The sequence below is a fragment of the Callorhinchus milii genome, unplaced genomic scaffold (genome assembly GCF_018977255.1).
Source record: "Callorhinchus milii isolate IMCB2004 unplaced genomic scaffold, IMCB_Cmil_1.0 Scaffold19, whole genome shotgun sequence".
Taxonomy (NCBI): domain Eukaryota; kingdom Metazoa; phylum Chordata; class Chondrichthyes; order Chimaeriformes; family Callorhinchidae; genus Callorhinchus; species Callorhinchus milii.
Window position 1 is genome coordinate 11,267,041 of NW_024704760.1, and position 139,532 is coordinate 11,406,572.

The 139,532-nt window shown below is 46.6% G+C and overlaps 2 protein-coding genes and 1 non-coding gene across 8 annotated transcripts; all 3 read right to left on the minus strand.

Annotated features, from left to right (window-relative positions):
* Positions 1–10,327: 10,327 nt before the first annotated feature.
* Positions 10,328–57,371, minus strand: LOC103183893 (tubby protein homolog). Of its 6 annotated transcripts, XM_042342126.1 has the most exons (14): positions 46,186–46,247; positions 41,980–42,031; positions 31,819–31,966; positions 30,119–30,283; positions 29,021–29,122; positions 24,899–25,021; positions 23,506–23,640; positions 22,662–22,750; positions 21,951–22,133; positions 17,367–17,479; positions 16,666–16,774; positions 14,136–14,234; positions 12,201–12,372; positions 10,328–10,861 (listed from the first exon to the last, which is right to left on the minus strand). In XM_042342126.1, exons 1-14 carry the CDS (start codon positions 46,230–46,232, stop codon positions 10,728–10,730), a joined length of 1,671 nt encoding a protein of 556 aa, XP_042198060.1. In that variant the 5' UTR covers positions 46,233–46,247; the 3' UTR covers positions 10,328–10,727. The 6 variants fall into 6 exon arrangements, with proteins under 6 accessions (XP_042198060.1, XP_007899829.2, XP_007899827.2 ...); XM_007901638.2 differs by lacking the exons at positions 30,119–30,283; positions 46,186–46,247 and adding an exon at positions 57,342–57,371 and having other exon boundaries at positions 29,021–29,140; XM_007901636.2 differs by lacking the exons at positions 30,119–30,283; positions 46,186–46,247 and adding an exon at positions 55,895–55,957 and having other exon boundaries at positions 29,021–29,140.
* A 337-nt stretch (positions 57,372–57,708) lies between these two features.
* LOC103183892 (peptidyl-prolyl cis-trans isomerase FKBP5) lies at positions 57,709–99,418 on the minus strand. The gene is given in 11 exon segments (XM_042342127.1): positions 57,709–58,137; positions 58,412–58,530; positions 58,533–58,650; positions 62,395–62,580; positions 67,890–67,973; positions 68,833–68,923; positions 70,130–70,286; positions 78,105–78,225; positions 82,809–82,951; positions 85,314–85,458; positions 99,001–99,418. Coding segments are annotated over 11 exon segments (1,374 nt in total). The 5' UTR covers positions 99,112–99,418; the 3' UTR covers positions 57,709–58,038.
* On the minus strand, positions 87,911–87,982 carry trnav-gac. Its single transcript has one exon. It is a non-coding gene; the product is annotated as a tRNA-Val (tRNA).
* Positions 99,419–139,532: the final 40,114 nt, after the last annotated feature.

Consider the following 139,532-nt stretch of genomic DNA (forward strand, 5'->3'; position numbering starts at 1 on the left):
TTCATCTGGATTCTCTCTCCCCAAGAGGGTCCTATCCTGTTCACTAATTCTAGGAAGTTTACTCAAAAGCTAATGCCTCAGAGTGCATGCAGGGGTAACTGCTGGAGTTTAACCAGCTAAAACGGCATAGTTTGCCACTGAGAGACAGAGAGAGCCCTGTCCAGCAAGCTTCCTGCTGGGACCACCTTACTTGTATGCTGGGGCTTTGGTTCGGAGGATTACCAGGAGATGGTGGGAAGACCTCCATCTCCCTTCCTCGGTTTGATTACTTTCCCAAACAAACAACCTCTTGTTATTGGCCTTGTAGAGACAGAACTGCAGGGACTTCTCATGACTGCACCAAGTTCTAGTCAATATTGGTGGATTCAGTCAGTGCAGACCAAAGGGGATCTCTCTGGGTAATAGTCAGTCATTTACAGGACAGTCTGTCAAGTCGCGTGACAGATTGATGGTACTTTCCATAATTTGCATCCCTTGTTTTCTGGGGTTTGGATTCAGGGGAAATCCAGCAAAGATTGGAGGCTGGGAACGGTACTGATGTCACTGAATAGCAGGAGCCGCTGAATCCTGCTCCCAAGTGTGATTCCCCGTCCGACCTGTGCTGTCTGTCTGATTATCTCAGTCAGGGGAAACTCAGCTCAGGTTCCCCATTGCCAGCCGGAAACAGTTGGATGGGGTTAGTGCTCAGGAAGGTCAACTCTGGAGAAGTCAGCGTTACATCATTGGCAGTTGAATTGCTGACCTTATTTGTGGGGTGGGGGGAAGGGGATTGCCCCTCTGCTGGGAAAGGGCAGTATCAGGTTTTTGGCAAGCTAACCTTTGTGGAGGCTCCAGGAACATTGCCTGGTTTAATTTTGGAGCCAAGGTTCATCCATCACCAGCTTGTCTTCACCTCTGTACTGTTAAGGATCGTATGGGTGAGAAGCCAACCCTGGAGGCTGACAGACAGTATTTTTTTGAGTATAAAATGTTGCCCTATCTATTTATGGTCCTGTATTGATCTTTATTGATGATTTCTCTCTCTCTCCCGGATTTTGTAAATTACATGGAAAAGTTTGCGGCATTTCTTGTGTTAATCAGCACGAGTCCTGTAGTGGGTAGAGCACTCTCAAGCGAGACGACCTGGATTTGACTCCAGGGCAGGGCGAAACGTTACGAAACAAAACGTTTCCTTACTCCACGGGCTTCAGTTTACCAGCTGTAATCAGGATCCCGGTTGTTAGTCGATTGGCTGATCACTTTTCCGGGGGTAATAATCCCTTTTTTTAAAAAAAAACTACAATCCACGACTGTTTGTGTGACGCTGCTGTGTGCAATTGGCTGCCGTGTTTCGCGCACAAAATACCCAGTCAATTCACTTTACAGTCTATTTTGTGAAGCGCTTTGAGAGGTCTCAATGACATGATAAGGCGCTATATCAAATGCAAGGATGGTTAGTAAACGCATTATGAAAACACAGCATTGTTTACCCCAGTGGTCTGAGCTACGCTTCTGTTCTCTGCGAACACTTTAAGAAGCTGTAAACCAGGACACTTCCGTGATATAGCCCACAATCACTGCTTAACCCTCTCCACCAGGTGTTAAGCACCTGGTAACCAGCCATGAATCTCTGTAGTGAAAACCACAGGCAGCAAACACTGTGTCCAGAGCGCTCTCCTCTTTGATTGCTGTTGGTTTTGCCTGTTGTGATATCTACTACAACTAATAATAATCTAACCACTGTAATGGGGGGAGGGGGTGGTTAGAGCACTGCCCACACCAGAGGGTATCGCCCACCCCCACCACCAAGCCTTTCGTGTTCCCCGCACTCGTCACAGACCGAAAATCCTCAGAATGAAACAAAGTGAAATTACATTTTTCTCGTAAAATGAAAATGCAGTGATTCCATTTATAGAGCGCCTTTCACGTCAGGAGGACGTCCCAAGGCGCTGTACAGTTGGGTCGGGACCCGAGCAGGGGGAAATGGTCAGGGGGAGGGAAGGGAAGGGAGGGAGCGAGGAGGGGGTAGAGAGTCGAGAGGGGAGCTGAAGGCACGGTCAAAGAGAAAGGTCTTGAGACCGGCCTTGAAGGAGGAAAGGGAGGAAGCGGCGAAGGCACTGGGGATAGAGTTCCAGAGCCTCGGGGCTGAGAGGCTGAAGGCCCGGCCACCGATGGTAGGGCGGTTGGGGCGGGGGATGTGGAGCAGACCGGAGCCAGAGGAACGGAGGGTACGGGCAGGTAGGTAGGGGGATAGTAGGTCAGAGAGGTAGGAGGGAGCGAGGCCGTGAATGGCCTTGTAGGTGAGGATGAGGATCTTGAAATCGATCCTCTGGGGGATGGGGAGCCAGTGGAGGCGAGCGAGGGTGGGAGTGATGTGGTCGCGGTGTCTGGTGCGGGACAGTACACGAGCTGCAGAGTTCTGAATGACCTGCAGTGTGGAGGGAGGGCCGGGAAGGCCGGCGAGGAGAGAGTTCCCATAGTCCAGCCTTGAGGTGATAAAGGCGTGGACCAGAGTTTCAGCCGCGTGAGGGGTGAGGTAGTGCCGTAGTCTGGCGATGTTCCGGAGGTGATGGAAGGCGGTGCCAGTTGTGGGCGGATGTGGGGAAGAAAGGACAGCTCAGGGTCGAACAGAACCCGAGGTTCCTGATGGCTTTGAGAGGTGGAGAGTGCAGCCTTGGATGCTGATGGTGTCAGCGCCTGAGGTGCGGAGGCGCTGACGTGAGCCAATCAGGAGGGCCTCAGTTTGGCTCACGTTGAGCTGAAGAAAGTTGTCTCTCGTCCAGGACTCGATGTCGGACAGGCAGCTGTCAGGACATCGGTGGTCGTGGAGTTGAGGGTAGAGGAGGAAAGGTAGAGTTGGGTGTCATCCGCATACATGTGGAAGTTAACCCCATGTCTGCGGATGATGTCACCACAGGGGGAGCATATAGAGGGTGAAGAGGAGGGGACCGAGGACAGAGCCCTGAGGGACACCACACGAGACAGTGCGGGGTGGGGAGGAAAAGCTGTTCGTGGAAACAAAGTGAAGACGGTGGGAGAGGTACGACCTAAACCACTCAAGGACAGGGCCTTGAAGGTTGAGGTGGGAGGACAAGCGGTGGAGGAGGATAGCGTGGTCGACCCTAGGAGGATAATCATGACTGTGAAAGAATTAATTCAATAGTTAATAAAACATTTTTTGAAAACAATGAGTCAGACTCGTTTGGTTGAAAACATTGATTCTTATCACAATCTGTTCTTTAGAGGGAGTTCCTGACAGGTGGAGCCTGGGAGAAACTTTCTTCTCTTTTCAATAATAATCCTTGCATTTGATGTATCAGGTAACAGATAACAGAGCTGCGTGGAGTAAGGAAACTTAAGGCCTAAGGTTTTGCCTCCCGCTCGTGAGGCGAGTGCTCTAACCACCCCTGGAGTGCTGTGTGAATCTTTAACATCTACCTGAAAAGGCACAGACAGCACTTTGGATTAATGTCTCCTCTGAAAGTCAGAACCACTGACACTGCAGTGCTCTCCCAGCTTTGTGCTGGAGTGCCAGCCTAGACTACTCAGCTGTTCTATCGTCCCCACATTTGCTCCCTGAGTAAGACACCTCCACTACATTGCCCACTTCTGACCCTATGTCATACACAAAACCTTTATCCACCTCCCTCTTCGATTTCTCCAACATACATTTCACTGGTCTCCCCAGTTCCACCATACACAAGCTCTAACCAATACAAAATTTCCCCTGCACCAAACCCCACATGCCCATCAACCCAATCTTCACCAGGCATACCACTCAAAGATAGTTAGAGAGGCGGAGGTGTCATTCCAACTCTCGGTCACGGTGAAGTCAAGATAAAATGAACTGGAAGATCAGGTTTGGTAGCAGAGAGGAATGCTGGGCTTCTTCTGATACCTCAGCGAGTTAGATCAGTTAGGAGCAGCTAAGCTGTACAGAGAGGAAAGGTGAGACCCGACTGTGCTGAGGGAGCTGATCGGACTTGGGGAGAGCTTTGCTTGGCCTCAACGTCATTGGGTGTCGGGTGGGGTGGGGAGGCTACTGACCACCTCCCTCCTCCCTCCCTCCTCCTCCAACTCACCCTCCCCCCCCCCCCCCCCCCCCCCCCCGCCACTTAATTGACAACAGAGACATAGGCAGGTTGTGATGGCATTGACGCCACTCACACTTCACAATGGAGAAGATTGCCTTCCCCACTCCCTTAAACAATGCTCCCACACCCTCCCCGTACGTCACAGATGGTGAGAGATCTGAAAAGAGTCTCTTTCTCTCTCTCTCTCTTTCTGTCTTTCAGGTCTGATGAGTTTCTAGATTTAAGATTATAACAAAGAGAAGTGACAAGGGGAATTCTGCTTCCAGAAGGTTCCAGGAATAGGGTGTGGCTGCCGGAGCCGAAACGATTGGGGGGCATTTGAAATGGAATTATATAAGCAAGCGGAGAGGAAGGGCATTCGAGGATGTGAGGGGGAGAGCAGGGAATTGGGATTGGGAGAGTTTGCTTCGTTGGAGGAGGAAAGGCCAGCGAATGGCCTCTCTCTGTGTGGCGTGGAGTTCTGTGGTCCTGTCAACGTGTAACAAGAGGTGCCCTGACTAACCAGACTCACTGCCTGTGTTCGGTTGGTTATCTAATTTTTTTGCTGATTAATTGTTAATTATCTTTCCAATTTAGTGTGTTCAGTGTGGAGAAACATTCCTTGTGTTGGACACCAGGTGACAGCACTCAGTCACCAATCTCACACCGTATCTTGTTTCATGCAAGAGATTTTTTATTGATTATCCATCAGACGACAACAACAACAACTTGCATTTCTACAACTTGTGTTCGGTTAAATAATTATTTCTCTGATCTTCAAAGATCTTCAGAATCACAGCTGCAAACATTCTTCACCCAGCTCAGAAAATAATAATGATATTAATAATCCTTGCATTTGATACAGCGCCTTATCACATTGTTGAGACGTCTCAAAGCGCTTCACAAGATATGCTGTAAAGTGAACTGACTGTATATTTTGTAGCTGAAATGTTATCTCAATATTGAGACTGGGGGCTGTGCCAGGAGTACGCATTACTGCTCACTTTCACATAATAATAATAATAATCCTTGCATTTGATATAGCGCTTTTCACATCTTCTAGACGTCCCAAAACAGAATATACTGTGAAGTGAATTGACTGTATATTTGTGGGCGAACGCGGCAGCCAATTGCGCACAGCAATGTCCCACAAATAGTCGTGGATTGAAAATGACCAATTTATTATTGTTTTGTTTTTTTGAGGGATTATTATTAGGCTCTGTGTAGAGTAAGGAAACTTGCCCGGCTACACACTCAACCTCACGAAGTCAGTCAGGAACCTGGGTGTCTTGTTTGACACTGAACTGGCCTTTCTCCCCCACATCCGCGCCATGACCGGCATTGCCTACCACCACCTCCACAACATTGCCAGACTCCGTCACTGCCTCACCCCTCAGGCCCCCAAACCCTCACCCACGCATTCGTCACATCAAGGCTCGATTACAGGAACTCCTCCTCATCGGCCTTCCCAACTCTTCCCTTCACAAACTGCAGATCAGCCAAAACTCTGCAGCTCATGTACTCTCGGGCACCAGATTCCGTGACCCCATCACTCCCACCCTCGCCGACCCCATCACTCCCACCTTCGCCCGAACCCATCACTCCCACCCTCGCCCGACTCCACTGGCTCCCCATCCCCCAGAGGATCGAATTCAAGATCCTCGTCCTCACCTTTAAGGCCATCCATGGCCTTACCCCCTCTTACCTCTCTGACCTGCTTACTCCCTACCAACCTGCCCGCTCCCTCCATTCATCGAGCTCCGGTCTGCTCCATGTCTCCCGTCCAACCTGCCCTACCATCGGTGGCCGGGCTTTCAACCTCTCTGCCTCCACACTCTGGAACTACATCCCACAGTCCCTTTGCCTCGTTTCCTTTCTTGCCTCTTTCAAGGCCATTCTCAAGACCCTCCTCTTTGATCGTGCCTTTGGTCTCCCTCCCACCTCTCTGCCTTCCCTCACCTCTACACCACCCCTCCCCCATGCTCGGGCCCCACACCTGACTGTTCTGATCTTTGGGACGTCCTCCCGACGTGAAAGGCGCTCAATAAATGGAATTTTGTTCTTGTTGTTGTTGGTCTGAGATGTCCGTCAGCCCTCTCTGTAGCACTCGCCTCTGAGGCAGACGGCTGTGGGTTCAAGCCCTACGTGGGGGGCTTTGAACTCACAGTCTAGATTGTCGCTGCAGTGCTGTATTGGATGAGTATTTCATGATCCGAGGTGCCATCCTTCAGATGAGATGTTAAACCGAGGTCCTGTCTGCCTGTTCAGGTGGATTTCAAAGATCCCATGGCGTCATTCGAAAGATGAGCCGGTTTCTCTCTCCCACTGTCCTGGCCAACAATTCCCCCAATACAATTGGTCCCTTGCTACATAGTTATTTGTGGGGTACTGCTGTGCGCAAACTTGCTGCCGCGTTTCACCTACAAAATACACAGTCACTGCACTTTACATTATAACCTGCGAAGCTCTTTGAGACGTCTTGATGAAGTGATTGGGTGCTATATGAACAAGGATTATTATTAAATGCAAGGATTATTATTATGAAACAGATCGCTCACTTCATGCCAATTTGTAGTACAATGCTGAGCACAATTTCTATTCTTCTACCAACATAGTCACTACACTTCCTAGTGAATCCTGTGGAGTGCATTAAGCCATCTCAATGACTTGATAAGGTGTGATATCAAAATGCAAAGTTTCTTCCTCTTAGTCTTATTGATGGGCCAGACAGACAACCAACCTTTGACAACACCACCACCAAAATGTTGGCCAGTGGCTTATTCAGTGTAGCTGGAGACCAAGTAGCCCCAGGCTAGTTAGTTCAGTCAGTGGGGGTTGGAAGGGGTAGAGGGCAGGGAGAGTGGGGGAGGAAGGTGACTGAAGGCGCAATCGGAAAGCAGGGTCTCTTGAGATGTGCCCTGAAGGAGGCGAGGGAGGGGGTGAGGCAAAAGGATTGGTGGGGGTGGGAGTTCCAAAGGCTGGGGTCAGAGAGGCTGAAAGACGACCGGTCACAGAGGTAGGGAGGACCAAGGCCGTTATGAAAATCAGTGATACGTTGTGAGTTTATTCCTTTAATTCTTAGGGTAATAGGGGACATGAGTCGGGACAAAACGCGGGACCCCCATCACCCCAGTCCTTGCCAGGCTGCACTGGCTCCCAATTACCGAGCGGATCAACTTCAAGATCCTCTCACTCGTTTTCAAATCCCTTCATGGCCTCGTGCTCCCTCCTACTCCCACCTGCTCACCTGCTGCTCCGGTCTCCTGTTCATCCCTGACCTCCTCCGCTCCACCATCGGTGGCTGTACCTCAACCATTACGTCCCAAAGCTCTGGAACTCCCTCCGCCTGTCCCTTCCTCCCCACTTTCAAATCCCACCTTGTTGATCGTGCTTACCTCCCCCCTCCCCCTGGCTCGGGGTCAGACTCCACCACTGCCAAGAGCCTCGGGATGCTACCCTGTGTGAGGGGTGCTATACAAGTTGTTGTCGTTGTCCCCCAGCCCCTCAAAAATCTGGGCTGTCCAATCGAATTACTCTGGAGGTGGAATGTCCATAGCGCCATCCACTGGCCAAACTGCTGTACACCAGGCAGCAGGTCAACCTTCTGCTCCTTGAATCACTTTCTCAAAGCTATCATTACCTACAGCTCAACTCGGGCTTAGAATCTCAACTATCCATCTCTAACTCTTTTTATATCAGTATTGTTTGGGAGGTTAGGTGGGCAGAAATGTTTCCTCCTTTCCGTATCTTTATCCAACCTCCTGCCCTCCGTTCCATCATCGGTGGCTGCGATTTCAGCCATACACCCCGAAACTGTGGAACACTCTTCCTCTATCCCTTCGCCTTGCCCCTTCCTTCCCCATTTTCAAGTCACATCTGAAGACCTTCTTCTTCAACAGTACCTACAGTTCCCTCCCGCAGACTCAGCGTCAAGTGTTCTGGGACTCTACCCTCTGTGAGGAACCCTATATAATAGTAATCATAATCCTCGCATTTGATAAAGCGCCTTATCACGTCTTCAAGACGTCTCAAAGTGCTTCACAGAATATACTGTAAAGTGAATTAGCTTTGGAGGGGGTGTCGCTCAGATTGACCAGAATGATACCAGGGCTTAAAGGGTTGAATTATGAGGACCCGCAGCAAAAACTTGGCCTCTATTCCCTTGAGTTCAGAAGGTTGAGGGCTGATCTGATTGAGGTGTTTAAAATAATAAAGGGATTCGATAAGGTAGATATAGAGAAACAATTTTCTCTGGTGGAAGGAATCCAGAACAAGGGGCATCATCTTAAAATTAGAGCCAGGAGGCAGTTTTTCACCCCAAGGCTAGTGGAAATCTAGAACTTTCTCCTCCAACAGCCCGTGAATGGTGGATCCATTAGCATTTTCAAGGTGGAGGTAGATAAATATTTGTTAGGTCAGGGTATTAAGGGATATGGGGCAAGGGTGGGTCACTGGACCTGAGCTATATATCAACCATGATCTTATAAAATGGCGGAACAGGCTCAAGGGGCTGAATAGCCTACTCCTGTTCCCGTGTCTGTATATCTGTGTATCTATATACTTTTGTGGGCAAAACGCGGCAGCCAATTAAGAAATAGGAGCAGGAGTAGGCCATTCAGCCCCTCGAGCCTGCCCCGCCATTTAATAAGATCATGGATGATCTTCTAACCTAATTCCATTTACCTGCCCTGTCCCCATATCCCTTAATCCCTTTAGTTTTTAAAAATCTATCAATCTCAGTCTTGAATATGCTCAATGACTGACTGAGAGTCCACAGCCTCTGGGGTAGAGAATTCCATCAATTCCTTCTTACCAACTGCCGTCAAACGGTGGATTTTGCAGCCGTGCTCAGCCGCCGCCACTGCTAAGCGCTCTGAAACGCTACCCTGCGTAGAGGGCGCTGTATAAGACCAAGTTGCTGTTGTTGTTGTTGCTCCTAAACCTGGCACCTTCCTGCAAAGAGCCACCAGGTGGCATCAGTGAGCATCTGATTCCTCAATGGCTGCTCTTCCCAGCAGCAGAACCACCAAAGCTCTGGATTGTCCACCTACTGATGGAGGATGTGAGTCGGGTGTAGACTACGGTGAGACAGTTCACTGTCACTTTACTGAGAATGTGTTGTTGCAGTATTAATCTTGTACTGATCTCTTCCCCAGCCTCCTCAAAAATCAGGAGCGGAGCACAGCATATTGGACCTTACATCACTGTAAAACTCCCAATCGCTGGCAAATTTAGGAGAAATACAAAGAAAAAAATCTACATTAACTTAGAATACAATTTAATTTCTATTTTTGAAAGAACTTGCAATTTTACAGTGGCTTCTCATCACGTTGAAACACCTCACAAGGAATAACTGCCAAGTGTAGTGACTGTTTTGGAAGCGACTTGGAGAGCAGGTCTCTCGTCTCACCTCAGGAGGCAGCAGTGATGGAGGCAGGTGGAAGGCAGATACAGAGCGGAGAATGAAATTAAGTCAGGAGATGTTTGTAACAGGTGGGGGGTGGGAGTTGTTCTCGCACAGAGCACACTGTATGGTGTCTTCAGCTCAGCTTCTATACTTCTGCCCTGGGGATGAGAAGGGGAGGAGAAGGTATACTCTAGACAGATAATAAAATAATAATAATAATAATCCTTGCATTTGATATAGCACTTTTCACGTTGGGAGGACGTCCCAAAGCGCTTCACAGAACACACTGTAAAGTGAATTGACTGTATATTTGTGGTCGAATGCGGCAGCCAATTGCGCACAGCAATGTCCCACAAACAGTCGTAGATTGAAAATGACCAATTTATTATTGTTTTTGGTTTTGGAGGGATTATTATTAGGCTCTGTGTGGAGTAAGGAAACTTGCCCAAGGTTTTGCCCTCTGCCTGGAATTGAGCCCAGGTCTCTCGCTTGCAAAGCGAGTGCTCTAACTACTGAGCTACAGGACTCCACTAATATAATAACCTTTGCACGAGCCGAGCCTGTCAGTCTCACTGTCTCTAAACACCCAGCCATAATAATAATAATCTTGCATTTGATACAGCGTCTAATCATGTCTTTGAGACGTCTCAAAGCTCTTCACAAGATACACTGTAAAGTGAACTGACTGTATATTTTGTGGGTGAAACGCCATGAACTGTACACACAGAGGATTGCTGGCCAGGACACCGGGAAAAACTCTCTTCTCATTTCAAACAGCGTTACAGGGTCTTTCACGTCCGCCTGAACAAGCAGACAGGAATCTGGGTTTAACATCTCACCTGAAGGATGACACCTCTGATTATGCAGCACTCCACCACCCCCACTATCCCACAACCAAGAGGTGAGAGTGCTACCAGGCTGACAACATCACTGCGACCAGAAATTAAGAGCAGAAAAAACACCCTAATAAACATTGAAAACTTGAACCATCCTGTGCATTGGGATTTGATGGGGTGAACACAAATCGAGGTTCCGATTCCCATTGCTGCTCCGAAGCCTCGCAGAGCAGATTCTTTAGTCTAAACATGGGTTTCACATCTTAAAACAACAACAGAAGACAAATAAGAGAGGGTTTTTGAATACAATTCAAAATTACATTTATAAAGGATCTTTCATGTCGGGAGGACATCCCAAGGCGCTGAGCAGTCAGGGATTAAAAAGCCAGTGCCAGTCCCAGGTCGTTGCTGGAGGGGATGTGTAACCAAGTCTTATTCACAAGCCAGTTTGCCGTCAAAGCTGGAGAGGGCGATGGCAAAGGCTTGGACTCCGCACATTGGGTAGTTGTAATCCATGGTGAAGGTATCGTCTGCCACCCGGCCAAACTGCATCACAATGTAATCAGCTGTGGAGAACAACAATAATAACAACTTGGATTTATATAGCATCCTCCACACCGGACGGCGTCTCAGAGCGCTTTACAGTAACAGATCCCGGGGCAGAGCCAGGGGGAGGGGCCAGGGGGAGGGGGAGGAAGGTGACCAAAGGCGCGGTCGAAGAAAAAGGTCTTCAGCAGAGACCTGGAAATAGGAAGAGAGGGAGCGAGGAAGGGAATTCCAGAGCCTCGGGGCATAGTGGCTGAAGGTGGAGCGGAGGACTCGGGGGACGAGGAGGAGGCCAGACCCGGAGGAACAAAGGCAAAGGGTACTGTTTTGAGGAGAGAGGTCAGAGAGGTCGGGGGGTGCAGAGGAGTGCAGGGACTTGAATACAAGGGTGAGGAAATTGAAGTCGATCCTCTCTGGGATAGGCAGTCAGTGCAGTCTGGCCAGGACTGGGGTGATCGGGGAGTGGAGTTTCGTGTGGGTGAGAATGCGGGTCATAATAATAATAACCATAATAATAATAATCCTTGCATTTATATAGCGTTTTATCACATCGTTGAGACTTCTCAAAGCGCTTCACAGAATATATTGTAAAGTGAATTAATTGTGTATTTTGTGGGTGAAACGCGGTAGCCAATTGTGGACAGCAGCGTCCACAAACAGTTGTGGATTGAGTGACCAAATTTTTTTTGGTGAGGGGATTATTAACCCCTGGAAAGCAATCCACCAATTGTCTATCAACCAGGTTCCTACTTACTGGTAGGTAGAGTAAAGAAACTTGCCTAAGGATTCGCCCTGCCTGGGGATCGAACCCGGGTCCTCTCGCTTGTCAGACAAGTGCTCTATGCAATGGAGTACCATAATAGTAATAATAATAACAATAATAATACAAATAGTGCCTTTGTGTCAAGACAGTGTCACACAAACCTTCTTGGCTCAACCCTCAATTGCCTCCCACCAGAGGTGGATGGTCATTTGGGGAGTGGGTGTGTATGTGTGGTGTGGGGGTGGGGGGGGGGGGGGCAGAGATCTGATTTGGAATCAGCAGAGCAGATATGGAGCAAGGATGGGTAATTGGTGTTGAGAGACAGATCAGCCATGATCTTATAGAATGGGGGAACAGGCTTGAGGGCCTGAATGGCCTACTCCTGTTCCTATGTTCCTAAGCAGCAGGATCTCTGGCCAATTTTAGTCTCTCTTAATGCAGCCAGTTGTAGCCCCTCACTCATTGCACTGGGCTGAGATCGGCAAAATAAACCCATACTCAACCCCATCCCACTCCCCAATGCCTCACTGTTGCAAAAAGAAATGAATGAGGTCTAAATGAGGGTCCTGTGCCAGCCTGATCGGTTTGATACGTACGGTCATTTTCATGGACAATTTGGAAGTTCTTGACTGAGGCGTGCGTCACTCTGCCATGGAAATTCAAGACGTAGGATTGAGTCTCATCGTTCCAGACCGGTGTCTTGTTGTGTAGCTGGATCAGGTTCTCCATGTTCTTGTTCTGCCATCTGCACAGCAGCCCATCATTGTCCTTCAGTAACAACAGAGGAACATGTAACAGAGCAACATAGGAACACATAACATGGGAACATGTAACATGGGAACACGGGAGCACGGAAACATGCAACATGGGAACATGGGAACATGTAACAGGAACATAGACACATATAACATAGGAACATGTAAAATAGGAACATTTAACACATGAACTTAGAAACACGTAACTCATGGACATACAAACTTGCAACAGGTACATAAGAACAATAACAACAAAGTTACATTTGTAAAGCGTCTTTCACGTCAGAGGACACCACAAGGCTCTGAACAGTCAGGGATCAAGACCCCAGCATGGTGGGGTGGTCATAACATATAGCACATGAACATAGGAACACATAATACAGGAAGATGCAACACAGAGACCGAGGAACATAAGAAAACAATAACAAGAACACAATAATAGGAACACAGTAACAAGAACAGGAGGAGGCCATTCGATCTATCAAGCTTGTTGTACTAGTTTAACATGACATATGTTTAAACCATTTAAACCATTCCCCCACCTTTTCTCCCTGTCCCTTAATCCCCTTCCCAAGTCTTTATAGATCCGTCTCTTACACGTGCCAATTGAGTGACCACTGGAATAAGGTTCTGGAGGACAGTCAGCCTCTGTGACACCCGTACCTCAGCACCAGTCAGCATCAAACAAACTGCCAGTTGAAGTGGACATTAAAGATCCCACAAAGCTATTGGAGAAAGAGACGGGAGTTTCTGCATCTACAGTCTTCCACGTTGTTTCACGTCTCACTGTGTGAGAGAGAATATCTCCTTCTAACCATCTTAGCTTTAATATTGAGACCAGATGTGTTGGATCCTCTGCCAGAGAAAAGACTTTAACATCATTTTGTTCTGTTATTCTTCCAGCTTTCATCCCTTTGCTCATTTTCCTCCTAACATTGCTGACATAGCCTGTCCCATATATTGATATAAGCAATTTCAGTCTTGAAAAGGGAAATCTCAGAGGTAACTTTATAGAAATCTGTAAGACTGCAACGGCCTTGAGAGAAAAAAAATACAACAATAGTTTGGATGCATGGAAACAGCAGAAGAGGACAGAGATTCAGGCTTTCAAGGGGGAATTTCTGGACAGACACCAAGAAGTATTTCTTTACCCAGAGGTTAATTAACATCTGAAACTGCTTGTCAGAGAGGGTGGTTGAGGCCACAACACTGGGACTCATTTNAAAAATCATTTTAAAAAAATTGTGGAGTCCTGTAGCTCAGTGGTTAGAGCACTCGGTTTGCAAACGAGAGACCTGAGTTCAATTCCAGGCAGAGGGTGAAACCTTGGGCAAGTTTCCTTAGTCCTCACAGAGCCTAATAATAATCCCTCCAAAAAACACAAAAACAATAATAAATTGGTCATTTTCAATCTACGACTGTTTGTGGGACATTGCTGTGCGCAATTGGCTGCCGCGTTCGCCCACAAATATACAGTCAATTCACTTTACAGTGTGTTCTGTGAAGCTCTTTGGGATGTCCTCCCGACATGAAAAACGCTATATCAAATACAAGGATTATTATTATTATTATTATTATGACACTGTAATGGGAGGACGGTAGGGAGGAGACTTGAAAGGATGAGATCAAATGGACTAAAGGGTCTTCTTCATCTGAACATCTTGTGATCTTATGAACAGTTTATACTCTCAGTTATCAGGTTCAAAAGTCAGCAACATGGCAATTTAGTCTGAAAAAAATGTAAAAGTCTTATTTCATGGCTTACGTCCAACTTACATTGCGAGGTCGGAAGGGAACCCGCTCCTGTTCCTCGTTCATCGCAGGAATGATCACTGTCATCTTTCTGGGGCCTTTAAACCCCAGCACGTTTGTGTCCTGTGAGGATAAATACAGTTGTAAATTCACATGGGCTCATTGAGATGTTTGGCAGGGCCTCAGACATCTGGCTCTGTGAGGCTGAACAACCCAGTCCAGGAGTAGTCAAACCAGAAACAGGAGGCCTCTGGGCTATTGTAAACATTCCCGTCCTACCATCGATGGTCGGGCCTTCAGCCTCTCTGCTCCTAAACTTTGGAACTCCATCCCACAGTCCCTTCACCACACTTCCCCCCTTGCTGTCTTCAAGGCACGTCACAAGACCCTCCTCTTTGACCATGCCTTTGGCCACCCTCTCACCCCTACGTACCCTGCCCTCCACCAAACCCTCTGCTCAGGTCCAAATCCCTGACTGTCCAGTGCCTTGGGACATCCTCCCAACATAAAAGGCTCTAAACAAATGTAAATTGCTGTTGTTATTGTTAAGGTTCAATCTCACTAATTATTATCTTAGTGAGTGAAAGAGTTGGGTTCCATTTCAATAACAATCGTTTCACTGTGTTTTATCACCTTCTTCTGGGAACTGAACTAAACCGTTTTGGCAATAATAATAAGAATCTTTGCATTTGATATAGCGCTTTCTCACGTCTTCGAGACGTCTCAAAGCGCTTCACCGGGTATACTGTGCTTGCGAGGTGAGTGCTCTAACCAATACGATACAGCATCTACCATGTAGCCTGGTAATGTAACCTGTAGCCTACATCAGCCAATGTAGCTTAATATCTGTTTGCTTTATTCACTGCTGCATCGTGCTCTCTGAGATCCAGTAGTGACTAATGCCCCAGGGCTCTTTTAGCTTCTCCCTCTTGGCAAGTTCTGTCTCATCAATGGAATAAAGGGAAGAAATCTAAAGTGGATGAGAAAAACATCTAGTCAGAATCAGAGACTGTCTCCCAACCCTGAGATCAGTCCTGATTTTTAGTGCTGAAAATTGACATTTAACAAGATTATAACATTGTCTGGATGAAGAAGGCCCTTTGGCCATTCCAATCTCATCTTTCCAGAACCCCCACCGCCACTACCATCCCTCCATCACAGCATCAAACTGTTTTTAATCGAGTCTAGATTTCTGGCCTCAAAGTTTCCATCCTGATAACCTGTTCCAGTTAATTAAAGCAAAACTATCCTGGTGTCTGTTCTGAAAATGCTGTTGATTACTCTAAACCTGCACCTTCTTGGTCTACTGTTCTTGTTCAAGAATGATACCAAAGATGAAGGACTACAATTATGTGGAGAGACGAGGCTGGGATTATTCTCCTTAGAGCAAAGAAGGTTGAGGTGAGATTTAATAGGTGTTCAAAATTATGAGTGGTTTTGATAGAGTAGATAGGGAGAAACTGTTTCCTCTAGTGGGTGGGTCGGTAACCAGAGGACACAGATTTAAGATAATTGGCAAAAGAACCAGAGGAGAGACAAGGAGACATGTTTTTCATGCACCGAGTTGTTACCGTCTGGAGTTGTTACGGTCTATTACTGCCGGAAAGGGTGGTGGAAGCAGGTTTGATAATAGCTTTCGAAAGGGAATTAAATAGGTACTTAAAAAGGAAACATTTGAAGGGCTATGAGGTAAGAATGGGTGAGTGGGACTAGTTGGGAGCTCTTTCAAAGAGCCAACACAGACACGATGGGCTGAATGGCCTCCTTCTGTGCTGTAAAAATTCTATGATTCTACGATATGTCTTCGGGAATCTAAAGTATTTGAAGCGGGTTACAAATTTACACACCTCGATGAGGTCCCAATGTCTGCTCCACATCCCCCGCCCCAACCGCCCTACCATCGGTGCCGGGCCTTCAGCCTCTCAGCCCCGAAGCTCTGGAACTCTATCCCCCAGTGCCTTCGCCGCTTCCTCCCTCTCCTCCTTCAAGACCGGTCTTAAGACCTTTCTCTTTGACCTTCAGCCTTCAGCTCCCCTCTCGACTCTCTACCCCCTCCTCGCTCCCTCCCTTCCCTCCCCTCACCCTGACCATTTCCCCCCAATGCTCGGGTCCTGACCCAACTGTACAGCGCCTTGGGACGTCCTCCCGACGTGAAAGGCGCTCAATAAGTGGAATCTTGTTGTTGTTGTTGTTGTCCCCTCTGAGTTGTCTTTTCCCAAGACTAGAGAAGAGGAAGGTGAGTGAATTTAGTGGCTCCTGCAGTGACAATGTGCTTCTCAGAAGGCAGAGTTGAGCAAGGTTATGGCGGGTGATGGGATCAAAGATGGCAGTCGGGATGGCAGAGGGGAGAGGTCATGCTGCAGGCAAGTTGCCAATCACAGCTGACAACAAGGAAGAAGTTTGCATCATTCCTTAATGCATTCCTTGTATTAATTAACGCTGCAATCTTTACCCCAGAGGTCCCAATGCGAACAGCCTTATTAACAGACAGAGAGAGGGACTTTATCCTATGAAATTGAGACCATCAGCTATATCGCCATTTCAAGACACTTACGTAGATGACAGCAGAAAGCTCCTGACGCACATTGGAACGATCGGGTTTCCCCTTGTCAGCACTCACCCCGTTGTCAAACACTGTAAACTTTGTTCCCATCAGGTTCGACCTGGAAGGTTCAAAAAGCCCAGAATAAAGCTCCATCGGATGGATGTTCAATCCAGAAAAGAATGAGTTACAATAATAACTCTTCCATTTGGCATGAGCTGGGACTACAATTTGTTCTTAATAATAATAATCCTTGCATTTGATGCAGCACCTTATAACTTCCCAAAGTGCAGCACAGAATATATTATAAAGTGAATTGACTGTGTATTTTGTGGGTGAAACACAGCAACCAATTGCGCGCAGCAGTCATGGATTGAGTGACCACATTTTTTTTTGGAGGGATTACTACCCCTGGAAAGCGATCCACAAATTGACTAAAAACTGGGTTCCTACTTACTGCTAGGTAAACAGAGATGTGTGGAGTAAGGAAACTTGCCTAACGTTTCGTCCTGCTCGGAAATCAAACCCTTGCTTGTGAGGCGAGCCAATGCATTGCAGGACTTTACATTCCGCCCCACATACCCCCCCACAACTTGTCGGGTCCCATTGTCTCTCCAAGATGAGTGATGACCCAAAATTTGACCTCAATTGTATATATTGGACTGGATTCACCAAGAGCCTCATAGGGTCCCAGCCCAAGCAACGAGCCTCACCTTAGTTTCCCAATAAAGTTCTCTCCCCCTCGGGACATGTCTGTAGGATCAATGGAAATAAGGTAATTGGACGTCTTGCTTTTCTTACGCTTTCTCCCAGCCAGCAAGAAAATCTGAGTGTGGGGGGGGACAAAGATAAACAAAACATTCAGTTGTAAACACAGATAACAACAAAATTACATTTGTAAAGTGCCTTTCACATCGGGAGGAAGTGCTGAATAGTTGGGGATCAGGACCTGAGCATGGTGGGTGGGGTGCAGGGTTGGGATGAGGACTTGAGGAAATGAGGGAGGGCAGAGAGGTAGGAGGGCGACTGAAGGCACGGTCGAAAAGGAGAGTCTTGAGTCGTACCTTGTAGAAGGCACGGGAGGGAGCAAGGTGAAGTGATTGTGGGATGGAGTTCCAAAGGGTGGGAGCAGAGAGGCTAAAAGATGGCCGCTGATGGTGGGTGGATCGGGCGGGAGTCATGGAACAGGTTGGAGCCTGCTGAATGGAGGTAGCGGACAGGTTAATAGGAGGTTAGCTGGTCAGAGAGGTAGGAGTGGACAAGGCTGGGGAGGCCCTTGAAAGTGAGGATGAGATTTTGAATCCTATCTTCTGAGGGATGGGGAGCCGTGGAGCCGGGCAAGGGTGGGAGTGATGAGATCACGGAGCCTGGTGCGGGAGAGGACACAGGCTGCAGAGTTCTGGATGATCTGCAGCTTGTGGAGGAAAAAGTTGGGGAGGCTGACAAGGAGGGAGTTTCCATAGTCAAGCCTTGAGGTAACGAATGCGTGTGAGGGTTTCGATGGACTGAAGGGTGAGACAATGGTGGAGTTGGGCAATGTTGCAGAGGTGAGGGAAGTCAGTGCTGGTCGTGGCATGGATATGGCAGAGAAAGGAGAGTTGAGGGTCAAACAAGATGCCCAGGTGCCTGACTGGCTGGTGAGGTGGAGTGTGCATCCACGGATGCTGACATGAATCAATCAGGAGGGCTCGGTCTTGCTGACATTCAGTTGTAGCTGGCTCTCATCAGGACTTGATGACTGACAGACAATCTGTTAGGTGGTCAGTTGTCCTGGAATTGGGGGTAAGGCAGAGAGATAGAGTTGGGTCTCATCTGTGTACATGTGGAAGTTGACCCCATGTACGTGGGTGATGTCACCAAGGAGGAGCATATAGAGCTTGAATAGGAGGGACCAAGGACAGAGCCCTGAGTAATATCACACAAGACTGGGAGGGGGCTGGAAGAGAAACCGTTGGTGGAGGCAAATTAGAGACTGTGTGAGTGATAAGATGTGAACCATTCAAGGACAGAACCTTGAAGGTTGAGGTGAGAGGAGAGGAGGATGGAGTGGGCCATGATATAAAAGGCAGTAGAGAAGTCGAGGAGGATGAGGAGGCAAAGAGAGCCCTGGTCACAGATGGTCAGGATGTCATTGTGAGCAGCACAGAAACCCAATGGAGGAGCTCATGAAGGGAATAGTAAGAGAGGAAGGAGTGAAGCTGGGAAGCAATGACTTTTTCATGGACCTTGGAAAGAAAAGGGAGGTTGGAGATGGGCCTGAAGTTAGAAAGCAGGGATGAGTCCAGGGAAGTTTTTTCAGGATAGGGGTGATTATAGATGTTTTTAGGGGGATGGGAACGGTCCCAGATGAAAGGGAGAGGTTGATGGTGTTGGACAGTAGAGGGGCAAGCAGGTGGAGTTGGGAGGTAAGGAAAGGGGTGGGGATGGGGTCAAGGGAGCAGGTGGTGTTTCATGCTGGATATAGTGGTGATAAGAGAGGAGGGGGAGACATGTTCGAAGAAGTGGTGGGAGGGATATATAAGGATCGCAGTGTAGGGGGGAGATGGGGATGGAGTGATGGTTGGGAGGGCCGTGGTAGCTGAATGGATCCCCTCGATTTTGGACTTGAGGAAATCCAGCATCTCCTGACAGTCAGAGTTTGAGAAGAGAATGGGTGAGGCGAGAGAGGGTGTCAGAGGAGCCTTTTGGTGGTGAAGAACAGGAGCCTGGGGTTGTTAATAATAATAATCCTTGCAATTGATATAGTGCTTTTCACGTCTTCCCGATGTCTCAAAGCGCTTCACAGAATAGACTGTAAAGTGAATTGACTGTATATTTGTGCACAGCAGTGTCCCACAAACAGCCATGGATTGGAAAGGACAATTTAGCAGAGATGAGGGTGGAGCAGTACGTTTTGATGCGGTCCAGCCAGATCTGTTGGGGACCGTTAGATGAGATTGGAGCTAGATTCATTTGGTGGCCCACACCTGACCCTTAAAGGAGCAGAGGCGGCAGGTGTACCAGGGTGAAGTTCATCAGTAGCAAGTGGTTTGGGAGGTGAGTGGGGTAGGGGCATCAAGAGTGGAGGAGAGTGAGCGAGGAGGATAAATCAGTCCCGGAGGTAGGCCAGAGGTGGAGGAGTTCAGATTACTCCAGTGCAGCGGAGAGGGATTGCGGGAAGATTTTTTTCCTGGGCCAATAGGAGATGGAGGTGGGTTGGGTGATGGCGGGGAGAGGGATTGAGTAGTTAAAGGAGATTAAATGGTGATCGGAGATGGCTTTGTCTGTGATTGTGATATCTGAGACATTGAGGCCCAGGGTAATCACCAGGTTGAGTGGGTGGCAATGAACGTGGGTGGCAGAGTGGATGTGGAGGGAGAGGTTGTGAGAGGAGAGGAGAAGTCAGGGGAGATGGAGTAGGAGGGGGTGAAGTGAAGCTTGAATCACCAAGGATGAGGAGGAGTTCAGAACAGAGGCAGAGGGAAACTACAAAGGTGGAGATGTCAGAGATGAAGGTGGGCGAGATTTTTTTGGGGGGTTTGGTAAATGAGGAGAATTTTAAAGGAAAGATTGGGGGAATGGTAGAGTGTTAGATGCTCAAATGAGGGGAATGAGCCAGAGGAGTAAGGGAATAGAGCAAGTGAGGTCCTGGAGATGAAGGCATTGTTGAGACATCTCAAAGCACTTGACTGTGTCACTTCCTGTCAGCTCCATTTGAAACTGCTGCTGATATCAACCCATCTAAAGTGAAGTCATGTCTAGATGGAATATTACCAGCTGATTCAGGTTCAGTGTGTCTGGGTATGTCAGTACTCAGGAACATACAAGACCATTGGGTCTGGGCGTGGACGATCCCAATTTCTAAATACCATTATATTTAAAATATTCATGAATGTTAATTAAATAGTATTGTATTTACAATGTTCTCTAATGTTCATGTGCAGCTGGGCTGGCTCCAAGGTGATGTGCCTAGCAATGGAATATCAGAATCAAGTCCATCCTCTGTGGGGCCCCTAATAGTCCATTTCCTGATGCAGGCAGATCCGCAGTACTCTAGCACTGTTAATGACAGACCAGCCAGCCTGGCTTGCTAGCAAGACTTGGTGAGGCAGACAGGGAGCAGGGATTCTTCTCACTTGGATCCTATTAACCCTGGCAGGGTGGTCCTAGTTGCACATGAAGTAAGGAGCTATTATCTATCATCTTTCCCCCATTATAAAATATATAATCCCCTCTTGATTTTTTGGGGGGGAGTCAGTCGTGTGTCTGACACATGCAGAAACCCATCACCGTGCTTAAGGGCCTTCAAACCAAGCTGAGATTTCCATGCATCCCAACTACACATGGAAATCCCAGAGATAGATTGTTGGAATGGAATGTACACTCTCTCCCCGGAGGGATGCATCCTGATTACCTAATTCCAGAAAGTATTAGTCGCAGGTTATCAAGAGCCAGGCTCAGAGACCCCAGAGTGTGTGTTGGGTTAACTGCTGGAGTCTAACCAGCTAAAGCAGCATAGTTTGCCATTGAGATCACTGTCTGGCAAGCTCCCCTGCTTATCCGGCTAGGACCACTTTACCCGTTAGGGCTTTGGCTTACAGGGTTAACAGGAGCTGAGTGGGATGACTCGCCAGTGGTCTGCCCTTCCAGGTCCTGCCAATGAGCCAGGCTGGGCTGTTCTGTCATCAGTAGTGCACTGGAACGCCATGCACTTGCCTGGTTCAGGAACCGGACTACCGAGACTGCCACAGAAGGCTGGCTTGATTCCGACATTCCATGGCCAAGCATGTCACCTTGGAGCCAGTTCAGCTTCAAGGAGACCCTGCTTACATCCCCGCTTGAGACCATGAACACTGCCACCAACTACCTTAACAAACATTGCAAACCTTTACCATCCTGTTCCAATAAAGTAGATAATCTGTTTTTCCCTCCCCTTCTCTCCGCCTCCCTCTCCCTTCTCCCCCACAAAAAGAAATAAAATGGCAACTGGTTATGGACCTCCTGAATATTTCTAGCATCTTCTTCAGCTTGAACTTGTTTGTAGCCTTTAGGATCAATAAAAACTCAACAAGAGCATTGGTCAATCTTGTTGTTTTTAATTTTTCTCCTTTTAGCTCAAGTAGCCATGCATCTCAGCCTTCCTGCTCTGACCCCATTTCCCTGAGAGCATCAATCACAACTACAGAATAAACAGGAGTGAAGGACAGATTCATACCTGGTTTCTTCCCCTGAGAAGGAAGCACTTGTCATTATTGTCTGACAATTCATTGTGAGCCTATCTGGCCTATCACCCACTGTCCTCCATCAGTCTCCCTTACCTTTTTGTTCTCATCTGTGTCCAGGTGAAGGTAATAGGTGGGATAGAGGCCCCGGTCCATGCCTTTCTTGTCTCTTGTTACTTTGCACTTGATAGTCACACTCTGGGGAGCAGGCCTCAGCACAAACTCCTCCAGATTTCCCACCTCCACAACAGGGGACTCCATCCTGGCTGAGGCACAGTCCTAGAAGCAGGGAACACCAAGTCATTAAAGCACATCTAAGCCTTCTCCTCCCTTCAAATAGTCTTTCCAAATTCCCTGAGCTGTGTGCAATCTCCCTCAGCAATTCAATGTTCTGCCTTAACCCTGACCTCTAGGTCAACCTTGTTGTAGTTCCCAACTCCTGTCATCGACTCCTTGCAATTCTTTGCTCCCACCCAATCTAGATTTCTTTTGGCAGAGAGTTTACTATCTACCAACAACAATGGGGCTTCATTTTAAATATTTACAAAAGGGAATCTGTAATCAGATTCAGAGGTCAGATTGGGGGGAGTGGGGGGGTTTGGGATTGATCATTTCCAAAAGGCCACCAAAGTGCAGACAAAAAGTTAGAAGGAAAACTTAGTCACATCATGGGGTGATGGCATCTGGGCTTTCAGAATTTACAGCTAACGCATCTCGCTTCTTTTGCGAATATGGCAAATGAGACCTGGTTATCTGCTCACACTCCGTCACCAAATTAATGCATCAGCAACACCTTCACAAACTCACATTGTTTGATTTCTTCTTTGAAGATTTTCCCTTTTTGTTGCTGTTCTTTTGTGTGATTGATGGATCTTCCTCTTCCTCATCATCGGATCCTAACAGATCAAAGACATGGTCAGGCACAGCTTCAGATACATTAAGTTTCAGATCGGACACCAGCACCTCTATCATTATTTTAACAAATTTACACTTTATAGGAATAAATCACCAGATTTTCTCACACTTACTGACAAATACGTTTGCCAGGTTCTGATTTTAATCAGCAAAAATGATTATTTCATCGAAGTCCCATCGTTAAACATCGCTTTTACTTTTAGTTAATTCATTTTCAATTACAAAATGGCCAACTTCTGGTTTGCAAGTCTGCCACAGGTGTCACTTCCTGCACATCACGATGTCAGGAAGTGATGTCAGTTCGCATAGCCGGCGTGCACCCTTACACAGGAAATGACCTCCATGGCCAAGTTATGAACCAGACATAGGCCATTTTATTTAGTCGAAAAGATGACTTTAAAAAAATCCAAGAAAGTTAAATAAATATCAATATTATCTGTGGAAAAATAACAATCCTAAACTGGCGATCATACTGATAAACCTGAAGGCTCACAGGTTCAAACCCCGCTCAGTGCTGCTCTATTTGATCTGAGCTGTGGTGGGAGTGAGACAATTGGTGACCATTTTCCAGTCAATCCATCAGAGTAGAAAGCCACTTACCTTCTATCTTCAGAGTCTGTTTGTAATACTAAATACCTCAACCAAATAAATATTGGAAGGATACAAAACATGAGCATCAGCTTAGCACAATTAAGTCTTTGGTAACGAATGAACTTTGACTGATATAAAGTGTAACCTTTCTTTTTGCTCTTTTTGTCTTTCTTGGCTCCCCCCGACTGGAACATTTTGGCTTCAGTGTTCTTTTTCTTGCTCTTCGCAGCTTTGGAGCTGGGTTCCAAGTCTTCGTTCTCATCCTTCCCCGACTGTGAGTCTGGGAGACGGAATGGGGTATTGGGAAACGAGGGAGAGAGCAGTGGAGTGAATCAGAGAGCAGAGAGAGAGAGAGAGGGACGCAAAGAGGAAAAGAGGCAGCTGCAACAGAGCAATTGTCATTCTTTAACCTATTCTGCTTTCAGTAGAGAAAACTGGATGGAATGGATTCAATAGTCCTTTTCATTAGGATAACTAGATCTCACAAACTCTGTTTGACTCAATCTCTGACCCCTGACCCAGTGCCCAATCCAAGACACAGTGTTTGATTACTGACCCTGTCCTTGATCTTGACCCAGTTCCCCAACCCCTGACACAGCCTCCAAGTTCTACCTAAACCCTGACCCAACCATTGGTGCCTAACCCAGTCCTTGACCCTGATCTAAGCCTGATCCAACTTCTGACCCATGAACCAATTCCTGACGGCTGAAGTACCAAACCTGGTTCCAGCTCAACTCAATACTTTCTCACTGACTCTAAGATTCCACTGTAAAGACAGAACGGAAGTTGAACATCATAGTGCCCCAGTATACGCGTCCCTACATAGCAGGGAGACATTTAAGATTTCCAGGGTAGGAGGGTCTATGGCAGTTTAGGAACAAAATATGCAACACCCCGATCTGCCTCTGGTTGTATGAACTGTTTATTGTTGGGAATAGGCAGAAGAAATGGGATGGGATGGATACCTCTGTTTGAGAGGATGGGCTGAATGGCCTCTAATTCTAATTCTGTGGTTCTAATTCAGGTATGAGAGGATGGCCATGGAGTCCAGTTGATCAGTAACATCAGAAATCTTTAGATATAGCAAGATATATTCTACTTGCTAAATAAGCCATGACTAAAAAACTATTTTAGTGAACAGGCCATCATATTGAGTGTGCTATCACTCACCTAAGATCATACATGATTGGTTCAGATGCAGACGGCCCATTGACCCTTTCAGTGCCTTGGGACATCCTCCCGACGTGAAAGGCAGTATACAAATATAATGTGTTGCTGTTAATCTCACTTTACCATTCCCCATCACAGCTGCTTTTGAAATGAGTCCCAGAGTCCTGAACTCAACCTCAACCACCCTTCCTGGTAACCCTGTTCCATCGTTAGCTACACTCTGGGTAAATTAAGGTTTCCTGGTGTCTGTCCTGAAATTGTCTTTTGCAACTCTAAACCTATGTCATCTTGTTGTGGATGGGATCATAGAAAATAGGATGTAGAGTTTATTTTCGACGAGAGGATGATTTATTGGAAACAAAGCTGACCTTTCTTTTTGCTTTTCCCTTCCTTCTTGTCGCCCCCAGCCTGAAAAGCCAGCATTGGATCCTTTCTCTGTGCTTTGCTGGCTTTGCTTTTGGTTTTTGGCTCGGATTCGCCATTGTCTTGCTCTGATTCAGGGTGTAGCAAATGGCACGTATGGAAAACAGAGTGAGCCAGCGAAAGAGAGAGTGAAGGAGAGAGAGGAAGGCAGTGGGTGAGGGAAAGAGTGAGGGCATGAAAACGAGAGTGAGGGGGAAAAAGCAAGGGAGAGCCCAAGGGAGGGAGTGAGCAAGGGAGTGAAAGGGAGAGAGAGAAATTGAAGAAGGAAATTGAGAGAATGCAGCGAAGAACATAAGTACAGAATGGACTTCAAGTTAACTCGTTCCCATTGAGCCCCTCGGACACACAGACAGGCACTGTGTTAGAGAGACAGAGAGAAGGCACTGCAGGGGGTGCACTGACGTGGGAGAAGGATTCTGTGGGAACTGGCAATATGGGAGCTCAGGTGGTTGAGTGTGACTTGAGATCAAGGCTCTGTAAGTAAACTTTGTCAAGTAAACCTTATTTACCCTGTGTGTGTACGTATATGGTGGGGGGTGGGTAGGGTCTTTCAGAGACGAAAATCCCTTGCTTATCTAGTTGTTCCTCAAAGCACATCGTTCTTTGAGGAACAACTCTTCTCCTCTCTCCCTCCTCCACAATATCCTCTCCTCCACACTCAATACTCTTGCCCCCATCACTTCCCGCACTGTCTCCTACTCCCGCTCCTCCCCCTGGTACACCACCCACCTCCGCTCACTGAAATGCCAGGTGCGGGCTGCTGAGCGCACCTTTGTCAAATCCGGCTTAACGGTCCACCGACAAATCTGGCTGGACCTCCTCAAAATTTACCGCTCCACTCTAGCCTCGGCCAAGTCGTCCTTCTACTCCAGGATAATCCTGGAGGCGAAGAACAACCCCAGGCTACTGTTTTCCACCACATCCCGACTCCTCCGTCCCCCCCGCCACCCCGCGCAGGTCATCTCCTCCAACCTTCACTGCGAGGAGATGCTGGATTTCCTTGAATCCAAGATCAAGGGAATCCGCTCCGCGGTCACTTCCCCTCCAACTTCCACCCACCACCCACCCCTTCCCTCCCACACTCCGACTCCTACCCATCCTCCCCTACACACCTTCGTACCCGTTTCCCCACCCTCTGTCACTGAACTCATCCTATCCCTAAAACCAACCACCTGCTCCCTTGACCCCATCCCCACTCCACTCCTTATCTCCCAGCTCCATTTTCTTGTCCCACACATCACTGACATCATAAACCTGTCCCTCTCCTCTGGCTCTGTCCCCATTCCATTAAAAACTGCCATCATCACGCCCACCCTGAAAAAACCCTCCCTTGATGCGTCGCAGCTATCAAGCTACCGGCCCATCTCCAACCTCCCCTTTCTCTCCAAAGTCTTGGAAAGAGTTGTCGCCTCCCAACTGCGCTCTTTCCTCTCCACCCATTCTCTTTTTGAACCCCTTCAGTCAGGTTTCCGTGCTGCTCATAGCACAGAAACTGCCCTGGTCAAGGTCACCAATGATATCCTGACCATCTGTGACCAGGGCTCCCTCTGTCTCCTCGTCCTCCTCGACCTATCGGCAGCATTCGATACGGTCGACCACGCTATCCTACTCCACCGCTTGTCCTCCCACCTCAACCTTCAAGGCACTGTCCTTGAATGGTTTAGGTCGTACCTTTCTCACCGTCTTCACTTCGTCTCAACGAATGGCTTCTCCTCCACCCCCCGTACTGTCTCATGTGGTGTCCCTCAGGGCTCTGTCCTCGGTCCCCTCCTCTTCACCCTCTATATGCTCCCCCTTGGTGACATCATCCGCAAACATGGGGTTAACTTCCACATGTATGCGGATGACACCCAACTCTACCTTTCCTCCTCTACTCTCAACTCCACGACCACCGATGTCCTGACAGCCTGCCTGTCCGACATCGAGTCCTGGACGAGAGACAACTTTCTTCAGCTCAACGTGCAAAAAACCGAGGCCCTCCTGATTGGCTCACGTCAGCGCCTCCGCACCTCAGGCGCTGACACCATCAGCATCCAAGGCTGCACTCTCCACCTCTCAAAGCCAGTCAGGAACCTCGGCGTTTTGTTCGACCCTGAGCTGTCCTTTCTCCCTCACATCCGCACCACAACTGGCACCGCCTTCCATCACCTCCGGAATATCGCCAGACTACGGCACTACCTCACCCCTCACGCTGCTGAAACCCTGGTTCACGCCTTTGTCACCTCAAGGCTGGACTATGGGAACTCTCTCCTCGCCGGCCTTCCCGCCACCTCCCTCCACAAGCTGCAGGTCATTCAGAACTCTGCAGCTCGTGTACTGTCCCGCACCAGGCTTCGGGACCACATCACTCCCACCCTCGCTCGCCTCCACTGGCTCCCCATCCCCCAGAGGATTGATTTCAAGATCCTCATCCTCACCTACAAGGCCATTCACGGCCTTGCTCCCTCCTACCTCTCCAACCTACTATCCCCCTACCTACCTGCCCGTACCCTCCGTTCCTCTGGCTCCGGTCTGCTCCACGTCCCCCGCCCCAACCGCCCTACTATCGGTGGTCGGGCCTTCAGCCTCTCAGCCCCGAGGCTCTGGAACTCCATCCCCCAGTGCCTTCGCCTTGCTTCCTCCCTTTCCTCCTTCAAGGCCGGTCTCAAAACCTTTCTCTTTGACCGTGCCTTCAGCTCCCCTCTCGACTCTCTTCCTCCTCCTCGCTCCCTCCCTTCCCTCCCCTCACCCTGACCATTTCCCCCTCCTCTCTCCCTCCCTTCCCTCCCCTCACCCTGACCATTTCCCCCCTGCTCGGGTCATGACCCAACTGTGCAGCGCCTTGGGACGTCCTCCTGACGTGAAAGGCGCTCTATAAATGGAATCTTGTTGTTGTTGTTGTTGTTGTTCAAACGTCATTCTAATCCTTGTTGGAATTGAGATCAGGAAATATTTGGATTACAACAAGCAACTTCCCACCAAAGAAAAGTTACGATTCACCCAATATACACACAATTACACACACATTTGCGTGCGCGCACACAAATATATACCTCCCCCCACCACACACACACACGCGCGAATAGACATCATCCCCTGCGGACACAGACAACTACATGAATGCAGTCTTTGCATTTGATACAGTGTCTTCAACATCGGCATGAAATCTCAAGGTGCTTCACAAGATTTACTGTAAACATACAGTGATCACTTTGCAGGCAAACGCGACAGCCAATTGGCGCACAGCAATATCTCGCAAACAGCCGTGAACTTAATGATCATATTTATATTGGGGAATTCTCTTTTTCAAAGAATGCAATGGGATTCCAGTTTAACATTTCGTCTGAAGGACCTCCAGCAATGCAATGCCCCACACTGTACAGTGGAGCCCTGTATTAGAGTGTCAGCCTGGACTATGAGTGTCAAAGTCTCAATATGGGCCACAACCTTCTGAGTTGTGCTACCAACTGAGTCAGGCTGACACTAACATGCACACTCACGAACAGATGCATCAGACAGATAGGCACTGCACACACATACACACAGGCACACAACAACAACTTGCATTTATATAGCGCCTCTCACACAGGGTAGCGTCCCAGAGCGCTTGACACTGAGCCGAGGAGAGGTGGGAGGTTACCCTAGGCGTGGTCAAAGACCAAAGTCGTCAGGCACGACCTAAAGATGTTGAAGGAAATGGCAAGGCGGAAGGATAGAGGAAGAGGGTTCCACAGTTTCAGGCCGTAGTGGCTGAAAATGCGGCCATTGCTGGTGGAAAAGAGGGGGCAAGGGACGTGCAGGAGGCCGGAGCCAGTTGAGCGGAAGCAGTCTGTAGTGGGTTGGGGAATAAGCAGGTGGGAGAGGTAAGAAGGTGCTCGGGCATGAAGGGATTTGAAAACAAGTGCGAGGATCTTGAAATCAAACCGTTCAGCAATTGGGATACAAACACATGCCCACACAACACACACTCACCCACACAACACACACTCACCCACACAACACACACTCACCCACACAACACACACTCACCCACACACACACACACAGTCTCACACACACACAAAGACATACAGACTTGAGAAACTGACCTTTTGGTTTTGACTTTTTCTCCTTGGCCTCTTTAGTTTTCTTTTTGATGCGTTTTGTTGTCGTTACTTCTGCTGGCTGGTCCTCCCCCTCCTCCTCATCATCTTCTTCCTCAGACTCTTCTGCGATGAGATTTTAATAGAATAGAACTATTAGGCTCTGATCAGGCCAGTTACAGTACTACAGAGGATTCACACTGCTCCACACTGCGCACATAGACACTTCTAGCTCCCGAGTTACTGTGAAACCTGGTGCATCTACCACTGTGCAGGTGCTAAAGCACACATGTTAACTCAGATAACAATGAAAACGAAACAGAAAATAATATCCTTCACCTCATCCACATCAGTGAAACCACTCAAATTGCTTCACAGGATTGCACACAGCGGGGCCCCCCAAACAGCCATGAAGCAAATGATTGATTTTATCTGGTGCTGGCCTGTGATGGCCTGGACACAAATAGGACAGTGCCATTTGGACCTGAACAGGTAAACATCACCTCGGTTTAACATCTCAACCAAAGAACGGTACCTCCAACAATGCAGCGCTGCTCCTCGCACTGCACAGGAGTCTCAGCCTTAATCGTAAGTGTGGATTTGGAGTCCCAACGTGGGGTTTGAAGCCATAATAATAATAATTATCCTTTCATTTGAAACAGCGCCTTTTTACATCTTCTAGACGGCTCAAAGTGTTTCACAGAATATACTGTAAAGTGAATTGACTGTATGTTTTGTGGGTGAAATGTGGCAGCCAATTGCCCACAGCAGCGTCCCGCAAACAGTTACGGATTGAGTGACCAAATTATTATTTTTTTTTTTGAATGGACCAATACCCCCGGAAAATCAATCCGCCAAACGACTAACAACCGGGTTCCTGCTTACTATTAGGTAAACAGAGGCGTGTGGGGTAAGGAAACATGCCCAACGTTTCGCCCTCCCGGGAATCAAACCCAGGTCCTCTCACTAGTGAGGCGAGCGCTCTAACCACTGAGCTACAGGACATAACCTTCTGACTCAGAGATGATAGTGGGTCAGGCTGAGCCCTGGACACATGACGCAGTTCCTAGCCTGATCTACTGCTGCTCCTCTGTGGCCAGGTACCTTGCTTTGGTTTTTTGATTGTTTTCCCGACTGAGAAGTGGGATGCGGGATTCTCCTTCTTCTTCCTGGGATCCTTAATGAACCTAGAGTAGGGATCCTTTTCCTGTTCTCCTTCCTCCGGCTCCGCCTTTGGTTTCTTCTTTTTTGGCTTCCTTTCTGTTCCGTCTTTTAGGTGTCGAGTGGAAGGGTGGGGTTGGGTGGTGGGGGTATTGTCGTGGGGCAGGGCGGAGAGGCGTTGTTTTGCGGGGTGGCAGAGGAAGGGAGGCGGGAGGAAAGGCAATCAAAGAAGACGCTAAATAATAATCCTAGACTGATTGAAAGGGCATTTCAAAGTGGGATCACAGGTTTGGGACCACATAACGGATACTCATTGGGGAATGGGTTACTAACTGCTGATTCTAATGAACGAGGATAGGATCAGAGTCAGAGGTGACTTCAGGGAATGGTATAAATACTAAATATAAGTATAAAACTCACTATAAGCTCTGAATACACAACGGGTGAAAAACACAGATATAAAGTCACGACTTTTATTTCGGTCAGAAACCCATCACCATGCTTCAAACTTCAAAGAGACTTCAAACTAAACTTCTGAGTATTCCACATATGTATCCGAATATCCCCCTGTCTGGAGTGGAATGTATACTCTCTCCCTTGATGTATCCTGTTTATCAAATTCCTCAGTGTTTTAGGCACAGGTTGGCAAGAGCTAAGGTTCATGGACCCCAGAGTGTGCATTTGAGATATAACCAGCTGTGCATTATGAATACTGCTGGTGATGGATTTCTGCAGGTGTCTGACACCCAGCTGACCAAAAACATACACTGTGTCTCAATGCTGGAATAGACACAGATAGCTATTCAAACGTAATATTTAGCTGGTCAGCTCATTGTTTGAAATGTAAATGAGTTGCTGTATTTTCTACATAACTTTAACATAATTCAGTTGTTAATCTCTGAGACATTTCAATCTGAAAGCATTTAACATGTATTAAAGGGAATAATATTGTCATTTGGTTCAGATATAAGAACCACATGATTTGACATGGGATTAAGATGGATGAGCAAACATTCAGCAAACACTGACACTAATATAATGGGTGGAATGGTGCCCTTTGTGGATAGATTTCTACTGGTCTTTGGATAATTCAAACAGCCACAATCTTATCCTTCCCTGTACCAGTCATAAAGTCATGTTCCCCAGACTCTCCCAGCTTCCTATTCCCCAGTACATGGACGTTAATATTCTTATTCTAACTTTCAAATGCTTCAACCCACTCAGTGCTCAGGGATGCCACCCTACGTGAAGGGCGCTATAGAAATGCAAGTCGTTGTTGTTGTAATGCCGTGAATTCTCAAAGTCCTACATCACTACTCATTCATTGCACTCTGTACCACGTCCCCTGCCCTCTCTCCCCTACCTTCTGTGTGTGAGCTTTCAGCCACTCTTCCCTTCCTCTGCAACTCTCCCTGAAATCCAGCCCTCTCCACTTGATAAACCCATTCAAAACCCTACCTCTTGTGCTGTGTCATCAACCTTATCTCTCCTCCTGCTTGGGCTCCCTCTCTGTATCTGTGAAGCACGTTGAGATGTGTAGCTAAGTGAAAGATGGTGTATAAGTGCTTGTTGCTGTTCTATGGTCACCCACGAGCTCATGGCTGTTAACTGATGCACCAGCAACTAATTTGGAGATAACTTACTTTGATTGGCAGCTTTGGATTCGGCCGCCGGGACCTGTTCATCTGAGCGCTTTGTCTTGGTCTTCTTCACCTTCTTGTCTTCATTGTTGGACTGAACCATCTGTGGCTCCTGTCGCTTCTTCTTCTGCTTCTGTTCCAGCAGAGCCCGCTGCGTGCACACAGAACGCAAAGGTCAGAGGTGCAAGTTGAGGGTGTGGGGTGAGGGTGGGGGTGAGTGGGGGGGATAGTGGCTATGGCCTGAAATTCCACCTAGTCCTAGCCCATCAGGTCCTTTGATCCCAGAATTGTGCAGATTCTTCAATCCCGTCTTTATTTGAAAAATATGTTTCCTCGGTTCTTGGAAAGAAATGAATCAAGACTGATTTTAAGATTTTTCAACAATTCTGCATCATCTTCAATTTTTTGGTCAGTCGGGTGTCTGACACACGAAGAAACCCATCGCTGAGCTTGAGAGTCTCCAGACCAAGCTGAGATTTCTATTCATCCCATCTACACATGGAAATCCCAGAGATAGATTGTTGGAATGGAATGAGTTCTCTCTCTCTTTCTGTCTACCTGGAGGGACACATCCTGTTTACCTAATTCCAGAAACTATCAGGCGCAAGTTGGCAAGTGCCAAGGCCTGAAGACCCCAGAGGTGCTTTGGGGGGGTAACTGCTGGAGTCTAACCAGATAAAAATGATAAAGTGGTTTCAAGGTTAAGGTAGATGGAATTTCAGGGCTCAAGTATGGGTGAGTGATGAGCAGTGCTATAGAGGTTGAAGCCTGCCTTAGGGGTTGTGTCCTATTTTGGGTACAGTTTGGAGAGTGTCCTTGTTGCTTTTTTTTTCACATCAATTTTTAATCCACATCAATTTTATTAATGTTATGAGGTATGGGGATGAGGCAGTGGAACTGAATGAACACCTTGCCCTGAGAGCCAGTGCAGACTCAGTGAGCCAAATGGCCTCCTTCTGCACCTTATGATCCTAGACTCCTTGGAAAATACCCAGGTTCTTATTTTTGTGGAGAGCAAATGGACTTTAAACGCCCTTAAATGTTCTTTTATCCCTCTCGAACCCCATTCAAAGTGGACCCTGTCACCTCATTTGTCGCATTAAATAGTGGAAGTGAGTGAATGGAGAGAAGCCACTTACCCGACAGAGAGGAATGAAACACAAGGAGCAGAAAGAAGAGAAAAGGGTTTGGTTAGGTCGGACTTAAACCAGCGAGAACTTTAACATGTACAGTGCAATGCCCGTGTGACAGGCACAGATGCCTTATGTAGGCAGCATGGATTTACATAGTTACATAGACAGGAAGGATTGAGAAATGGTCCAGAGGCCCATCAACTTGACTCCTGGTTCTTTCCTTAAGATAATGAACAAAGAGACAGTTTAGAAGGAATTTCTTTACCTAGAGATTGTTTGGATGTGAAAATCTGCAACTCTTTCCCCCAAAAGGCTGTTGATCTTGGATCCATTCAAATTCATATTAGCTTTTAAAAGTCAACTGGATAGATATCTAAAAAGGAGGAATTTGCAGGGCTGTGCGGGAGATGAGAAAGATAGATACATCGCTTTTTGTTGTTTTTTATCAGCCGGGTGTCCGACACATTCAGAAACCTATCACTGTGCTCAAGAGTATACAAACTAAGCTGAGAATTCCATGCATCCCACTTGCATCAGCTAAAACCGCATGGCTTTCCCACTGTCCAGTAAGCTTTCCCACTGCTTGTCCAGCTAGGACCAACCTACCTGAGCCAGGCAGGTCCACAGTATTCCAGAGCTTTGGCTTTCAGGTTAACAGGAGCTGAGTGAGATGACTCCCTGCCTCAGTGACTGGTCTACCCTTCAAGGTCCTGATGAGCTGGGCTGGGCTGTGCTGTCATCAGCAATGCCCTGGAATACTGTGGACCTGCCTGGCTCAGGAACCGGACTACTGAGACTGCCACAGAGGCTCGATTCTGACATTCCTTTGCCAGGCACCCTGGAGCCAGTTCAGCTTCAAGGAGACCCTCCTTACGGATAAATGGACCTGAAATGTGTGACTCTTTCAAAGAGCAGCACAGACAGGATGGGCCAAAAGGCCACCTTGTGGGCTGTAAATTTCTATTGTTCTATAGGAGAATTTCACCTCCCCACCCTACTCACCTCACAACATTCACCTACACATCTCCTCTCGATGTCAGCCACTTCAGAAACTAGAGGATAAAACCTTTGAGATTCCTTAAATTAGTACCAAACTGGCACTACATTAAAGACAATCTAAAGTGCTGTCAAAAAGCTGGGTAATGAGATGGACCTTGAACAAGGTGAGGAAGGGAGCCAGTCCGAGGGACTGTGAGATGGGGGCAGATAGGCTGAAAGGCTATTGTTTTGATATTGTTTTATAGTGTTGAGGGTAGGACAAAATGGATGGTGGTCATATTGTAGGGCTGTGCCCACTGCGCGAAGGGAGTGGCTGGGTCGGTAGGGTTTGAGGAGGTCGCGGAGGTAAAGTGGGACCCTGGAGGGATTTAAAGACGAGGACGAGGATCTTTGAGACAGGAGCCAACATTAGAAAGAGGGTATTGCTGGAAGAGACTAGTTCAAACTGTTTAACACTCCAGTGATTTGATGTTGTGTATTGCGAGGTTGCTCACTGCTTTGTGTTAGCTCAGGGAAGGCAAAGCTTTACTGAGTCTAAGCTTCTTAGCTCAGTGTAGACACAAAATATATCCAGGTCAGCATCTCGTATTACCAAATGGCCATCAGTGTGGAAGGCCTATTAATATTGAGGTCCTGTTCAGTTGGACATTAAATTGGCTGCCAAGTTCACCTACAGAATACACAGTCACTGCACTTCACAGTAAATCCTGTGAAGTACTTTGAAGCATTCTCCCGCAATGATGATTATTATTAACATATTTTTGCCCACAAAGGAAAGATGCAGTCAATTCACTTTACAGTCTATTTTGTGAAGCACTTTGAGATGTCTCGAAGGCGTGGTAAGGCGATGTAAGGATTATTATTGTTATCATCATCATTCCTGAACAACTTTCTCTGATCAGTTCATTCTCCTCCCATCTCTTCTGCCATTCATTAGGCCACAAGAAGACAACAACAAGTTACATTTATATAGAACCTGTCACCATATAAATATGTCCTGAGGCACTGGACAGTTAAGGGTTTGCACCAGAGCTGGGGGTTAGCATCAAGAGGATTGGCGTAGGGGAGTAGGTTTGGGCGTGTGGCCAAAGGCACAGTCAAAGAGGAAGGTCTTGAGAGAGACAGTCAGAGAGCTGGTGAGCTGGCCTATAGCAGAGCGATCTGCTAATCAGAAAGGACGTCACTCTGGCCTCTTTCGCTGATGTGTAATGCATGAGGATTACAGAAGAAGGAAGCAATCCAATTAATGCAGCACATCAGGCTGCTATTTCTACTATACACCTACTGTAAATTCTGAGGGATTGTCACAAGTACTGAGCCTATAAAATAAATGTAATGATTCACTCATAGCCCATGATAGGACGTGCCACATCGATTTAAAAATCCTCACACTCGTTTTCAAATCCCTTCATGCCCTGGCACCTCCCTACCTCTCCCACCTGCTTACAACAACAACAACAAGATTCCATTTAATGAGCGCCTTTCACGTCGGGAGGACATCCCAAGGCACTTAACCCCCAACCCACAACTCACTGCCTCTGCTCGACCGGCTCCAACCTCCTGCATGTCCATCGTGCCCTCTGTTCCACCATTGATGGCTGTGCTTTCAGCCACTACGCTCTGAAACTCTGGAACACTCTTCCTCTATCCCTCCTCCACCTTGCCGCTTTGACAGTACCTACTGTCACCTCCCATCAACTCCCATCCGCTACTATCAAGCTCTGGGATGAGGGGTGCTGTATAATTGCAAGCTGTTGTTGTATGATGTAGTCATACAGACCAGGAAACTCCCAGGCTTTATCTGTAGCCTCTCAGTCAGGTCAGAGCCCCTAAAACTTGATCAATCACAGCTTCGAAATAACAATATAGAATTAAAAAAGTGCCAGAAGCTTTATTCGTGAAAGGGCATTTGGCTTGTGAATGAACCGGCTGCCACAGGTGGTGGAAATGACAGCAGAATACCGCATATCCGCAGACCTACTATCCATCTAGAATACCTGTTTAGGTGGAAAAATTAATGATGAAAGATTCCATGTCACTGAATGAGAAGGGAATTTCTCCCTATGTCTTGGCCAATAATCCTGCAGATTAATTGATCGTACACTTAATTTCAACCAAGAACGAGTTGCATTGATATAGCAACTTTCACGCAGGGCAGGGTCTCAAACTGTTTAAAGGATTGTAAGGACACTAGCAAAACCCTTGTTTTGCCCTTGTTGTACACAAATACAATTCACATGCATTAATAATAATAATAATCCTTGCATTTGATATAGTGCTTTAGAACATTTTCGAGACGCCTCAAAGCGCTTCACAGAATATACTGTAAAGTGAATTGAATACATATTTTGTGGGCGAAATATGGCAACAAATTGCACACAGCAGTGTCCGAAAAAACAGTCGTGGATTAAATGACCAAGTTATTATTATTATTTTTTTAAGGGGTGATTACCTCCCCGGAAAAGTGATCTGCTGAGTTAGAAACAAGAGTTCTACCAAATGACGCACAGGATAAATAGAGTAAGTGTAGAATAAATGTAGTGTAAGTAAAGGCTGGGTGCATCTCAGTTCGGATGTCTCTCAGTTGGGATTTCAGGAGCAGAAAGCCTGGCTATGTAGATGGGTCTATACAGCTGCTTATCGACATTATCAATGAATCTTTATCCATGTTTTTGAATGGAAGGATCAGAGCCGAGGCCACAGTGCAAGTCCACAAGTTGCAACGAGTAGAAGTGAAGATATAAAAGTGATGCTGAACTGAATAGAAAAGACACTGGGAGGTGAGAGAGGGGAGCAAGAATGTTTAGGAAGTGAGAAGGGATTTTCTCCTGGTGACCTGGCCAACAATCCCCCCCCACCCCAAATAAAATTAAAAATAAAATAAAATTGGCTGTTTGTGGGACTGGCTGTGTGCAAACTGGCTGCCGTGCTTCACCCACAAAATACACTGTCAAGGCATCAAATAAATGCAAGGATTATTATTTGAATCTGAAAAGAGTTTAAGAGGGAACATTCAGAGGAGCAATGATCAAATATAAACATTACCAACACAAAAAATAAAAAGTTGTGATAGAGAGACATAGAAGAGAGGAAAGAGAGGGGGAGAGAGAGGAAGGGAGAGGTGGGAGGAGATAGGATGAGGAAAGGAAATCTCTCTCTTTCTCCAGATTATTTGACTCCATTCTGTGGAGCACATGACTATAATAATAATAATAATAATCCATGCATTTGATATAGTGCTTTTCACGTCTTCAAGACATCTCAAAGCACTTCACAGAATATACTGTAAAGTGAATTGACTGTATATTTTTGTGGGTGAAACGTGGCAGCCAATTGCACACAGCAGAGTCCCACAATCAGTTGTGGATTGAAGTGACCGATTGATTTTTTTTTCTCTCTTGAGGGATTATTATCAGGCATATGTGGTAAGGAAACTTGCCCAAGGTTTCACCCTGGCGGGAATCAAACCCAGATCTCTCGCTTGAGAGGTGAGTGCTCTAACCACTGAGCTACAGTACTCCACATGTATATTTTGCCCACAAAATACACAGTCACTCCACTTTATAGTATATCCTGTGCAGCGCTTTGAGACATCTCAACAAGATGATAAGGTGCCGTATCAAATGCAAGGATTATTATTATTATTATTATCATTATTATTATTGCAGCCTGTCACAGGCTTTGACATTGGAGATCCTGGGTCTCAGTAGGACATTGCGATCCAGTAACCTGAGCAACCAAATAAGAGGAATTTGGAACGTCGCCACGGAGAGAGAAACAGTAACAGTGAAACCGGAATAAGACAAAATCCAGTTACATATCAAGTGACACACACGATGATCCACATTACTATTAGCTGAGTTACCACAAAATTCACATGAGGAACCAAATATTTATATATATATATATATATATTTATATAGAACGTTTCATTACTTTCAGTCTTGAAATGTGGATTTCTTCTCCACCATTTCCATTCCCCACCCTCCACTCTCTCACCCTCCACCCTCTCACCCTCTGCATTCCCACCCTCTCACCTGCCGCACTCCCACTCGCCGCACTCCCACCCTCTCACCCTCCATTCCCCACCCTCCAATCTCAGAACATAGGAACATAAGAATTTGCTGGTGAAAGAAGTCCATCTAATTCATCTTCATCTTCCACCATCCTGGCAGTTGCTTGACATGCTGTGTCCCAAACTATAAACTGTATCCTGAGATATTATTTTCTAATAGAAATCTATCCAATTTGTTCTTGAAACAAACAATAGTTTCTGCTTCCACCGTCTCCCTTGGGAGTCTGTTCTATCAGTTCACTCCTCGCTCACTGAAGTATTGTAGATTTGTTCTGAATTTATCCCCCTTCAATTGCAGGCCATGTCCTCTGCTTCGAATCTCTTTCACTCTCCGTTCCCCCTCCACTCTCTCACCCTTCATTCTCCACTCTCTCACCCTCCATTCCCCACCCTCCACTCTCTGACCCTCCATTCCCCATTCTCGCCTCCTCCTTCTCCTCCTCCTTCTCCTCCTCTCCCCTATCCCCTAACACTCTCACCTTCTCTGCAGACATGCTTGTGCGCGGGCAGATAGAAGCACGAGAGGTGTTCAGACTTCTGGGGAGTCCAACAGACCAATGTATCAGGTGATTTAAGGTAATTACATTAGTGGAAAATAGTGGAATAAAAAAAATAACTTCAGCCCCCAGGCTACCAGGAGCCACAGACAAACGCAGGCACGGATAATCCAGCAGAAAAAAACATGAGGAAGATAATCAGCTTTGTTTCAAGTCCTGGCCCTGCCCTGCAACACAGCCCCAAGCCTGTCTGTCAGACTAAAGCTCTCCTCTAGTGATCACTAGTGTAGGATCCACCATAGACCTGCAGAGAGAAAGGGAGGGAGGTGGCAGATAAGCCTAATTAATCAGTGTTCCAGCCTGGCTAAGCCAGCAGCTCACTCATCTCTGAGTTATATGGTTGTGGGTTCAAGTCCCACATCAGGATGTTGGGTGCCCAGTCTAGGCTGATGCTCCAGTGCAGTGCACTTTGAATGAAATGTCAAACCTGTTTGGGTGGATGCTAAAGATCCCACAACACTGTTTGAAAAGAGAAGAGAGTTTTCTCCCAGTGTCCTGCCCAACAATCCACCAGACTGTCATTGTGGGACCTTCCTAGTGCAAGTGGCCACCATGTTTCACTACACTTGATAGTTAGTACCTGTGAGGCTGTAGGGGATGTTTCAACACTACAATAATGTCAGTTCTATTTCTGTGTATCTTTGACCACCTGATAAAGGCTTATGTCCGCTTTCTCCTGCTGTTAAGGCATCACTGTCTATCACTGTAGGCCTTCTGAAGACACAACTAAAGCTGCATAACATAACCACAACAAACTTATCCATTTAGATTGCCAACCAATCCAGAGAAATTCCAGTCTCTCCGGGCAAATTGGCTTTCAGCTCATGAGCCATCACTAATATGACATCAATGTCTATCCCAATCTCGAGAGTAGTAATATTACTGTGTAATACTGTGGATCAGATGAACATTACTCAAGAATACTTGCAGATGTTACTCTGACATTTGCAGAGAAGTCATTTCATGCACTGCCTGGCTCATGCTTCTCCATTTGCTTAATCAACAGATCACAGGAGAGGTTCTGATGACCCCCTCAACTCATGTGATAAATAATAAAAATTCTTACATTTGGTACAGCAGCTTTTGTGTCGGGAGGACATCCTAAAGTGCTTCAGAAATTATACTGTAACTTGGAGTGACTGTGGGTTTTGTGGATAAACACAGCAGCCAAATGACGCACAACAATATCCCACAAACATCCTAACCTCATCCTTCCAGATCCTCTCATCACAGCACCATCCCATCCCCCAGATAAAATTGGTCATTGACTTTGTGGCTGTAGGTGGGACATTGGTATATGCAAGTCGGTTGCTGTGTTTACCTACAAAATATACAGTCACTACACTTTACAGTAAATCCAGTGAATCGCTTTGAGACATCTTCCTGATTTGGAAGACAATATGTTAATTGTAAGGACTAATATTATTATAATAATGAGACTGAAAAGAGTAGGAACGAAGACAAGAAAAATGGAGATATATTGCACATTGCGGTCTTACTCCAATACACTATAATACACAATCCGATACAATTCTTAGACTTCGCCATCGTGCCACTGATTCCCCAATTATTTTCCTCTTTTTAAGTCTTGTTGATTAAAACACCAATTAACATGTTGGAGATCCAATAAGATTATGTTGAAGGGAACATCAGTTGAATGAGGTTTTCCTGAACACAACTTGTGTTGTACTTGATTTCTGCCACTGGGTTGCATCGGTTGGCTTTGTAAATAATTATTCTAATAATAATAATCCTTGCATTTGATATAGCCCCTTATCACATCTTCGAAATATCTCAAAGCTCTTCACAGAATATACTGTAAAATGAATTGACTGTATATTTTGTGGGTGAAACACGGCAGCCAATATGCGCACAGCAGTGTCCCACAAACAGTCCTGGATTCAGTGACCAAATTATTATTAATATTTATTTATTTGATGGAGCAAGAAGAAGGTGAGTTGACATCCAAGGCGTAACAAACCAAATTATTATTTTTTTTTAAGGGATTATTAAACCCGGAAAAGCGATTCACCAATCGACTAACAACTGGGTTCCTACTTACTGTTAGGTAAACGGAAGCGTGTAGAGTAAGGAAACTTGCCTAAAGTTTCCCCCGGGAATCAAACCCAGGTCCTGTCGTTTGCAAGGCTAGTGCTCTAACCACTGAGCTATAGGATGGCACAAATGGCATAACATTCATTGGTCATTATTAGTTACAGCTGAAAAGCATCACAATGACTGAGAGATCATAAGAGGCTCAGATGAAGAGGACTCTTCGGACCATCTGATATCATCCTTCCAGAATACCACCCGACCATCCACCCATGACAGTCCTCCCAAGCTGTTTCTTAAACGAGTCCCAGCGTCATGGCCTCAGACACCCTTCCTCGTAGCCTGTTACAGATTTGCCACTTGCTTTCCCAGTCTTGATTATCCCTGGATTTGCATTTGATATCACACCTTATCAAGTCTTTGAGACATCTCAAAGCGCTTCATAGAATATACTGTAAAGTGAATTGACTGTATATTTTGTGGGTGAAATGCAGCAGCCAATTGTGCACAGCAGCGTCCCACAAACAGTCGTGGATTAAGTGACTAAATTATTACTTGTTTTTTATATATTTTTTTGAAGGATCATTATTCCTGGAAAAGCGATCCGCCAATCGACTAACAACTGGGTTCCTACTTACTGCTGGGTAAACAGAGGCGTGTGGAGTAAGGAAACTTGCCCAAACATTTCACTGTGACAATCTGTGGCACAGTCCCAGTGGGACCTATCTGGAATCACTGAACTCCCAACAAAAGCAATTGACTAAAGGGAGTTTCTCCAGGTGTCCTGGCCAACAATTTTCCAGCTAAACTGGACGTGCACTTTATGGGACCTCGCTGTGTGCAAATTCTCTGCCTACAAACACAGTCACTATACCCGACAGCAATTACCTGCGAAGCATTTTGACGTTACAGGCCCGCCATCAAATTCAGGGATTATTATTATTAATAAAAATAGTATCAGGAAATTCAAGAGGAAAGAGAGAAGGGCACAGAAATGATAGGCCAGTTAGCTTAACAACTGTAAGAGAGAAAGGGATTTGAGATCTTTACACAGGATCGTTCAGTGATGTTCTCAAGAGGCTGTAAAGAGTGCTTGAGAGAAACATAGGAACATACGAATTTGCTGGCGAAGGAAGACCAAGGTCCATCTAGTTTGCTTTCCACCATCCTGGCAATCACTTGACATCATGTCCCAACCAAATAGTGTATCCCGAGATATTATTTTTTAACAGAAATCTATCCAATTTGTTCTTGAAACATCCATAAGTTGACCACTCGCTCACTGAAGTAGTGTCTCCGCTATTGCTATTGCTCATCAATAATGGGGAGGAACTCATTGGGGAGGTACCTGTTTCTCCAGCCTTTGTTTCTGAGCCGTTACACTTTCATCGTCCAGAATACTGCAAGGCAACAAAGATGTGTTAGTTACCAGTCAACTACTCAGCATCAGGAAACAATACTAAAATTAATTAATATGATAACATTTCAAAAGAGAATTGGACATGTACTTGAAAAAGAAAAATTTACAGGGCGATGGGGTAAGAGGTGGGGAGTGAGATTAGTTGGCAGGTCTTTCAAACAGCCGGCACAGGCACGATGGGCTGAATGCCCTCCTTCGGTGGTGAAAGATTCCATGATCCTATGATGATGATAATAATAAGAATGAGAATTCTTGCGTTTGATATAGCGCCTTATCACGTTGTCTCAAAGTGCTTCACAGAATATACTGTAAAGTGGAGTGACTGTATACTTTGTGGGCCAGCAGTGTCCCGCAAACAGTTGTGGATTGAGTGACCAAATTATTATTAATTATTTATTTATTTATTTTGGAGGGATTATTACCTCCAGAAAGCGATCCACCCAACGACTAACAATCCCACTTACTGATAGGTAAACAGATTACCCGCTTGCCACACTTCACCTGCTTTCATTTATCCAGTGCTTTTCAACCATACCAACCTGTCTGCTCCTCCATTCAGCGGGCACAGGCCTTCTTCATGTCCATCGCCCTGCCCGCCCTACCATTGACACACCGGCCTTCAGATTTTCTGTCCCCACTCTCTGGAAATCCATCCCGGAGCCCCTCTGCCTTGCTCCTCCCTTGGCTCCTTCAAGGCCCGTCTCAAGACCTTCCTCTTTGACCATGCCTTCGGCCACAATCCCACCCCCACTCCCTGACATTGTGTGTAAACCCTTAACTGTCAAATGCTTTGGGACATCCTTCTGACGTGAAAGGCACTGTATATAAATGTAATTTGCTGCTGTTGTTGTTTCACTTAAAACAAACATCTGGAAGCGCTTTAGAAAAACGTTTGATTAGATACAAAGTGAATGTTATTCTGAAGGCAACTAATCCACATCAGCAACAACAACCTACAGTCAATGAAATGAGTAACGGATTCACTTGAATTTGCAGTAAGTTTGATAAATGAGGAGGAGAAAATAAACCGGGAGAGAGACAGAGACTTCACTCTTCGTTGAAGTGTGGAATTCTCTGAGGAGGAGATTGAAAGAGCAAAGGGATAAATCCATACTTGGGATGAAAGGGCAACAGGAGAGGTAGAGAGGGAGACAGTTCAGGGATTTGTAAAGGGAGATAGTGTTTCCCAGGGATTCCCCGGATGTCAGCCAAGTTCACTTGGTAAAATTTTTACCTCTGAATCAGAAGGACTCTGAACTCCAGTGCAATGCATTGTCAGAGGTGCGAAAGGGTAGCAGCTTTATAACAATAATAATCCTTGCATCTGATATAGCACCTTATCACATCTTCAAGGTGTCTCAAAGCACTTCACAGAATATACTGTAAAATGGAGTGACTGTGCACTTTGTGGTCGAAATGCTGAGAAGAGGTCTCAACAGAACCTTACCTGTTGTTGTTGATGAGTAAGTTCCTCTGGGGATGAGTCTCTGGCTCGTTCGTGGCATGAATCGCTGATTTAGGATTTTCTACAACTTTTGACCAGAAGATGGTGTACTCCGCAAGAGCAGCCGCCATGAGCAGAGGGTGCGTCTCGGCTGCACTCCCAGCCTCGTCTGAACACCAGTCACTGCTGGAGACAGGACTCTAGCCAGCCTGCCCCATCAGGTGGCCTCTCAGCAGAACATGACACCAGCTCATCAGCACACAGTGTGTTGCTGGGCATCCTGATTAATACCACATATCAAAATTGAAGGTACCAGAGCAGGGTGGACAGAGGTATAGAGTGACGATCATCAGGTGTGTCTCAGGCAGCTTCGAGTTAACAAGTGGTGTTCCCGGGTTCTTCTGTGTGTAATTGACTGCCGCGTTTCACCCACAAAATACTCAGTCAATTCACTTTGCAGTGTATCCTGTGAAGCGCTTTGAGACGTCTCGAAGACGTGGAAAGGCGCTATATCAAATGCAAGGATTATTATTATTGTTATTCCCCAGGTGTCAGTCTGGCTCAGTTGGTAGCACTTTCGCCTCTGAATCAGAAGATTCACACGTCAGGACTTTGATCTCATGTATAAGGCTGACACTCCAGTGCAACGCTGGGGGATGTGCTGCATTGTCAGAGGAGCCATTCTTCAGATGAGACGTTAAACCAATGTCCCATCTGCCTGTTCAAGGAGATCTTGAAGACCCCGCAACACTATTTTAAAAGAGAAGGAAGTTTCTTCCCAGTGTCCTGGCCAACAATCCTCCAGATAAAATTGGTCACTTACTCTAAGGCTGCGTGTAGGAGACATTGCTGTGCACATATCGGCTGCTGCGTTCATCTACAAATACACCGTAGCTGCACATTACAGAAAAACTCTTTGAGTTGTTTGAATGTTACAGGCGCTGCATGGAAATATTCTGAGTATAATAATTATTGTTATTATAGTCCTGTAGCTGAGTGGTTAGAGCACTCGCCTCGCAAGCGAGAGGACCTGGGTTTGATTCCCGGGCCGGGCGAAACATTGGGCAAGTTTCCTTACTCCACACTCCTCTATTTTTCCTAGCAGTAAGAAGGAAGCCGGTTGTTAGTCGCTTGACGGATCGCTTTTCTGGGACAATTTAAAAAAAAATTGGCCACTGAGTCTGTGACTGTTTGTGAGGCATTGCTGTGTGCAATTGGCTGCTGCGTTTCACTCACAAAATATAGTCAACTTAATTTACAGTATATTCTGTGAAGCGCTTTGAGACATGTTGAAGACCTGATAATTATTATTATTATTATTACTGGAGCCTGTCACTGGGTTTGACACTAGAGATCCTGGGTCTCAGTAGGACATTGGGATCTAGTAACTTGAGAAATCAAACAGTTAGTTTCCTCTCTTCAAATATTAATGGACCATCTGTGGCGAATGTCAGCCACTTTGACCCAGAGAGTGACTTGCTGAGCCAAGCTGACACCAACACTTTGACCATTTAGCTTGTTACTTTGACTTACACTTTGGCTCGACTCTGGATCAGAAGATCGTGGGTTCAGGACACACATTGGGACTTAAGTTTACAATCTAGGCTGGGCTGGGGAGGGTCCAACCTTCTGCTGTGGAGGGCCGGAAGCTGGATTTGAGAAACATCCGTGGGTCTCATAAGTAATATTGATCCTGATTGACCAGTGTCGCCTTCCGGGAGGAGCCTGAGGCCCTGGTGATTGTCTCCTGATTGGTTCAGGGCCTGTGTGTCAACTGTATTTGCTCGTTATTTGCTCGTCAAACAATGAAGTTGGATGTGGATCGTGGGCCGAATAATATGATCCCGTGAGCTGGTTGCGGCCCATGGGCCACCAGTTGGAACATCCTGGTCTAGGCTAACATATCAGTGTGGTGCTGGGGTGAGGGGTGGTGGGTGGTGGGAGTTGGGGGAAGAGTGCTACATTGTCAGAGACAGTGTCCTTCAAATAAGACATAAACTGAGATCCTGTCCAACTAAACAGGCCACGGTTGCAAAAGAGAAGAGAGTTTCTCATTTGGCCGATCATTTCATGGCTTCATGGTTGTCTGTGGGAAATTGCTGTGGGAAAATTCAATGGCGAGTTTGCCTACAAAATAAACAGTCACTAACTTGACAGTAATTACTGTGAAGCATTTTGTGATGCTATCAGTTCTTCCTTTATGTCTGGGAAGTGATGCCCCTTTGCTAGAGCACTCGCCTCGCAAGTGAGAGGACCCGGTGGGGGGGTGGGGTGGGGGGGTGGAAACCTTAGCCAAGCAATAAGTCGGAACCCAGTAAGTCGTCCAGAACCCCAGGAGAGAGAAACTCCCTTCTCTTTTCGAATAGCGCCATGTGATCTTTAATGTCTCATCCAAAGGACGGCACCTCCAACAATACAGCTCTCCCCCGCCCCCCCCCCCCCACCCCAGCGCTGCATGAGAGTGTCAGCCTCAGAAGGTGAGCTCAAAGTCTCCAACATGGGGCTTGCACCCAGAACCTTTTCTTCTTACTCAGAGGCGAGAGCAAGAGTGACTGAGCCAGGCTAACACCGGTTACACTGACACCTCATCTCTTCCCTGTTGTATCTACAATGATTTACTGTAGATTAATGGCTGTCAATCAGGACAGGGAGAGCTATGTTACAGACACTGAAATATTGCCAATACTCACTGTTCGGTCGTCCAGACTTCACGCAGGGTGTCCGATTGCAGAGGCATCGTTGGGGAGACCTTATGGGGGTGGGTGGGGCGCAGGGGGAAACGTCCTGTGGTTGAACGTCAGCTCAGACACCATACGGCTGACAGACACACAGATGTGATCAGCAGAGTGACTGATGATACTTAATAGGATTCCATCAGCTAACGAACTGACCTGGGAGGGAAACAGCAGAGATATGTTTTCTGAGCTGAGCTCTCTCCAGTAAAGCTCCTTCCTTTAAGAGTTCAGCACCGTGAGAGGCAAGCTGCTGCTGCTTAAACTCCGCACCTCCAATTGGTGGAACCATCGCTCAATGGGAAGTGACGTGTGCCTGAGCTGCGATCAGGAAGACAGTGGCATCGCTCCCACCCATTTCATGGTGAGATGCAGGGAGTTCTTGTACCACCTCGTGCTCAAACCTGCGCTTGTCAGATGTCGAATGACCAACTAGTGACTATCATCCTTGGAGGGAGTAAACGGGGTCTCCTTGGAGCTAAACTGGTTCTAAAGTGATCTGCCTGGTCTCTAGTCCGATTCCTGAGCCAGTCAGGTCCATCATATTCCAGGGCACTCACTGCTGATGACAGCACAGACTGGCTCATTGCCAGGACCTGGAAAGGCCAATCAGTCACTGGGGTCATGGAGTCATCCCACTCAGCTCCTGTTAACCCTGCAAACCAAAGCCCTAACGGAAAGTGGTCCTAGCTGGGCAAGCCAGGGAGAGAAAGCACATTCCATTCCAACAATCTATCTCTGGGATTTCCATGTGTAGGTGGTATGCATGGAAATCTCAGCTTAGTTTGGAGACTCTGAAGCATGGTGATGGGTTTCTGCGTGTGTCAGACACCCGACTGAGCAAAGAAAACATAGTTGAGGCAGAATCTGTATTAGCTTTTAAGAGGGAATTAGACAAATATCTACAAAGGAGAACAATTGTAAGGCAAGAGCAAAAGGCAGGAAAAAGAGACCAAATGGGTAGTTCAGAGAGCCACATGCACGATGGGCCAAATGGCCTCCTTCCCTGCTGTAAATTTCTATGGGTCCACAGTTCACTCCTTTGATACTTTGAATTCATATTCTGGGCTGACATTCCAGCACAGTATCTGGGGGATTACTGCATTGTCGAAGGTGCCATGGCTCTATTGAAAAGAGCCTTTTCTCTATTGAAAAGAAAAACTTTTCTTTCCCAGTGTCCTGGCCAACAATCCCCCAAATAAAATCGGTCACTCACTTCTTGCCTGTTTGTAGGGCATTGTTGTATATTGACTCTGGAGGGGGTTCAGTGAAGATTTACCAGACTGATACCAGGGTTTTAAAGGGTTAAATTACGAGGACAGGCTGCATAAACTTGGCTTGTATTCCCTTGAGGTTAGAAGGTTGAGGTTTGATCTAATTGAGGTGTTTAAAATAATAAAGGGATTTGATAGGGTAGATACAGAAAAAATATTTTCTGGTGGGGAATCCAGAACAAGGGACGTCATCTTAAAATTAGAGTCAGGCCATTTAGGGGCAGTTTTTCACCCAAAGGGCAGTGGAAATCTGGAACTCTCTCCCCCAAAAGGCTGTGGATTATGGTTGGATCCATTCACATTTTCAAGACTGAGGTGGATAGATGTTTGTTAGGTCAGGGGATCAAGGGATATGGGGCAAGGGGCAGGTAAATGGAGTTGAAATACAGATCAGCCATGATCTTATAGAATAGCAGAACGGGCTCGAGGGGCTGAATGTTCCCTCCCTTCTATGTTCCTATTTTCTATGCTGTGCGCAAATTGGCTATTGCGTTCACCTACAAAATACATAGTTACTACACATTACAGTAAATCCTGTGGAGGGCTTTGAGACATTTCAATGAAATAATGAGGCGCTACATCAAATGCAAACATTATTATTATCAAAATTATACAAAATCTTGCAAGACCCGTGGAGCTGGGCTGTCAATCCAACTGGAGTCAGAGAGGCACAGTACCGGATAGATCCACAAGATGACACCAAACACCAGCATTCATTCAGGCTCCAGAGTTAACTGCGGACCAGAGTCAGAGGCAAAATGTATCTCAGTCTGAGGACCATTTTGTCTTGAAATTTGAGACAAATTTCAGACAAATTTCGGTGCATTCCAGTTAGACGTTCTTCAATTCACTCTTTAATGTGTAGTTGGTTTACCAGTGGTTTTAACAAGGTAAAATTAAGCTTCCATATAAAGACTGGATTGAACTTTTAAGATAAAATGGCCTCACAGGCAAAGACAAGATGGAATTTCAAGTGTCACTGAATGGTCACGTCCCATAACACCCGCCGGAGACAGTAGGCCAAAGATTCAATCACTACACTTGAAAGAAATTCTCTCTCGAAGCACTCTGAGACGATTTGACGTTTCCAAAGCTTTCAGATTTAATTACTGTTTACAGTGAACGGCAAATCTGTGGAATAGCTCACACAGCGGATTGGAATTGTGCCAGTAAGGAATTTCTGAGGGACAGCTAATTGGAGAAAGATCAGTGAAGGGCCTGAGATGGATTAGAGTCAGAGAATTTCTCTATTTTCCTTGATGCCAACAATCGGTTCGAGTCCTTAACAAGTTTGAGTTCCTCTTAAAACAGCCAGGTCAACAACAACAACAAAATTTAAACAGCACGCTTCACACAGAGCAGCAGTGCGCAAATTGGCTGCTGCGTTTGTCTGCAAAAGACACAGTCACTGCACTTGATGGCATTTCCCGATGAAGCGCTGCGAGACATTTTTGTCTCCAGTGTAAGAATTATCTTATATCTCCTGATCTCCCCCCAGTGTGCAAACCTGGCCTAACATACAGCGCACCTGCAAAATATTACTGTAGCTGAAGTCCTAAAAGTGAAAAAGAGTGAAGAAAGTCAATTTGGAATGAACAAAAACTTCAACAGATTATAAAATTGGGTCTGTCTATCTGCAGCGATAATAAACATAACGTGTCATTTGCAACTTTGCCCAACAAGGGGAGCTGGTTGACAAGGAATTCTCAATTTAACAACAACAACCTGTATTTATATAGCGCCCTTCAAGTTGGGTAGTGTCCTGGAGTGCTTGACAGTGGCGGAGTCTGACCCTGAGCCGGGGGAGAGGGAGTGGGGAGGCGACCGTAAGCACAATCAAAAAGGAAGGTCTTTAGGCGGGATTTGTACTGTATATTATTGCTGAAGCTTCACTTCAATCAGGCTTTTCGACCACAAAACACAGTCAATTCGCTTTACCATATAGTCTGTGAAGCGCTTTGAGACGACTCGAAGACGTGATAAGGCGCTATATCAAATACAAGAATTATTATCATTATTTTATTATTATAATTCTTGCCTTTGATATGCTGTTGCTGAGACACCTTAAATTAAGGTCCTGTCTGCATTCTCAAGTGGGAGTTAGGGATCTGGTTATTACAGTTTCATTTGTAACCTGATCCCCCGGATTAATTTGTCATTCAGGTTTAATGTAAAATTCCTCGAGCAATCCTAACCTTTCACAACATTCAGCAAGTATCAGTGAGTCTGTTGTGAGCTGATAGACCGGTTTATAGAAGTCATAATAAAATAACAACTAGGTATATACAGTCACTACACTTTGTAGAGACTTTGTGAAGTACTTTGCTCAACATAATAGGCGCTCTATAAATGCAAGTATTATTCTTTTTTTATCATTAAATGAAACACATCTCAAAGTGCTTCACAGGGAATTGCTGTCAAGTATAGCGACTGTGTATTTGTAGACCAACTGTGTATCGGCAGCTCAATTTAAATACTACTACAAACAGCTAATAATAATAATCCTGCTGTTCGCAATTGATTACCGCGTTTCTCCCACAAAATACACAGTCAGTCTACTTCACAATATATTCTGTGAAGCACTTTGAGAAGTCTCATCGACGCAATAAGGCACTATATCAAATGCAAGTATTATTATTTTTGATATAGCGCCTTATCACGTCATTACGATGTCTCAAAGCGCTTCACAGAATATACTGTAAAGTGAATTCACTGTATATTTGTATTTGTGGGTGAAACATGGCAGCCAATTGCGCACAGCAGTGCCCCACAAACAGTCGTGGATTGAGTGACCACATTATTATTATTATTTTTTAAGGGATTATTACCCTTGGAAAACAATTCACCAATCGACTAACAATCCTACTTACTGTTAGATAAAGAGTTGTGTCGAGTAAGAAAACTTTCCTAAGGTTTTGCCCTGCTCGGACATCAAAACCAGGTCTTCTCGCTTCTGAGGCGAGCTCTCTAACCAATAAACTACAGGACTCCACGTGATGAAAAAATATGTTATCTGCGGGAATGTCAGCCCGACGCAGGGAGAAACCCGCTTCTCTTTTCCAATCATGCCACAGGATCATTCACATCCATCGTCATCCAGGTGGGACCTTTGACGTCACCCCCGACAAAACCCACACACTATGGATATTGCCTAATGATTTAGACTAAAACTGAAGAGTGAAGTTTCAACATTCTGCAAATTCTTAAAAAAGTTTAAAGCAATGGTCTTCAGCCTGAAAGCAATGAAGGATTTGAGGCCACCGGTTATTTTGATTTCCATGCGGTCAAAGATACAGCAATGAGTGACAAGCTTAAGTTAATGGTTTCAGTACGCAGAGACCTGCTGGAGTTCAGTACCCTGTTCTCTTAACTTGGATGACATCCAGTTTGGCTCGAACCAAGGTCACAGCTATAGATGCTGGCCTTGTGCAAGGCTCCTGCCAAGCATATGGTGCCAAGGTACAGGACGTCAGATGCTAATAGATTTCCAGGAAGCAGTCCTGGCAACAAACTGCAGAGCCTGTTGCTGGAGCGAGCTTTGCGGGCTGTTCCACCTGGTCCCTCTCCAGGTCACTCTGTATCGATTTCTACAAGAATCCGCAATCTGATGGAATCCACGGTTAGACTTGGTGTCCGGCCAATTGGCTTCTGAAGACAGGATAGCCTGTGTGCGTGGGATGAAACCTCAAACACTTTATTCACAACAATAATTACTCCCACTTGGTACAGCGTTGACACGTCTCATAGATCACTGCAGTTCAGTGTAGTGACTGCGTATTTGTATGGGAGCACCGCAGTCAATTTGCAAGCACAGCACTGTGACACAAACAACCATAAGTAGGAACCCTGTTGTTAGTCCATTGACAGATTGCTTTTCAGAGGCAATAACCTGGTAAAAACAAATTTGGTCACTCACTCCACGACTGTCTGTGGGACACTGCTGGGCGCAATGGGCTGCCGTGTTTTAAAGCAAGTTCAGCCAAAGGGAAAGGGCTACCCTTTCGCACCACTCCACAGCAGAGCTGTGACTGGTAAACAATTGCAACTTAAACCACTCTCTAACATGTGGATCATAAACCCTCAGTGGAACACATAAAAACAGGACATTTCACCCAAACAGAAACACAAGACGACAAGTGCTCAGGATTCATGTTGCTCCTAGTTTTGTTCTTCGCTCTGTTTGGTTTGCACCTGGTCCCTTGGGAGCTGTTGTAAGAATCCAGTGCTCAGATGTCGGGAATGTCAATCTGACTAAGTTATAATAGTAATAGACTAGAGTAATAATAATCCTTGCATTTGATGTGGCACCTTATCATGTCGTTGAGACGTCTCAAAGCGCTTCACAGGATACGTTTTAAAGTGAATTCACTATGTATTTTATGAGCAAATTGCGCACAGCAGCATCCCACCAACAGTTTTGGATAGAGTCACATTGGTAGAGCTCTCGCCTCTGAGTCAGAAGTTTGTGGGTTCAAGCCCCACATCAGGTCTTGGAATCACATTGTCTAAGCTGACGCTCCAATGTAGGGCTGGAGGTGCCGTGTTTCAGATGAGATGTTAAACCCGAGGCCCTGTCTGCCAGTTCTGGTGGGTGTTAAAAATCCCGCAACGCTATTGGCAAAGAGAAGATTCTCTCACCCGGTGTCCTGGCCCACAATCCGGCAAACTAAAAAAATTGTTCGCTCGCTCCCTCCGTGACTGTTTGTGGTACACTGCTGTGTGCAAAATGGCTGCCACGTTTTGCCCACAAAATACAGTCAATCTATTTTGCAGTGTATGCCGTGAAGCGCTTTGAGGTGTCTCAGCGGCGTGATAAGGCACTGTACCAAATGTGAGGATTATTATTATTGTTATAGATGTTGCGAAGTGTTATCCTGGGTTATATTGAGGAATCATGGAGTCCAAGTGGATCAGTTGAACAGAACAACTCGATGTGTATATAAAGCCACATCTCACCTACAATGGGTCCTGAAAGGCTGGGTCATACAGTATTTATACAGCAGATTGACAGTCCATCATAGCTCTGATATTAGATGGGTGCCAGTCATGTTGATTGAATAATAAAGTAACTGTCTCAATAAAGAGACTGATGCTTTTTCTGTGAGGGGGATAGATCCTGCTGTTCATTAACTTGTCCATGATTTACAGCTTTTTCCTTTTTTTAGGGATCCTTCCAATTACAAAAATATGTGTGTGTGGGGGGGGGGGGGGGGGGGGGGGGGGGGGGCGTTGGGGATCTTGGGGTGCGTGGGAAGGGATTTAAAGGTAAGGACAAGGACCTTGTACTCTATGCTCTGGGGATAGAGAGCCAGCGGAGCCAGGAAGGATGGAGGTGATAGACTCACGGAGCCTAGTGCAGGACAAGTCATGAGCTACAGATAATAGATAGGTGTAAGTTATGTAGATGGAGTAATCTACAATGAAGTAACTGTCTAACTGAAGGGACTGATGCCTTTTCTGAAGGGGCTTGAACTCACAGTCTTCTGACTCAGAGGTGATGCCGATTTCACACTGACTTATGAGGAGTTTTCCACTGTGAACATTAAGCAACTGGGTAGATGAGAAGAATGTCCCAAACATGTGTTACAATAGATCTGATAATAAGAGGATCAGCCTAGTTTGAAAGACCGAATACATTGGGCCACCCAGCCTCTGAAACAAATCTAACTACCAGCACAAGACATGGCCAGGCCAAAGACAAGGAACCTCCACTGAGATACGGAGCAGAGTCCATTTGTGAGATTCCTATAGTAATTTGAGAGTTAGATCAGGTTTCAACCTTTTGGCATGGATTTTGTGTAGTTTTAACTGCACTTTGGTTACGTAAATAAACAATGACAATACATAATGGGATTTGGCAGGAGAGATGCTGTTGAGAGGAGATGGTGATGTGATTATTGAGGCTGGTTTGGTTTTATGGTCAGATTCTGGTAATAGCGCACCCGGATGCTCTGGATTCAGAGCTGATTGAAACAGCAGACGGCATAATTGGGGTAGTTATGTAATTGGCCTAATTGGGAACAGGAGGAGATGAAACAATGAGACAGTTTATAGGAACTACTAACTTTTGCTTTTCACAGCTCTGGCCAGATTCAGTTCAGTCCTAAGCTTTGTGGAGGCCTGCGGTGTAGTGGTTAGAGCACTCGCCTCACAAGTGGGAGGATCTGGGTTCAATTCCCAGGCGGGGCCAAAACCTGAGGCGAGTTTCCTTACTCCACACGCCTCTGGTTACCTAGGGGGTAAGCAGAAACCCAGTTGTTGGTCGGCTGACGGATCACTTTTCCGGGGTTAATAATCCCTTCAAAAATAATCCTTAAATTTTTTTTTAAATTTGGATCACTCAATCCACGACTGTCTGTGGGACGCTGCTGTGCGCAATTGGCTGCTGCGTTTCACCTACAAAATATGCAATCAATTCACTTTGCAGTATATTCTGTGAAGCGCTTTGAGACGTCTCAAAGATTTGATAAGGCGCTGTATCAAATACAAGCATTATTATTATAACTAACAGTAAATGGGAACCCGTTTGTTAATCGTTTGGCGGATTGCTTTTCTGGGGGTAGTATTTCCTTCCAAAATAAAATAATAATAATTTGGTCACTCAATCCATGACATTTTGTGGGACACTGCTGTGCGCAATTGGCTGCCGTGTTTCACCCACAAAATATACAGTCAATTCACTTTACTATATATTCTGTGAAGCGCTTTGAGACGTCTCAAAGACGTGATAAGACGCTATATCAAATGCAAGGATTATTATTATTATAAGCTTCCTACAGCTTGTGAGATTTCTTTGACTCAAACGAGAATCGAGGCTGAGGCAGCCCGAGGCTGCTCTGGTTTTCGAACATGAATAAAATAACAAAAGAGGAAGTTGGTTTTGTAGCAGGAGGAAATTGCACAACAAGTGATACAATGCTCTCTCTGTCGACACTCGGAACACAGTGTCCTGGACTTCGGTTAAGGAAAACATTGCAAGTGAAAACAACGGCAGAACATGTTCAGTCAGCTGGAATGAGCACCGGACACTGCCAGCCCTTTGTCATCTCAATACCAACAATAGCAAATTGTGTTTGTGCAGTTCTTTTCATGATGGGAGGACGTCCCAGGGCGCTGGGCAGTCGAGTGTTTGCACCTGAGCTGGAGGTTGGATTCAAGGCTATAAAATATACAGTCAATTCACTTTACACTATATTTTGTGAAGCGCTTTGAGACGTCTGAAAAAGGTGATGAGGGCTGTATCAAATGCAAGGATTAATAATATTATAAACGCTGAGAGCGAGGAGGGGTCGGGGTAGGAGGATGGTCAAAGGCGCGATCAAAGAGGAACGTCTTGAGATGGGCCTTAAAGGAGGCAAGCAGGGGGCAGGCAAAGGGACTTCAGGATGGAGTTCTGAAGGGTGGGGGCAGAAAATCTAAAGGCCTGACCACTATTGGTGTGGTAGGCAGGGCAGGGGACTTGAAGGAGGTCAGTGTCTGCCAAGCGGAGGAAGCGGGCAGGTTGATAGGATTTTAGAAGGTTATAGAGGTAGGGCAAGACCGTGGAGGGATTTAAAAGGACGAGGATCTTGAACACTATACTCTGGGGGATGGGGAGCCAGACAAGGATAGGGGGGAATAGGCTCACAGAGCCCTGAGAGGTCACGAGCTACAGAGTTCTGAATGATCTGCAGCTTGTGGAGGGAATAGTTGGGAAATCCAGCGAGCAGGGATTTGGCGTAGTCAACCCCGGATTTGATTAAATATCTTCAGGGAGAGTTGGAACAATTTTAAAATATAATAATCCCAGAATATCTTTGTAAAACAGCAGTATGAAAGCAAATCCTTTCCCCAGAATTACTCAAGCATCAGTCAGACTCTCCAGGTCCACTGACATGAATATGATTAATTCCTTGCAAAGTCAGATCCATTCTCTCAGTGACAAGACAGAAACCACTTGTACATCAGCCAGAGGAACCGCCTGCAGCCCTTCGTTCATCACAGTCCTGGATGAGAGTCAGAGAGAGACAGACGGACAAACAGAGAGTGAAACAGAAAGAAATAAAGAGACCTCCAATGAAACAACAACAGCCACCCTTCCGTTTATATCACCCCTTTCTCATGTGCGGGGTAAGAGTCTTGAAGCGCTAAGAAAGAAACGGAGAGAGGCCAAGAGAGATAAACCTAGATAGAAAACACACCAGCACAGATATACCAAGACAGAGAGAAATAAAGACAGATAGAGGAGAGCGAGACAGAGAGAGGAAGGTGAAGGCACACACATACACACACATACATGCAGAAGGGAGCTGAGGTCCTTTAAAACATCCAAGTGTCGCAATAATAACCAAACATTTGATATATATCGCCTTAAGACATCATCAAATTGTCTCAACAGATTTCACAATACTTACTGCAGAGTGTAGGAACCAAAGGCAAATGCGGCAGTCATTTCCACATAGCAATGTTCCGCAATCAGCCATGAAACAAATGACCTATTTTATTTGGGGGCTTATTAGCCAAGAGACCGGGAGAGAGAAACATTATTTCTCTTTTTGAATAGCACCATGGGATCTTTAATGTCCACCTGAACAGGCAGAACGGACCTTGCTTTAGAAAACAAGAACATAAGAATTTGCTGGCAAAAGACCGAGGTCCATCGAGTTCACCTTCCACCATCCTGGCAGTCGCTTGACATGTTGTGTCCCAAACTATATGCCGTATCCCCGGATATTGTTTTCCAGCAGAAATCTCTCTAATTTGTTCTTGAAACAAATGACATTTTCTGCTTCTGGTGCTGGTTTAACATCTCATCTGAAGGACGAATGAGTGACATGATGGCTGTTTGCCCATTTGATCCACTCTTTTATCTAACCAACGAATGGAGTTGGGGTGACTGGGTTGAGGGTCAGGGAGACATGCTGGCTGTGTGACCACAACCCATTCCCGCCGATTCCTGCTGATCCATGTCGATTCAGCGGAGATTCAAAAAACACAACAAACACAGAACAAAACTGCAGAATAAAGGCATCAGTGATAAGACTGTGCTCGGATTCCTCAGGGACCTAACAGAAACCTTCTGTGTCCTTATTGTTCTCCACAATTATAGTCGCTGCACTCTACAGTAAATCCTGTGAGGTGCTCTGAGATATCCTCGCCAGGTGAAAGGCACGTTATCTAATACAGGGATTAAGATTACATTATTATCATTCTTCAGGTGAGAGAGAGCAGGTACGGACAGAACCAATCCTAGCTCCTAGCAATGGATCTCCACACACCAGGGATGGCACAACTGAGATCAGAAACTCGGGGCAGGAAGAAGAGAGAAAGGCTCCCAATGTACCATGTAGACGAGAGCATAGGCAGACTCCAGCACCCCAAGACCAGGACATGTAACGTTGGTTGGTGAAGTACTTGAAGAGGATAACAAGAAGGCTATGGGAAAGAGCAGGGAATCAGGATGAGAGTATAAATATCCAATAGCGGGACTGGTTGCAGTATAGACTTGATGGGCTGAATGGCCTCGTTCTGTGCTGTAAATTCTATGGGTCTATTTTTCTGTTTTCCCCCAGTACACTACATTGTATTGCATTGGTGTAATGATGCAACAGACAACAACAACTTTCATTTATACAGGATGCCCTCATGCAGGGTAGTGACTTAAAGACACTACGTTCACCTGAGGAGCCTGCAGGGTAGTGAGGTCCCTCCAGCCCTGACCGGGCGTTACCTGCACACAGCATCTTGACACCAAGACTTTGACCCCCACTCCCCCTCCCCGGCTGTGCTGACCAGCGGCCCCACTGTAACTGCCTCCGTTATTATATGGCGTCCTGTAGCTCAAGTGACCAGAGCACTCACCTTGCAAACAAGAGTTTGATTCCCTAGCAGTAAATAGGAACCCAGTTATTAGTCGATTAGCGGATCGCTTTTCCAGGGGGTAATAATCCCTTCAAAATAATGTGGTTACCCAATCCACGGCTGTTTGTGGGGCACTGCTGTGCGTGATTGGTGTGTGTGTGGGGGTGGGTGACTGATCAGTGACTGTCTGTACCGGTCAGTGAGTGTGTATGTGGGTCCACGCGCGTGTGTGTGTGTGTGGGGGAATTGGGTTCTGGCCAGTATTGGTAGGAGTGTGTGTGGGGAGGGATAGTTCAAGATCATTCCTGAAAGCGATAAACACCAGGCTTTCGGCACTGTTTGTTCAGGGACAAAGTCAAAAGCAGGATAAGAGGATTGTAAAGTTTATTTTTGTCAGACTCTGGAATGCTTTCAGTAGGTAACATTTCAGTCAAGGTCAAGCAGCCTCGAGTAGCAGTAACAATGCTGAACTGTTTGACTCCGACCCCTCACGGAGCTTCAAATTCCCATCTGGGATCGACACGCCACACACCCCCACTCCGTGCGTTTAGAGATCACTGAGTATAATAATTGGTTTCTTTCCACCTGTCTCTGGCAGACAATATTCAGACACTTTATTGGTCTCCAAAGTGCATCTGTGTGCTGTACCTGGCTCCAGTCCCAGCCATTAAACCCTTCACACTGACCCAGGCCATCTTCACTCGGCCTCTCTGGCTTTCTTTTCCCTCGGTGAACCATCTTCCAACTGCTCAGGAGCATTGCTGCTTTTGTGTCGTGACGAATTGCCGGCTTCTGCCTGCAAGACACGAGTTGGGATTAGGAATGTTAATGATAATAATCCTTGCATTTGATACAGTGCCTTATCATGTCTTTGAGACGTCTCAAAGCGCTTCACAGAATATACTGTAAAGTGGAGTGACTGTGGATTTTGTGGGTGAAATACAGCAACCAAATGCACACAGCAACGTCCCACAAAATGACCACAAAGGCGCTATGGAGGCTTTCACTAGCCTGGGTGTGACCAGGGTAGGCCTGGGTGACTGTCCTTCCCTCTGCCCTCCCCCTCTCACCTGCTGATCTCTCTCTGCAAACTTCTGGAACATGTTGGCGTAAATCTTGCGGTTTCTCTCGTGGTGAGCCTTCAGCCTGCGCTGACACAGGAGGAGCTGAGTGCGGGCGGCCCTGTTGTGGGGTTGACTTGAATGACTCTCTGGAAATCGGCCTTTGCCAGATCAAACTCATTAATGTGCAGCCTGGCCTCTCCTCGCCGGTAAAGTCCCTTCTCATTGGATCCATCCATCTCCAATGCCTGCAAACAACAAGTTGCATCACAAAATAATTCCTAATTTACAACAACAACTTAGATTTATACAGTGCCCTCCACACCGGACGGTATCTCAGAGTACTTCACAGTAACAGATCCCGGGGACGAACCAGGGGGAGGGGGAGGAGCCGGGGGGAGGGGGGGGGGGGGGAAGGTGACCAAAGGCACGATCAAAAAGAAAGGTTTTCAGCCGAGACCTGAAAATAGGAAGAGAGGGGGCGAGGCGAAGGGAGTGAGGAAGGGAGTTCCAGAGCCTCTGAGCTAATTTATCTTCCTTATTACACATCACACACGCTTCAGATGGGGGACAACAACAACAAGAAATTACATTTACACAAGGTCTTTCACGTCGGGGGGATGTCCCAAGGTGCCGGATGGTCAAGGATATAGACTCAAGCTGGATGGTGGGATCAGGAGAGATGGAGGGTAAAGAGGGTAGAGGTAGGAGAGGAGGGTCTTGAGACTGGCCTTGAAGGAGGTAAGGCAGGGGACTAAGGCATCTAAAAGAGAATTTAGGAGGAATGTATTCACGTAGAGGATAGTGAGAATGTGGAACTCACTGCCTGAAGCAGTGGTTGAATCAGATAGTATAGATACAATAATCCTTGCATTTGATATAGCACTTTTCACATCTTCTCGACGTCTCAAAGCGCTTCATAGAATAGACTGTAAAGTGAATTGACTGTATATTTGTGGGCGAAATGTGGCAGCCAATTGCATACAGCAGAGTCCCACAAACAGCCGTGGATTGAGTGACCAAATTATTATTATTTTTTTTTCTTGAGGGATTATTATCAGGCATGTGGAGTAAGGAAGCTTGCCCAAGGTTTCACCCTGCCGGGAATTGAACCCAAGTCTCTCACTTGCAAAGCGAGTGGTCTAACCCTGAGCTACAGGACTCCACAGCAACAACGTGTATTTATACAGCACCCCTCACTCAGGGTAGTTCCCAAAGCACTTGCTGGGACACATTCCAGATGCATTTAACAGGCAGCTAGACCTTCACATGAGGGAGAGGGGAAAAGAGGGTTTGGGAGGGAGTAAGGGATGGGTGGAGACCTGTATGGAGTATAAACACTGGCACGGACTGGTTGGGCCAAATGGCCTGTTTCTGTGCTGTATAGTCTGTGTAAATCTGTCCATAGGCAAACATCGTTCTACGGTCGTGGACTGAGTGATGAATTTATTATTATTTTTATTTTTTTGAAGGAATTATTACCCCCAGAAAAGCAATCCGCCAATTGACTAACAACTGGACTCCTATTTACTGCTCGGTAAACAGAGATGTGTGGATGAGAAAACTTGCCCAACGTTTCGCCCTGCCAGGAATTTAACCCGGGTCTCTTACGTGCGAGGCGAGTGCTTTAACCACTGAGTGCAGGACTTCACTGTGCCACACAGATACACCTCTGTGTGCAATGCCTCTCTAGAAAGTTCAGAAGAGGTGAAGGTTTCTCATCCCTGTGCCATCTGAGCTCTACCTCCCTGGAGCTATCTGCTCTAATTCCCGTAAATCTACCACTTACCACTTTGTCGTTCTTCAAATTCCTTTTCAAAAGTGGAAACCGAAACTTATCACAGCACAAAAGGCCCTTTATACAACAGCATTTACATTTTATACAGCTCTTTTCATGTCAGGAGGAGTGCTCAAAGCATTTCAAATAGCGAGCTGGGAACCTTAGAACTGAGCAGGATAGCATGTGGAAGGAGGGAGGGTGGGGTGAGATGATCAAAAGTGCCATTGAAGAGTCGAGTTTAAGGCAGGCTTTAATGGGAGGGAGAGGCAGAGGTCGTCAACAATAACCTGCATTTATATTTATATAGTGTCTCTAAGCGCTCAAGTCAGATGGAGTTCCACAGAGGGGACAGAATGGCTGGGGATGTAGGGGTGATGGGGCGGGCAGGAAAAATGAAGCTGGCCGGTGTACACTGAGTGGACAAATGTGTTGGAACCTCTCCTTTAAGCTCCTTTACAGAGTCACCGAGCAGTGGGAAATAATCAGACATGTAATAATAATCCCTCCAAAACCAAAAAAAATAAATTGGTCACTTTGAATCCACGACTGTTTGTGGGACACTGCTGTGCGCAATTGGCTGCCGTGTTTCGCCCACAAAAAAATACAGTCAATTCACTTTACAGTATATTCTCTGAAGCGCTTTGAGACGTCTGGAAGACGTGAAAAGCGCTACATCAAATGCAAGGATTATTATTATATTGTTATGTTTACCCTCTGAGAGATCATAATGCTGAATGATTCCATTGGATTCCCTTTGCTTAGGATCTAAAACCAATCTTAACTCTCTCTCTGCTCATTCTATATCCTACACAGTGTGTGAGAGCCTCCAGAGAGGTAATAATACAAAGTAATAAAAAAGAACAATAATAATACAATAATCAAATACAATATAATGATAAAATATCATATAATCTATACTAATAAAGACAAAATGACTGTGTGTCTTTCCGCTAAGAATGCAATAATCATTGACGTAGAGTCATGATATATACCTCATTGGAATGTTCTTGCATGGGGGAGTGTCATGGGCATAAATTTATTTTGGAGATCTCCTGTTGTGACCTAAACAAGCTCATCACATATGTATGGATTGCAACAAGGAGTCCTCCCAACATGAGTTCTCCCACAGAAGTCCTTACCAGCAGGAGTCTTCCAAAAAAGGATATGTTTGCAAATATGTGAACAAGGGATGCTAACAAGTTCAATAGCACATTTTCTTAAGCGATAAAGATGCTGAAGAAGCGAAGATCAAGCCTTTCAAAGACAAATAAAAATACCAGGGGATAGACAGACCAATTAAATGAAACTGGTGACAAGCAACAGGTACAGCTAGTATGATATAATATAATACAATACCAATATAATACACCATGGGTGAGACTGGGATGTATACAGTAAGATTTAGGGCTTTTCTATAACACGGCACACAAAACCCACATAATTCCCCACAGAGTTCAAGCACAGGGGCCATTCACCATTCAGGCCTTCACGCCTGTGCTGGTATCTCTGTGTAAGACCCAGATCAATGGATGGCTAGTAAAAAATATCTTACATTGTCTGATGAGACTTAGAGGGAGAATAAATAATAACAGTGACTTATCACGTCTTCGAGACATCTCAAAGCGCTTCACAGAATATAGTGTAAGGTGAATTGTCTGTATATTTTGTGGGCAAAGTACAGCAACCAATCCAAACAGTCATGGATTGAGTGACCAAATTTTTTTTATTACCCCCGGAAAAGCAATCCGCCAATTGACTAAACAGAGGTGTGTGGACTAAGGAAAGTTGCCTAACGTTTCACCCTGCCCAGGATTCAAAGCCAGGTCCTCTCGCTGCGAGATAAGTGCTCCAGCCAATACACTACAGGACTCTACAATTCCTCAGATATAATTTGCCATTCACTTATTGACTGTTTGCGGGATGTAGCTGTGTGTGTGTGTAAATTCACTCCCACTATTACATACAAAATAGACACTGCGCTTTACAGTAAAATCCCATGGAGCGCTTTGAGACATCTTGACATTGTGATAATGTTCTATATCAAAAATACTAGGATTATTATTGTAATAATGTTACAACAACAACAACAATAACAAAATTACATTTGTATAGTGCCTTTCACGTCAGGAGGAGGTCCCAAAGCGCTGGTTCCCAATAAAATAGCAAACATAATGCTGTACAGTGGAGGAAGGTTTGATGTTACCATTCTGACCTTGTTACAGCTCTCTACTGCTTTCAAGTGTTCGTTCAGTTTTAAATAGCACATGGCCATGTTGAGATGTCCAGGCAGAAGCAGAGCTCTGGTATACTGTCTGTCTTCCTGTGCTAAACAATACTCCTGCTCCAACCACATTACGATCTTCCTGTACTGGATCACAGCCTGGATGTACTTTCCAGCCTGGGACAAGAGGAGAAATAAATCCAGGAATTGGGAACATTTACAAAGACTGATAATAATCCTTGCATTTGATATAGCGCCTGATCATATCTTCAAGACGTCTCAAAGCTCTTCACAGAATATACTGTAAAGTGAATTGACTGTATATTTGATGTCAATCCACGGCTGTTTGTGGGACGCTACTGTGCATAATTGGCTGCTGCATTTTGCCCACAAAACATAGTCAATTCACTTTATAGTATATTCTCTGAAGCCCTTTAGACGACTCGAAGATGTGATAAGGCAGTGCATCAAATGCAAAGATTATTATTAATAAATTATTATAATCCCTCATTGCCCACTCAAAGCATTCTGCCACTCACACACACCCTCCTTTTACCATCAGCAGATTAACAAACTCGGTTTGGGGCATTAATGAATGCAAATTAGCTGCTGTAAAATATCCAGTCACCTGTACAGTAAATCCTGGGAAGCGATTTGAAACGTCCTCCCAGAATCATTGAATCTTACAGCACAAAAGTCGGTCATTTGCCCCATGGTGCTTGTACTAGCTCTTTGAAAGAGCTACCAACTCGTCTACTGCAGTCCATTGTCATCCCGACATTCATCAAATGCAAATATTATTATTATTTATTATTATTTGAGTTTAAACCCCTGAGAGGAATGGCAGTGCAGGAAGTATAAATCTCTCTCCCCTTTTGTTATTATCAGCTCCCTTGTGAATCCCCTCCACTTGCTGCTCACCTTGCAAACTCACCAGGCAATATTGGCACAAAAAAATTGTATTGAAGAAACAATGATTTTCATAACAATAAGAATCTTTGCATTTGATATAGTACCTTTCATAGGAACAAAAGAACAGGAGTAGGCCATTCAGCCCCTCAAGCCTGTTCCGCCATTCTATAAGATTATGGCTGATCTGTACCTCAACTCCAGTTACCTGCCTTTGCCGCATATCCCTTGATTCCCTGACCTGAGAAATATCTAACCACCTCAGTGTTTAAGATGTGAATGGATCCAGCCTTAATCCACAGCCTTTTTGGATAGAGAGTTCCCGATTGCCACTGCCCTTTGGGTAAAAAACTGCCCAATTTCACTCCTGGCTCTAATTTTAAGATTATGCCGCCTTGTTCTGGATTCAAACCCCTGCACAGGAATTTACTGTAAAGTGTAGCAAACGCAGCAGATAATCTGCGCACATCAATGTCCTCCTTAATGATTTGTTAAAACCCATTCAGGAATCAGTGTTCTGTGAAGTGGGTAAGTAGCTGCACCTGAGTTACCAGACGAATCCGAGTGTGACTGTATTATATGGGCACAGCTGAACATTTCCCCTAAAACAGTGGGTTATTTCTTCAACAACTTGCATTTATTTGACGCCTTTCACGTTCCGAGGCATTGGGCAATCGAGGGTTAACACCCGAACTGGGAGTTACATTCGGGAGGAGTGGGGCCAAGGAGCAGTGGGAGCGGGGGAGAAAAGGGGAATACAGTAAAGTTTTGAGACGAACCTTGAAGAAAGGGTTGAGATGAAGGGGCTCCATTAGGGATGGAGTTCCAGAGAGTGGGGCAAATGGCTCTGGAACTCTATCCCCCAGTGCCTTCGGGGCTCTGGAACTCTATCCCCCAGAGCCTTCGCCGCCTTCTCCCTTTCCTCCTTCAAGGCCGGTCTCAAGACCTTTCTCTTTGACTGTGCCTTCAGCTCCCCTCTCGACCCTCTACCCCCTCCTCGCTCCCTCCCTTCCCCCCCCCTGACCATTTCCCCCCTCCTCGCCCCCTCCCTTCCCTGCCCTCACCCTGACCATTTCCTCCCCAATGCTTGGGTCCTGACCCAACTGTACAGCACCTTGGGACGTCCTCCCGACATGAAAGGCGCTCTATATATGGAATCTTGTTGTTGTTGAGTGCATGCGCTATGTTTGGAGGCATGTGAATTTGGGGTTTGATTTGTACCCCCCAAAATTTGGAAGTAAATGTCAGCCTGGGGCTGAGTCACTCACGTTCAAGCCCCACGTCAAGAACTTTAAGGTGAAAGTTTACACTGACTGGGGGCAGTGCTGTGTGCTTTCATTTCTCATAGAAGGAGGCCATTCGGCCCATCGTACCTGTGGTGGGTCTCTGTCCCACTCCCCTACCTTTTCCCCACATGCTTTTATATTTTTTCTTTTTCAAATATTTCATTTTAAAGTCTCCTTGCTGCACAATAAGTAGGAGCCCGGTTGTTAGTCGATTGGCGGATCACTTTTCCGGGGAAAATAATCCCTTAAAAAAAAAGAAAAATTGAAAAAAATAATAATTTGGTCACTCAATCCACGACTGTTTGTGGGACACTGCTGTGCGCAATTAGCTGCCGCGTTTCACCCACAAAATAATGAAAATAATCTTCGCATTTGATATAGCGCCTTATCATGTCTTCGAGACGTCCCAAAGCGCTTCACAGAAAATACTGTAAAGTGAATTGACTGCATACTTTGTGGGTGAAACGAGGCAGCCAATTGTGCACAGCATTGTCCCACTAACAGTCAAATACACAGTCACTACATTTTACAGTATATTCTGTGAAGCGCTTTGAGACGTCTCGAAGACGTGATAAGGCGCGATATCAAATGCAAGAATTATTATTATTATTTTAGAGTTTGCCAGTCGTGAGCCAGCGAGCGGCAGAGCCTCGAAAACCCAGATAAACCGAGCGGGACTCACGGAAGGTAAGCCAGGAAGCGGCAGGGAGTCACAGGGCTGGTCTCCTGGGGATCGGGGCCGACGTTAGCCAGAGGCAGTGGCCGGTAGCTGCAGGCTGGGCCGGGGGTCTCGTGGACCTTGAGGTGGGGCGGGGGGTGTCGTGGGGATCGAGCGGTGGCCATCACCGGGTCAGGGGGAGCCTCCATTTTGGACTTTGAGATTTTCCCACCATTCTGCGTGACTTCACTTCCACCCGCCAGGTTCTAATCCCTGGTAGCAGGTACAGTACACTATAGTCTATACCAGTGTCTCCCTCCCTCCCTCCGTCTGTCTGTCTGTCCGTCTGTCTCCCCTGTTGCAGGGTCAGGCTGCTCATTGCTAACCACAATGAGGACCCTTCGCCCTCTGCGCCAACCCTAGCCGCCCCCCAGCCTCCTGCAGGCTGATAATTTCCTACTAAACCCGCCGCCTCTTGTACCAGGGTGTGCATCATTGCTGCCGCCCCCAACCCAAGTTGGCCCTCCCTCAAAATGCCCCCTTCCCTGCAACTCTGCCGCTCTGTCCTGCTCTCTCCCCGCCCTCCCCAACTCCTATCTCTGCTTAACCCCCACACTGCTTCCCTCTGCTCTAGCCTGGGAATCCTCCGCCAGGCTCATCGTGGCACTCGGCGCTGGCTGTCCAGCAGCAGCCACACCGACTGCCCCATTCCCCACTACCGCCGCAAGCCACCCCTGCCCCTGACCCCGGGGGCTAATCTCTCCTCCCTCATTCGCATCCCCTCCCTCCCTCCCAACCATTCCACTACCCCCTCCCATCCCACACATCCCCCTGCCAACTGTCCACTCCGTATTGGCCTTCAAAATGTCCGCTTCATCTCCAACAAGACCCTGGCCATCAATGAACTCATCCTCAATGAGAACATTGACATCATGGCACTCACTGAAACCTGGATCATCCCAGGTGACACCTTCTCCCTCACTGAGGCCACACCACCCGGCTACACTACCATCATGCCCCACGCCCCAATTGTCGTGGCAATGGTGTGGCCCTCATCACCAGGGTGTCACTTAATAATAATAATAATAATCCTTGCATTTGATATAGCGCTTTTCACGTCGGGAGGACGTCCCAAAGTGCTTCACAGAACACACTGTAAAGTGAATTGACTGTATATTTGTGGGCGAACGCGGCAGCCAATTGCGCACAGCAATGTCCCACAAACAGTCGTAGATTAAAAATGACCAATTTATTATTGTTTTTGGTTTTGGAGGGATTATTATTAGGTGTGTGGAGTAAGGAAACTTGCCCAAGGTTTCGCCCTCTGCCTGGAATTGAACTCAGGTCTCTCACTTGTAAAGCGAGTGCTCTAACCACTGAGCTACAGGACTCCAGGACTTGACCTATCCCCCTAATCTGCTGGCTCATTCCCCTCTTTTGAACACCTTATCCTCTGCCATCCCTCCCACCTCTCACTAAACCTTATCCTAATTTATCCCCCCCCAAAAAAAAATCCTCCTCCACCTTCATCTCTGACATCTCCACCCTCCTCGCCTCCCTCTGCCTCTGCTCCAACCGCCTCATCATCCTTGGCAACTTCAACCTCCACTTCACCCCCTCCTGCTCCACCTCCTCACACTTCTCTCTCCTCTCAACCTCTCCCTCCACATCCACTCTGCTACCCACACTCACGGTCACCCACTCGACCTGGTGATCACCTGGGGCCTCAGCGTCTCGGATGTCACCATCACTGACAAGGCCATCTCTGACCACCATTTCATTTCGCTCAGGGAGCGAATCCTATATCCCTCTCCCCACTGCCTCCAAACCTACCACCATCTTCTACCCATGGTAGAAGATCTCCCCGCAATCCCTCTCCGCTGCCCTGGAGTCCTCTGAACTCCTCCCCCTCTGGCCCACCTCTCGCAACAACCAAGACCCCATCCCCACCCCTCTCCTCAAATCCCAGCTTCACCTCCTTGCCCCACTACTCCATGTTCTTTTCGCAATGCAGTTAGCCTGGGCACAGTGAATAGGCCTCAATTAAATGTTTACCCGAAGGACGGCATCTCAAACAACACATTGCTCCACCACACTGGAGGGTCAGCCTGGACTGGGAGCTCAAAGCACCTGATGTGGGGCTCGAACCCACAACCTCTGACCCAGAGGCGTGAACAGTAACACCTGAACATCAGAAGCAGAGGTGTCTGGTCCGTTCACCTCTGCTCCTGAGCAACCATTTTCAATCAGTTAAGCTGAGAGGTGACAAAGAGAATGTCTCTGATCAGTGCCTATTGCTCCACACACACACACATACACACACACACATACACACACGCTCACTCTCCCACACACACACATACAGACACACACACGCTCACTCTCCCACACACACACATACAGACACACACACGCTCACTCTCCCACACACACACACACACACACACACATACACACACACGCTCACTCTCCCACACACACACATACACATAGACACACACGCTCACTCTCCCACACACACACACATACAGACACACACACACATAGACACAGACGCTCACTCTCCCACACACACACATACACATAGTCACACATGCTCACTCTCCCACACACACACACTCTCCCACACACACCTTATAATACGAAGTTCCCTTCAATTTCGCGGTTGCTGCCCGGTCGAGCTTCTCTTGAATGTGCATTTCCCAGGATTCCTTGGCCTGGTGGTTAAATGAAGAGAGATGTCGTTCTGGTTCATCCCCAAATTAGCCCCTCAGCCCCGCGCCCCCTCCCCACCAGCTCTACACTGCAAACCACCCCTCTCCCCCCCTAAGTGAAGTTGCTGACATTGTATACAGATACGCATTGGGTAACAATTGGTTCAAGACTGAGCAGCTTTGCTTTACTTATGGAGTCATGGACTTAATAAGACTTATGGCCTTTGACCCGCGGCTGACTGCTCTGTGCTCATTAGGTTCATTCATGACTCACTCATAGACATGTTTCTGGTGCAGGGAATCAGCTCCTTCCTTCAGGACCCAATAAAAGGGAGGATGGGGGATTAAGGCAAGGAACTAGGATTAACAAGCAGGTTTACCCATCCAACATCATGGAACAAGTGGAGTGGCTGTGTCAAAGGTAATGGAATCTATGGCTTTAATAGAACTCTCAGTCCTCCATTAGCCCAGAGGTGCTGAGGCCTATTGTTACAAGTCTGGCCATCGGAGATCAGGAACTCAGAACCTGGGATTGCTTTTTAGTCAGCCGGGTGTCTGACACACACGGAAACCCATCACGGTGATTAATAGTATCCAAACTAAGCTGAGAATTCCAGGCATCCCACCTACACATGGAAATCCCAGAGACAGGTTGTTGGAATGGAATGCGCTCTCTCTCCCTGGAGGGATACGTCCTTTTTACCTAATTCTGGAAAGTAATAGGCGCAGGTTGGGAAGAACCCGGGACCTTTTATGTGTTATTGAATAAATTGCTTGAGAAACCTCCCCAACAAGTTAAACGATATTTATTATTATTTATTTGATTAATTATTTAGTAGCAATGAAACAATCCTCTTCTCACCTTCTGAAATCTCCGCAGTTCCAATTCGTAGTCCAGCTCGCAGTTTGGCGGGATGTTGAACTCAGGTCTACCTTTCTCACCAAAGCCATATCTAGAACAAACAATTATTACTCAATATCACAGCTTAGTTATGAACCCAGATAACATGCACGGCAGTTTCCCTCTCTCCCCCATCGTCAGACAACATTGTACGTTCCTTTGCAGCTGTTGCTCCTGGTAAATAAAACAACCTTGAAAACAAGAGTACAAACTCATCGCTGCTTCCTTATGGCTGTAAAGGAGACAAGAAAGTGGCCGCAGGAATAGAGATAATAAAGCAGTCGGGATGGGGGGGACGGGGTCTGTTGCAAAACTTCTGAGTTTCAGTTCTAAAGTTGCTTGAGGCGGGGGAAGAGAAACAGGAGGCCCCATTCATACACACCCTGGCAAAGTAATTCACAGGCCAAGACAGTGCGTGGGGTTTCAGGTGAAAGAACCCTAGGTTGTGGGGCTATCAATTTCCTGTTTCTTTCAAGACAAAATGATCAGATTTTTCTTAAACAGAACATTGCAATGGTGTAATACACACACAGGATGATCCCTTGTTATTACACACCCTGGTACAACACTGATCCGCTATGGACTGTGTATGTCAAGCTATGGCCTTTCTCCATCTTACCTCTCTGACCTGCTGACTCCCTATCAACCTGGTGCTCCTTCTGTTCAGCGAGCTCCGGTCTGCTCCATATCTCCCACCCAACCCGCCTTACCATCGGTGGCCGGGCTTTCAGCCTCTCTGCCCCCACACTCTGGAACTCCATCCCACGGTCCCTTGGCCTCGCTTCCTCCCTCGCCTCCTTCAAGGCCGGTCTCGAGCCCCTCCTCTTCGATCATGCCTTCGGTCGCCCTCCCACCTCTCTGCCTTCCCTCACCTCTACCCCACCCCTCCCCCATACTCAGGTCCTGACCCATGACTGTCCAGCGCCTTGGGACGTCCTCCCGACGTGAAAGGCGCTCTATAAATGTAATTTTGTTGTTGTTGTTGTTGTATATAGGAAACTGCAGGGGAAGGAGAGAGCAGTCAGTGGGGGAGGAGGGGGGGTGTGTGGAGGGAGGAGAAGAAAACGAAAACGACATCTCTTAGGCCAGGTTAGCAGCAAACAAAAGTTTTGCCAAAATACACAGCCAATTCACTTTACAGTCTATTCTGTGAAGTGCTTTGAGACGTCTTGATGTAATCAGGTGCTATATTAAATGCAAGGATTATTATTAGTATTAAAATAAAGTCAAGCCCTGCTTTATCTGGTCTCACACTCACTTGGATTTGAGGTGGACAAGGCACTGCTCTCCTCGCTGCATTTTCTCCACTGCTTTGTCCACCCCGATTGGAATATCACGATCATCTCCTTCCCCGACCACAAACTTGACTTCCCGTCTGTCAAACAGTACATTTTGGCACTTCCCTTGTATGGAAACTGTGGGGGGGGGAGGGGGATAGCAACCAGTGGGGGAGGAGGGGAGTAGGAGGGTTGGGTAGGGAGCGGGGGGAAGAAAAACAAGACGACTTCTCTTAGGCCAAGTTAGCAGCAAACAAAAGTTTTTTTAACTGAAGCAGATTGCCCGACTTCAGAACCAGATAATAACTGGTCACTCATTTATGGGACGTTGCTGTGTGCAAATTAGCTGCCGGGTTCACCTACAAAACACTTTACAGTACATAGATTCCCGTTGTCTATTGGTTAGAGCCTTGCAAGCGAGAGCACTCGGGTTTGATTTCTGGGGAGGATGAAACAAGTTTCCTTACCCCGCACGCCTCTGTTTACTTAGCAGTAAGTAGGAACCTGTTTTTTAGTTGATTGGCGGATCGCTTTTCTGGGGGTAATAATCCCTTCAAAAAAAAATAATAATAATAATTTGGTCACTCAATCTACGACTGTGTGTGGACACTGCTGTACGCAATTGGCCACTGTGCTTCGCCCACAAAATACACAGTCACACCACTTTACAGTATATTCTGTGAAGAGCTTTGAGACGTCTCAACAACTTGATAAGGCGCGATATCAAACGTAAGGATTATTATCATTATTATTATCCCATGAGGCATTTTGAGATATCCTCCTGTCGTGGAAAGCAGAGTTACCAAATGTAAAGATTATTATTTTATCAACAGAGCGGATCACACGTTGCTCTGTGGAAAAGTTGTGTTGGAGATGTGGAGTTCAGAGAACAAAACTCGAGATTTAAAACAAATAAAAATAACAATACTCTTTAGATTTCATATCATGAATTTAACATCAAATATTTCAGAGGGCTTTATCAAGTTTCTGTGAAGTTTAGTGACTGTATAATTGTCAGGGAAAGCAGTAATCAATCTGTGTCCCACAGACAACCGTGAAGTCAATGATCAATTCTAATGAGGATTGTTGGCCAGGACACTGCCCGGCCTCTATGACCTCCTAAACTGGTCACTATTTTCACTGAGCAAACAGCAACCTGTTTCATTGCCCCCCACCCAATCTCCAACTGTGGGCGAGCATTCAACCATTCTAATGGAGCTCTCTGGAACTCCATGCCAGTGGCCTTCTATCTTGCCCCCTCCCTCCCTCTTTTTGTCATCCATCTCTCCTCCACCCCATCTTCCCCGATCGTGCAGCATCACTCCTAACCCCATCTCGGAGGTCCAGGAAACTGCATGAATCACTTTGAGATTTCCTCCTGATGCGAAAAGCGTTACATAAATAAAAATATATATTTACATCACACCAGTTCTAGCCGGGCTCCACTAGCTTCTATCACACTCGTTTTCAAATCCCTTCATGCCCTGGCACCTCCCGCCCACCTCTCCGACCTTCTAACCCAGAGAGGTACAATTGTCTTCCCCCCACAGAAATTCAAGGCATATTTTTTATTGGTCAGTCAAGTGACACACAAAAGCCCATAGAATCATACAGCACAGAAGGAGGCCATTCAGCCCATCGTGTCTGTGCCGGGTCTTTGAAAAGAGCTACCGAATGAATCCCACTCCCCCGCGCTCTCCCCATCGCTGAGTGTAAGAGTATCCAAACCAGACTCAGCATTTCATACATCCATGCCACTCACACAGGGTCATTTCCCTTTGTTTGGAATAGAAGGTACATACTCTGCCCAGAAGGATGCACTCTGTTTAACATAATCTCCGAAAGTATTAAGACAGAGGCTGACAAGGGCCAAAGCTTGGGTGCTAGATGCAAGGATTATTTTTATACAAATGTAAATTGTTATGCCAGCCTGCACTGTGAGCTCAAAGCTCTGATGTGGGACTTGCGGTAACTGCTGCAATTTAATCACCTCAAAACCACAAAGCTTGCCATTGAGAGCATTGGTTGCCAAGTATCCTGCTTCTGCAACCCATTGTAGGATTGTGTTGGTTTGTAGAGTTAACAGGAGCTACGTGAGAAGAATTCTTGCCCCCAGTGACCAGTCTGCCCTTCCAAGTCCTGCTTAACTGGTCTGTCATTAGCAGTGTCCTAGAATACTGTGGGCCCTTCTGGCTCAGGAAGTGGACCACTGAGACCACCCTGGATGATTGACTTGATTCCGATATTCTACTCCCAGGCACGTCACATTGGAACAACATTGAGACCCCACTTATCTTCTCCGGCAGACAAGCTGATAAGTCGGGTCTCCTTGGGGTCTTCAACTGCACACATCAAAGGTGGATAAGTGTATAAAATTTAAGCAAAAAAGCACATTTTTGTTTTCTAAATAAAAAGTCTCATCTTGGTTTCAACCAGTTCTGGTTAATGGCTTAGCCTTTAGTTACGAGTCAGCTTGGCTCAGTTGGTAGCACTCTGGGCCCTGGGTAAGCCCGATGCGAGTTCAACAACAACATTTGCATAGCGCCTTTCACATCGGGAGTCTAAACGCTATGTGGGGAACTTGAGTTGTTGACTGATACTCCGGCCCTATCTGTGTGAGAGATGTATCTCTAAAGGCGGTATCTTCAGATGAGATTAAACTGACGTCTGAGACTGTTTGTGTAAGATCCCACAATACTATCAGAAAAGAGAAGGGAGTTTCTCTCGCTGTCCTTGCCAACAATTCTCCAGGTAAATTGGACACTCGTTTCAATAGCTGTTTGTGGGACATTGCTGTATACACAAAAAGTTGGCTTCACGTTCGTCCACAAATGCAGTCATGACGATTTCCATCAATGTCCTGTGAAGTGCTCTGAGAAGTTTCCACAAATGCAGGGATCAGTTTGAAGTGTAACAACAAGTGAAAAGTCTTGCACGTTCGTATCTAACAAGCTTTACAAATGGGAGACACTGTGGGTCGCAAAGTCACATTTACCAGTCTCGGATTGATACAGTGCACACAAGTCATTATTAATGGTACATTCCATTCAAACGCTCACGGATCAACGACATGCAGGATATTGACTCACACGCTTCCCCCTACAGTGCATTTGCAAGTAATGGAAACAGAGGAAGCTAAAGTGGACTTTAACTTTTAAGTTATTTTTTTCCTTTTCCTCTTTGAGAGCCTGTTTCTGTTTGCCTTGAGGTACTTCTTCTGGCAAGGACATCATGTACTGCAGCGAGATTGGCAGCAAGATTAAGTTGAAGTGCCTGAATAGAACATTCTGTACATTCTGACTGAAATCAGCCGCTCCTTATAAGAATGCAAAATAACAGTTTTGAAAGGACACGGAAACACAGCACTCAGCTCCCATTGTAAGAACCCTTACTCGGGGCCCAAAATAAAATAGTCATCAGTTTTGTAAACTGTTTTCCATTGTTGGGATTCCAGTTAACCGCTCATATACTGACAGGTCCAGGGACAATTTTTGCCTCTCAGGACCAGCCACTTTTTTTTACATACATATTACTAATATGTAATATGTACGTAAAAAATAACTTACTAAGCCAGTCCAGAACCTTGGCATCTTGTTTGACCCTCAACTATCCTTTCTACCCCACATCTGCGCCATGACCCGCTCTGCCTTCCCCACCTCCGCAACATCGCCCGGCTCCGCCACTGTCTCACACCGCAGGCCCCCGAAACCCTCACACACACCTTCATTACATCGAGGCTCGACTCTGCAAACTCACTGCTTGTCGGCCTCCGCAACTCCTCCCTCCACAGGCTGCAGATCATCCAGAACTCTGCAGCCCGTGTCCTCTCCCACACCAGGCTCCGTGTGACCCTATCACCCCCATCCTCGCCCAACTTCACTGGCTTCCCTTCACCCAGAGGATACAGTTGGTCCTCACCTTCAAAACCCTCCATGGTCTTGCTCCTCGCTACCTCTGCGACCTCCTAACCCCCTACAATCCTGCCCGTTCCCTCCACTCAGCGGGCTCCGGCCTGCTTCACGTCCTCCGCCTTACTTGCCCCACTATTGGCAGGCGGGCCTTCTGTCACTCTGCCCCCACCCTCTGGAACTCCATCCCTCTGCCTCGTCCACTCCCACTCCACCTTCAACAACAACAACAAGATTACATTTGTATAACGCCTTTCACGTCGGGAGGACGTCCCAAGGCGCTGGACAGAGTACAGCATTTCAGACCTGAGCTGGGGTCGGTGGGGACCCACATCAAGACCCTCCTCTTCGACCGTGCTTTCGATCACCCTGCCACCCCCCCGCCCTCCAGTCTCCCCGATCCCGCTCCCCCTGCCGTCCACCCTCCCCGATCCCGACCCCCAGCTCAGGTCCGAAACTCTGTCTGTCCAGCGCCCTGGGACGCCCTCCCGAAGTGAAAGGCGCTATACAAATATAATTTCGTTGTTGCTGTTAATAATAAACTGAGCCTATCACTCCCATCCTTGCTCGGCTGTACTGTCTCTCCAATCCCCAACCAATAGAATCCAACACCCCAGTCGATTCCCACCACAGTCTCACTCCATCCGACCTCCGTGACCTCCCACACCGCTCAGCTAACAACCTGGTCCAATCTACCCACCATTCAGCTGTTTTGCCCCGTCTCCGAAATTCCATCCCAGAGTCCCACAGCGTGACCCCTCCCTCCCCAACATCAAAGCCCTATCTTTTTGACCCTACTTTCCCTCTAACTACCCCCTCCAGCTTCCTTCTCCTCAGCCCAGGCTCCCGGTCAAGTATGTGAAGCACTTTGAGAAGTCCTTCCATTGTGAAAAGAACTGTACAAATGTTGTTGTGTTCCCAGTGAATTGATTTCAAAATCCTCGCTCTAATTTTAAAATGACCTCAGATCTCCTGCGATCCCAGTTCCTCCACTTGACTCATTTGTGTCTGCTTCTCATCCCGTTGCTTCCACAACATCATTGGTGGCCAAGGTTTCAGCCACTTTGTCTTCGCTATCTGAAAATCTCTCCAAAATGTGTCTGCTTCTCACCCTCCCTCTCAGCTTTTAAGGCTCTTCTGAAAACTAACCTCTTTCACTGCTTCTTCAATCACTTCCCTTTCATCCTCCCATCTCTGTAAAGCACTTTGACGTGTTATCCTGCATGAAAGGCATTCCGTAAGTGCAGGTTGTCAGGGCTACGATATCATGTTGCTCTTAACCAATTTTTTTAATAACAATAATAGTCCTTGATACAGCAGCTATTATGTCGAGAGCATCTCAAAGAACTCAAAACATAACAACAACACCTTGGATTTATATAGCGCCCTCCACGCCGGACGGCGTCATAATGTTTCTACAAAGTACACCTGGCAAACGCAGCAGCCAATTTGCACACAGCAGTGTCCCACAAATAGCCATGAACTGAATGACCAATTTTATCTGGGGGATTGCTGGCCAGGACCGGTTTCAAACTCCTTTCTCTTTCCAAATACGGGGATCCCAAATATGGGGTCCAGTAGTATTTGGGTTGCAGTGCAGTATTAGAGACCTTTTGTATAATAAATACTAAAATATACTGTATAATATATATAATTTTGAATAATGTTTTTGAATCTTTAATGTCCAAATAAACAGGTAGACAAGGCCTCGCTTTAATATCTCTGACAATCCAATACACCCTCAGTACAGCACTGGAATCAAAAAAGAGCACAAAGTCCCGACTTGAGGCTTGAGCCCACATCTTTCTTGCTCAGAGGTGAGGTTGCCAATTGATCGAGCCTGATTGTTGATTAAAGGGGAAAGCAGTCAAAGGAAGCGTGTTCTAGAGGAAGAGTGTCCCAGAGTTTTGGGGAGTAGTGACTGAAAGCGCGGCCACCAACAGTGGGCACGAGGGACATGCAGGAGGATGGAGCCAGTTGGGCGGAGTTGGGTAGTTGGTTGGGGGGAAGCAGGTTGGAGGGGTAGGGAGGTGCCAGGGCATGAAGGGATTTGAAAATGAATGTGAGGATCTTGAAATCGAGCCATTCGTCAATAAGCAGCCTGTGGAGCCTGGGTACAACTGTTGCGATGGGGTATGAAGTTTAGTACAGCATATTATTATGCTGATCTCAAAGACAAAATTAATTATCTTTCTAAACCTTTCCTCATCCACTTTCTGCTTTCTCATAGCTTTAACATCCATTTGAATGCAGAACCAAAATCTAGACGGAAAACTGCTAAAGCTATTATCTCCCCTTGGGTTGGAAATCCTAGGCTTGGCAGACTAACTTGGTCAAACCACAGATTAGGTACGGCAATATTCAGCCATTTGCACTTGTTATATCAGGAAGAGGTTTGAGAGACTAGTTCCCTGAGGAAAATAAAGGGAAAATGCCCTGAATGCTTTCTATGAGAAGAAAGCAAAGCGATCACTCCTGTTATATATAAAACTTTAATGTTTCAATGACAATCATCCTAGTAAGGTCTTAGGGTGATAAGATCAACAGCCACATACAGGGTTCATCTCCTACCAATCACTCAAACAAGTAACTCCTTACTCATTTCTCATGAGATCTGTATGGACTAAGGTTTCCACAATGGAAGGAGTAACTGATGTCAACAATGTAATTGTGGCTCTTAAAGCCTGCCAATAGGTGAAGTGAAACTGGCTTATACATATCACGACACAGGTGAGGCAGCATCTATGGAGAGAGGAAAATTAGTTAACGTTTTAGGACTGTTACCTTTCGTCAGGACTATGCTCTATACCCATATTGTGCTGTAATGTTTCAGGTCTATGACGAAAGATCATCGACCTGAAACGTTAACTCAGTTCCCTCTATCCATAGATGCTGCCTTACCTGCGATATGTTCCAAGCGACTTCTGTGTTTATACCAAATTTCCAGCATTTGCTGTACTTTGCCTTTTGTTTTATACAATCACGAGATTGGTTTGGACCAAGAAGGCCCTTCATCCCATCTGATCTCATCCCTCCAGAACGCCCAACATCCCATCACAGCATCAAATTGCTTCTTTAAACGTGTCCAGTGTCCCGGCCTCAACCACTCTTCCTGGCAACCTGTTCCAGTCGTTGATTACCCTCTGTGTAAAGGCAAACCTCACAGTGTCTGTCCTGAAATTGCCCTTTGCAACTCTACGCCTGTGTCCTCTTGCTCTCCTGTCTTGTTGCATCCTAAAGTTTTGTTCTGTCTTTATGTTTTCAGTCGATTTTAAAATTTGATACATCACTATAAGGTCCCCGCTCAAATGTTCTCTCTCAAGACTGAAGAGCCTTAGCTTGTCTAATCGTTGCGTACAGCTCAGTCCTCTAACACTGGTCATCTACGTGGCTCTCCTTTGCACTGACTTTCGGGACGGAACAGCAAGTCTCTGTCGCAGTGACAGTACTCACTGTACAACAATAACAACAAATTATATTTGGACAGCGTCTTTCACTTCAGGAGGACGTGCCAAAGCACTGGACAGTCAAGGATGTGCAGCTAAGCTGGGAGTTGGGATCAGGTGGTTTGGAAGGCAGGGAGGGTGGCGATAGAAAGGTCGAAGAGGAAGGTCTTGAGATGGGCCATGAAGGAGGCAAGGCAGGGAGAGAGGTGAAGGAACTGTGGATTGGAGTTCCAAAAGGTGGGGACAGAAAGGCTGAAGGCCCAACCGCTGATGGTGGGACAGGCCAGTCGGGCAATATTCTCGGTGCGGCTTGACCAGAGCAATACATAGCTTGAGTATGAAAGTCGTGAGCTTTAAGGTACAGATCACCCACAATTTTGCAGCATGGCGGAATAGGCTTTACTATATATTTTGTAAAGTGCTTTGAGACGTCTAGAAGATATGAAAAATGCTATATCAAATGCAAGGATTATTATTATTATTATTATTATCCTGTTCCTATATTCCTATCTAGACTGGGCTGTCAGATGTGAAGCATGTCTCCCAAACAAGGACACTGCAATGGGTTGTGCAATGATTACGCCCTATACCCCGGGACATACCTTCCACCGTCGCTCCTTCGTTAGGGCTGAAGTAACCTTCACCTTTCTTTTTAATCCTGCGAATGATGCCACCATCTTCACCCTCTGTTAGGTCTTCCCCTTTGAACTGTATTAATTCCACCTGAAGCAATAAAGCTGATGGTTACAAGTGGAGCAGGACTATGATGTGAGATTGGTGAGTGATGCTGTTAGATCTGCACCCCCACCAGCTCCCACTACAGAAATTGAAACAACAACTTGCACTTATGCAGTGCCCTCCATGCAGGGTAGCGTCTCAGAGCGCTTTACAGTGGCAGAGTCTGAGAAGGGCTGCAAAACCGGAGGTGGTAGTGAGAGTTGACCGTAAGCACAGTAGAAAAGGAAGGTTTTCAGGTGGGACTTGAAAAAGGGGACAGAGCAAGACGGAGGGATTGAGGGAGAGTGTTCCAGAGTTTCGGAGAGCAGTGGTCTGAATGCTCCGATGGTGGAGCAGAGTGTGCGAGGGGCGAGCAGAGACCGACGCTAGTCGAGTCAAGGCGCCGGGTGGTGGATTGGGTGAGTGAGGAGGTTGGAGAGGTAGGAGGTGCCAGAGAGTGAAGGAATTTGAGCATGAGTGTAAGAATCAGAAATAACAATAAATAATCCTTTCATTTGACGTAGTGCCTTATCATCACATCATTGAGGCACCTCAAAGCACTTCACGGTATATACTGTCAAGTGTAGTGACTGTGTATTTGTGGGCAAACCCAACAGCCAACTTGCACATAGCAGTGTCCCACAAACAGCCATGGAGTGAGAGACCAATTTTATTTGGGGGATTGTTGACCAGGACAATAGTGGCATGGGATCTTCAATGTCCACCTGAACAGGCAGACAGGACTTCAGTTTAACATTTCCTCCAACAATGCAACACATCCCCAGGACTGTATTGGATTGTCACTTTACATTATGTGAGACGTGGGGCTTATCCACAACCTTCTGACTCAAGAGGCAAGAGTACAACAATGGGCTGGGCTGACACACACATAAATACACACCCAGGCCAAGTAGAGTCTGAATGGGATTGGTGTTATGTCCCTTACCTCTGTTACAGAAGATAGCCTGTCTGCACTGCCCTCGTGACTATTTGTGCTAATTCAGGTGTAGAAAGTAATGTGTAACATTTTGCACTCCTTCTACTGCTCGTTGGTGTTAAGCAGTTGCTTTAAGCAGAAGTCGGGTGATTCAGCTATTGTGCATCGGAAAGCTGAATCACCCGACTTCTGGAAGGAGGTGAGGGCCACAGAGAGTAAATGGGACTGAATGGATTGCTCATTCAAAGAACCAACACAGATACAATGAAACAAATGGCCTTCTTCTATGATATAATGGTCTATGGTTCTAGGCAATGACCCAGTACTGACAGTACTTCCTGGTGACAGAACATAAGAAGTACTGAAGTTCCTTTAGGGACCCGAGCCTTGGTTTAGCTCATGGCTGTAAGCTGGCAGACAGCGCAGTGGTGAACGAAAGCAGGAGCGGGAGGGAGGGGAGGGGAAGGGGGGGCTCGGTGAATATGCCCAGACCACTTGTTCTCAGTAGGGCTGTGCCAATCATACAGGTTAATACAATTGACGATCATGAAGCAGTGAGTGTAAACATGCTACAGTCTCCTAGTTAAGCATGCGCTCAGTGTATTGCACAGGAATGTGGACAACATCCTGCTGAATGAACCAGAGTACCCGCCAGTACTGCCAACAACCCCTCATTAACCCCGAAACAGTGGAAACAGATGGCAAGTAAGCGCTTACATTTACATCACAATAACACAAAGCTTGCGGGTGTGCGAACGTACAGGAACTGGAGTCATGATAATCAACAGCATTGAGTCAGGATACAACCTACTTGAACCAACTTCTAAGAGCAGGTGTGAGGTCCAGCAGGGTGCACTGGACTGCGTGAGAGGTGCAAGGCAGGGATTGTGGATATTTCTATGTGGACTCCTGTATCTTAGTGTTTGGAGCACTCGCCTTGCAAGCAAGACGATTGGGGTTTGATTCCCGGGCAGGGCGAAACCTTAGGCAAGTTACCTTACTCCACACTATTTACCTAGCAGTAAGTAGGATCACTTTCCTGGGGGTAATAATCCCTTCAAAATAAAAAAAGTGGTTACTCAATCTATGACTGTTTGTGGGACACTGCTGTGTGCAATTGGCTGCTGCGTTTAACCCACAAAATATACAGTGAATCCACTTTACAGTATATATAACTCAAGTATAACTGTGAAGCGCTTTGAGACATCTTGAAAATGCGATAAAACGCTATATCAAATGCAAGGATTATTATTATTACAGCTAAATGGACCTTATTCATAGGGAAACCTCACATATGTTTTAAAGGACAACTGTAGAGGTGCAACCATACAGCAAACCTGCAACCCATAATCCTGCCTAACAGAGATACAGGTCGCATATTAACTACACAAATCTCTTCATAAATCTCTTCACAAACCTCCGGAATGTCGCCAGACTACGGCACTACCTCACCCCTCACGCGGCTGAAACCCTGGTCCACGCCTTTATCACCTCAAGGCTGGACTATGGGAACTCTCTCCTCGTCGGCCTTCCCGGCCCTCCCTCCACACTGCAGGTCATTCAGAACTCTGCAGCTCGTGTACTGTCCCGCACCAGACACCGCGACCACATCACTCCCACCCTCACCCTCACCCTCACTCCCACCCTCACCCTCACCCTCGCCCTCGCTCCCCTCCACTGGCTCCCCATCCCCCAGAGGATCGAATTCAAGATCCTCACCCTCACCTACAAGGCCATTCACGGCCTCGCTCCCTCCTACCTCTCCGACCTACTATCCCCCTACCTACCTGCCTGTACCCTCCGTTCCTTTGGCTCCTGTCTCCTCCACATCCCCCGCCCCAATCGCCCTACCATCGGTGGCCAGGCCTTCAGCCTCTCAGCCCCGAGGCTCTGGAACTCTATCCCCCAGTGCCTTCGCCGCCTCCTCCCTTTCCTCCTTCAAGGCCGGTCTCAAGACCTTTCTCTTTGACCGAGCCTTCAGCTCCCCTCTCGACTCTCTACCCCCTCCTCGCTCCCTCCCTTCCCTCCCCTCACCCTGACCATTCCCCCTTGCTCGGGTCCTGACCCAACTGTACAGCGCCTTGGGACATCCTCCCGATGTGAAAGGCGCTCAATAAATGGAATCTTGTTGTTGTTGTTGTTCATGCCCTAACACCTCCCTCTCCAATCTGCTCATGCTCCACTCCACCTGCTTTGCTGAACTAATCCTTCATCCAATATCTCTAATCTCTGGAATTTCCTGCTTCAATTCTTCCATTTGTCCCTTCTTTACTTATCTTTAAAACCCATTTGTAAAGCTACCTCTTTGACGGCGCCCACGGTCACCTCCCCATCCCCTTCTCCCTTGGTCGGTGTCCAACCGCAAGGCACTGTACAGTACTCCAAGATGCTAAGTGCTCTGAGATGCTGCCCCGTGTAAGGGTGCTATATAAATGCAAGTTGTTATTGTTGTTAACCTGGAGCATGGGGAGAAAAAACCTATGGAGCTGTCCTTCCTTCTCGGTTAATTTCTGGGGGTTAGTTTGAATAATGAACAAGGTAGGAGACAAGGAACATGTACGAGATAAGTAAAGAACATCAATAGGGCAAGGAAGAAACAGACCAAATAGACCAACATTGTGATAGATTTCTGTATGTGTCCAAAAAGAAAAATTAACACAGATCTGAAAACAGGCCAGGACTTGGTAATAATAATCCTTTCATTTGATATTGCGCTACTAAAATTGAAACATCTCAAACTACTTCACAGGGCCTTGCTGAAAGCGCTGTGTAGCGTCATAGGATCTTAAAGTTTGTGTGAGCGGGAGAGGATGGACAATAAAAGTAATACATGAGTATAGGTAGCTGTGTTTGGAGGAAATGGGAATGTTTACACTGAAAAAAAATGAAAAAGGAAAGATTTTGATAATGTGATGTTAATGAACCCTAAAGGGATAAGCTGGGCTCCAATTCATTTGAATTTGTTTTTAGTCAGTGGGTGTCTGATCCACATGAAAACCCATCACTGTAATCTGATACATGCAGAAATTCATGGCAGTGATTTGACAAAAAGTCCACCTCAAGGGAGTACAGTATCAAACTCAGAATGAGGAAGGTGAAAAGAGAGGGTCAAATATAACTGTTTCACACAGAAGCCAATGGCGCATATTGGTGACACAATGGGAAAGTTGGGGTCTAAATTGCGGTATTTCATAACCAATTTTTTAATAATCAACGTGTCATTGTTGGATTTTTAAAACACTGAACGATGAGGCATGTCTTATGAATTCACTCTGGTTCAGTAATTCCATACTCAAACATTTCTTATTAAGAAATCTGTCTACAAAATTGCAAACAATAATCCAATAACAATAATCCTTGCACTTGATGGTAATGCAAATTGAAGGAGAGAAGGAGATTGAGGGAGATTGAGAAATGATGTTCGGACAAGGGACTGGCCAGATAGAATACACTTGTATTGTTTGGACTTGGTTCCTTTGTCAGGCTGCCATTTGCTATAAAACACACTCTCTCTCTCGAGGTGCGATCCAACTTCACCAATGGTGTTGCCAAATGCTGCAGGGAGTAGGAAGATGGCAATGTGAAGTGGGTGAGAGACTCCCAGGCTGACAACCGCAGCTCTGTAAAGAGTGGAGTAAAGAGGCTCACCTACCTCAAACACTAATGTGGAGTTTGGAGGGATTTTGGGCGGACTGCCTGAAGCCCCATAAGCGTAGGTTGGTTTACAGAATAACTGACAGATCTCGCCTTTCTTCATCGAAGCAATGCCAATATCCCACGCTTTCAGCACTTGACCTATAAAACGAATGGTAGGTTTCAGCCATGTGTGGACCATCTGCCCTCCCATTACTCTGAGCAATTGCTTAACTGGATCCCTTTCCCTCACTTCTGATGTGTTATACTGAGCCCCCACACACACATCCGGGCGCGTGCACACACACAAAGCCTACTATTCCAAATGAATCCCAGCTGCTCAATTATCCCAGTTGCACAGAATGGCAGAGGCCACAAGAACCCTGACAGACTGCCTGGAATCTAGCCGCTCAAACCACCACAAGGGAGTGTTGCCACCAATCCAAACTCAATAAACCGTGATCATCTCGATACGATCCCGTGTGCCAGATCGTCTTCTGTAACCAAGCCTAGCTAAACAAGTGTAGCCTGCGTCAGAACTTATGGGTTCAAGTCCACGTCGAGACTTTTAGCTCAAAGTCTCCAGGCTGACACTGTAATGCAGTCCTAGGAGTGTTGTTGGAAGTGCCGTCCTTCAGGTGATATTTTAAACCAAGGTCCCGTCTGCTTGTTCAGGTGAACGTTAAAGGGAAGTCCTGTCCAACATACCCTCAAATTGGTCACTCACTTCCCCTGGCTGCTTGTAGGACAATGCTGTGCCATGAATTGACTGCGGTATCCACCTACAAACACATTAGTCAAATACTTTGAAGCATTTTGAGATGTCCTTGATGTTAAACACAAGAATTATTGTTGTAAAAAAATTTCACTGGATTGGTATTAACCAAAGACTTTGCGTTTGGTGAAAACGATGCTACTTAAGGTTATGGAAACATGTGGCTTCCAATTTACAAAGAATATTTTTTGGAATTTTCCAGTGAGCAACATTCGATCTCTTGCCAAACATTTCCACCGCAGCCCCTCTGTATTGCCAGGTCAGCCTCACTCTACCTTAGACACTGTGGTCAGGGCCCTTAACAGGCCACATTGATCCAAACCTCAGCATTAACACCAACGTACCAAGAGACATTCCATCACACTCAACAACACACTCCTTTAGTGATAAAGTACTAAATTGAGACATCCCAAAGACATGATAAGGTGCTACACAAATGCAAGGAGTATTATTATTATTGGCAGTTTTCTGATCCAGAATTACATCTCACAACAAGTTGACTTTCAGATCCAACTCTTCTGCTGTGCTGGGACTGTATCTTTTGTGATTATTCCAACCATATAAAAATCAAGTCCAAATTGGGGGCTGAGCAGTGAGAGCATTGAGATGTAAACATCAATTTGCATTACATCAGCCAAACCCATTGAAAAAGAATAATTCTTTTTATATAGTTATTAAAGAGCCAGTTCTCGGCCAAGATAATAAGCAGCCGAACGTGTAAGTCAGGCTTCCCGATACACATCACTTCCAGCACCATAAAGGGCGTATAACGGTAGTCAGAGACCTTCACCTCTGGCCTGGATCCTACCCTAATGCAAGGGATGAGACACCAGCGCTACAGCATTCAATGCCAACTGCTCCTCAGCCTCACCTGCAGAGACTTATGAGGTCAACCACACCTTTGGAATTTGAGCTCACAGTGTAGGCTGTTGGGGGGCTCAGAGTGTAGGCTGACACCCCAGTGCTGTGTTGGGGGGCTCAGAGTGTAGGCTGACACCCCAGTGCTGTGTTGGGGGAGAGTGTCAGAGACACTGACTTCAGCTCTTCACCTCAGGCCGAGTATCTGCTCCCCCAGCGCCAGGCCACACCTCTCTGCCAGGCCACACCCCTCTGCCAGGCCACACCCCTCTGCCAGGCCACACCCCTCTGCCAGGCCACACCCCTCCCTGCCAGGCCACACCCCTCCCTGCCAGGCCACACCCCTCTCTGCCAGGCCACACCCCTCTCTGCCAGGCCACACCCCATACCCCAGGCCACACCCCTCACTGCCAGGCCACACCCCAAATCTCAGGACACACCACAAACTCCCAGGCCAAACCCCACCAACTCCGGGCCACACCCCCTGTCACCAAGCCACACTCCATACTCAGGCCACACCCATCACTACCAGGCCACACCCCTCACCCAAACCACACCCCTGGGCCACACGCACAGGCCACACCTCTCTGCCAGGCCACATCCCTCTCTGCCAGGCCACACCCCTCACTCCCAGGCCACACCCCTCACCACCCCAGGCCACACCCCTCACCACCCCAGGCCACACCCCTCACCACCCCAGGCCACACCCCTCAGCACCCCAGGCCACACCCCTCACCACCCCAGGCCACACCCCTCAGCACCCCAGGCCACACCCCTCACCACCCCAGGCCACACCCCTCACCACCCCAGGCACCACCCCAGGCCACACCCCTGGGCCACACATTGGGCTCTGGATCACAAGCCGCACTGACCATGAGTTGAGGTCCTTACCTTTGCCCAAATTAAAAGCAAATTGTTCCTTTCTGTCTCTGCTTGAATCAAATTTTCTTCCGTCCAAGAGAGTTCCGGTGTAATGAACATACACCTTATCTCCTATCATTGGGATCTCTCCCTCAATGCCTTCCTGTTTGATGACCTGTAAAAAACAACACAAGTACAAAGGGTTAAAGGCAAATAAATCCCTCAGAGAAAAAAATGGTTACGTTTGCTTCATGAATGTTTACGGGAGATTGCTGTGCGCAAAATCAATACACTTTACAGGAGCTATATCAAACAGGATACTAATTATTATTATTAATTATTATTAATACTATCATTAATAATAACATTATCATTAATCATAACATTATTATTAATAATAACAATAATAATCTGTATATCTATTAATCTCAGCTCATTTGTTCCTCATTGCTTCGTGTCATAGGAAGATAGGAATTGCATGGGCGAGGGTTTCAGCCCTGAGAGGTGAGGCAGTGCCGGTCATGGCGCGGATGTGGACAGTTCAGGGTCAAACAAGACCCCCAGGTTCCTGACCGGCTTAGTGAGGTTGAGTGTGCAGCCGTGGAGGCTGATGCTGTTAGCGCCCGACGTGCGGAGGCGCTGGCGTGAGCCAATCAGGAGGGCCTCGGTCTTGCTGACGTTGAGTTGGAGAGAGTTGTCCCTCGTCGAGGACTTGATGTCGGACAGGCAGTCGGTCAGGACACCAGTAATCCTGGAGTTCAGGGTGGAGGCAGAGAGATAGAGTTGGGTGTCATCCGCATACATAATAATAATAATAATAATAATCCTTGCATTTGATATAGCGCTTTTCACGTCGGGAGGACGTCCCAAAGCGCTTCACAGAACACAGTGTAAAGTGAATTGACTGTATATTTGTGGGCGAACGCGGCAGCCAATTGCACACAGCAATGTCCCACAAACAGTCGTAGATTGAAAATGACCAATTTATTATTGTTTTGGAGGGATTATTATTAGGCTCTGTGTGGAGTAAGGAAACTTGCCCAAGGTTTCACCCTCTGCCTGGAATTGAACTCAGGTCTCTCACTTGCAAAACGAGTGCTCTAACCACTGAGCTACAGGACTCCACATGTGGAAATTTACCCCATGTCTGTGGATGATGTCACCAAGGGGGAGCATGTAGAGGAGGGGACCGAGGATAGAGCCCTGAGGAACACCGCACGAGACGGTGCGGGGGCTGAAGGAGAAGCCGTTTGCCACAACAAAGTGGTGGCAGTGTGAAAGGTAGGTCCTGAACCAGTCAAGGACAGAACCTTGAAGGTTGAGGTGGGAGAGGTGGTGGAGGAGGATTGAGGAGTCCACAGTGTCAAAGGCGACAGAGAGGTTGAGGAGGACGAGGAGGCAGAGGGAACCCTGGTCACAAATGGTCAGGATGTCGTTTGTGACCTTGACAGAGCAGTTTCCGTGCTGTGGGCAGCACAGAAACCCGATTGGAGGGGTTCATGGAGGGAGTGGAAGGTGAGGAAAGAGCGAAGCTGGAAGGCAATGACTCTATCAAGGACCTTGGATAGGAAAAGGAGATTTAGATGGGCCGGTAGCTGGATAGCTGTAATGGATCAAGGGAAGGTTTCTTCAAGGTGGGGGTGATAATGGCTGTTTGAGGAGGGAAGGAACAGTGCCAGATGACAGGGAGAGGTTAATGATGTCGGCGAGTAGTGAGGCAAGGAGGTGAAGCTGGGATTTAAGGAGAGGGGTGGGGTCCAGGGAGCAGGTGGTAGGCTTCATGGAGGGATTGGAGGGACTAATGCAAAGATTATTATAAGACTACCACCGAGGATTGACTTCATTCAGATGTCTGTTGCCAAATATATCACCTTGGAGTCAGTTCAACTCCAAGGAGATACCACTTACCTTCCCCTCCAAGGAGGATAGTCAAATATGGCCATTCAGCATTGGTGGCTAGTGGAGGGCAGCATGAGGCCATTCACCCTGTGGGGGAGGGGCGCGGGTGGTGGGTGGAGAAGACCATTTGTCCTGTTAGAGGGCGGCCACTCTCTCAAAAACCCTGACACTGATGCGGGGGCAATGGCCTCCCTTGTCAAAATATCTAAAACATCCTAAAATCTTTTTTACCAAAGGTCAGACTTCAATTGTGTTGAAGCCAGTTGTTACTGACGTCGACAAAAAGCAAAACACATTCCACAAGTGACGCGGATGGAACAATTTGTTTAATTCTGTCCTGATTTTTCATATGTTTAATATAAATGTGTATAAAGTTCAGTCCTTTGGATGGTGCCCTGGGGGTAAAACCACCATGTTAAGAGGCTAGCCTCCAGTACGTCAGGATTTGGAATTTTAATAATGAATAACAATAATAATCCTGTATCATAATAATAATAATAATCCTCGCATTTGATATAGAGCTTTTCAAATCTCTAGACATCGCAAAGCGCTTCACAGATTATATTGTAAAGTGAATTGACTGTATATTTTTGGGCGAAACGCGGCAGACAATTGCGGACAGCAATGTCCCACAAAGAGTTATGGATTGAGTGACCAATTTATTATTGTTTTTTTGTTTTGGAGGGATTATTACCAGGTGTGTGCAGTAAGGAAACTTGCCCAAGGTTTCGCCCTGCTGGGAATTGAACCCAGGTCTCTCGCTTGTCAGCCGAGTGCTCTAACCACTGAGCTACAGGACTCCTTATCATACTCATAATATCACACCTCAAAGTTCTGCACAGGTAACTAATGTCAAGTGCAGTGACTGTTTATTTTTCGGCAAGCGCAGCAGTTAATTTGCATTCAGCAATGTCCCAGAAACAGCCATGAAGTGAATGACTAACTAATTGAGAGGGAGAAACTTCTCTTTTTCGAACAGTGTCACAGGATCTTCAATGTCCACTTGAAAAGTCAAATGACTTCAGTTTAACGTCTCATGGGCTGACAATGTAGCTCCCCAGCACTGTGCGTTCAGCCTAGATTGTTAGCTACAAGATCCGATTTAGGGAATGAAGCCACAACTTTCTGGCCCAGAAACAAGGACACAAACAACTGATCCAGACTGACACCTATCTGTATGGAGTAGGCTACTGTCAACTGGTACAACAGTTTGTCGCTAATGGGGAGGGAGAAGCAGGAAGAGGGAAGGAGCAATATAGACTCCAGTTGTTCCCAACACTCAAAAAATATTAATTAGGGTTCCCGATACCCCTGAACAAATAATAATAATGCTTGCTTTTGAAACAGCGCCTTTCACATCAGGAGGATGTCTTCAAATGCTTCAATTGATTACTGTAATGTGGAGTGAATGTGCATTAGTGAGTAGAGCACTCATCTCGCAAGCGAGAGGATCTGAGTTCAATTCCCGGGCAGGGGAAAATGTTGGGCAAGTTTCTTTACTCCACAAGTCTCTGTTTAGCAGTAAGTAGGAACCCAGTTGTTAGACGATTGGCGAATCACTTTGCCGGGGGTAATAAGCCCTTCAAAAAACATATTAAAAAATTAATAATTTGGTCATTCAATCCGCGACTGTCTGTGGGACGCTGCTGTGCACAATTAGCTGCTGCGTTTCACCCACAAAATATAGTAAATTCACTTTACAGTATATTCTGTGAAGTGCTTTGAGACGTCTCGAAGACGTGATAAGGCGCTATATCAAATGCCAGAATTATTATTATGATGCAGGCAGAGAAATAAACTTTGTAAACTGAAATTTTTCCATGCTTTCAGTTCTATGTCCGACCTTGGTTGTTGTCACATTATTATTAACACCATCACACTGCAGAAATACCAAACAATTGCTGAATAGCTCCAGTTACACAGAAACATTTTCCATGAAAATCTTGCATACAGTTTGCGTTGCTGTGACCACAGCGCAATGTTTTGTGAAAGATTGTTTGAAAGAGAACCTTTGAATCAGAAAAAAACAAATCTGCAAGTAATATGTGAGCGGAAAGTTTGTAGGCGCAGTTGAGGATCTGAAGAGATCAGATGTCAGCCCGGCTCAGTTCATAGCATTCTCGCCTCTGAGTCAGAAGTTTGTGGGTTCAAGCCTCGTCGAGAGGTTGATGTCACATTGTCTGTACTGGGTGCTGGGTGCACTGCAATGTTGGAGGTGTCATCCTTTAGAATATCTATCTGTCTGTTCGAGTGGATGTTAAAGATCCCATGGCACTAGTCAAAAAGAGAATGGAGTTTCTTCTGGTATCCTGGGCAACAATCCCCCAGGTATAATTAATTAGCCACTTCAAGGACCACATTCCTGTGTGCAAATTGGCTGCTGCGTTCGCCTAGAAAATACACAGTCACTACATTTTCAGTAAATCCCATGAACTATTTTGAGATGCCTCGATGATGTGATAAGGCATAATATCAAACACAAAGATTAGGATTGTGTTAAATGTCCTTTGAGACGTCTTTCTGCAATGAGCTGTTTGTCATTCAAGATCCTTATATTGTCTAGGCTTATACTGAGTGGATCTTGTGAAGTACTTCAAGATGTCTTCCTATGATGTGTAAGATACTATACCAAATGCAAGCATTATTATTGTTATATTTCCTGGCTCTCTGTTTTCAATATTCCTGTTGTTGCTCTGAACATTCCCCTCAGACTCCAAATACACCGTCCTATATTTCTTCCTCCTCCTCACATCCCTCTCTTCTCCTCACTGTATTGAAACTAAGACTCTTCGTCCTGTCTCCAGTAATAATAATAATAATCCTTGCATTTGATATAGCACCTTATCATATCGTTCAGACATCTCAAAGCGCTTCAAGGGGATATACTGTACAGTGGATAAGGTCATCAGTGATGTGAAGAGCTCGATCACATGATCATTAAATAGTGATCCTTTTCTGGATGTTTGTGAGAATGAATTCTAACCCCAAAACCCTCTGACTTAAGGGTATTCACTAATGACCTTCTGAACATCTGTGATCAGGACTCCCTCTGCCTCCTTGTCCGCCTTGACCTCTCTGTCGTCTTCGACACTGTCGACCACTCCATCCTCATACACCGCCTCTCCGCTTTACTTAATCTTCGCGGACCTGCCCTTGCCTGGATCGAATCCTATCTCTCTCACTGTCTCCACTTTGTTCCCTCTAACGGTTTCTCCTCCAGCGCCCGCACTGTCATGTCTGGCTCTGTCCTTGGCCCTCTCTTTAATATCTACATGTTCCCCCTCGGTGATATCATCCGCAGACATGGGGTCAACTTCCTTATGTATGCGTATGACACCCAACTCTATCTCTCTGCCCCCACCCTCAACTCCAGGGCCACTGCTGTCCTGACACTGTCTGTCGGACATCAAGTCCTGGATGAGGGCAAACTTCCTACAGTTGAATGTGAACAAGACTGAGGCCCTCCTGATTGGCTCACGGCAGCGTCTCAGCACCTCAGGCTATGGCAGCATCACCCTCCATGGTGTACACTACAACTCACCAGTCTTGTTGTCTTGTTCGACCCTCAACTGTCTTTTCTTCCCCACATTCAAGCCAAGACCCGCTCTGCCTTCCCGCACCTCCGTAATATCGCCCGACTCCGGCACTACCTCACCCCTCAGGCCACTGAAACTCTTGTTCATGCCTTCATCACCTCCGGCTCCACTGCAAACGCCCTGCGTGTCGGCCTTCCCAACTCCTCCCTCCACAGGCTGCAGATAATCCAGAACTCTGCAGCCCGTGTCCTCTCCCGCACCAAATTCCGTGACCCCATCTCCCCCACTCTCGCCCGACTCCATTGGCTCCCTATCCTTCAGAGGATCCAGTTCAAGATCCTGGTCCTCACCTACGAAGCCCTCCATGGCCTCGCCCCACCCTACCTCTGCGACCTCCTATCCCTCTACCAACCCGCCCGCTCCCTCCGCTCAACCGGCTCTGGCCTGCTTCACGTCCCCTGACCCACCCGCCCCACCATTAGCAGGAGAGCCTTCAGCCACTCTGCCCCCAAACTCTGGAATTCCATCCCCCAATCACTCTGACTCGCCCCCTCCTTAGCCTCCTTCAAGTCCCGCCTCAAAACTCTCCTCTTTGACTATGCCATCGGTCACCCCCCCTTCCCCTCCCCTCCTTTCTCCCTCCCTGACCCCAGCCCAGGTCTGAACTGCTGTACACTGTCCAGCGCCTTGGGATGTCCTCCCGACGTGAAAGGCGCTATACAAATGTAATCTTGTTGTTGTTGACTAAAGAAATTATAACAATAATAATCCTTGCATTTGATATAGTGCCTTATCATGTCTTCGAGGTCCTCTCACTTGCAAGGGAGTGCTTTAACCACTAAGCTACAGGACTCCATTAGAAATTCCTTCTGATGTCTGCATCATTTTTCATAATTTCTCAGTCTCAATGCTGAGACTGTGCTCTCTTCTCTAACTAAAGCAAACTAACTGATTGCCTAACTAAAGGAAAATAGTCACTACTTATCTTGTCATGCCTACTCCAGTATCTTAAACACTTCTATCGTATCTCCTCTTAATCCCCTCTTCTCCAGATGAACCTCCCCAGTTTTGCTCAGTCTCCGTTATATGTACATTGTCATACGCACAGTATCATCCTTGTGACTCTGTATTGCACCCTCTCTCTTTCTCTGACCTGCTTCCTATAATTTGGAATCCAAAACTTAACACAGTATTCCACGTGCAGCCAAACCAAAGTTTTATACGATTCCAACAGAATTTCCCAACTTTTATATTTAATATCCAGTTTACAAATCTCAGAACCCCATTTGCTTTAATTGCTTTCCGCACTTGCTGTCCCAGCTTCAGTGACTCTAATAATCCTCGCATTTGATTTGATGTCCTTGCACCTTATCATGTCAGGAGGATATCTCAAAGTGTTTCACAGGATTTGTTGTAAAGTGTAGTGACTATGTATTTTGTAGGTGAACGCAGCAACCAACTTGCACACAGTAAAGTTCCACAAAATTCATGAAGTTTACGGAAAATAATATCCCAGGGTGCAATACATGTTTGGGACACGACATTTCAAGCGGCTGCCAGGATGGTGGAGGGCGAATTAGTTGGTCTTAGGTCTTCTTTCGCCAGCAAATTCTTATGTTCTTATGTTCTGAAGCGAATAAGCAATTTTATCTGGGGTTGTCGGACAGGCCATCAGGAGAAACTACCTTCTCTTTTTGAGTAGTGCCACTTTGATGTCCATGTAAACATGCAGGCGAGACCACGGTTTTAACATCTCAGCTGAAGGATGTCATCTCTGGCAATGGCAGTGCTCCTCCAGAACTTGGGCTGTCAGCCTAGACTACAAACTCAAAGGCCTGAAATGGGACTTGAACCCACAATGTTCTGACTCAGAGGAGAGAGGGCTACCGACTGAGCCGGACTGAAACCTGATAACAAGGACTATTGTGCCCTAGCTTTGAACGTAAGTCAACTTTTTGTTGGGAAGGACAAAGGAAACCTTTTATTTAGAGTACCAAGAATGGCATGCAACACCCCAACCCTGCAGCCTAAACACCCCATCGAATGAGCTGTAGATCGCACTCTGGATTGATAGATCTTATAAAGAGAGATTTGACTTGGGAGCTCATTTGAATTCAGTTTCAATACTCCATTGCTGCAGTCCGGTCCTGTTACAGTCAGCTTAACCACAACTTGTGTTGTCTGATTCTTGTGAGTGGGGCGGGAGTGATCAATGTACACTTTTGATGGAAGGGATAGATGTTTAGTTTTTGCACTGACATGTTTACATTTCTGTTTGTGGGACATTGCTGTGCGCAATTGGCTGCCGGTTTCGCCCACAAATATACGGTCAATTCACTTTACAGTATATTCTGTGAAGCGCTTTGAGACATCTAGAAAAGTGAAAAGCACTATTTCAAATGCAAGGATTATTATTATTATTGCTCTGGGCTTAACATCAGAATAAAAAACTGAGCAGCGTTAGTAAACAGTGAGTGTTAGATCCAGGAAGCAGCAGTCCAATTTGATTCACAGCTGAATTGAGTATTATAAGGTGTACGGCCTTGCTCCTCCCTACCTCTGTGACGGCCTAACCCCCTACCAACCTGCCCGCTCACTCCGCTCAGCGGGCTCCAGCCTGCTTCACATCCATCGTCTTGCTTGTCTCCACCATTGGCCTTCAGCCTCTCTGACACCAACCTCTGGAACTCCATCCCACATTCCCACTGCCTCGCCCCCTCCCTTGCCTCCTTCAAGACCTGTCTCAAGACCCTCCTCTTCGACCGTGCCTTCGGTCAGCCTCCTACCTCTACCCTCACCATCCTCCATCCCGCCTGATCCCAACCACTGTTCCCTGACTGTTCAGCACCTTGGGACGTCCTCCTGATGTGAAAGCCGCTATACAAATGTAATTTGTTGTTGTTGTTGGTGGTGGTGAACAGCAAATAATTGCAATAGGAGAACAGCAAATAATTGCAATAGGTCACAGAGATTTTAACAGAATATAATGGGCAACACACAGGGAACGGACAGCCCACATAGACTGGGCAACACAAAGAACCACTGAAGAGAGATTGTTTTAATACCAGCAAAGTGACCTCAAGAAATTCTAAACAAATGGCTTTTCTTTCTTAAATTCTCCCAACTCCTATTTCAACATGGAGTCCTGTAGCTTAGCTGTAGCTTACAACAGTAACAACAATAAAATTACATTTATAGAGGGCCTTTTACATCGGGAGGACGTCCCAAAGCGCTGAACAGTCAGGTGTCGGGGGCCGAGCATGGGGGAGGGGTGGGGTAGGGGTGAGGGAAGGCAGAGAGGTGGAAGGAAGACCAAAGGCACGATTAAAAAGGAGGGTCTCAAGACCGGCCTTGAAGGAGGCAAGGGAGGAAGCGAGGCGACAGAACTGTGGGATGGAGTTCCAGAGTGTGGGGGCAGAGAGGCTGAAAGCCCGGCCACCGATGGTAGGGCGGGTCGGGCGGGAGACATGGAGCAGACCGGAGCCCGATGAACGGAGGGAGTGGGCAGGTTGGTAGGGAGTCAGCAGGTCAGAGAGGTAGGAGGGGACGAGGCCATGGATGGCCTTAAAGGTGAGGACGAGGATCTTGAATTCGATCCTCTAGGGGATGGGGACCAGTGGAGTCGGGCGAGGGTGGGAGTGATGGGGTCGGGCGAGGGTGGGAGTGATGGGGTCGGGCGAGGGGGGGAGTGATGGGGTCGGGCGAGGGTGGGAGTGATGGGGTCGGGCGAGGGTGGGAGTGATGGGGTCGGGCGAGGGTGGGAGTGATGGGGTCGGGCGAGGGTGGGAGTGATGGGGTCGGGCGAGGGTGGGAGTGATGGGGTCGGGCGAGGGTGGGAGTGATGGGGTCGGGCGGGGGGGGTGGGGTCGGGCGAGGGTGGGAGTGATGGGGTCGGGCGAGGGTGGGAGTGATGGGGTCGGGCGAGGGTGGGAGTGATGGGGTCGGGCGAGGGGGGGAGTGATGGGGTCGGGCGGGTGGGAGTGATGGGGTCGGGCGAGGGTGGGAGTGATGGGGTCGGGCGAGGGTGGGAGTGATGGGGTCGGGCGAGGGTGGGAGTGATGGGGTCGGGCGAGGGTGGGAGTGATGGGGTCGGGCGAGGGTGGGAGTGATGGGGTCGGGCGAGGGTGGGAGTGATGGGGTCACTGGTGCATGAGAGTACACGAGCTGCAGAGTTTTGGATGATCTGCAGTTTGTGAAGGGAAGAGTTGGGAAGGCCGATGAGGAGGGAGTTCCTGTAATCGAGCCTTGATGTGACGAATGTGTGGGTTAGGGTTTGGGGGCCTGAGGGGTGAGACAGTGGCGGAGTCTGGCAATGCTGCGGAGGTGGTGGTCGGCAGTGCCGGTCATGGCGCGGATGTGGACAGTTCAGGGTCAAACAAGATACCCAGGTTCCTGACCGGTTTAGTGAGTTTTGAGTGTGCAGCTGATGCTGAGAGCACCTGAGGTGCGGATGCGCTGGCGTGAGCCAATCAGGAGGGCCTCGGTCTTGTTGACGTTGAGTTGGAGAAAGTTGCCCCCCGTCCAGGACTTGATGTCGGACAGGCAGTCGGTCAGGACACCAGTAATCCTTGAGTTGAGGGTGGAGGCAGAGAGATAGAGTTGGGTGTCATCCGCAACCATGTGGAAATTTACCCCATGTCTGTGGATGATGTCACCAAGGGGGAGCATGTGGAGGGTGAAGAGGAGGGGACAGAGCCCTGAGGAACACCGCACGAGACTGTGGGGGGTGCTGGAGGACAAGCCATTTGCCGTGACGAAGTGGAGGTGGTGTGAAAGGTAGGACCTGAACCAGTCAAGGACGGAACCTTGAAGGTTGAAATGCTGTACACTGTCCAGCGCCTCCCAACGTGAAAAGCGCTATACAAATGTAATCTTGTTGTTGTTGTTGTTGAGGTGGTGGAGGAGGTCCACTGTGTCAAAGGCAGCAGAGAGGTCGAGGGGGACGAGGAGGCAGAGGGAGCCCTGGTCACACTTGGTCAGGATGTCGTTTGTGACCTTGACAGAGCAGTTTCGGTGCTGTGGACAATTGGAAGGGTTCATGGAGGGAGAGGGAGGAGAGGAAAGAGCAAAGCTGGGAGGCAACGGCTCTCTCAAGGACCTTGGATAGGAAAGCTTAGTGGCTAGAGTACATTCTGGGTTTGATTCATGGGCAGGCCAAAAAGTTTTCTTACTCCACAAGCCACTGTTTACCCAGCAGTAAGTAGGAACCCGGTTGTCGATTGGTGGATCACTCTTCCAGCGGTAATAATCCCTTCAAAAATAAATAATAATGATAATAAAATGGTCACTCAATCCACGACTGTTTATGGGACGCTGCTGTGGGCAATTGGCTGCCGCGTTCCTCCCACAAAATTTACAGTCAATTCACTTTACAGTATATTCTGTGCAGCGCTTTGAGAAGTCTCGAAGATGTGATAACGCGCTGTATCAAATGCAGGGATTATTATTATATATTCAATGGGGAAGAATTCTGCCCAGTGCAGGCTGACCCCCATTTACAACTCGGTGATTTACGATCATAAAGTAATATAACAGGGTGTGCAAAGAACAAAGTCACCAGCCCGGGTTGTTTGGTCTTCACAGAAAGTTAGTTGATGTCTCAGTTGGCGAGTGCGCCTTGTTTAAAAGAATCAGAATGTTAAGCCGAGGTCCCGTCAGCCTACTCAAGTGGACTTTAAAGATCCCGCGGCCTAATTGCAAAAAGAAGGCTGTTTCTCTCTCCCAGTGTCCTGGCCAACAAATCGCCCGGGTAAAATTAGTCACTCGCTTCATGGCTGGGTCATTTGCTGTTGGCAAGTTGCTGCTAAATTTGCCTACAAAATATAGAAATGTAGAGTTGTTGCATTTGACAGAAGTTTCCTGGGAAGTGATTTTTATGGTATGCGCTTAGTAACAAATGTAAGCATTATTTTTATTTGTTCAGATGAAATTGGGAGGAGTATGTGCAGATAGGATTGTTGCCCTTATTACAGTTAATCTCTGCCTAGATTACTCCAGCTCTCTCCATCTGGTGCTACTATATACCCTCTTCCCCTTGCCCTTGCCCCCCCACTCCCAACCCCATAACTCCACTTTATCAATGTATATCATGCTGAGAGAACATCTCAAGGACCTTTACAAAGACCCGAGCAGGCGAAACGTTGGGCAAGTTTCCTTAACTCCACATACTCTTGTTTACCAAGCAGTGAGTAGGAACCTGGTTGTTGGTCAACTGGTGGATCGCTTTTCAGGGGCTAACAGTCCCTTCAAAATAAATAATTAAATAATAACATGGTCGCTCAATCCACGAGTATTTGTGAGACCCAGCTGTACACAATTGGCTGCCTCATTTTGCCCCCACAAAAACAGTCACTGCACTTTACCATATATTCTGTGAAGCGCTTTGAGACATCTCAATTATGTGATAAGGCCCTATATTAATATTATGAGTATATATGGTATATATTTTAAAGGTGTTAGACTAATGTAATTGTGTTGTTGTTGGATGCCAGAGCTGGTTGGGAGACAGGAATGATAAAGAGTTAATGTTGCAGTCAAATAGATATGTTTTTCGATGGGTTTTTGAAGATAGAGAAGGAGCGGCGAGGTGAAGGAATATCGGGGTCTTGTGCAGGAGAGGCTGTGTGGGCAATTCTGGATGATTTGACGTTTAAGTGGATGAAACAGCGGACAGAGAGCAGAGTGTCTGAGGTAACAAAGGTATCACTTCTTTACTCAGTAACTAACCTCACTCTCCTCCACCTTTGCAATGCACAGCCTCTTAGCTGAGTCTAATGATTATTTTACCCTTTCGCCATCTAATAGCTGCCACTAATAGCCTTTCACTGAAGTCTAATCTCAGCTAGCATTCGTACACAATAATAGTAATAATAATAATAGTAGTAATAATAATAATCCTTGCATTTGATATAGCCCACTTACAGTCGTAGATTGAGTGACCACATTTTTTTTTGAAAGGATTATTACCCCTGGAAAAGTGACTAACAGCTGGGTTCCGACTTACTCCTGGTAAACAGAGCCGTTTATGTGGAGTAAGGAAACTTGCCCAACATTTTGCCCTGCCCAGGAATCAAACCCAGGTCCTCTCGCTTGTGAGGCGAGTGCTCTCACCAATACGTTCCAATAGACATAAACTCACCTGTTCCAAAGTAGTTTGATCCAATGTAATATTAGTCAGTCTATTTGCTCAGTTGTAAACGCCTCATCACTATTTAGAAAGAAAAACTCCAGCAAAGAATGACACAAAAATCACAATAATAATCTCCAATTAGACAGCTCTGAAATGTTAAAAAAAGTGCTAATTTTCAGAGTGTTTTTAGCAGACAGCTCAGGATGGTTTGGCATTTGAGTGGGAATCAGACACGACTGATTTGAGAGAACTGTGTGATTGCCTTTTGGATTTTATTATCATAATAATCCTAGCATTTGATTTAGCGCCTCATCGCATCGTTGAGACGTCTCAAAGCGCTTCACAGAATACACTGTAAAATGGATTTCCTGGGTATTTTGTAGTCAAAAATTCTAGTGTAAAGTCAACATAGGTTATTGGCTCTGTTATCAATGAAAGTTGTTGGCACAGCATCCCTGTCACTGACTCCCCGGTCAACATAATAATAATAATAATCCTTGCATTTGATATAGTGCTTATATATATATATACACACACACATCATAAAGTGCTTCACAAATTATACTGTAAGGTGAATTGACTGTATATTTTGTGCTTCGCAAAACAAAAGATTCTCATCAACACGAGAGGAACACACCTGCAAACTACCTTTCAGTTTTTCTTAATTGATTCAAACAAAGAATTCCTTTGGTCAAATAATTTTGGTCACTGAATCCCACGGCTGTTTGTGGGCCACTGCTGTGCGCGGTCGGCTGCACGTTTCGCCCACAAAACACACACGTCCTCACCTCGCTCTGCGGTGTGTCCTGCGAAGTGCTTCAGAGACATCTTAAAGATGCGATAAGGCGCTGTGTCAGATGCGAGGGTTATTAGATACCGTCAATCACGCGGGAAGGTAAAAGGTGAGTCCCAGTGGGGCCGCAGATCAGCATCTCACACTGGCACTGCCCACACCCCACACTGTCCCCAGAACACTGACCCAAAATATATAGCACTTTTTGGGGAGAAATAACATTTCAAAGTAACTTCAGGTGGAACTCAGTCAATCCGATAGACCAGAGTTTGCAAATACAACAACAGAATGATATGTGTAGAGAGGGGAGACCCCCCCACACCCCCACCCCCACCCCCACACACAGTCACTGTGCCTCACCTTGAGGACCCCCCGGTCCTGGTTGGGGCTGATGTCTATCGCCTCTGCCCCGACCTCAGGCTGTGTCCGGACCTCCCTCTCGCCCACTGTCCGCTCTCGGCCACTGGTCATGTTCTCAGTCTCTCACAGAGGGACAGTTCCTCAGTTCCTCAGTCAGTGAGTGAGTGAGAGAGAGAGTGAGAGAGTGAGAGAGTGAGTGGCGTTCAGATCGCGTGTGGACCTCACTCTCTGCTCAGACCTCCTCTGGTGTTGGTTATCTGTCACAAGTACCGGCGCTCTGTTCCTCTTCTCTCAGGTTCCCCACAGAGAGAGAGAGAGAGAGAGAGCGGTCACTCGGTTTCTGGAGCGATGTCCAGATGTCGCATTTCATTGTACATTAAACACTACAACTCAACCAACACTGAGCACTCACTCTCTCACAGAGTCTCTCACTCACTCACTCTCTCACTCACAGAGTCACTCACTCACTCTCTCACAGAGTCACTCACTCACTCTCTCACTCACAGAGTCTCTCACTCTCTCACTCACTCAGAGTCACTCACTCTCTCACTCACTCTCTCACAGAGTCACTCACTCACTCTCTCACTCACAGAGTCACTCACTCACTCTCTCACTCACAGAGTCACTCACTCACTCTCTCACAGAGTCTCTCACTCACTCTCTCACTCACAGTCTCTCACTCTCTCTCTCACTCACAGAGTCTCTCACTCTCTCACTCACTCAGAGTCACTCACTCTCTCACTCACTCTCTCACAGAGTCACTCACTCTGTCTCTCACTCACTCACAGAGTCTCTCACTCTCTCTCACTCTCTCTCTCTCACTCACTCACTCACAGAGTCACTCACTCTGTCTCTCACTCACTCACAGAGTCTCTCACTCTCACTCACTCACAGAGTCTCTCACTCACTCACCTCACAGAGTCACTCACTCTCTCACTCACTCACAGAGTCTCTCACTCTCTCACTCACAGAGTCTCTCACTCTCTCTCTCACTCACTCACAGAGTCTCTCACTCACAGAGTCTCTCACTCACAGAGTCTCTCACTCACTCACAGAGTCACTCACTCTCTCACTCACAGAGTCACTCACTCACTCATTCACTCACAGAGTCACTCACTCACTCATTCACTCACAGAGTCACTCACTCATTCACTCACAGAGTCACTCACTCACTCAGAGTCACTCACTCACTCAGAGTCACTCACTCACTCTTTCACTCACTCGCTCTTTCACTCATTCATTCGCTCACTCAGACTCACTCACTCATTCACTCACTCAGACTCACTCACAGATTCACTCACTCACTTAGACTCACTGACACACAGACTCACTGACACACAGAGTCACTCACTCACAGAGTCACTCACTCACAGAGTCACTCACTCACAGAGTCACTCACTCACAGAGTCACTCACTCACAGAGTCACTCATTCACTCACTCTATCTCACTCATTCACTCACTCATTCACTCACTCACAGACTGACTCACTCATTCACTCACTCGCTTACAGATTCACTCACTCATTCACTCACTCACAGACTCACTCATTCACTGACTCACTCATACACTCACAGACTCACTCACACACAGACTCATTCACTCACTCACAGACTCATTCACTCACTCACAGACTCATTCACTCACTCACAGACTCACCCACTCACAGCCTCACTCGCTCACTCACACACAGACTCACTCACTCACAGACTCACTCGCTCAGTCACAGACTCACTCACTCATTCACTCACTCACAGTCACTTGCTCACAGACTCACTCACTCATTCACTCACTCACACTGTCACTCACTCACAGACTCACTCACTCATTCACTCACAATGTCACTCACTCACTCACAGACTCACTCATTCACTCACTCACAGACTCACTCATTCACTCACTCACAGACTCACTCATTCACTCACAGACTCACTCACTCACAGACTTACTCATTCACTCACTCACTGACTCACTCATTCACTCATAGACTCAATCACAGACTCACTCACTCACTCACTCATAGCCTCACTCGCTCATTCACACACAGACTCACTAACAGACTCAGCTACTCATTCACAGCCTCACTTCGTCACTCACAGCCTCACTCACTCATTCATTCACTCACTCACAGACTCACTCACTCACATGCTCACTCACAGACTCACTCACAGACTCACTCACAGACTGACTCACAGACTGACTCACAGACTGACTCACTGACTGACTCACCCCACAGACTGACTCACTCAATCACTCACAAATTCACTCTCTCTCACTCACTCACACATTCACTCACTCATTTACTCACAGACTCACTCACTCACTCAGACTCAGTCAAACACAGACTGAATCACAGATTCACTCACAGACTCACAAACTCACTCACTCTCACCCACTCACACACTCTCACTTATACACATTCACTTACTCTTACTCACTCTCACATTCACTCACTCGTTCACACTCATTCACCCATTCACTGACACACTCAATTATTCTCGCGCATACACATTCGCACACTCACCCCCACACCCACTCATTCACCCATATATTCACTCACACACTCACTGACTCACTCACACTCACGCACACACTCACTCCATCACTGACTCACTCGTACAGACACTCACTTTCTCACTCACTGCCTCACTCACTCACTGCCGCATTCACACTCACTCTCTCACACCCTGACTCACTGCCTCACTCACACACTCACTCTCACTACCTCACTCACACACTCACTGCCTCATTCACTCACAATTTACTTTCAGGAGCTTTACACTACACCAGCTGATGCATGTTCTGTTTTCTGAACGTTTTGAGCGAGTTCAGCTGAGATAAAAGAATTGGACTTTTACGGCTGCCGTGTTCATGTATGAATACACAGTCACGACAAGTTGCAGTTAATCCTGTGAAGCCCTTTGAGATGTCATCCTGATGTATAACAATCATCATAAACTTAAAACGTGGAGTCCTGTAGTCAAGTGGTTAGACCACTCGCCTTGCAAGCAAGAGGACTTGGATTCGATTCCCGGGCAAGTCAATGCGTCGGGCAGTTTCCTTATTACTCACGCCTCTGTTTACCTAGCAGCAAATATCAGGTCTTCAAGACGTCTCAAAGCACTTCACAGAATATATTGTAAAGTGAATGAACTGTATATTTTGTGGGTGAAACACGGCAGCCAATTATGCACAGCAGCGTCCCCACATACAGTCCTCGATTGAATGGCTAAATTATTATTTGTTTAGTTATTTATTTTGGAAGGAATTATTATCCCTGGAAAAGTGATCCGCCAAAGAGTGGGGAGGAGAGTGAGTGTGTAGGATGTGTGTTCCATCATGTAGTTCATAATGTTTACCAGCTGAATAATTCACTGCTGAATCATATGTACACAACAGCATATCAGCCAATGTATGATCGGAGCGGGAGAGGGAGAGGCTACATTCTCCACAGTTGGTGTGCTAAAATGATTTGGTTTCTATGAGCCTGAGAGCACAAAATCATTTCAGTGTGAGATGCACTCCCAACATTTGCAGATGTGATCAAAGAGTTAGACGGGCCTGAAGAACTTGAATAAAGATGAAATAATAATCCTTGTATTTAAAAAACACCCTTATGTAGCGAGTCTCAATGTGCTTCATAAAATCATAGAATTATAGAATATTACAGCACAGTCCCACTCACCCGCTCTTTCCCCATATCCTCACACATTTTTCCTTTTCAAGTACCTATCCAATTCCCTTTTGGAAGTTGTTATTGAATCTGCTTCCATTGCCCTTTCAGTGAATTCCAGACCATAACAACTCTGCCTAAAAAAAAATTCTCCTCATCCCCCCCCTCTGGTTCTTTTGCCGATTATCTTAAATCTTCACACGATGTAACTTTGTGAAGTGTAGTACCTGTGTATTTTTAGGCGAACGCAGCAGCCAATTTGCAAACAAACAGACAGTTATGAAACAAATTCCCAATTTTGTTTGGCGGAATGGTTGGCCAGGACCACGGAAGAAACTCCTTTCTCTTGTTAACTAGTAGATGGCACCTTGGTTTGATGTATTATCCGAAGGACGGCACCTCCAACAATGCAGTGCATCTCCACTGGAGTGTCGTCGGCAAAGACTATGTGAACTCCAAGTCCCAAAGTGGGGCTTGAATCCACGGTCTCTAACATTTTGACCCAGAGGGGAGAGCGAGCTAGCAGCTGAGCCAGGCTGACACTGATACATCAAAGTTCAATACTTAAGGGAACCGCTCAACACTGAGCAAGGAAACAATGTCCCTGTGCTGGCAGTCATGCCCAGCACACACTCTTGGGTCCTTAAATCTTGCCATCGGGTGTCTAGAACAATCCTGTCTTCACCCACCATCCAGACTCTGGATCGTGCTGAGTGCTGGAGCCTAGGCTAACTATTGCTCTCCATCACTCAGGGCCAAAGACTCTTCTTCATCTGAACTTGGATCATCTTGTGATATTGTGAACTCACCGAACACTCATGTCAACAGAACATCCAGTACACATCAAAGTGAAATGAACATCTCAATGCTTCCTGCAAATGTACATTTTGTACCTAAAGCTACAAGGTTACTGTCATCACATCTCGATATAAAATCATTCATCCAGCCAGAACTCCCTGGCTACTCTTATACAGCATGATCAAAATGCCATGATACCATTACAATGTCTAACAAGTCTGAAAGAAATGATGATAATAATAATAATAATCCTTGCATTTGATATAGCGCTTTTCACGTCGGGAGGATGTCCCAAAGCGCTTCACAGAACACACTGTAAAGTGAATTGACTGTATATTTGTGGGCGAACGCGGCAGCCAATTGCGCACAGCAATGTCCCACAAACAGTCGTAGATTGAAAATGACCAATTTATTATTGTTTTTTTTTTTTTTTGGAGGGATTATTATTAGGCTCTGTGTGGAGTAAGGAAACTTGCCCAAGGTTTCGCCCTCTGCCTGGAATTGAACTCAGGTCTCTCGCTTGCAAAGCGAGTGCTCTAACCACTGAGCTACAGGACTCCACAGGATGATATATATATTTTTATATAAATAGGGTAGATATCACGACTTTTTGGTCACAATGTATAATAATAACCCCTGTGTTTGATAGAGTACCCTTTATATGTCTCAAAGCACTTCACAAGTTTTACTGTAAAGTTCACTTACATAATACAGTTACTTCACTTTACAGTAAATCCTATGAAGCACTCCTAATGTGGAGGATAAACAATAATAATAATCCTTGCATTTAATATAGCGTCTTATCACGTTGTTGAGACGACTCAAAGTGCTTCACAGAATATATGGTAAAGTGAATTGACTGTGTATTTTGTGGGCGAAACGCAGTGGCCAATTGCGCACAGCAGCGTCCCACAGACAGTCGTGGATTATTATTTTAGTAACTGGGTATTTTGCGGACAAACCTCACTTTGCGTACAGCAAACCCTGAAGTGAAGTGAAAGGCCACTTTTATCTGGAGACTTGTTGGCCAGGACATTGGTCTCTTCCACGGTTTCTTTAATGTCCCCCTGAACAGGCACGGTTTATTGTCTCATTTCCAAGGACGGCACCTCCAACAATGCGGCATTCTCCCAACACTGTACTGAAATATCAGCTTGGACTGTGAGTTCAAACTCCCGAAGTGAAACTCTCCAATCTGAACCTACATCCTGCTTTCTTCTGACTTTAAACCCCATGCCATAACTGAGCTTTCTCTGCTGGCTCACATCGCCTGGAATTGCGACATCCAGACACCTAACCCTCATAGGGTCCACAGAGGACACTATGCTTCATAACAACCCTGAGCGTAGTCTCTCAGAGCACACATCACACTGCTGCCCCTCCCTCCACCCCACCCATATAGCTTCCTAACCATTGATTCACTTCATGATAAGTTGGTAGGGATGGAATTCACTGATATAAACATCATTTGATACACGGCCAAAAATGTTTTCATGTCAACTGTGTTTCACAACTCAAGAGCTTAGGGTGGGGTGAGGCAGCCATTTAATAAGGAGCAGGGAAGTAAAAGTGAAAAGGGGAAGAAAGTAGTTTAAGAAAGTTTATTATTCATGGCCCAGAGGAAGGCAATGAGGCCGATCACCCTTGAGGGAACATAGGAAAACAGAGGGACCATTCAGCCCCTCAAGCCTGTTCCGCCACCATCTGTACCTCAACTCTGGTAGCTCAGTGGTTAGAGCACTCAACTCATAAGACCTGGGTTCGATTCCCGGGCATGGCGAAATGTTGGCTAAGTTTCCTTACTTCACACACATGCCTCTGTTTATCAGCAGTAAGTAGGAATCCGGTTGTTAGATGATTGTCAGATCACTTTCCAAGGATAATAATCCCTTCAAAAAAGAATAATAAATTGGTCACTTCAATCCAAGGCAGTTTGCGGGACGCTGCTGTGCGCAATTGGCTGCCACATTTCACCCACAAAATATACAGTTAATTCCTTTTACAATATATTCTGTGAAGCGCTTCGAAGACGTGATAAGGCGCTGTATCAAATGCAAAGATTATTATTTATTAACTGCAGTTACTCATCCTTCCCCCATATCCCTTAATACCCTTACCTTGATGCAGTACAAGATCCTGGTCCTTACCCTCAAAGCCCTACATCTGTGGACTCCTAACCACTGTCCACTCCCTCCGCTCAGCGGGCTCTGGCCTGGCTTCATGTCCCCTGCCTCATCGGCCCCACCATTGGCAGGTGGGCCTTCAGCCTCTCGGCCTCTGCCCTCTGGAACTCCATCCCACAGTCCCTTCACCCCCTCCCTTGCCTCCCACAGTCCCCTCCCTTGCCTCCTTTAAGATCTGTCTCAAGGCCCTCCCTTTCGACCGTGCACTTGGCCATCCTCCTACCCTCCACCCCTCATAATCCCAAGCCCCAGCCCAGGTGCGGATCCCTGACTGTCCAGTGCCTTGGAACATCTTCCTGATGTGAAAGGTGCTGTATAAGTGTTGTTAGCTGATAACTGTCTATCCACCTCAGTCTTGAAAGTATGAATGGATACAACATCCACAGCCTTTGTGGGAAGAGAGTTCCAGATTTGGAGCGATGAATGATCTTCACGATTGTTGATTGAATATTTCTTGTTATGAAAAAAATGTGTGGGGGAGGGGGCAGAGGGGGGGGGGAAGGGAGAGGGAGAGGGGTGCTTCTCCAAGGCCCTCAGGCCACAGGTTGGCCAATGCTGCACTAGATAATATAGTCACTATTCAAAAATAATGGGAGTTTTTCCCCAGTATCCTGGCCACCATTACACCAGGTAAGCATTACACCAGGTAACTTCATTACCTGTTTGTGGGACATTGCTGTGTGCAGATTGCTGCATTTGCCTACAAATCATATCAAATCAAATCCTGTGAAGTATTTTGAGACATTTCGACATTATAAGCAGTATAGCAAATGCAAAGATGCTTATTATTATTTGATCACGGCTGCAAAATTGTAAATAAAGCACCTTATTGCTGCCAAACACTCCCACCTGCCATCCACGTGAGGCAGTGGATGTTTTTCTGTCTACTTAACTGAATCTCAAGAGCTGGCACTGAGGTAGTGCCAGGCACCTGCACATAGCAATGCTGCCATGCACCGACGCAAGGCTGCGGTTCTGCTGCCAGACCACAGTTACAACAGGAATTCATCTAATAATAATCCTTGCATTTGCTATAACGCTTTATGTCATCGGGACATCTCAAAGTGCTTCACAAGATTTACTGTAAAGCATTTATAGGTAAATTTATAGGTATTTATAGGTAAATTCAGCAGATAATTTGTGCACAGCAGTGTCCGACAAACAGCCACGTACCCTGAACTCCCTACCTTCAATAATTGATTCAAGCCTTTTTTTTATTTCCAGCTTATCATCCCATTCGTTGATTGGTAATTTTTAGCCCGTCCGCCGTAATGATTCAGCCAAACATAAAGGGAGCGTTCTAACACTCCGAGCAACATGTGATCTATTGTTGTCTATGGGCTGTCACTGGTGTAGATTAACTGATGAGTTTGCCTGAATAACAACATTCACTTAATTTGTAGTCAATCATGTTGAGCAAACCACTTTGAGATATTTATTTTTGACGTGAAAGCCGCTGAAAATATGCAACTATATTATTACAGTAAAATCTTGTGAAGCGCTCTGAGATGTCCTCCCAACTGGAAAGACATTAGACCAAATGCAAAGCTAATTATCAGCAGTATTATCTGTTCATCCTACTTACAAGAGGATTTTAAGTCCAGGTTTAGCAATTTATTTCTGAGCCCCATTGCATCTGTAAAACGCTTTGAGATGCTTTCCCTATGCGAAAGGCACCTTACACGATCTTATAGAATGGCGGAATAGACTTGAGGGGCTGAATGGCCTACACCTGTTGCTATATATTTACACACACACACACATATATATATATATATATGTACCCAAGTTGTTGGAGGCCATTCAGTGAGGGATATCTAGGGAGAAATCTCACCAGCAGATAGATTTCCTCTATTTCTGTAGAATTTCAGCATTTCAATTAACCTTTATTTTAAAGCCAGTTTTCTGTGAGTTTAAAGAACTACAATTTCCCAAATTACGGACACTCATAAATGCTAAGAAAAATGGAATCAATCGAGACCCAAGTGGAATTTGGTCACTCAACCCACGACTGTTTGTGGGACACTGTATATTCTGTGAAGCCTTTGAGACACCTCGAAGACGTCATAAGGCGTTATATCAAAAGCTAGGATTATTATTATTATTAAAGGGGGCACTGAATATACAGACAAGAAGCTTTTTTTCAACATTCTACAGGATTTTTCGCTGAACTGCAGCAGTGAAAGTCTGTTGACAGCAACAGCTAAACACTGAGGCTTTGGAGTAAAACATAACAGGTGAGTATTCTGGCTGTTAGTCACCAGTTACACTATGAACACTCCCACTCCCTGACCTGCCAACCCTGAGAGTACACAGCAATTTATTTGATCTTCTGTTTGACAGTGCTGAGAATAGAAGTCAGCAACATGATAAAGTCAATGTTTGGCCAAGCAAATATGTGTGAGAAAAACACCGACTGTTAGATTATCTGTGGTGATACAGCCCATCCTGCAGAGTTAGTGTGCATTAAACTGAAAGTTGTTTTATGAACTGCACAGAGGCGTGCACAATGTTTTACAGTCGACCTCTCAACCTCTCGGTTATTTTTATTTTACAGTTCCCTTGAAGATTTCTCAGTTTCACACCCGCACAGAGCCAGCTGGGGAGAGTCAGAAAGCAGCAGTTATTATAACAATAATAATCCTTACATTTGGTATGGTGCCTTTCACCAGGAGAAGATCACAGAATTTACCGTGAAGTGTAGTGAATGTGTATTCGCTTGGAGCAATGTCACATAAACAGCCATGAAATGAGTGATCAGTTCTATTTGGGGGATTGTTGGACGAGAAACTGGGAGAAACTCCCTTCTCTTTTCAAATAGCACCACAAGATCTTTAACTTAGGTTTAATGTCTCATCTGAAGGACAGCATCGCCAACAATGTAACATACCTCAAGCATTGGAGCATTAACTTAGACTATGAGGTCTAACTCAGAGGCGAGTATGCTTTCACTAAGCCAGGCTGACCCACAATCACAGGAACTGTTTGGATGATGAAGGCTCTTCGGTCCATTTGATCACACCCTTTCTGAATTCCCAGTCTTCCAGCCTCTACCACACTTTCCTGGCAATCTGTTCCAGTCATTAATTGCACTCTGCATAAAGAAAAACTTACTGGTATCTGACCTTAGATGTCCTTTGGAACTCTAATCCTATGTCCTAGTCCTAGTGTCACGATACATCCTGAAGTAATGATCTGGGTTTATATTTAGAATGTCATAGCTCTCTGAGTCATCTTCTCCCAGACTGAAGAGCTCTGGTTTGAAAGCCAAGACTAAGCTTGTCCTTTTGTAAACGTGAACCCGTGACCTCTTGCCTTGGAGTATCTGAAGTACCATTACTTTGGCTTGTGACGTTTGATCTAGTAACAATAGCCTGTCTCCAGTAATAATGGCCCATCCACAATGATAAATATATCCCCAGTAATTATAGCCCATCTCCAGTAATAATAGATGCTCTCCAGGAGGTTCGCATAGGTTGATGTAGATGAACAACAGGCACTAAAAGTGAAGGCACACCTTGGACTCAGTTGAAAAGAAGAATGAAAGTTTGATTGACAGGCCACAGGAATGTGAGATCCTGTGTCTGATGTGTCTCATTTACCTCTTGGACCCTCCTCTCCTCCCCTGTCCTCCCGAGCTCAGTCTCTATTCTCTCTGTGTGACTGGAAGCTCACTAGGGGTCACTATGGACGGCATGGTATTTCTCCATAGCCCCAGTGTTTGCTCTGGAACGCGTGGGGTGTGCGTCTGCATGAGGTAAGTTGTTACCAGAACTTTATGTAAAGTAAAGTACATGCTGTGCTAGTGCTTGTATTTGTTACAGTGCCTACAATGTCAAAACATCTCAAAGCACTTCACAGGAACTTACTATCAAGTGTTTAGTGGCAGCCAATTTGCACTCAGCAATGTCCCATAAACAACCGTGAAATGACTGACCAATATATCTGGAGGATTGTTGGCCAGATTACTGGGAGAAACAATCTTCATTTGAATAATGCCATGCGATCTTTCACGTCAACAACCACAAATTGCATTTACATAGCATCTTTCACGTGACATATTGGTTAGAGCACTCGCCTCGCAGGCGAGAGGACCTAGGTTGGAATCTCGGGTAGGGCGAAACATTGGGTAAGTTTCCTTTCTCCGCATGCCAATGTTTACAGTAGTAAGTAGGAACTTGGTTGTTAGTCGATCACCTTCTGGTAGTAATAATCCCTTCACATTCAATAAGCAACAACTTGGTGACTCAATCCACGACTTGGGATACTGCCGTGTGTTATTGGCTGCCACGTTTTGCCCACAAAATATACATTCTGTGAAGCGCTTTGAGGCATCTCAACTATAAGATAAGGTGTTATATCAAATGAAAGGATTATTATTATCCCAAGGTGCTGATCCACCTGAATGGGCATACGGGACTTTGGTTTAACATCTTAACCGAAGAACACACACACACACACACATATATCTAAAAAAAATCAAATACATATCTTTACACACAAATTACAAATGCATTCAGTAAGTTTCAAGAAATGATTTGTATTTATAATCAGTAAAATATTTTCCATTTCAATAATCCTAATAAAATAATCCTCGCATTTGATATCGCACGTTTCACATCAGGAAGGTGTCTGTTTCAAAGCGCTTCTGAGGATCTATTGTAATAATAATAATCCTTGCAATTGATACAGCGCATTATCACGTCGTTAATACGTCTCAAAGCACTTCACAGGATACACTGTAAAGTGAATTGGCTGTGTATTTCATTTTAACGCTGTAAAGTGTAGGTTCTGAGTATTTTGTAGTCGACTGCCTCTGGATGTGTAATAGTAATGTGAAAATGCTTCCCCTAAAAGGTAAGAGTCGTAGAAACTAATACTGGTCAGCTCTCACTAAACAATGATCTGCCTCTTGCTTTCCTCTTTCAGGATCAGCTCAGGCCCTATACAGAGAGAACGATAGGCAGCCGAGGCTGGTAATTTGAGCCAGAACATAAACATCGATGCATTTGCTGACGTATGCACAGGGGCTGTTTGCCAGCTGCTGGGAACTGAATGTACTTTAGCGGTGTGGACTGGGGAAGTGGGCGGGCAAAAGAACATCGATAACCACACAGCAAAGCCACACTGTAAAGAAGCCGACCATAATAATTACAAGTTTATTGACACGGAAACCTTATCCAGAAAAGGCTTCAACTGAAACTCACCAGCTTCAAAATAGAAGAGGTCAGCCCTCTTGGCAGGGAGCCCAGTACACTGTGTCCTGTAACATACAAATATATGAGGTGTACACAACATGCGACAAGCTTATGATACTGTATTTGTTAAACAACCCCCACTCCATCAAATAAATTGATTTTATTTGAGGGCACAAATTGAAATGAAAATAAGACTTGAAAGAGAGGGTGAACAATAAAGGTAAGGAGAATTATACAAAAGAACACGATGGGCCGAATGGCCTTTTTCTGTGCTATTTGACAAAGAAATGATTAAGGAGTCTGTGAGCTGACGTGACGCCGGCGGATTAGGTTGGGGTGTAGTTTGTCAATCAACAAATTAAGCTAATCTTCCATTTTAAATCAATAAAGATTTGGTGAATAAATCAGCCTGGTTCAGCTCCAGACTGCCTGTGTCATGTCAGAAGTCTAATTGAAACGACAGCAAAGTGTTGCACAAACCATCACAGGAAGTCTGACTCAATAATATCACAGTGGTTGGCAAAGAGCACCCTTGGCTCAAGCTGCTGGGATTGATAACAATCTTGTTATGTAAAACTAAACACAGAAAAGGTGACTTTTATTACTGTTTAACAGTGTTGCCATATTATCCTCAAGGTTTACTGATCTCACTGATGGTTTCACTTCTCTGCGCCAGTTCTGAACATAATGCCTCTGCTCACCCTGAGCTCAGCACTGGCTGCAAAGTGTGAGCTTATAACTCTTTACAGACCTGTCCAGCTGGCTATTAAAGTTCCTGCTTCACTATTCAGAACAAGAAGGGAGTTTCTCCTGATGTCATGGCTAACATTCCTCCAGATAAGATTCCTACAGATCATACAGTGCATAACTATTTGTGAGACGTTACTGTGTGCAAAATGGCTGCTGCAATTATCTGCAAATACACAGGTCACTCCATTAAGCACTAAAACCCTGTGAAACACTTTGAGATGTTTCAGCATTAAAAGCGCTATATTAGCTGCAAGGATTCTTATTCTATAGAGAAGTGTAAAAGTGTACAAGGCAGTAGGAGGCCATTCTGTACTTGTCAGTCTTTGTATTTGTGGGCGAAACAGCAGTCATTCCACTCTACAGTACATCCTATGAAGCACTTGGAGACGCCTCAACGGCACGACAAGGTGTTATATTAACTGCAAGGATGACTATTAAAATTCCAGGAAGCTATCCATCCTAATCCCAATTCCCTGCTCTTTCCCTGAAACCTCTAATAGAATATCCAATGGAAGGATAAATAGGATGATTAATCAGGCAGACATCATGATAGCAGGGTCAAGCAGTGACAAATATCAGCCAGACAGTCTTGTTACATGTAGGGAGGCACATGTGCACAAATGCGTGCATGTGTGCTGACACATGACCAACATCTACTTTGCCTCTCTCTATGGGCTGTGTGAGAGTTTGGTCCCACTCGTTCCAGTTATGGGCATGTTGGTGTTTGGCATTATCTGTATGTGCTAGTATGTTGCTGAAACTACTGCACAGTATGTGTAGTAATAATAATCTTTGACTTTAATATAACACCTTGTCATGTCCTTAAAATGCATCAAAGTACTTTGCCGTCATTACTGTTAACGGTAGTACACAAATTATATATTTTTAGGCAAACATAGCAGCCAATTTGCACACAGCAACGCCCCTCAAGCAGCCAGGAGATGAATGACAGATTTTATCTGACGGATTGTTGGCCAGAACACCAGGAAAACTCCCTTGTTTCCCAATAGTGTCACCGGATCCACCTGAACGGTCGAACGAGACCTCAGTTTAACATCTCATTCGAAGGACTGGAACTACGACAATCGAGCTGCAGTGAGAGCCGAGACTGGGAGCTCCAAGTCCTCAGTGGGAGGTGAACCCACAACTTTCTGATCCAGAGGTGAGAGCAGTATCTTCAGAGCTAGGCTTTGGTGTGACATAATACCTTTAGTTCCCAATGTCCTACTTATCCCTTCAATCAAATGGGCGTCTGGCATGCCAGTAGGACGGGTAATCCAAAATTGTCAAGATGAGATAATGTTTCAAACAAAGCGGATTTGATGTCCTGGGGTGGAAAAAGCTCCAGTTTATTTGGAAACCTTTCCACGGGGGAATTATCCTGTCATTTTACTTATGGCTTAGGAAGGGAGCGCAGTGTTCCCATGATGGCTCAGCAGTCTGGCTTTTAAACTGGTTTATCTTTGGTTACTCAGTGGCCCAGACATTGAGCACACACTGAATCCAAGTGCAGGATTCCAAAGAATCAGCCCATTTCCTATTCATTTCTATTGTATACATTGCTGAACTCAGCACTTAAAGCCACCACTCTGGTGCCAGCACAGAATGTATTATAATTGCACTTTTCCCTTCCAACTGAATACAGTACAGTCAATCTCTTGGCAAGCCTCGCCCAACAACAATAATAATCCTTGCATTTGGTACAGAGCCTTATCATGTCAGAAGGATGTCTCAACGCTCTTCACAGGATTTTCTGTGACATGGGGTGATTGTGCATTTGCAGTTGAACCCTAATTTGAATGTGGCAGTACATTGTGTACAGCTGGTGTCACAAAAACAGCCATGAAACAAATGACCATATTATTTGGGGGATTGTTGGCCAGCGGGAGAGAGAAACTCCCTTCTCTTTTCGAAAGCAAAGAGCTCCAGATTTTTGGTGGCTCTGTGGGTTGGAGCACTGAGGGCTGTGGTAGAGAGGTTTAGAACTGGTGGAGACATCGATCGGAACTGTGTTATTCTGGGAGTTACTGAGGAAAGAGAGAGCCTGAGCTAGATTCCCTGTTCACTCTCAACTGCAGATAACAACCTGGAACCTGAGAAAGACAAGGAGTCAAAATTACCAGAGAGAGAGAGGCAACTCATCTTGATAACCACAACTTGTATCAACTTATACAGCACCTTTCACATAATAATTAGATGTTTCACCCACAAAATACAGTCAATTCACTTTACAGTATATCCTGTGAAGCGCTTTGAGATGTCTCAAAAATGTTATATAATAATAATAATACTTGCATTTGATATAGCACTTTTCACGTCAGGAGGACATCCCAAAGCGCTTCACAGAACACACTGTAAAGTGAATTGACTGTATATTTGTGGGCGAACGCGGCAGCCAATTGCGCACAGCAATGTCCCACAAACAGTCGTAGATTGAAAATGACCAATTTATTATTGTTTTGGGTTTTGGAGGGATTATTATTAGGCTCTGTGTGGAGTAAGGAAACTTGCCCAAGGTTTCACCCTCTGCCTGGAATTGAACTCAGGTCTCTCACTTGCAAAGCGAGTGCTCTAACCACTGAGCTACAGGACTCCACAAAGGTGCTATATCAAATGCAAGAATTATTATTACTTCCTCTCAGTCACTTTTCCAAGTTGTTTAAATCTCCCCTAATCACGCCCGTTTCTGGGCTTTGCTGCGAGCAATTGACTGCTAAATTTGCCTAGAAATACACAGAGGCTACATTTAACAGATTCCCTGTGAATTCCGTCGAGACATTTTAACATAAGGTATCTTGTCAAATGCACAGATTCTGTGTGTTTTGACTCACTTTTGTTCCTTCTTCGGTTCCACCGTCACTGTGTGATTTGACCTGAGTGCCCGTGAATAATCTTTGCATTTGACACAGCATCTTATCATGTCAGTGTCTCACAGCACTTCACAAGGGATTGCTCTCAAGTACGTCCTGAGATGCAAGCGCATCAGCTAATTTGCGCACAAGGCCTCACAACCTGCCATGACTCACTTACAAGACAGATTGTTAGCCAGCACACCGGGAGAAATTACCTTCTCTTTTTGAATAGTGCCATGGAATATTTAATACCATCTGAATAGATACAGGACTTTGGTTTGGTATCTCATTTGAAGGAATGGCAACTCCAATCATGCAGCACGTACTCTGCATTGGAGGATTACACTGTGAGGTGAAAGTCCTGATGGTACAGGGAAATCTCCATGTGTAGGGAGCCTACATATGTGGAATTCAATCTGGATTGGATACTCTTAAGCACGGTGATGAGTTTTCACGCGTGTCAGACGCCCGGCTGAGAAAACAAAGATTTTGTTTATGTAGCATTCCAGAGTTTTGCTGGTCCACCAATCTTAGTCCTGATGAAAGGTCTCAGCCTGTAACATGAAACGCTCTCTTTCAGCTGTTCATCGAGCCAATAAGCACCAGAAGCCATTGTTCTCATTCCAGAAATTATATCAACCATTCAAATGCACTTCAGAATTTGTGACTGACATACATGATGAATTAGCTGTGAAGAGTTTTGAGAGATTGCTACATTTAGAGACAAAATCAAATACAAACGGGAAGAAATTTCAACAGGGTTTGGATTTACTCTGTTTAAGTAGCATTTCAGAAGTTCAGAATTTGGCAAATTGGTAAATTCAGCCTTAAGCCGGATTTCTGCAGGTCTTAAACTAAACTTATATTAAAAAAAATGCTTCAGAATTAAAGACTAGATTTAAACAAAAACTAAAATGGATTTCTTATAAAAAAGGTGTAGCATAAAGCTCGTTTATGCTCGTTTTCTTCCAAAAAATATATATATTTTTTAGAACTTTCAAGCTCTTTAATTTTACTTAGAAATTGTTGTTTTGGGGTAGAAATTTGCTGAAATACGCATGCTCTGGAATAATAATTATGATAATAACAATCATAGAATTATACAGCACAGAAGGAGGCCATTCAGTCCATCGTGTCTGTGTCGGCTCTTTGAAAATCCATTCAATCCCACTCCCCCGCTCTCTCCCCATAGCTCTGCAAACTTGTCTCCCCAAATAATTATCTACTTCTCTCTTAAAAGTTGTCATCAAATCAGCTTCCACCAGCCTTTCAGGCAATGCATTCCAGATCCAAACAACTTCAAACATTTCCCTCTGTTTCTTTTAACAACTATTTTAAATCAGTGTCCTTGGGTTACCGACCCACCCGCCAGTGGGAATAGTTTCTCCTGTTCACCCTATCGAATCCCCTCAGAATTTTGAAAACTTCAATTAAGTTTCCTCTTAACCTGACTTGAACAGTGCCTTATCACGCCTTCCCGAAATCTTCAGAATATTCTATAAAGCGATTTGACTACGTTTTGTGGGTCAATTGTGCACAGAAGTGTCCCACAAAGCAGTCGTGGATTGAGTGACCAAATTATTATTATTTATTTATTTTGAAGGGATTATTACAGCCGGAAAAGCGATCCACCAAAAAGCGACTAACAACCAGGTTCCGACTTACTGCTAGGTAAAGAGGTGTATGGAATAAGGAAACTTGCCCAACGTTTTGACCTGCCCCTGAATCAAACCCAGGGCCTTTCGCTTGTGAGGCGAGTGCTCTAACCTCTAAGCTACAGGACGCCACAAGAATATAAAGTAAATTTACACCCAATTAGGATTCCTACCCCATATATTTAATTAGTCTGCTCCATGTGCTCACACAACAAATTCACTGCTGCAAGTTCAGCTCTGCTCTATACTCTCTCCATCCTCCAGAACTTTTGTGCATGTGCACTTTATAAATAACTCTGCCGGCTATTCTCAAGTGTAAATATCATGACATTAAAGATGTAATTTTGTAGTTTTAAAATACCATTAGTTATTTCTAGAGCAAAGGGAAAAATGTGCGTCATGATCATGGAAACATTGATGGGAATAATCCACGTCCTTAAAATGATTATTAAATCTACGCACAGCCCCAATCACTACACTGTGGAATTTGATCACAATAAGAATCTTCACATCTTAATATTATGCGTTTCACAGGTAATTGCTGTCAAGTATGGTGACTGTATTTGTATGCACATGCACAGCAGCCAAGTCCCATAAACAGCCATGAAGTTAATGACTGGTGATTGCTGGCCAGAACACCAGGAGAAACTCCCTTCGCTTTCCAAATAGCGGCTTGGGATTTTTAATGTCCACCTCAACAGGCACGGACGGGATCTTAGTTTAACATCTCATCCAAAGTAACAATGAGTTCAAAGTCCCGATGTTGAGTTTGAACTCAGAACCTTCTGAATCAGAGGTGAGAGTGTTACAAACTCAGCCAGGTTGACATTTGTATGTCTCCAGTGCTTTTCAATGAAGAATTGCCTCCACTCGCTCCCCATTACACAGAGGATACAGTTCAAAATCCTGGTCCTCACCTTCAAAGCCCTCCATGGTCTTGCTTCTCCCTACCTCCATGGCTTCCTAACCCCATACCAACCTGTCCACTCCCTCCGCTCAGTGGGCTCCAGTCTGCTTCACGTTCCCCACCTTGCCCACCCCACCATTGGTGGGTGGGCCTGCAACCTCTCTGCCCCCCACTCTCTGGAGCTTCATCCCACAGTCCATCTGCTTCACCCCCTCCCTTGCCTTCTTCAAGACCTGTCCCAAGACCCTTCTCTTCGACCACACCTCCGGTCACCCTCCACCCCTCCTGATCCCAACCACCGGATCCTTGACTGTCCAGGACTTTGGGATGTCCTCCCAACTCGAAAGACGCTATACACATGTAATTTGTTGAATAAATATCCCAAAGTGCTTTACAAAGTATACTTAGTTGGAAATGAAGTAAATGTTATACAGGCCGCTAATGGCCATAAGCAACAATAAACACAATGCAATGAGCAGCTGATAAACTTGAATTTGGGGCAAAGGTGAATGAGGAAGGGAACATAAACCAACATAAACCATCTCTAACCTCCCATTCCTCTCCAAGGTCCTGGAACGAGTCATTGCATCCCAGCTCCACTCCTTTCTCTCTCGCTACTCCCTCTTTGAACCCCTCCAATTCGGCTTCCATGCTGCCCACAGCACGGAAACAGCCCTGGTCACAGTCACTAGTGACATTCTGAACATCTGTGATCAGGGCTCCCTCTGCCTCCTTGTCCTCCTCGACCTCTCTGCCACCTTTGACACTGTCGACCACTCCATCCTCATACACCGCCTTTCCTCCTTATTTAATCTTCATGGATCTGCCCTTGCCTGGTTCGATTCTTATCTCTCTCACCGTCTCCACTTTCTTGGCTCTAACGGTTTCTCCTCCAGCCCCCGCACCGTCACATCTGGCTTCCCCCAGGGCCCTGTCCTTGGCCCTCTCCTCTTTGATATCTACATGCTCCCCCTTAATGACATCATCTGCAGACATGGGGTCAACTTCCATATGTATGCGGATGACACCCGCCACTCGACATTGCAACATTGTCCTCTAGGTAGAACCTAAGACCATACAAAGCAAATGCCACTCTGTGCCGCGTGGAATTAATACACCATTCCCTCAAACTTACTTCCTCTCTCACTCCCATGGTATCAGCTCCCATTAATATACAGTTCCTTACAATGACTGCTTTCAATGAAAGCCATGTTCCTTCACCCATAGACACACATACAAAGCAATAACCTTGAACCCACCAAACCCCACTTTTCTCCCTCAAGTGTAATTCCAGGTAGATGCTCCCTCACCTCACTCGTCCTGCAGCAGAGCAGTATCAAACTACTTCACCCCAAAACACATATTGCAATACGTTTGAGTGTCCTACCCTGGAGCCCTTGGTTCTTTCGACTTTAGCAGTCATCTGCTATGAGAAACAGACCACGCACAATCACAGCATCAAACATGCTTGGGCTATACATAGAACTCTTATGATAACATATTGAATCTGGAATATAGCCCTGGCATAAGAAGCCTCTTCACAACTCATTCATGTCAACAGCACTGGAGAGCTGTCCAATTCCCTCTTAACTCAGAGCTACGTTCTATCTTCAGTGACTACGTCTGTTATAAGTACTTGAAGGTATTTACACCAACTCAATTGTTGTTAGATTTTCTCCTCTTGATCTTCACTTTCCGCCCTTGCATCCCCTCCCAAGGAAATATTTTTGACTCTTTTTTTTCCCCGAGAGGGCAGATGCCCAACTGTTTCTGTGGGAATCCTGACAGTGATAGGTCAGGTGATTCTGTTGTGAGGGACGTCATAGCCAAACCCCATCTTGTCCTCACCCAATGTCCACACTCACACGTACCTGCCAGCAGAGGGTCGTGGGATAGGAGTCAAGAAGGGAAACCACAGCTAACTGTTGCCCTGACACAACACAGAGAGGAATCAAACTTTTGACCTCTGGTCTGAATGATTTGCCTTTACAACAACTTGCACACATATATAGACAGATGGTAAAATGGGTGACACATGGCAGATGAGTTTCAATGTAGAGAAATGCGAAGTAATGCATTTTGGTAGAAAGAATGAGGGGAGGCAATATAGGCGGTAATACAATCTTAAAGGGGGCTGAAAGAACAGAGAGACCTGGGGGGGCAGGTAAATGAATCGTTGAAGGTGACAGGACAGGAAGATAAAGCTGTAAAATGGGCATGTGGGATTCTAGGCTTTATAAATAGGGGCATAGAGCACAAGAGTCAGGAGGTTATGATTAACCGATATAAACACTGGTTAGGCCTCAGTTAGAATACTGTGCCCAGTTCTGGGCACCGCACTATAGGAAGGATGTTAAGGCATTGGAAAGGGTGCAGAGGAGATTTACGAGGATGGGACCAGGAATGAGGGACCGTGATGATGAGGAAAGGCGAGAGAGGCCGGGATTATTCTCATTGGAGCAGAGGAGGTTACGAGGACCTAATAGAGGTCTTCAAAATCATGAGGGGATTTGATAGGTTAGAAAGGAAAAAACTGTTTCCACTGGTGGGTGTGTCGGTGACTCGAGATCACAGATTCAAAATAGTCTCTAAAAGAAGCTGAGGGGAAGTGAGGAGAAATGTTTTCACATAGCGAGTTGTTCGAATCTGGAGGGCATTGCCTGAAAGGGCGGTCGAGGCCGATTTGATAACTACTTTTAAAAACGTGGACGGTATTTGAAGAGGACGGGTTTGCAGGTTATGGGGAAAGGGCCGGGGAGTGGGATTGACATTAATTGCTCTATTCAAAGAGCTGGCACAGACCCGATGGGCCGAATGGCCTCTTTTTGTGCTGTACAGTTCTATGATATATATGTGAGACAGCATCCTTCATACAAGGTAGCGTCTTGGAACACTGCACAGTGGCGAGGTTGGACGCCAAACAGGGGAGTTGGGTGGTGACCATAAGAATGGTCGATGCTCTCTAATGGAGCATTGAACGTGCCAGTAATAAAGAATACTTACATCTATTTCACTACCTATAATACTTCATGGGTAATTGGTGTAAAATGATGCTCTTGTGGCTGTTCAAGATCCTATGTCATTTTTCAAATAGAGGACAGTTTCTTCCAGCCAACAATTTTCCTAATAAATTGATCAATCATTTGGTTGTTTGTGGCACTTTGCTGAGTGCAAAATGGCTACGTCACCGTATTTATCTATACAGTTGCCACACTTCATACTAATTCTTTGAGATCTCACTGTACTCAAATGGCATTATATTGTGCAGAATTCATTTCCAATTAATCTCATTCTGCATTTCCTTCACACAAAAGTGCTTATACGTGGAGTACCTGTCCTGTGGCTTAATAGTTAGAGCACTCGCCTCGCAAGCGAGAGGACCCAAGTTCGATTCCCAGGCAAGGCGAAACGTTTGGCAAGTTTCCTTACTCCACACACTTCTGTTTGTCTTGCAGTAAGTAGGAACTCGGTTGTTAGTCGATTGGTGAATCTCTTTTCCGGGGGTAGCAATCCCTTCAAAAAAAATTATTATTATTTGGTCAATCAATTCACGACTGTTTGTGGGACACCGCTGTGCGCAATTGGCTGCTGCATTTTGCCCACAAAATAGTCAATTCACTTTACAGAACACGTGCTAAGCCACTATATTAAATGCAAAGATTATTATAAGTATATGTTGTTGTGTGAGCTGAAACAGATTCTTACAATTGTCAAATTGACAAGTTCTTGGCTTCAACCAGTGCAGCTAACGCCCTGCAGTGAGCACTCAGTGTATTTCTTTGTTCTATTAACAGCCTCATATTAGATTGCACAATGTGTGTGAGAGTGTGTGAGAGAGGGGGAGGGGGGGCGAGTAAGAGGGAGGGGGCGAGTGAGGGGGCGAGTGAGGGTGTGTGTGTGTATATACCCAGCTATAAAATACCTCAAATAGAGTTTGAGCAATACAAGATCAGATGGCAGGTGTTGACCTCTGATCAGGACTTCCATATTGAGCAATGGAACCTGATCTAAGACACTTCAAGCTGAATGTCCTCACAGCACTTCTGACCCTATGCACCAACAATGTGTTCGAGCAGCAGCTCGGACAATACACAGCAGTACAATCGAGTACTAAACTGGATACCCGCTGAATTTAATCACCTAAACTGGGGTGTAACAAACATATTATGTTTAAAAAAGCAAGGAATGATAATAATTCTTGCATTTTTATAGCACCTTCTCCCATCAGAGGGACGTCTCAGAACTTGGCCGAGGTGTGGGGGGGAGGGAGCATCATGTGGGAAAGAACCTGACCTTAGATCTGGATCAAGTATTCATTCATTCCACCCTTCATATTGCTTCAGGTTATTACCATTTTGTTTTGTTCTCCTTTCTATAATTCCTCCCCTGAGAAAAATCCTCCATTTCCCTGGATATGGGAACAATTATCCACAGTTCACGGTAGATGCCAGAGATCAGACTGGAGAGAAAATGGTACCAGGGAGGTTTTCTGGGAATGATGATGAAATGCCATCACATGTTTTCACATTTAATTCTGAGATTCCAGCAGTGCCTTCTGGTTCTCATGTTTCAAGCAGATCCGAATGAGCTGGATAATTACATAGCTAAACGTTTGAATAACAGTTTAAAGACCAACGATTAAACTGACATTCACTTACGTATACGAATAATGTATTATTATAAATTACTTATTCATTAATTCATTATATATTGATTATTAATTGATGGGTAATGAGGTGGATAGATTTTCAGGGTATCAAGGGATTTGGAACAAAGGTGGGTAATTGGAGTTGAGGTACAGATCAACAACAAGATTCCATTTATAGAGCGCGTTTCACGTCAGGAGGACGTCCCAAGGCGCTGTACAGTTGGGTCAGGACCCGAGCAAGGGGGAAATGGTCAGGGTGAGGGGAGGGAAGGGAGGGAGCGAGGAGGGGGTAGAGAGGGGGGTAGAGAGTCGAGAGGGGAGCTAAAGGCTCGGTCAAAGAGAAAGGTCTTGAGACCGGCCTTGAAGGAGGAAAGGGAGGAAGCGGTGAAGGCACTGGGGATAGAGTTCCAGAGCCTCGGGGCTGAGAGGCTGAAGGCCCGGCCACCGATGGTAGGGCGGGTGGGGTGGGGGATGTGGAGCAGACCGGAGCCAGAGGAACGGAGGGTACGGCCAGGTAGGTAGGGGGATAGTAGGTCGGAGAGGTAGGAGGGAGCAAGGCCGTGAATGGCCTTGTAGGTGAGGATGAGGATCTTGAATTCGATCCGCTGGGGGATGGGGAGCCAGTGGAGGCGAGCGAGGGTGGGAGTGATGTGGGCGCGGTGTCTGGTGCGGGACCGTACACGAGCTGCAGAGTTCTGAATGACCTGCAGTGTGGAGGGAGGGCCGGGAAGGCCGACGAGGAGAGAGATCCCACAGTCCAGCCTTGAGGTGATAAAGGCGTGGACCAGAGTTTCAGCAGCGTGAGGGTTGAGGTAGTGCCGTAGTCTGGCGATGTTCCGGAGGTGATGGAAGGCGGAGCCAGTTGTGGCGCGGATATGAGGGAGAAAGGACAGCTCAGGGTCGAACAAAACCCCGAGGTTCCTGATGGCTTTGAGAGGTGGAGAGTGCGGCCTTGGATGGTGTCAGCGCCTGAGGTGCAGAGGCGCTGACGTGAGCCAATCAGGAGGGCCTCAGTTTTGCGCACGTTGAGCTGAAGAAAGTTGTCTCTCGTCCAGGACTCGATGTCGGACAGGCAGCTGTCAGGACATTGGGGGTCGTGGAGTTGAGGGTAGAGGAGGAAAGGTAGAGTTGGGTGTCATCCACATACATGTGGAAGTTAACCCCATGTCTGCGGATGATGTCACCACAGGGGGAGCATATAGAGGGTGAAGAGGAGGGGACCGAGGACAGAGCCCTGAGGGACACCGCACGAGACAGTGCGGGGGGTGGAGGAAAAGCCATTCGTGGAAACAAAGTGAAGACGGTGGGAGAGGTACGACCTAAACCACTCAAGGACAGTGCCTTGAAGGTTGAGGTGGGAGGACAAGCGGTGGAGTAGGATAGCGTGGTCGACCGTATCGAATGCTGCCGATAGGTCGAGGAGGACGAGGAGGCAGAGGGAGCCCTGGTCACAGATGGTCAGGATGTCATTGGTGACCTTGACCAGGGCAGTTTCTGTGCTATGGGCAGCACGGAAACCCGACTGAAGGGTTTCAACCATGATCTAATAGAATAGCGGAACAGGCTTGAGGGGCTAAATGGCCTACGCCTATTCCTCTGGGACGCTACATCGAAACACAGAAATTAGGAGCAGGAGTAGGCCATTTGACCCATCGAGCCTGCCCCGCCATTCAATAAGATCATGGCTGATTTTCTAACCTAACTCCATCTGCCCACCTTATCCCCATATCCCTAAGCCCTCTATCCTTAAAAAACCTAAATATGTTCAAGACTGAACAGCCTTCAGCCTTCTGGGGTAGAGAATTCCATAAATTCATTACCCTCTGAGTGAAGAAGTGTTTCCTCAACTCTGTTCGAAAGGCCGACCCTTAATCTTAAGACTGTGACCCCTAGGTCTAGATTCTCCTACCAGGGGAAACAGTCTCACACTGTCTACTCTGTCAAACACCATAAGAATCTTACATTTCTGTAAGATTCTCCCTAATTCTTCTATATTCTAGAGATTATATGCCTATACCCTGCATGAGGGGTGCTATATAAATGCAAGTTATTATTTGTTGTTCCTCCTATGTTCCTATTTATATATACACACACCAAAATACTGACAGTATCACAGGCTGGTCTGCACTGCTTTAATAGGGGAATGAGTACAACTCCTGTCAAAGCCCAGACTTCAATGACTGAATTGGAACTGATGGAACCAAAACCAGATATGGAGACTTCACACCCTGATTCTGACCAAACCAAAATATAAGCAGATACCATTGAAGTCCTGTAGCTCAGTGGTTAGAGCACTTGCCTCACAGGCAAGAGACTTGGGTTTGATTCCCAGCAGGGTGAAATGTTGGGCAAGTTTCCTTACTCCACACGCTTCTGTTTACCTAGCAGTAAGTAGAAACCCGTTTGTTAGTCGATTGACAGATCGCTTTTCCGGGATATTAATTCTTTAAAAAAATAATAAATTGGTCACTCCAATCCAAGACTGTTTATGGGACACTGCTGTGAGCAATTGGCTGCTGTATTTTTCCCACAAAATATAAAATCAATTCACTTTACTGTATGTTCTGTGAAGCACTTTGAGATGGATGTCTCGAAGACGTGATAAGGCGCTATATCAAATTCAAGGATTATTATTATTAACTGTGCCAGACAAAGTTCTTTATAAACCACCAAATAATTACATCTCTATAGAAGAAATTCGGTTGAAGGAGCACGAGGGAAGAGACCAGAGAGTCTTGCCCAATTAACAGGAGTTGTTAGATAAAACTATTGATTGCTAGAAGCAGTTTGGTAACCTCAACGCCAGTGAGAGAGTTCTACATCCCCAGATATACATCCACTATATGACTCACTCCCCCTTGCAGAATGTACTGGGTGGCCTCTGTGTTCAATCCTCACTAATGACTACAAGGATCTATAACTAGGTGTAACTTGACAAATTAGTTCTTCTACATCGACAGGTTCTACCAATTGCTATTTAAATTAAAGCTAATTGGGAAGCTTCAGACCATCAGAAGTTTATTTTTCATCTCTGTGTCCTAGTCTGAACCCATTTGTTTATTTCCTCCTTCTTTGATTTATACAGAAAGCTCAAGGAAACATCGTTAAGTAAACTGATTGAAATTTTATTGTAAGTTCAATGAAATCCGCAACGATTGGCATTAAATCTCAAACGACACGAGCAATATCAACAAACACAACTATGAGATAATAAACGTAAATAATAATAATAATCCTTGCATTTGATATAGCGCTTTTCACGTCGGGAGGACGTCCAAAGCGCTTCACAGAACACACTGTAAAGTGAATTGACTATATATTTGTGGGCGAACGCGGCAGCCAATTGCGCACAGCAATGTCCCACAAACAGTCGTAGATTGAATATGACCAATTTATTATTGTTTTTGGTTTTGGAGGGATTATTATTAGGCTCTGTGTGGAGTAAGGAAACTTGCCCAAGGTTTCCCGCTGCCTGGAATTGAACTCAGGTCTCTCACTTGCAAAGCGAGTGCTCTAACCACTGAGCTACAGGACTCCACAAAATCACACCGAAACTACACGCACTAGCAGCCATTTGTAATGAAGTTAATGGAAAAGTGTAAGACTAATACTCATCAATAGAGATCAGGTACCTGTGTTGTCCACTGCCTCCTCTCACCTTCAACCTCCACGGTGCTGTCCTTGATTAGTTCAGATCGTACCTCACACCGCCTGCACCTCATCTCCACAAACGGTTTCTCCTCCAGCCCTCGCACTGTCTTGTGCGGCGTTCCTCAGGGCTCCGTCCTTGGTCCCCTCCTCTTCAGTATCTATATGCTCCCTCTTGGTGACATTATCTGCAGACATGGGGTCAACTTCCACACGTATGCAGATGACACCCAATTCTATCTCTCTGCCTCCACCTTCAGCTCCAGGACCCACTGCTGTCCTGACAGAATGTCTGTCAGACATCAAGTCCTGGTTGAGAGTTAACTTTCTACAGTTGAACGTCAACAAGACTGAGGCTCTCCTGATTGGCTCCGGTCAGCGCCTCCTCACCTCAGGCACTGACAGCATCACCATCCATGGTTGCACACTCCACCTCACTGAGCCAGTCCAGAACCTTGGGGCCTTGTTTGACCCTCAACTATCCTTTCTACCCCACATCTGTGCCATGACCCGCTCTGCCTTCCCCACCTCCGCATCGTCACCCGCCTCCACCATTGTCTCACACCACAGGCCACCAAAACCCTCACACACACCTTCATTACATCGAGGCTCGACTATGCAAACTCCCTGCTTGTCGGCCTCTCCAACTCCTCCCTCCACAGGTTGCAGATCATCCAGAACAATACAGCCCGTGTCCTCTCCCACACCAGGCTCCATGTGACCCTATCACCCCCATCCTTGCCCAATGCCACTGACTTCCCATCACACAGAGGTTACAGTTCAAGATCCTGGTCCTCACCTTCAAGGCCCTCCATGGTCTTGCTCCAACCTACCTTTCTAACTTCCTAAACCCCTACCACCCTTTTCGCTCCCTCCGCTCAGCGGGGTCCGGCCTGCTTCAGGTTCCCCGCCTCGTTTGCCCCACTATTGGCAGGCGGGCCTGCTGCCACTCTCAGCTCGGATCCGAAACTGTCTGTCCAGCCACTTGGGACGTCCTCCCGATGTGAAAGGCGCTAAATAATGTAATTTTGTTGTTGTAGAGTCAGACTTGATGACACCGTAAGTATCAAAAACAACATTAAGTACATCAAAAATGTATTAAAGAGCTACTCGATATATTTATAACACGCCAATCCTACCGAACTTCGGCACTTTCCAAGTTTCCCCGAGCGCAATCAGTAATTACTAACCGCACTTACACTGGTTAAAGTTTTCGGTGAACACAAACTTTATGGAATATATTTCAAACAACAGACGGGCATAAAAACCAAAGGGGTCACTGTAACACCATAGATGTGAAATAATTTGAGAGAGATGAGCTTTAAGCATGTCATGTGCACAGGCTCCCTGCATGCAAAGATCATAATTCTGGGTATAATAGGTAAATCTTTGAAGGTGTCAGGACAGGTAGATAAATCTGTAAAAAAAAATACATACGGGGCATAGAATACAAAAGTAAGGAAATTATGATGAACCTTTATAAATACTGGTTAGGTCTCAGCTAGAGACTTCAGTTCTGGGCACAATACGTAAGGAAGGATGTCAAAGCATTGGAGAGGGTGCAAAGGAAAATTACCAGGATGGCACCAGGAATGAGGGACTTCAGTGATCAGGAGAGGTAGAGAAGCGAGGATTATTCTCCTTGGAGCAGAGAAGGTTAAGAGGAGACTTAATAGAAGTTTTCAAAATGGTGAGGGGATTCGATAGGGTGAACAAGGAGAAGCTATTTCCACTGGTGGGTGGGTCGGTAGCCCAAGGAAACCAATTTAAAATAGTTGTTAAAAGAAACAGAGGGGAGGTGAGGAGAAATTATTTCACATAGTGAGTTGTTTGGACCTGGAATGCATTGCCTGAAAGACTGGTGGAAGGCGATTTGATAACAACTTTTAAGTGAGAAGTATATAATTGTTTGGGAAAGACAAGTTTGCAGGGCTATGGGGAGAGAGTGGGATTAATTTGCGTAGCTCTTTTCAATGAGCCGGTACAAACATGATGAGCCAAATGACCTCCTTCTGGTCTGCACAATTCTATGATTCTTTGATTCGATTATAATAGATACAATTCGCTAGGGAACTGAGATGCAGATCTAACGAAGGCCATTAGTAAGGGATAATGGTGGAGAGGTGGGATTGGGGGAGTTCGCAGGATAGGGGCCCTGGAATCGTAGGTAGTGGGTCAGCCTCCTGTTCCCAATTTCCTACGTTCCTATGTTCCCTGATCCAAGTGTCTACTCACAGTACTATCATTAGGGGTCTTGAGCTTAGTGGTTGGAGCGCTTGCCTCGCAAGCGAGATGACCTGGGTTCAATTCCCATAGAAACTGGTTGTTAATCAATTGGTGGATCGCTTTTCCAGGGATAATAATCCCTTCAAAAAAAATGTGGTCCCTCAAACTAGGACTGTTTATGGACGCTGCTGTGTGCAATTGGCTGTCGCTTTCCACCCACAAAATATACAGTCAATTCACTTTACGTACATTCTGTGAAGTGCTTTGAGACGTCTTGAAGACGTGATAAGGGGCTGGATCAAATGCAGGGATTATTATAATCTTTGTGTTTTATTATGTCTTCAAGATGTCTCAAAATGCTTCACAGGATTTACTGCAGAGTGCAGTGACTATTTTGCAGCCAATCTGTTTAAGTGCAGCGCTGCTTATGCAAAGATCGAGACATTCAGTAGCACTTCTGTGAGTCAGTGTGGTTGACATTTTCCGACTAATCTTTGAGGTTATCTTCAGCTTTGTTTTAAATGTTTTGGATTTTCCTGGGAGGAAACATGATGTGCCAAACAACCACCACTGCATCCAAGTTTAGACTTCTTAACTAGAAAGAGTTTAATAATTAGATGGCGGGAATAAAGAGCAGGAATGTAAAAGCGGTGGAAAATACAAGATTAACAATATGATCTGTGGGCAGGTTCCTGTTGTAACAAACGAAAGCTATGTACCAGCTCGAACTTTTCATAAATAACTGAGCGAGATCTCCAGCGAGAGGAAACAGACAGAGCAAACATGGGGTCTGCACTGGCAACCAAATTTCCGGCTCATTTCCGATGACATCTAAAGGAGCCTCAAATTAATAATCTTTGCATTTCACACTGTAGGTCTGTCTACCTTACGGAACCCAGTGCCCAAATTACCCAGTCTAAGCCTGTGAGACTGTTTATCTTTTAAAATTTAAGGTGATGCAGAATTGTGCAAAGAACCTTATATAATAAAAATAATAATCATTGCATTTGATATAGCAGCTTATCACGTCGTCGGGACATCTCAAAGCACTTCACAAGATACACTATAAAGTGGAGTGACTGTGTGTTTTGTGGGTGAAACGCAGCAGTCAATTGCGTACAGCAGTGTCCCACAAATAGCAATGGAATGAGTGACCAATTTTATTTAGGGTTTGTTGGCCAGAGAGAGAAACTCCCTTCTCTTTTAGAATTGCACCATGGGATTGCACCTGAACAGGCAGACTGGACTTCAGTTTAACCTCTCATCTGAATGACGGGCAACTCTGACAATGCAACACCTCCACCAGCACTATATTGGAGCGTCAGTTTAAACTACGTGATTCTAAGTCCCAACGTGGGGCTTGAACCCACTACCTTTTGATTCAAAAGTGAGAGGCTATCACTGCTCCAATGTAGAGAGAAAGTCACCCAAACTCATCCATCAATCACTCACAGTGATCAATTATAGCAACATATCGGAGGCCCAAAGACCCAAAATTCCACCTAGACTTTGCTGGTGAGTCCATTTTGTCCTGGTTTATGCCTCTGCAGAAACAGTTTGCCACAGTTATTAAGCTGCCATTCTGGGAAACTAATGTTAAAAATTTTAGTCAGTTTTGCATAATCTTACATTTTAAGACTCAGATTAAACTGGGTGGAATGGTGGCAATCCAGGGTGCTAATCTGTAATCCAGGCAAAAAAATAAATTAAAAACTTGGATTAAAAAATAAGATGATAATGAATTTAGATTAAACCTGGGTTGACCTGGTTCCTCCTCTTGGTTTATTTTTGTATTAACAAATGTCTTCGGGACGCTTTCGCTTTAAGCACATTTGTGGTCTAAGGGACCGAAATATAGTTTAGAGCAATAAGGACCTTATTGGCAACCCAACAACAAATTACATTTGAATAGCTCCTTTCATGTCAGGAGGACGTCCCAAGGCGCTGGATAGTCAGGGATCCGCATCCGAATTAGTGGCAGGGATCAGAAAAGGGCGGAAGGAAAGGATGGTGACTGAAGACACAGTCGAAGAAGGCAAGGGAAGGGGTGAGGCAGATGGACTGTGGGATGGAGTTCCAGAGGGTGGGAGCAGAGAGGTTAAAGCCTGTGACCTGGGCGAGTTTACTGAAACAAAAAGACTGGAAAGGATCACATGAGTCCTGGAAGGGTAAACCCACACATACATTGAAAGTGGGAGGAGATTGAAAAGGAGCGAAAAACTATCAATATGATACATTGAAAGGGGAGGAGTTCGGTCAATATAAAAGGAGGGGATGAACCCTGAACTCGGGGTCACTTTTCGCCTTGTGTATCATGAAGCAGATACCTGTCTGACCTGAGAGCCTCGCCTCCAGACGTGTGTATATTCTCATGAGTGGACTTTCATCGTAGGGAACTTGCACAGTACACAAAAAGGACTGATCGAGACAGCAGTACACAAGCGCTTTGTCATACAATTAGGGGTGAGAACCATTACAGTGCATATACCTGAGTTTGTGTGCGAGTATGAGTCTGAGTGCGTGAGCATGTGTCTGAGTGTGTATGCGCGTCTGTGCGCGCATGTGTGTGTCTGTGTGCATGAGTGTGTGAATGTGAGTGTTTGTGTGTGCGAGAGTATGATGACAAGTCGGCATGATTGCTTGTGTGACGAGAGGCGTAAAAGGAGAGTTTGGAAGAACTTCTGATAGGTTTTCAGGAATGTGGAATCAATAGTCAGGGGATGCTGTTAGAGCAGAGTTCATTGGGGGCATTCAAAAAGAATTGGAGTAACACATATAGAAAAAGGGTATTGGAAGATAAAGTACAGAGAAATTGGGATTAGGATGAATGGTGTCTTGGAGGAGTAAACAACAACCTGATAATAATGGACTGAATGACCTCCTATGGCTTTGCATGTTTTGCCCACAAAATATACAGTCAAATTACAGACTTACAGTATATCCTGTGAAGGGCTTTGAGGTGTCGAAGATGGCACTACATCAAAGGCAAGGATTATTATAGCTCTATGGAGTGCATGTATGCATATGTATATCAGTGATCATGACAAGTTTACATGTCCTGTGTGGGGATTTATATGTGTGTTTGTTTGTGTCTGTAAGTAATTGCACAACTATCAGACACGTGCACCACCTGGTGGTAAAGTTACCTCACAACAGGGTAACTGCGGGGAAAGAGCAGTGGCTGTAGAAATAACAGTTATTCCTTGTGAAGCATTTGAGACTTTAACATTAAAGGACATTGCTGCGCAAATTGGCAGCCACATTTATCCACAAAACACACAATCACTGCACTTTATAGTACATTAAATCCTGTGAAGCACTTTGGGACGTCCTACCTAATGTAAGGACTATTATTACAGGCACAATATCAAATAGAAGGATTGTTAAGGCAGAGATGTTATTTTTAAGCACGAGGCGGCAGGGCGTGCAGCCACACGGGGAGCGGCGGCAGGGCGTGCAGCCACACGGGGAGCGGCGGCAGCGCGTGCAGCCACACGGGGAGCGGCGGCAGGGCGTGCAGCCACACGGGGAGCGGCGGCAGGGCGTGCAGCCACACGGGGAGCGGCGGCAGGGCGTGCAGCCACACGGGGAGCGGCGGCAGGGCGTGCAGCCACACGGGGAGCGGCGGCAGGGCGTGCAGCCACACGGGGAGCGGCGGCAGGGCGTGCAGCCACACGGGGAGCGGCGGCAGGGGGGGTGGGCTGTGGGGCTGAGGAGGAAACGGGTGGGGGCGGAGCGGGAGAACCGCTGACGTCATAGTTTAGTTCTCAATGAGCAACAAAAAAAAACCTCTGCGCCCCCCACCCCCAGAGCTCACATCAGAGCCCACATGGTCCTGTTGGGTTGGCTGACCCAGCCTATGGGATAATGCCATCCACCTGACCACTCGCTCCCAGTCCTCGCGTGCACACTATGGCTGCCACTTTGACCCTCACCCCCTCCCTCCTCTCTACCCCCAAACCCTCCCCCCTCTGCATCTCTCCCACTCTGTCCTCCTCACTCTCCGTCCCTCTCGCCTTCTATCCCCACTTGACCCCCCCACAACCTCCCTCTGTTCCAGTTTGGGAATCCTCCGCCGGCCGGGCTCACCGTGGCACTCGGCGTTGGCTGTCTGACAGCAGCCACACCGACTGCCCCATTCTCCACCACACTCGCCAGCCACCCCGGACACAGACCCGGGGAGCCAACCTCTCCTCCCTCATCCCCATTCCCCCCACCCCTGCCTCACAACCTCGACCCCCCTCCCACCGCCGTGGCGGTGGTGTAGCCCTTATCTCAAGGACACCACTTGCCCTATCCCCCTACTCCTCTGGCTCTTTCCCCTCTTTCGAGCGCCTCACCCTCTCCCACCCCTCCTTCCTCTCACTCAAAATCCTCCTCCTCTACCGGCCCCTAAAACCTCTCCCACCTTTATCTCCGATATTTCGACACTTCTTACATCTCTCTGCCTCTGCTCTGATCGCCTCATCATCCTGGCGACTTTAACCTGCACTTCACCCCCTCCTGCTCCATCTCCTCAGATTTCTCTTCCCTGCTCTCCTCGCTCAACCTCTCCCTCCACATCAACTCCCCCACTCACAGTCACGGCCACCCACTCGACTTGGTGATCACCGGGGCCTCAGTGTCTCGGATGTCACTATCACCAACAAGGCCGTCTCCGACCACCACTTCATCTCCTTCACCACCTCCACCCCCTCCCCACCTCCACCAGACCCACCACCATCTTCTACCGCCCCTGGAAGAAGTTACCCCCACAATCCCTAACCGCTGCCTTGGAGTCCTCTGAACTCCTCTCCCTCTGGCCTTCAACCCTCACCGACCCCTCTTCTCCTCTCACCCTCCTCCACAACACCCTCTCCTCCACACTCAATACTCTTGCCCCCATCACCTCTCGTACTGTCTCCCCCTCTCGCTCCTCCCCCTGGTTCACCACCCACCTCCGCTCACTGAAGAGCCAGGTGTGGGCCGCTGAACGCACCTGTGTCAAATCTGGCCTAACGGTCCACCGACAAATCTGGCTGGACCTCCTCAAAATCTACCGCTCCACTCTAGCCTCGGCCAAATCGTCCTTCTACTCCAGGATAATCCTGAAGGCAAAGAACAACCCCAGGCTACTGTTTTCTACCACATCCCGACTCCTCCGTCCCCCCCGCCACCCCGCGCAGTGTATTCTGTGAAGCGCTTTGGACGTCCATCTCCTCCAACCTTCACTGCGAGGAGATGCTGGGTTTCCTTGAATCCAAAATCAAGGGAATTCGCTCCGCGTTCACTTCCCCTCCAACATCCACCCACCCCCCCACCCCTCCCTCCCACACTCCGACTCCTACCCATCCTCCCCTACACACTTTCATACCCATTTCCCCACCCTCTGTCACCAAACTCATCCTATCCCTGACCCACCACCTGCTCCCTTGACCCCATCCCCACTCCACATCTCCCAGCTCCACCTCTTTGCACCACATATCACTGAAATCGTCAACCTGTCCCTCTCTGGCTCTGTTCCCATTCCCTCAAAAACTGCCACCATCACTCCCACCTTGAAAAAACACTCCCTTGATGCGTCGCAGCTATCAAGCTACCGGCCCATCTCCAACCTCCCCTTCCTGTCCAAGGTCCTGGAACGAGTTGTGGCCTCCCAGCTGCGCTTTTTCCTCTCCACCCATTCATTATTCAAACCCCTTCAGTCGGGTTTCCGTGCTGTCCATAGCACAGAAACTGCCCTGGTCAAGGTCACCAATGACATCTTGACCATCTGTGACCAGGGCTCCCTCTGCCTCCTCGACCTATCGGCAGCATTCGATACGGTCGACCATTCTATCCTCCTCCACCACTTGTCCTCCCACCTCAACCTTCAAGGCCCTGTCCTTGAGTGGTTTAGGTCGTACCTCTCCCACCGTCTTCACTTTGTTTCCACGAATGGCTCTGTCCTCGGTCCCCTCCTCTTCACCCTCTATATGCTCCCCGTGTGGTGACATCATCCGCAGACATGGGGTTAACTTCCACATGTATGCGGATGACACCCAACTCTACCTTTCCTCCTCTACCCTCAACTACACGACCACCGATGTCCTGACAGCCTGCCTCTCTCCTCGCCAGCCTTCCCGCCACCTCCCTCCACAAGCTGCAGGTCATTCAGAACTCTGCAGCTCGTGTACTGTCCCGCACCAGGCTTCGGGTCCACATCACTCCCACCCTCGCTCGCCTCCACTGGCTCCCCATCCCCAGAGGATTGATTTCAAGATCCTCATCCTCACCTACAAGGCCATTCATGGCCTTGCTCCCTCCTGCCTCTCCGACCTACTATCCCCCTACCTACCTGCCCGTACCCTCCGTTCCTCTGGCTCCGGTCTGCTCCACATCCCCCGCCCCAACTGCCCTACCATCAGTGGCCGGGCCTTCAGCCTCTCAGCCCTGAGGCTCTGGAACTCTATCCCCCAGTGCCTTCGCCGCTTCCTCCCTTTCCTTCTTCAAGGCCAGTCTCAAGACCTTTCTCTTTGACCGAGCCTTCAGCTCCCCCCTCGACTCTCTACCCCCTCCTCGCTCCCTCCCTTCCCTCCCCCTCACCATTTCCCCCCAATGCTCGGCTCCTGGCCCAACTGTACAGCACCTTGGGACGTCCTCCCAACGTGAAAGGCACTCTATAAATGGAATCTTGTTGTTGTATTGTAACATTGATCTCACTATCATAAGCAGTTCAGCACCAACTGCTAGTCCCCAAATCCACCAGATAATTGCCACACACCATCTAATTCGCAGGACACATTTATTATCAAACAATCAATGGTTATACAGAATATTAAACAACTATGACTGGAAGCAGCAATGGTAGCAACCAGACTTCAGAGAATAAAGTTACCTTTCCCTGGGAGAGCGGCAGTAAGTCAGTCTTCATCAGATCTACATCTCACCAACACCGGTTAAACCTACCTTTATTTATACCCAGAAACCTGACGTCTATGTGCAACAATTGTGTTCATAGAGCTTAATAGACCAATTATTGAGAGCTTATTTATCCAATTATCTATAATCACAATAGACTCAGGGTCACCAGGTAGTTGTCTTCAGTACTTTTCCACAAAGTCAGCATTTTATTTTAACTCTTTCCTCACAGATAAAATTTAGCAATTTCATCAATGAACAGCCATAATCAAAGAAAGTAAATAAAACTGTAAATAAGGGGGGGGGGGGGGGCTAAAAGGTGTCTTTCTCCAAATGAAGAAATTATTTTCAATTTTGGTTCGTGGCTGGAATAAAAAAGCATTACATCACATTCTGTCTCCGTCATTTTGAGCCTGTGACTGTAGCAGCCTCTTGCCGGCGTTTCTTCTATTGTTCCGATTTTTTTCAGCTTTTGTGTCTAAATATTGGGAGGAAAGAAGAGCATTAGTGCACAACAAAGCGCTGTCACTTTCAGACCAATATTTACTCCAGAGCTGTGGGGGGGTTACTCTGCACCTCATTGGCAGACCTGTCACTTGTGGCTGAGATCAAGATCTGCTGTCCAATCATTGTTGGTGCCAGGAGATCCTGCTCTGAGATAGCCCACAGAAGGGAACCTTTAAAATTAGCAACAACAACGAAAACAACAACAAGATTACATTTGTATAGCGCCTTTCACGTCGGGAGGACATCCCAAGGCGCTGGACAGTGTACAGCATTTTAGATCCGAGCTGGAGTCGGAGGGAGAGGGGAGGGGAAGGGGGGGTTGACCGATGTCATGGTCGAAGAGGAGGGTTTTGAGGCGGGACTTAAAGGAGACTAAGGAGGGGGCGAGGCGGAGTGACTGGGGGATGGAGTTCCAGAGGTTGGGGGCAGAATGGCTGAAGGCTCTCCCGCTAATGGTGGGGCGGGTGGGTCGGGGGATTAGGAGGTTGCAGAGATAGGGTGGGGCGAGGCCATGGAGGGCTTTGTAGGTGAGGACTAAGATTTTGAACTGGATCCTCTGAAGGATAGGGAGCCATTGGAGTCGGGCGAGAGTGGGGGAGATGGGGTCATGGAGTTTGGTGCGGGAGAGGACACGGGCTGCAGAGTTCTGGATTATCTGCAGCCTGTGGAGGGAGGAGTTGGGAAGGCCGACACGCAGGGCGTTTGCATAGTCGAGCCTGGAGGTGATGAAGGCATGAACAAGAGTTTCAGCGGCCTGGGAGGTGAGGTAGTGGCGGAGTCGGGCAATGTTATGGAGGTGAGGGAAGGCAGAGCGGCTCATGGCTTGAATGTGGGGAAGAAAAGACAATTGAGAGTCGAACAAGACACGTAGGTTCCTGCAAAGATTTTTTATTGGTTCAGGAGAAGAAATTGAGACTACCCGGGCAGGGCGAAACGTTGGGCAAGATTCATTACTCCACACGCCTGTTTACCTAGCAGTAAGTAGGAACCTGGTCGTTAGTCAATTGGGGGATTGCTTTTCTGGGGGTAATAATCTCTTATGAAAAAATGTGTTCACTCAATCCACAACTGTTTGTTGGACACTTTGGTGCGCAATCGGCTGTCACGTTTCGCCCACAAAATATGCAATCAATTCCCTACACAGTATATTCAGTGAAGCTCTTTGAACGTCTCGGAGACGTGATAAGGCACTATATCAAATGCAAGAATTATTGTTATTATTACAAGGTTGATTCCGATGAAGAAGGTTCTTCGGCCCATTTGATCTCATCCTTCCAGAAAACATACATGGGTACCAAAGCAATGGAAAAAGAAATGAAGGGAGATACCCCCATCAAGGGGATTGAGGAAAGGGACAGGGACTCCCACTGCGCAGATGAGGGAAAACTCAATGCAGAATCAATGCCAAACTGTGTTAATGTCATCATTTAAAATAATAATAATTTGGTCACTCAATCCGCGACTGTTTGTGGGACACTTCTGTGCGCAATTGGTTACCGTGTTTCGCCCACAAAATACAGTCAATTCACTTTACAGCATATATATTCTCAGAGATGTCTCAAATAGAAGGTTTATTATTATTAATAAGACCAGTATAGGACAGCGCAGTCCATAGTCATCCAGCTGCTCTTTCAAATCACTGTAATAAAGAGGTTTATTCAATTAAAATCTGTCAAGCACCAAACTCCTCCCATATCCTCAGCACTAGCGTTAAGATAGGAAGATAGAGCAACAGTCATTACTGACAAACTGCCAGACTTCCCACAAGAATTTCCGCTGAGGCAGAGACACACACATACACACAGGATTAGGTTTAGAGATGGTGCTTATTGAAAGAGTGAAGGGCTGAGTGGTCCCATTTGGATTCATACCCAAAACTTATGGTCTCAGACAAAGATGTCCAAAAACTGTCCAAACCTCCTGCCTTGGTCACACCCCCTCTATATATCATGCACTATGTCCTGACCACAAGTTCTCTATAATACTTGGCTCTATTCCCTGGACACTGGAATCGAACACAGAAACCACGAGCTGTACATAGGCTGCGGAGCCAATCGCTGAATCAGCGCAGGAACAGAAAAGTCACTCAACAATTCAGGCTCGTAACACTCCCTCCTTGTCTTCAATTAATTAAAAAAGTCCTTTATAGAATGAGATTAATTCACAATGATGTGAAAAGGAATTTGGTTTGGGAGGAATATTGGCCAGGACACAATGGACTGTTATTGACCCATTCAAAGAAGTGAAAGGAAATTTCACAAGTTGAAGTAGTCGGAAAAGATTGAGTTGTTTGACTTGTGCAATATGTAATTGGACATTCATAAGGATACTTGAAAGTAACTGACTAACTAATTGTGAATAGTGGCAGCATTAAGCAAATTACATTAAACATTTGATAGAACAACAACAAATTATATTTGTATAGCGCCTTTCACATTGGGAGGACAGTCAGCGATTTGGACCCGAACAGAGGTTTGGGATCAGGAGGGGTGGAGGGCAGAGATGGTAGAGATAGGAGGGTTAACCGAAGGTGCGGTCGAAGAGGGGTGTCTTGAGACTTGCCTTGAGGGAAGCAAGCGAGGGAGCCAGGTGAAGGGACTGTGAGGTAAGATTTCCAAAGCGTGGGGCAGACAGGCTGAAGGTCTGACTGCAAATAGTGGCAGGCCGGGCGGGGGAAGTGGAGCAGGCCGGAGCCCGCTGAGTGGAGGGAGCTAATAAGTCAAGAACAACAACAACAAAATGACATTTATTGAGCGCCTTTCACGTCGGGAGGACGTCCCAAAGCGCTGAACAGTCAAGTGTCGGGGGCTGAGCATGGGGGAGGGGTGGTGTAGGGGTGAGGGAAGGCAGAGAGGTGGGAGGGAGACCAAAGGCACGGTCGAAGAGAAAGGTCTTGAGAAGGCAAGGGAGGAAGCGAGGCGATGTGGTAATATGCAATTAGACATTAATAAACATTATTGAAAGTAACTAATGTTAGTCATTGTGAATAGTGGCAGGATTAAACAAATTACAGGACATATTTGATTGAACAGTTATTGATCTACAGTAAGAATTTTCTGGGTCCGGGACTATTCCGATCACTGCTAACATGTTCACAGGCCAAAAAGCACCAAACTTTTTAGTGAGGGCCTAGTCTCAGCAGCCATGTAGTTAGCAGTGAAAATCTCAATATAAACCAACTCTCCCGACCCTGAGCTTCAGATTGATCTCCATTAAGCCCCGAAAGCCAGGTGAGCGTGACTCCTCTGGGCTAGGCTGACGATCTGGTGCGGCGCTGGGGGCAGCACTGCGTTGTCGAGAGCTGCCGACCTTCAGAGATGTTAAACCAAGGTCTGCTCAGTGGGCTCCACCTGCTTCACGGCCCCCCCGCCTTCGGGCCTTCTGCCACTCTGCCCCCACCCTCTGGAACTCCATCCCACAGTCCATCCGCCTCGCCCCCTCCCTCGCCACCTTCAAGACCCATCTCAAGACCCTCCTCTTCAACCATGTTTTCGATCTCCCTGCTTCCCCCCCCTGCCCTCCCCTCCCCTCCCCAACCCCGACCCTCAGCTCAGGTCCATAACTCTGACTGTCCAGGGCCTGGGGACGTCCCGACGTGAAAGGTCTTTACGAATGTTATTTTGTTGTTATCGTTGTTGTTGTTCAGGGGGACGTTAAAGATTCACACGGTGCATTGGAAAAGGGAAGGGAGTTTCCCTCGGCTTGTGTCCCGGCCGACTGTCCCACAGAGCAACTGATGGCTCACCGTGGGGCCGGGTGTGGGGTCGGCTGTGGGGTCGGTGGGGTCGGGTGGGGTCGGGTGTGGGGTCGGGTGAGGGGTCGGGTGGGGTCGGGTGTGGGGTCGGGTGGGGCTGGGTGGGGTCGGGTGTGGGGTCGGGTGGGGCCGGGTGTGGGGTCCGATGGGGCCGGGTGTGGGGTCGGGTGGGGTCGGGTGTGGGGTCGGGTGGGGTCGGGTGTGGGGTCGGTGGGGTCGGGTGGGGGGTCGGGTGGGGCCGGGTGTGGGGTCGGGTGTGGGGTCGGGTCGGGTGGTGTCGGGTGTGGGGTCCGGTGGGGTCGGGTGGGGTCGGGTGTGGGGTCGGGTGTGGGGTCGGGTGTGGGGTCGGTGGGGCCGGGTGTGGGGTCAGGTGGGGCCGGGTGTGGGGTCGGGTGGGGGGTCGGGTGTGGAGTCGGGTGTGGGGTCGGGTGGGGGGTCGGGTGGAGTCGGGTGTGGGGTCGGGTGGGGTCGGGTCGCGGGGGGTCGGGTGTGGGGTCGGGTGGAGTCGGGTGTGGGGTCGGGTGTGGGGTCGGGTGTGGAGTCGGGTGGGGTCGGGTGGGGGGTCGGGTGTGGGGTCGGGTGGGGTCGGGTGTGGGGCCGGGTTCCGGTCATGATGGCCGCCGCGTTGGCCGGAATCGGCCGTCGGTTAGCACCAGATGCCTCGGCCGGTGAGATGTGGAGACGTCCTCTGGTGAGACGCGGTGCGGGGCCCTGTCGTCAAAGCTGAAGGTGATGAAGGTGAAGATGAAGATGATTATTGCTGTAAAGATCTCCTGTGGCATCAGTCACGTGATGAGGCTGCTTTGCCGTCCCCGCCCCCCCTCTCTCTCTCTCTCTCTCTCTCGGGACGCGCATG

Bases quoted from the DNA above. Each gene is read 5' to 3' on its own strand.
- LOC103183893 (XM_042342126.1), bottom strand. From the start codon at position 46,232: ATGCCTCTGCAATCGGACACCCTGCGTGAAGTCTGGACGACCGAACA. The intron at 25,022-29,020 runs GTCAGTTTCTCA...ACCCTGAATCAG, and splicing joins GAAAAAGTCAAAACCAAAAG to AGCAAGACAATGGCGAATCC. The intron at 17,480-21,950 runs GTAAGGGAGACT...CCCCACACTCAG, and splicing joins ACACAGATGAGAACAAAAAG to ATTTTCTTGCTGGCTGGGAG.